The sequence below is a fragment of the Trifolium pratense genome, linkage group LG3 (genome assembly GCF_020283565.1).
Source record: "Trifolium pratense cultivar HEN17-A07 linkage group LG3, ARS_RC_1.1, whole genome shotgun sequence".
NCBI classification, from domain to species: Eukaryota; Viridiplantae; Streptophyta; class Magnoliopsida; order Fabales; family Fabaceae; genus Trifolium; species Trifolium pratense.
In genome coordinates this window covers 47,733,732-47,852,653 of record NC_060061.1, presented here as the reverse complement: position 1 = coordinate 47,852,653, position 118,922 = coordinate 47,733,732, and the positions used below count along the sequence as shown (strand labels likewise).

The 118,922-nt window shown below is 32.2% G+C and overlaps 2 pseudogenes; both read left to right on the top strand.

Annotated features, from left to right (window-relative positions):
- Positions 1 to 7,513: 7,513 nt before the first annotated feature.
- LOC123917268 lies at positions 7,514 to 65,197 on the top strand (annotated as a pseudogene).
- A 10,859-nt stretch (positions 65,198 to 76,056) lies between these two features.
- Positions 76,057 to 114,260, top strand: LOC123917264 (annotated as a pseudogene).
- Positions 114,261 to 118,922: the final 4,662 nt, after the last annotated feature.

Here is a 118,922-nt window from a genome sequence, read left to right as displayed (position 1 = left end):
AACAACTCTTGAACCTCCCCTTCATCATCTTCTCTTCACTTGCAACCTCCACAAAGTGAGGATTATCAATACCACCACCCAATATTCACAGTCAGATAATGCAAAATTCCTTTCATCCATTTTTTACTATGATAGTGTTTATTTTATTATTAATCTTAATCATTTCAATTTGATTTTTCCTCATTTCTAATTCCAACAATATTACCATAAAATAATATTAACAACGATATAAAAAAAACTCTAATAAGCAAGAAAAATGGAGAATAGATGAAAATAAGGAAATGAAATATTTTATGAAGAGTGAAATTTATGTGTTTTGGCCGACCACTTCTGTTCTGGGGTTTGATGTTGTTGAGGTTGAGTTTTTGTTCTAACGGTGAAGGTGGAAAGACGAAGGTGTGGAGAGCGTACTATTAATTTATTTTGATCTAAGGGTAGTAAAAGGTCTTTCATGGTACGAGACTTGGGCAATTTGTGCGATTTTTTTCTTCCTGTACCTCCAGTTTTTTCTTTTATTTCCGTAATACCCCTGTTATTTAAAAAATTATCGTAATTCCCCTCTTTGGGGGACAAATTCTGTGGGTCCCAAGTTCCAGGTGATGGCGGAATTGGCAAGGTAGCCATGCTAAAGGGAATGGCGGAACTGGGAATGTAGCCATTCTTGTTTTGTCTTTTTGTTGTCTGTTTCCCACGTGAGACAGTAGCTGTATGAGTTTTCTTTTTTTCATTTTTTTTATTTTAAAAATGATAATAATAAATATATTAAAATAATTATTTTTATACAAAACAAATAAAATAATCTATACATTGTGAAATATAATTTATCTATAACAATATATAAAAAGGATAGGTGAGTTTGAGATGGACTTTTCAATATACCTATTTTACCTTTGACTTAGTTTCACAACTTCCATTAACTAATCAATTTAAAAAAAATAAAAAATAAATTCAAATCATAAAAATGTGAATAAGTGACAAATGAGTTGTATATCCATGAATGATTACCAACTTAATACTACATCTATAATATATAAAAAGAGAATACAAATATTTTTTGTGTCGATTTTTCATAATACCAACAATATCCTTATTTTTTTAGCAATAAAAATCTTTTATTAACAAATTCATCATAACATAAAACATTTTTTTGGACATAAGTTAGACACAGGCAGGCACGGAACGCGCCTGTCTGGCCCGCTAGTTACAATAATGACAATAATACTTAAACTATCTATCTCCACCGGTGCCTGACTGACTGTGTACATGAAGAATGAGATTTGATGACCTAAAACAAGAAATGTATCAGATTAAGAGAAAGAGATATTCTGTAAATAATCAACATGTCTATTTAGTTACAGGCACAATTTTAGTAAAATACTAAAAAAGACATTATTTAAGAGTAGTGATCAACGGGAACTTCTTTAACAGATCATAGTAAAATTCCCAAAGTTTCCAATTAAGGTGGCGTGTCCTTCCACTGAACCACCACTTCTGTGGAAATGCTCCGAGGAATGTGGTGCACAACAGAAGCATCAGGATTAATTAGGACATAGTTTCAGTTGAGATACATGAAAACTACTGTGAATTTCAACAGTTTTGGGTATGTAAATCCAATTGGTAGGAAACAATACCAATTTTGTCCAATACTTTATAGGAACCATAGTACTTAGGTAGGAGCTTATGGTGCCTATTGTTCCTCATAGATTGATGTCTGTAGGAATGCAATTTGAAGAAAACCTCTCAATTGTTTTGAGGTTATTTGGCAAAGGCCATTCACTAACAGCAGGGATTTGTGATTTTATAGTGTCTCAGCGCAGATGAGGTTTTCGTAGAGAATGGGGCATTCTCGCTGGTGCTGACAATTGTGGACCTTAGCTTATTTACTTCCCACCCAAGAAATCCAAACCAACCAAAATCCTAACACTGTTGAACAAGCTGGATGTAGAAAGAAGAACCTTTCTACATGGATGTTTTCTCTCCCGACCCCCCTCATTTCTTTTCTATTCCCAAAAATCCAATTTTGCTCCTTGCGGTTTCAAACATTTTTGTCAAAAAACTTCGGTTCTTATTCACCGAAGCCAAATATTAGACCATTTCGGTAACTGCAAACCGAACATTAGCGTTTTCGGTACACAAAAAACGAACGTCAGCTTGTTCGGTATCTACGAACCGAAATGTCCTAGATTTCGGTACGTTGGTCGCTGGAATTAGGCCATTTTCGGTAGAAGTTTACCGAAATAATTGTTTCGGTATCTGCGAACCGAAATGTCCCAGATTTCAGTAAGTGGTTACCGAAATTTATCAGAATGTCAGCTTATTTCGGTTAGTATAAACCGCAGTACCCCCAAGGGCAAACATGGAAATTCAGAGGTAGAAAAGAATTGAGGGGGGTTGGGAGAGAAAACATCTTCTAGATGCTTACAGACCATATGAAATAAACTAGAATACTATAGCTAGCATAATATCAAGATATTATAAACATTTTCATATATTTTAACGATTTCTATCACTTGTGTGTTGCATCCAATATGTAAACAACTAAAATTTCAAAATTACTTGCTGCAACTGGAAAAACTTTTCAGCTTACAACATTCTGCAGACATATACCAGATTTTCAGAATTGTGCATATGTTAATTCGTGTAAAGACAGAGAGATCCAATGAAAAGTATGATCAACTTAGCAAATTATAAGCTTAAGTCATCTTAACTTGCGTTAGTCTTTGCAGTCCCAGACGTTAACTTTCATCACATAACCGTTTGTTGTTACTAACATGGACTATTGGTTGACTAAGTTGGCCATAACGTGCCATTTTTCCTACCACGTATCCACGGACCAAAATGAAAGTTCAGTACAAAAAAAGGGAAGATGAACGAGGAGGACTAAAACGACGAGAAAGAGAATAAGATTTAATTTGTTATCAAAATAAATCCCAAATTAAAACCCTAAAGCAACAACAAACGATTTTGTGATGAAAGTTAACTTAAAATACATACTGTCCCTAAATCAAAATACATCCCAAATTAAATCCCAAATTAAAACCCTAAATCAAAATACATACTGTCCCTACGCCGATGCATCACGCACTACATAATAAAGTCCCAAATTAAAACCCTAAATCAATCAATAATTCACTTTTTCCTGTAGAATTGGGAAAGTAATTAAGTAAGTAAGTAACTAGTTCACCTTTATTATCTCAGATCAACAACACTCTCTTTACGAAAACACCTTCCCAAAAATTTGAGTCTTATTCATTCATTCATTATTCGAGATAATTAAAGGTAATAGCTCTAAACTCTTCATTGTTTTGACCCTTTTCTTTTTCTATTGTGTTTACTTTGAAAGCGTGACTCTGAAATGGTAGTTACTACTTAATTTCGTTTCTCTATAGATAAAGACTTAAGAGCATGTACAAAAAAAAAAAAAAAAAGACTTAAGAGCAACAATGGTCAAAGCCTACTCCTAATCCAGAAAGGAACTCGCTTCCTCTAGGATTAATTGTGTGCATTGTCGGACGTGTCGGGTGCAACACTCGTATGACATGTGTCGGTTGGTTAATTTAAATCTTTTATAAATAATCAAATAAATAATAAATTAATTGTAGATATTGTAGGTATATCATAATAAATTATAAGTTTATTGCAATAACAACTCTTGATTTTCCTTGTAAAAAAAAAAAACTCTTGATTTTCCACTTTATAATTTCCTGGCTTTAAATTATTCAAATCCTTTACTTTTGGTATTTTGACCATCAAAACATTTTTAACCAATTTTAACCATAAAAAAGTACTGTAAAACAGCAAGGATTGAACAGAACAGTACAAGACAGAACAAGGTAATACATGACAGGATAAAACTGTATCGGAGATATATAGGACGATAATATTTTTATATTCGAAAATAAAATGGGTATTTTCGTATTTTTTATAGTTATACTGTGGACAAAATTTTTTACCGTGGTTCAGTGAAGGACAAAAAATCTTGTTTTTATCATGTCCCTTGCTACCAAATTTGTTCCTGTCCGATAAACATAATTATTGATTCTTAAGTAAGTGTGTTCTAATTTCATATGATATATCGATCTCCAATTTTAATTTTTACATTACACTCTATGTAATCTCAAAGATTTGTCGAGGACTTATACAATTGTTACTCAAATTTTGTGATGTCACAAAACAGGGTGTAAAGCGTGTGGTAAAAAATTGCACATAATTAAGAGAGATCAATTTGAGGGATTGCTGGTACGTTGATGCCAATGTCTTTGCCTCAATGGTTTCAGAAAAGTATTTAACATTTCAGTTTATAAATAACGTGAACTGGGTTTTGAAAAGTGGTCACTCATAATGCTGAAGGCCACTCATGTCTCACTAAAGTAGGTCTTAATAATTTTTTCCACTCCACTCACATGATCTTATAAGGATAGGTTAGGTGGAATAATTGAATATTAGTTTTCCGAAGACTTTCATCAAGGAAGTAAACAAAAGAGAGGACACCAACGCATGGCACTAATTCTAAATTAATTTACTAAATTTTAGTATTTCTTATATTTTTTATTTGCATTGTTGATTGAAGTGTTGATCTTAATTTGTGCATTCTACCTAAGTGTGATTGTACTATCATATTGACCTTGTTACGATGATTCTAATACATTTTGGTTTTGATTCAAGAATGAATTTCTCCATGCATAGTTGTTATGTTTTCATTGAAATGTTGAACATCTTAAAATTATAAGAAATAGAAGCAAGATTTGCAGAATAAACCTATGATTAACAGAGAGAGTACACCTGAATAGAAATAACGTTTGGGTAAGTGGGAGTTTCTATAGATCACTTGATTAGTGGATGTTTTGAAAAATAACATTTAGATTAGTGGGATATAACTTATGGGTCATGCTAACCGGTGCTCCCGGGGCACTTGTTAAGGAAACAAAATTAGAAAGTTTTGAAAAGTAAATAACACTTTTTAACCTTTCGAGAAGTTGACTGCACAAACTCCAATGCCAAATTACTATTTTTGCATCCTTAACTAGTGCCCCGGGGGCACTGTTTAGCATTTTCCATAACTTATTTCTTTTGATATGCTTTTGAAGTTTATATTAACTCCTTTATAATATTGAAAGGCAAATGCTAAATAGTGCCCCGGGGCACTCTTTAAGCCCATAAATAGTAAACTTTTTATAGAATTTTTATCGGAATGCGTAAAGTCAACGCATTGGAAATTGTAGTGTTTAACTTTTTGAATAAAAAGTTTCTTTAAATAGAATGCTTAAAGAGTGCCCCGGGGGCACTCGTTAGCAAGACCCATATTGAAATTATTTTAATCAAATAAAAAAATATTATAGCTCAGTGTTATTTTTATCATTATGTTGGTGATCAACACTATTTTGGAGATGAGATATTATATAAATAAATTAATACTCAGTGTTGTCTAGATCACTTAGCTGGTGATCAACACTATCTTGGAGCTGAGGCATAAACATAAATAAATTAAAGCTCAGTGTTGTCTAGATCACTTATCCAGTGATCGACACTATGTTGGAGGCATTAATTATGTGTAAACATAAATAAATTAAAGCTCATTGTTGTCTGGATCACTTAGCCGGTGATCAATATTATTTTGAAGCTATGATATCTTAAGGACCATGTAATTTCTCTGACTTTGATGCATTTGAGATAAATTATGTCTAAAATATTCGAGCTCAGTGTTGATTGGATCAATATGCCTGCGCTATCATCACTATTTTGGAGCTTAGACTTGTGGTATCTTAATAGACCATAGAATTTCTCTAGATTTAAGGCATTTGAGTAAAATTGAGGACCGACAAAGAAAATGATAGTATGGTTATTGGATCACCGACATGTCATTTTCTCGATATAGTCTACACGAATGACTAGTCGACATACGTAGGTTGGTGGTATTTGTAACCATAGAAGGTATAATTTAAAAGATATAATTACCGGCATGATTCAATATCATTTAAATTTTATTGAATGAAGTCTTAATGAGATGTTGCATCTTGAGATCATTGTAGCCACGTTAATAAATTTTATCAGCCTGAGAGTCGTTTTTAAACGTTTACGTTTTCTTCAAGTTTTACATACACAATTTTTTTTTATAGGCAAGTTGTTAGTATATTACAATGTTATGTTATTTTTTCACCATGCTAGGACTTGAACCCTGGACCTCCAACTCCTTTAACCCTAACTCAACTAGTTTAACCAATTGAGCTACCCATACCACCCTTTTACATACACAATTGATTTTGCTCAAGTGGGAGAATGTTAGAATATTTTCTAATATTTTGTGGACTGCAGCCTGCAATCAATTGTGGGTTTTGGTTTTAATAAAAATGAGTTGATGTTGTTGTGATCTATTTGATGATGCTTAGGCCCAATATTGTGATCAGTAATATGGATTTTGTACGGACTAGGTTTGTTAGTTTATAAATAGATAGGTTATTTGTCATCACGTGAACAATAAGCCGTCACTCTGGCTATGCGCTCGTTGTGGTTTGCCTCACTGAAAACCTCAAATCCTGGAGAATGTGATCAGGCAAAAGAAGACTTTGTCTAACATATCGATGATTTCAATATCGACTATTCCGATAAACATAATTATTGATTCTTAAGTAAGTGTGTTCTAATTTCATATGATATATCGATCTCCAATTTTAATTTTTACATTACACTCTATGTAATCTCAAAGATTTGTCGAGGACTTATACAATTGTTACTCAAATTTTGTGATGTCACAAAACAGGGTGTAAAGCGTGTGATAAAAAATTGCACATAATTAAGAGAGATCAATTTGATGCCAATGTCTTTGCCTCAATGGTTTCAGAAAAGTATTTAATATTTCAGTTTATAATTTTTTCCACTCCACTCACATGATCTTATAAATTTAAGTATTTAACGTGAACTGGGTTTTGAAAAGTGGTCACTCATAATGCTGAAGGCCACTCATGTCTCACTAAAGTAGGTCTTAATAATTTTTTCCACTCCACTCACATGATCTTATAAATTTATAATTAAGGATAGGTTAGGTGGAATAATTGAATATTAGTTTTCCGAAGACTTTCATCAAGGAAGTAAACAAAAGAGAGGACACCAACGCATCGCACTACATAAAGTCCCAATTTCTAAATTAATTTACTACTATTTTACTACTCCTATTTCTTTTATTCTAGAATTGGGAAAGTAATTACTCCTTCCGTGTCAAAATAATTGTCACAATTTGATTATTTGCACTATTCATATAAGCTACTTTGATCATATTTTTTTTACTAATGTATAAAAATAAATATTAGCATATGAGGACTTGTTAGATTTGTCTCGATGAGTACTATCTAAATATCAATTTTTCATAATTTTTAATAATATACAACTAAAGATATTCATAATCAAAATTGTGCATCGATAAATGTGCACTGATAAAATGTGATAATTATTTTGGATAGAGGGAGTACTTCGTTTAACTTTATTTTCTCATATAAGAATATGTATCTTGCTCACAAGACTCTCTTACAAAAACAAAATCCATCTTAAATTAAAATCAACCACCCAAAAATTTGAGTCTTCAACCTCTTGATATCTCGGTTTTATTAATTTGTTTTCAGTTTTTGTTATTCTCCCATTCATATAGAAAAAAGGAAAAAAAAAGTTTATCTCATATATTTTAAATTCAGTACTCAAACTCTGTTGATTTCAAGGGTTTCAGTTAAAGCTTATCGAAAAAAAAAAAAAAAAGGTTTCATTTAAAGGTATGCATGCATTATTTGTACGTTCCCCTTCACTTTTTATTTTTTTGGATGAAATGTTCTTTCCATTACTAATAGAGAGTAAATCTTTAATTTTTTACGTTGTTGTTTGCAGATCATTTTGGATTTATAAGCCATTTTGCATCACTCAAAATAGTACCAATTGTTCCGTTCATTATTCCTAATACAGGTAAGACCTCTAAACTCTTCATTTTTTCCCCCATTTTTTAATTTCTAGTCTGTATTTTTAAAAAGAAAGATAAGCGTAATTATTTTTATAGGATAAATTATGAAAATCAATTTTTTTTTTATTTCAAAAAGCAAAGAAATTAATAAGACATAAATTATTCTTTTTTTAATGTATAAATTATTCATTTAGAACTTCTGATATGAAGATAAAATATGTTAAACTCTGTCGCTAAATAACTACTTTTTTTTTTTTACGGTTGCTAAACAATTTTGTTGGTAGGAATATTACATGTAATATATAAGGATATTAAAGATTAATAATTTAGCAACAAAAAAAATTAATAAGTAAAGTATTCCTATCAACCAAGCTAAACTTACAAGATTTTTAATACACTCATTTATTCGTTTTAAAAGGTAAAATTTTAGCCACACACAGGCTAAAATATCTGTACGATCTTAACACTTAATTACAGTTTTGTCTCTATTTTTACTTTTTTTACTAAAAGTCTCTCTATTTTGTTAAACTTGTAATTTTAGTCCTTTTTATTTTTAATTGCACTACTTTAATCCCCTATTTCAGTAATTTTGACCATATAAGGTGAATTTTTATACTCATGTTATATTATATGGATATGTACCAGTATATTTTTTGAGGTGGATGATTATGATTGGTTTATAAATTGTATTTATTGAATTTTCTATATTAATACTATTTGTGGACCAATCACAATCATCCACTTAAGCCGTATATCGGAGTGTTCATCCTATATAATATTTCTTTTTGAATGGCAAATAATTATATAATATGTTGACGTGGCTATAATTGAGATGATGTGGCACTAAAATCTGGAAACTGTAAGTAATATTTATATGATGAAATTTTTATAGAGTTTCCTTTGTATTTACAATATAATCGACTAAAAATCTCTTATATTCTAAGCTTATTCCGATAAGTTAACCCTAAACTCGCATCCTTTGCTTACAATAAACTTTTTCAACCACTAGAGCATGTGCTTCAATTGTGATTAAAGTTAAAAATTCTAATATGTTAACTTAATATTAAATTCATTTATAATCTTCTCTTTTTTTGAACAAGGCATTTATAATCTTCTCTTATATATATATTCTAAGCTTATTCCGATACGATAACCCTAAACCTAATCTTTTTTCCGCTCATTTTTCTTCTCTTTCTATTGCAGTTTTAAATTAAATAAATAAGTTTGTGTACAGTGGTAATCAAACCCGCATCATTTGCTTACAATAAAGTTTTTTTAAAATACCTTTTAATATTATAATTTTTTTGATTACATATTAAGCTAATTAGACCTGTGCATCCCACGGGTCGAAATTCTAGTATGACTCTCATTTAAAGAAAATAACATTTTGACATTTTTCCAAAATTAATGCACTTTTAAAAATGCTCATTTTTTTTTTTACCAGATATAATCATTTATATTCCACGGTCCAAAAATGAAAGTTCAGTACAAAAAAAGGGAAGATGAACGAAGAGGACTAAAATGACGAGAAAGAGAATAAGATTTAAATTTGTTATGAAAATAAATCCCAAATTAAAACCCTAAAGCAACAACAAACAATTTTGTGATGAAAGTTAACTTAAAATACATATTGTCCCTAAATCAAAATACATACCAAATTAAATCTCAAATTAAAACCCTAAATCAAAATACATATATTGTCCCTACGCATCACGACTACATAATAAAGTCCCAAATTAAAACCCTAAATCAATCAATAATTCACTTTTTCCTGTAGAATTGGGAAAGTAAGTAAGTAACTAGTTCACCTTTATTATCTCAGATCAACAACACTCTCTTTACGAAAACACCTTCCCAAAAATTTGAGTCTTATTCATTCATTCATTATTCGAAATAAAGGTAATAGCTCCAAACTCTTCATTGTTTTGACCCTTTTCTTTTTCTATTGTGTTTACTTTGAAAGCGTTACTCTGAAATGGTAGTTACTACTTAATTTCGTTTCTCTATAGATAAAGACTTAAGACCAAAAATGGTCAAAGCCTACTCCTAATCTAGAAAGGAACTCGCTTCCTCTAGCATTAAGTGTGTGCATTGTCGGATGTGTCGGGGTCCAACACTCTCTTACGACATGTGTCGGTGTCGGTTAATTTAAATCTTTTATAAATAATCAAATAAATAATAAATTAATTGTAGATATTGTAGGTATATCATAATAAATTATAAGTTTATTGCAATAACAACTCTTGATTTTCCTTGTAAAAAAAAATAACTCTTGATTTTCCACTTTATAATTTCCTGGCTTTAAATAATTCAAATCCTTTACTTTTGGTATTTTGACCATCAAAACATTTTTAACCAATTTTAACCATAAAAAGTACCGTAAAACAGTAAGGATTGAACAGAACAGTACAAGACAGAACAAGGTAATACATGACAAGACAAAACTGTACCAGAGATATATATGGCGGTAATATTTTTATATTCGAAAATAAAATGGGTACTTTCGTATTTTTTATAGTTATACTGTGGACAAAAAGTTTTACTGTGGTTCAGTGAAGGACAAAATATCTTGTTTTTATCCTGTCCCTTGCTACCAAATTTGTCCAGTCCCATAACCAGTTTGAAATCAAACAGGATACAACAATAGTTGTTTAGTCCAGTCCCTTGTTTTTTAACAAATAAAACGCACAGTATTTAATAATCCTCTCACCCTAAATTATTCTCATAAAAAAAAAAGCTAGTATTAATTATATTTTAAAAATATATTATAAAATAAGTTAAAATTACTGCCACTTTTTCCATGCTCTAATTAAGAAAAGTTGATCTTGTAGGTATATCTAAAATAAATTAATGTGCCTATTTTGTTAAAAAAAAAATGTTCAAAACAATATTATATTCCACCATCAAAGTGCTAACAAAATATGCTGTACTACAAGAAACACTTGTCTTCAGTGTTGTTCTTGCTTTATGTTAGGCTTTCTGCATATTTTGTATTGTTGGTACTGTGTGTTTTCTAAATTAAAAATGGTCTTTGTATTGTTCTTGCTTTATGTTAAGCTTTCTGCATATTTTGCAGCTTGTTGTACCTTTCGGCAGAGCAAAAAAATAATCAGTACATTTTAACAATACTTTTTAGAGCTTGAAGGGATAAAAATCACTTTTTTTGGCAGAAACTAAGACTAAACTTTGATCTTTTTACTGGGATACAAATATTTATAATTTCTTTAAAAAAATATAAGTTGTAAATTTTTTATTGGTTGCATAGGACTGTAATGAAATTCGTAACCTCGTTGACGCGTTAGAGTAAGGACTTCTTTGAGGGTGTATTCGCTATTTAAGTAACGGATTGGGGTATATTTATAAATTCGTATGGCGTGCGGAAAAAAAAATGGCGGACGTTATAAAAATGTGAAATTTGAGGAAAAAAAAACCCTAACATATTTTAACGTCCGCTACTTACGTAGCGGATTTTTGGAAAAAAAACCGTCCTACCATGAAATTTGCAAGATTTTAAACGTATAATCCGCTACTTATGTAGTGGACGGGTGTATTTTGGTAATTTCGTAGGACGCACCCCAAAATTAGTAGGGTGGCAAAAGTAAAGCTCTTGTCCAATGACAAAAAAAGGCCCAAGTAAAAAGTGGAAATGTTGGTCTTTGTCCATCATGGGAGTTTCTTTTATCGCCCTATCATTTTCTCAAACATAATCCATTATTTAAGTAGTGGACAACGTTTTTCTCTAAAATTTCTTATTTTTACTCATCCGCTACTTAACTCACCCTACAAACCCGGATCCTTAATCATGGCAATACATTGAAAAAGGGAATTTAAAACTATCAAATTAAATTTAAAGATTTCATACCAACACACTAAAATTAACCTTACTTAGCAAACATAAGAGCCATAAACCTAATATAAATCACAAACGGTATAAGCATGAATTCTAAAAAAAAAAAAAAAAGACAAATGACCAAGATTAAAGGAATGTGAACACACCAAAGAGTGAAGCCGTGAGTTCTCCAAAGAACTTGATTCCTAGGTGACATAATGCTAACAAGGCTGGAAAGGAGAATCACAAACAATGATTTGTTCCAATGAAAGATATATAATTTCATTATGTAATTTAGTATATTAGTAATTACCGTTCAGAATTGACATTTCACAGGATTATAATTTCATCCCATCTAACATTAGGAACCAAAACAACATGTTAATAAAAACGTCAGTAACTAAAAAGACGACTGAAGAGGAGTTACAAATTACTACTAATGATGATTTGAAATTGCATGTAAATGAATATAATAATTTGAAAAGAGAAAAAGGGGAATTAAATGAAAATCAAATCAAAACTAAATGCATGAATGATAAATTTCATTATTCATTGAAACGAAATCAGAGCAATCACAAAACAAAGAATTTATACCAAAAATTTCATTATTCATCAAAACAAAATTAGAGCACTCAGAACGAGGAGAACCATAACGATGCAAGGCGGACAAAAAAAAATCCTATACAAACTAGAATAGAGTGACTATGTTTCACTGATTCAAGACTTCACCTTGCAAACCTTGTCCTTCTTTTTCTAAAATTAACCAGAAAATGAGAAAATTATTATCCACTTTTAGGGGTGATCGTATTCGAACCAATCCAAAAATAAAATCGCAAAATGAACCAATCCAAACCGAAACTGCAAAAAAACACATTTAGTTTTAAACGCACAAATCATTTTTCTTACAAACGGCACAGTTTGGTTTGGTTTGCGGTTTTTATTTCAGAAAACCGAATCAAATCAAACCGCAATACTTAACTTAGCTCTACCAACTATTAGCAATCAACCCAAATTGAGTCGATAAAACAATAGGCCGTCAAAATATATAATTTCACACGATCGAGAACTATATTGTTATTATATATAAGTTATTATATATATGCAATTTATGTATGTGAATATTGTATCTTGTAAATAATAAAATAAATTAAAAGCATTGGATTGGTTTGGTTTGGATGACTATTAAAAACCAACCGAATCGCATGCATTTTTATCTCGCGGTTATGATGACTTTTATGCTCAAAACCGAACCAAGCCGCACCGCGAGCACTCACGTGTTTTTAAATGTCCATTTAGAATAGTAACACCAAATTAAGAAAATATCTTTTTGCATCTTATCTCCCTATTATACCCCTAATGTTAATCCACCAATAAATTCCATTTTTTTCACGCATTTTTTCTTTCCAACAAATTTAATATATTATATATAAAAAAAAAACAAAATTTAATATATTATGTACCCAAAAAAAAAATTAGTTTTCCAAATATATATAACATTAATTAGTTTTATTGAAAAATATAAGAGTAACTGACAAATGGTACTTTGTCAAAAAAAAATTGATAAAGGGTACAATTGACAAACACCAAGTGGAGAATTATTTAGAAACGCTAAATCTGACGAAACTGAACAATTAAAAAAACGGAGGAGTAGAATTTAAGAAAGATTGTGTTTTTTTTTTTATCTACAAATCAATAAAAATGACAAATTTTTAATCAACATTACTAAATGAAATAAAAATCAGAAGATTAGGTTATTCCTGCTAAATATATGTTTGGATCTCAACCCCAAGAGCTAGCTCAAAGAATGATATTGCCTTCACATATATATACACTTCATATCCCGAGAACCTAAGCAATGTGGAACTTCAAAGAAACTCCAACAACACATGACATATTCAACACCCACCCTCATCCCTAGCGTGGTCCTGAGTCAGATGTCCGCATTACCCCTTAACCCGGCTTTGATGCCATGTTCAAGTCAGATATGCAAAATAAGAGAATAACAAGCGAGACAACTAGGGTTACATAACATTACCATTGCATAACCCACTTGGGTTGGTCTGGTATTGGCTTGTGTCCTTGGAGTAAGCTCCTCTCAAGGTTTCAGGTTCGATTCCCCCTAGTGCCAATTTTGGTGGGCTAAGTCCATACAGAGCAAAAAACTCTAGCTTTAAATTGGGCCCCCGCAAGTGGGCGGTGAGATTGATCCCTTTGCATTAGTCGAACCTAAAGCTGGATACCAAGTTTTTTTTTTTTTAAAAAAAAAACATTATCATTGCATTACTTAATAAAAAAGAGTTACAAAGATTATATAGCAAAATCTAAAAGACTATAAGTCTAATATCATAACCAAGAGCAACAATCAGTAGCCAAAAGATCATGTGAACCATCTGAGAGAGTAAGCAACATCCAAAGAGAAAAAGAACAATCAATTAACCAAATTGTGAGCACAATCAATAAAAAAAAAATCAAATTGTAAACACTTAACTCACCAAACAAACAAATTCAAACAAATTTCCAAATTAATGGAACCAAACCAACGAAGCCAAATCAAACCGAACCAAACGAAACCAAATCAAATCAAGACATACAAACCAATAAACCAAAAGAACCAATCAAACCAAATAAAACAGAACCAAACCAAACGAACCAAATAGACCGATCTAAATGAAACCACACATAATCAAATCAAACAAATTCAAATGAACCATACAAAAACAAACCAAATCAACTGAAATTCACCAAAATACCAACTCAAGATAAGAAACCAAAGTACAAATTACATACCAATAGAAACCAAAAAACTGTTGTTACGTTTTAAGTCCTAGCAGCACTCATGAATCCTAAATATACCAACCAATCTCATACTCCCATCGATTCCAATTTTCCACTTTGATAAATAACAAGACCAACATGCTGTTTAAAGGAAAGAACAAAGAACCAACAACAAAGAAAGGAACCTGAACTGATTGGAACCCAACGACTTCACTTTCTTTTGACCCAACGAGAGAGATAAACAAAAAGTACCATGAAGAAGCATTTCAAATAATGGAATTACCATGTACACAATAAAATCCCACAAATAAAAAATGACCAGGCAGTGAGCCTTGACACAAATCGATGAACTTGAATTTCCAAAAGACAAAGAAATATTTAAACTAATTAAGTGAGCCTTAATTTTTAAAAGGATATGAAAATCACTTTTATGAAAAATGTATGTCTTAATAATTATCACTTTTATTTAAAAGTATTGTTGTTAAAATGTACTAATTATTTTGTTGCTCTTACCAAATGTATGTTTAAAAATTTCTCTGGGGAGGTAGTGAGGAAAGAGAAAAATTCATTGGATTAGATGGGCATCACAGATTTGGAGCTCGATGGTTCCGCTAAAAATGTAGTTAGCTTTGATTCATCACCATATTGTGTAGGATGGTGTGGTAATCCGGAAAGTGTAGTTCATCTTTTTGTTAATTGTCCAATTTTTTCACTGCTGTGGAATGATTCTTTGAAATGGCTGTGATGGTGTAGTTCTATCGGTCTTGCTTTATGTTAAGGTGTCTGCATACTTTGCAGCTTGTACCTATGGCGAATAAAAAAAAAATTAGTACATTTTAACAATACTTTCACTTTCAGGCAAACTCAAGTCAGAAGGAAGAGGAGAAGAAAAGATAATCAATGGAAATTCTATTTTCTATTGTTGGAACAATAGCAGAACATACTGTTGTGCCTATTGGACGTCAAGCAAGTTACTTGATATTCTACAAAGGCAATTTAAATTCGTTAGCGGATAGTGTTAAAGGCCTTGAGGATGCAAAAAAAACAATAACCCATTCCGTTGAAGAATAAAAGAGAAACGGTAAAAATATTGAAGAAGCTGTGATGAACTGGTTAGAAAAAGTGGATGAGGTCATTGGAAAGGCAAATCAGCTTGAAAATGATCCTCGTCGTGCCAATGCTAGGTGCTCAGCATGGCCGTTCCCCAATTTGATTTTGCGTCATCAACTAAGTAGGAAAGCCACAAAAATTGTACAAGATGTTATTCAAGTTCAAGGAAAAGGGACGTTTAACCGAATTGGTTACCTTCCCCCCCTAGACGGAGAAACCTCCTCCTCTTCAACAAGAGGTGGTGAAAAGTATGAGACAAGGGAGACATTTAAAGAGAACATTATGAATGCTCTAGCACACCATAATTCATGCAATATTGGGGTCTATGGGTTGGGTGGTGTGGGTAAGACCACTCTGGTGGGGGAAGTTTTTGAAATATCTAAGAAACACAAATTGTTTGATGCAGTTGTTAAAACCCATGTAACAAAAAATCCAGACATTAAAACAATTCAAGGGGAGATTGCAGATTGGTTGGGTCTACGGTTCGGTGAGGAGAGTGTTCTCGGAAGAGCACATCGCCTAAGGCAAAGAATCAAGATGGAGAAAAATATCCTTATCGTTCTAGATGATATATGGACAATACTTGATTTGAAGAAAGTGGGAATTCCATTTGGTAATGAACATAATGGTTGTAAATTGTTGATGACATCCAGAAATCAAGATGTGTTGTCGCAAATGGATGTTCCAAAGGATTTCATTTTCAAACTTGAACTTATGAGTCAAAACGAGACATGGAGCTTGTTTCAATTTATGGCTGGGGATGTGATTAAAGATAGCAATTTGAAAGGTGTAGCAATTCAAGTTGCCCAAAAATGTGCAGGTTTGCCTCTCGTGACAGTGACGGTAGCTCAAGCATTGAAAGGTAAGAGGGATGTTCATGCTTGGAAAGATGCATTAAGGAGATTAGAAAGTGATCATCATACAATTTTTTCTGCTTTGGAATTGAGTTACGACTCATTGGAGAATGATGAAATTAGGGATGTCTTCTTGCTTTTTGCATTATTTCCAGATGATAATGTACAGTACTTTCTAAAAGTTGCAATGGGTTTGGATATATTAAAGGATATTAAGACTGTGGATGATGCTAGAAACAGACTTTATCCAATAATCCATTCTTTGGAGGCGACTTGTTTGCTTGAAGTTAAGAAAAGTGGAGATATCGAAATGCATGACTTTGTTCGTGATTTTGCTATCTCCATAGCACGTAGGGACAAACATGTATTTCTAAAAAAACAATCAGATGAGGAATTCCCAACCAAGAGTTTTTTAACAAGGTGCACGCAGGTTGTTTTAGAAGGTTGTATGCACGAGCTTCCTCAAATGATTGACTGTCCAAACATGAAGTTTTTCTATTTGAGAAGTAAGAAGAACCATTCTTTAGAAGTTCCTGGTGATTTTTTTGAGGGTATGGGAAGCCTTAGAGTCCTAGATTTAACATCGCTGAACTTGTCTTCATTACCCACTTCCTTTCAGTTCCTAACCGACCTTCAAACACTGTGTTTGGATTGTTGCATTTTGGAAAATATGGTTGAAATCAATGCTTTGCAAAATTTAAAAATTCTTTCCCTTTGGGGTTCTTCAATGACCAAGTTGCCAAGAGAAATAGGGCAATTGACTCAATTGAGAATGCTTGATTTGAGAAATTCAGGAATAGAAGTACTCCCACCTAACATTATATCAAGCTTGACCAAACTGGAGGAGTTGTACATGGGCAATACCTTTGTTAATTGGGGAGATGCGAGTTCAACGGCTCAAAACACAAATGCTAGCATTTCTGAGCTTCGAAATCTACCCAAGTTGACAACTCTCGAATTACATATTCGCGAGACTTGGTTGTTGCCAAGGGATTTGCAGACGGTGTTCGAGAAGTTGGAAAGATATAACATAGCTATTGGTGATGTATGGGAATGGTCTGACATAGTGGATGGAACCTCAAAAACATTGATGCTCAAACTTGGTACTAACATACATTTGGAGCACGGAATTAAAGCATTGATTCAAGGTGTTGAGAATTTGTACTTGGATGATGTAGACGGAATTCAAAATGTGGTTTATCAATTAAATGGAGAAGGATTTCCGTTGCTGAAATATCTCCACGTCCAAAATAATGCAAACATGAAGCATATTGTTGACTCTAAAGAGAGGACTCAAATCCACGTGTCCTTTCCAATCTTGGAAACACTAGTACTTGATAATCTTAAAAATTTGGAGCATATATGTCTTGGTCCACTTTCAACCACTTCTTTTAGAAGTCTTGGTGTTATCAAAGTCAAACATTGTGTCCATTTGAAATATCTTTTCTCCTTTACATTGGTTAAAGAGCTTTCACACCTTTCTGAGATTGAAGTTTGTCACTGCAATTCTATGAAGGAGATAGTGCTCGGAGACAACAATTCAAGTGCAAATTCTATAACTAATGAAAAATTTGAGGTTTTTCTATTTCGTTCTTTGACTTTAGAACATATGGAAACACTTCAGGATTTCTTCACCAGAAGTGAGCAAAAGCATCAATGGTTAGAGCCTTATATTTCAACCCCATTTTTCAATGCTCAGGTATGTTATTTTATTTTTAAGCATTTGTAGATACAAATAATATAATTTTTAATTTTGTGATATGTTTAGTTACAAATAATATCAATCTTGTATCTATATATTGAAATTTAACTAAGATGATTAATTAAAATATTGTGATAAAACATATTTCTCTCAACTAGGCATATCAATTAGGTATTCTCCATTGTGATAAATATGATTTCTGTTAATTTGTTTTTATGTAGGTTTCATTTCCTAACTTGGATTCCCTTAAATTGAGCTCACTCAATTTGGGTAAATTTTGGGATGACAATCATCAATCAATGTGTAACTTAACTAGCTTGATTATGGAGAATTGTGGTGGATTGAAGTACCTATTCTCGTCGACTATGTTTGGAAGTCTTAACAACCTCAAACAACTTGAAATAAGTAATTGTCCTTTGATGGAGGAGATAATAGTCAAAGAAGAGACAAACAATGAAATAGAAGAAGTATGTTAATTATACCATTGAGAACATTCCAATTAATTTTAAACTTGTATTTAAATATTTATATTATAATGATATCTGTTATTTGTGAATTTTTAGGACGTTCATTTTTTCAAATTAGAGAAAATCACATTGAAGGACATGGACAAGTTGAAGACAATATGGCACCGCCAATTTGAAACAGTGAAGATGTTGCAAGTGAGCAATTGTAAGAAAATCATGGTTGTTTTTCCTTCTTCAATGCAAAAAACATATACTAAGCTAGAGATGTTGGAGGTTACAGATTGTGCTTTGGTAGAAGAGATATTTGAATTGAGTTTCAATGAAAATAGCAGTGCAGAGAATACAACACATTTGAAAGTTGTTATAGATGGATTGCCAAAACTGAAAAATATATGGAGTGGGGATCTTCGCAGAATTCTTAGTTTTCAAATTCTTATTGTTGTAAAACTTACAAACTGTGAAAGCTTGGAGTATCTATTACCACTTTCTATAGCCACTCGTTGTTCACATCTCCAAAAACTTCATATAAAAAACTGTGGAAATATGAAGGAAATTGTTGCAGAGGAGAAGGAGAAAGAATTTGGAGTCAATGCAGCTCCCACATTTGATTTTAATCAACTAAAGAGTTTATTCCTTTGGCACTTATATAAACTCAAGGGTTTCTATGCTAAAGAGCATACCCTATCATGTTCATCTTTGAAGGAAATTGATGTTTCTGATTGTGCAAAGTTGAATTTGTACAGAACTCTATCTACAAGAAGCTCCAATTTTCAAGATGACAAACTCTCTGTTTTAACGCCACAACCACCTTTCATGGTCGAAGAGGTATGCATATCATCATATAAATTTTAATAACCATTTAGATTTTTCACGAAATTTTAATGCTGTTCATTTCAATGGCCAATTTTTTGGTCGACTCATGCAAACTCATTTTCTTAACAAATTTATAGTAATATTTTGACCGTAGAATCTCACCAGCTAGCAAATAAACTAAGTCATTGAGCTTAAGTGCTTTTTGTCAAAAAAAAAAAAAAGTGGTTAATGATGAACTTCACCAAAGGACAGATTTCAGGAGAACCCGAGTTCGATTTTTGGGAGGAACAATTTTTTGACTTATATCAAATATTTATGATTTCATTCATAATTCATAATAAAATTCAAAATTTAGAATGATACACATAAGTTGCCTTTGAAAACAAGGTCATTGTGAGCTTCCCGTAATGACCACAAAGTGGTCATACGTTGGTATTCTTCTTTATAAAAATAAAAATTTTGTCAAAAGAAATGATAATATAAAAATTCTTCTTTATAAAAATAAAAATTTAGTAAAAAAAAAAAAGAAAAAGAAACAAAATTGGAAACTCCTATAAAAAATAAAAATATTTTCAAATATATGCAAAAACATGATAATACTCAATTTAGAAAACAGTATTTGGAACAATTTATGTCAAAAGTTCTCATAACATTTTTGTTTATAGATATATTTGATAAATATCTATAGAATGTATGGGAATTCAGACATTTGAGAAAACTTTAGAGGCAATACAAAAATATGGAGTGCAAATTTGAGTTAAAGTAATTACTTTTTGTGGCAATATTAAAATTCTTTTTTTTTTTTGACAAAAAATGTTTACAAGATATTAAAATTCTTTTAAATTGTTCTTTATATGTATTTTAGGTTATTCCAAATTTGAAGGAGTTGAAAATAAATCGCAAAGAAGCTAACGTGATATTGCAAGCCCAAAACTCAAGTGCCCTGTTCACCAAAATGACATTACTTTGTTTGTCCCGGTATAATATTGAAGATGCTACATTTCCTTATTGGTTTCTTCAAAATGTGCAAACTCTTGAGTCACTATATGTTGAATGGAGTAGCTTCAAGAAAATATTTCAAGATGAAGGACAACTAAGTGAGAAGAAGACTTACCCACAGCTCAAAAGCCTCACATTGAATGGATTACATAAACTTCAACATATATGTGAGGATGGATTCCAAATTGATCCTGTTCTTGCATTCCTTGAATACTTAGATGTTGATACTTGTTCTAGTTTGTTAAGTTTATTGCCTTCCTCCGCCACCCTTAATCATTTGGAATATCTGGAGATAACAAATTGCGACGGGTTAAAAAAATTAATTACATTTCCTACGGCACAAAGTTTGCACAAGCTCATTTCGCTGAAGGTAAAAGACTGTAATTCACTTGAAGAAATAATTACTGGAGAGGAAAATGTTGGCATTGCATTTATTAGTTTAGAATTATTGATGTTGGATTGTTTGCCAAGCCTCAACAAATTTTGTTCTACTAAGTGCTTCTTGAAGTTTCCAATGTTGGCGGAAGTAATTGTGAGGGAGTGTCCTCGCATGAAGATTTTTTCAGAGGGAAACACAAGTACACCAAATCTTCGAAAAGTTAAAATTGCAGAAAATGATGAATGGCTTTGGAAGGGAAACCTAAATGATACAATAACCAACATATTTGAAGATAAGGTATGCTTGATTTACCAATTTATTTGTTGTGCAACAATATCATGGTTTTGTTCTTTTCTTTGGATGCATGATAGTTGATTTTTAATCCACAATGTTAAAAAATTTGTGGAAAAATTTGTTAATTTCAGGATATCTCTATTATGATCATTTTGTGGTTGGAGAATGAAAATTTTCAGTTTAGAAATGAAATAATTTATGAAGAAATTATCAAGCGGGTTCAGTCATCAACAAGTATATATAACATTTACGAACTCAGTTAGGTGAAAATGTAAAATTAAACAAGTTAGGGAGAGTATTTCAAATTTGCAAAGAATTTTGCTATGTATATAGATATAGATTTGGTAAGTACATTATCAATATCAATATTACTTTTGTTTGAACTATCTTGGTACAACTGTTTTCACAGGTGGCATTTGGTGGTTTTAAGCAATTAAAACTGGCTGAATATCCAGAGTTGAAAGAATTGTGGTATGGTCAACCTCAGCACAATCTATTTAGGAGTCTGAAGTATCTAGTTGTTCATAGATGTGATTTTTTATCTGAGGTGCTCTTTCAACCAAATTTGCTAGAAGTGCTAATGAACTTGGAAGAATTAGATATCACAGATTGTGATTCATTAGAAGCAGTTTTTGATATGAAAGGTGGTGAATTTGAAAAAGAAATTCTTGTGAAGAATTCTACTCAATTGAAGAAATTAACACTATCTAATCTTCCAAAACTGAAGCATGTATGGAAGGAGGACCAACATAGCACTATGGGGTTTCAAAATTTAATTGAAGTGTCTGTTGAGGAGTGCCCAAGTTTGAAAAGCCTCTTTCCGCTCTCAGTAGGTAGAGATATGAACCAAATTCAAACACTTGTAGTGACTTCATGTGGGATTGAAGAAATTGTTGGCAGGGAGGAAGGAGTGGATGAGATAGTTGAATTTGTGTTTCCTAATTTAACATGCATTAGACTTCATTATTTGGCCAAACTAAAGACATTCTTTGGCGGAGTCCATTCTCTTCAATGTAAATCATTGAATACAATCAACTTTGTCGGATGTCCAAAAATTGAGCTATTTAAGGCAGAGCCATTGAAACACCAATTAAGTGCCAAAAATGATGAGCTCAATATCTCAACATATCAACCTTTGTTTGTGATTGAAGAGGTAAGAGTAACATGAAATATAAATTTTACATGCGCAAATATTGATTTGTTTTAATGTGTTATTAACTTTATGACAAATTATTCAACTTGTCTTTTATATTGGTTGAGGCTAATAAATTGGTTTTGATTTGTTAATAATTGTTTCAAAAATCGAGAAGGAAAATATATTTCTTTTGTTCTAATTTAAGTTTTGCAATAGGTACTTTCCACTGTGGAGAATTTCTACATGAATGCCAAATATTTTGACATGATATTGCATAGCCAATATTCAGGGGTTCAATTCAACAAAGTCAAAAAAATTGGTGTGGGCGAATGCTACAATGAAGAAGCTAATTTTCCATATTGGTTCTTGAAAAATGTTCCTAATTTAGAAAGCATGCTAGTCCAATGGAGTTCCTTCAGGGAGATATTTCAAGGCGAACAACCCATAAGTACGGAAAAGGAAACTCAAATTATCCCGCGACTCAAAGAGTTGGAATTATGGCACATGGACAAGCTTCAATGTATATGCAAAGAAGGACTTCAAATGGACCCTGTTCTGCATTTTCTTGAAAGCATTGATGTTCAGCACTGTTCAAGTCTTATGAAATTGGTGCCTTCTTCTGTTACCTTCAATTACTTGACCTACTTGGAGGTAACTAATAGCAATGGTTTGATAAATTTGATAACATACTCAACAGCAAAGAGTCTTGTCAAACTTGAAACCATGAAGATTAAAATGTGTAATTGTCTTGAGGATGTGGTCAATGGAAAAGAAGAAGATGAGATGAATAAGATTGAATTTTCCAGTTTACAATATCTAGAACTTGTTGCTTTACCAAAACTCTGTCTCTTTTGCTCATGCACGTGCCCCGTTATGTTTCCGTTGCTGGAAGTTGTAGTCGTCAAAGGATGCCCTCGAATGGAACATTTTTCATTTGGTGTGACCAACACAACAATTCTTGAAAATGTACAATTTGATGAAGAAAACCACTGGGAAGGCGACCTCAATGGAACAGTAAAGAAATTGTTTGATGACAAGGTATGTTTTACTTTAATCCACCACTTTATTTTCTTTTGGGTTAGTTTAAAACTATCTAGATCATGATCATTTTGAAGGTAGAAAATTGCAGTATACAATATTACTCTATAATTAAATAGTGCTTAAAAGCAATTGTGATCTTTCTCATGATATATAAATAGCTAGGTTTTAAATTGCGGTTGCGGTCACAGATGTTGCGAATGCGTTCTTTGTGGATGCTGCAGCGCGCAATGCGGCTGTTGTGGCGTAAAATCATTTTGAAATTTCACAAGCTATATATAATGAAACTACTATGTAACTAAACTTTTTTTTCCATCATTGTATAGTCTAGTCTATTCCATAAATACTAATTTGAATATTCTTAAAATACACGGATGAGAGATCATTAAAATTAAGATTTTTTATTGTATTTGACACAAATTATGATTTGAAGTTCATAAATTTTATTTTTTAGTGAGAAAATTTGAACGAATATCGCCGAAAACGTCTGATGCGGCTTCTGATGCGGTTGTGATGCGGTTATGATGTACTCCCTTCGTCCCAAAATATAAGGGAAAATTGGTCAACTAAAGTTGATGTATCTAGTCCAAATTTTTAACCAAATACATCAACTTTCTTTGACCAATTTTCCCTTATATTTTGGGACGGAGTAGTAGTCTACAATATTACTATATAATTAAATAGTGCTTAAAAGCAATTGTGATCTTTCTCATGATATATAAATAGCCTTATACCACTCCTTATTATGAAAGGAATACTTATTTGTATAGGGATGACAAACCGGGTCAAGCTCGTTGGGTCGATCCGTTTAACTCGTCATTTTTGGTGGGGTGGATTGACATTTTCAATCCGCAAAATTAGCGGGGCCGTCCCGCCTAACCCCCAAAAATACGGGACGATGAGGCGGGCGGGTTGGCCCGTCGGGTCTAACTATTTTTTTATTTTTTTTTAAAAAATCTCAACCTATTATAAATTAATCTTCTATTTTTGGCCCATATTAAAAAATAGAAAGTCAACTCAATTAACCTAATAGGGTAAATATATACTATATTTCACTTTTCTGGCTCCTATTTTTGTGGATTTAAATGATATCCAAGTTTTGTTTGTTTTGGATTTAAATTGAGTATTTTCTTAAGTTTTTATTATGGTTTCTTTGGTTTTATAAATCATAGATGTTTAAAGTTTTGATTGATGATTTTATTTTTTGGTCGCTTTGGTTGATAATTACATTTTGATTTCCCTGGATAATTTTTTATTTAATTTAGTTTACAAATTTTTACAACAATTTTGCAAATTTAGCGAATTTATTTTTAAAAAAATTATTGACGGGGCACTCCTACCAACCCGTCATCCGCCAATAAAAATGGTGAGGTGAGATTTTCGACCCACCACCACTAGTTAGCCCGCCCCGCCGCACCCCTTATTAGACGGGTTAATGACGGGATGGGGCGGGGCGGGTTGATCCTTTTCTACTTGTTTGGGTATATCTCCAAATAGAAAATGTTTGGGCTTACACATAAATTATTAAGAAAAGAAGAGAAAATTATTAAATGTATTTCCAAATAAGAAACACTCTAATTACCAAAGGTTACAATACAGGGCCGGTCTCGAGATTTTGGAGGCCCATAGCAAATAATAAAAATGGACCGTTAATAAATGAACATCATTAATTTAAACTATGTAAATAGTATTTACAACATAAAAAATAGTCATTTATCTGTGTAGATAACATAAAAAAAAGTCATATTCCACAACATAAAAAATAGTCATTTAAATATGTCACCAAAAATACTTGAAGTAGGTGGAAAAATGTGTCGGCCGAATGCGCTCGTTAGACAGTAAAGCTGCCTCCGAACTTTATTTATTCCTAAAAGAAAAGGAAAATATCGATAAAACCTTGAAAGAATTAAAAGATGGTCTTCGCAACCATTTCCGGGTTCGGAGGTCGATTATGCAAGAGAAAAATATTAGCACCCCTTACATTTGTTGTATTCAACGTGTTCTTCTCTTTAATTTTAGGGTTAAAAGAGCGTTTTAATTTGTTTGCATGCTTTTTATTAATGGCTTGCTTTTATTTAAATATTGCTTTTTATTCATGTATATAAGAAAGGGAAAATATTGGTTTTTTTTTATTCTACTCTATAAGAATTGAATCTTGCTGCGATGAGAAACTCAAAGCTCACGTAGTTCTTGGTAAAAAACAATTGTTGGTTGATTGATTTTATTTATGGAAAAAGTGTTGGTCGTGCTTGGGCGAAAAAGTTTGTTTGATTGAAAAGATGGATTCACCCTTGGGCGATGAAATCCGGTTGTGAAAAATAATTGAACACACACGGGCGGGCAAAGATATTTGGTAGGTTAAAATTGATTTTAATATATCTTTTAGTAGAATGACGATTATTTTTTAGTGTATTTTTATTATTTTTATTTTGAGTTTAAATTAAGCAAATTAAACAAATTAGATGAACAAAACAAATAACATCACAAGGGGCACAGGAGGGGTGCAGAAGCACACTGGGCCGTCCAGGTGGCACAAAAAAGGAACCAGGCAAAAAAAACAAGCCAGACTTAATCTGGGCCGTCTGATGTAATTACTTTCCTTGGACCAAAATCAGACGGCCCTGACTGATTTGGTCAGGACTCACTGGATGGTGCCACGTGGCAGGACTATAATAATTAAAAGGGATATATATATATATATATATATATATATATATATATATATATATATATATATATATATAATATAGAGGAGTGATATATCAATACAAATTTGTAGACAAAAATACGACACATTCTATCTCTTTCCTCACAGCAGGCAATTCGAAACATGCAAAAATATTAAAAAAAGCAAAAAGTATATAAATGTTGTATATTTGTTTGATATTTGTGTTTGAAAAATATTTTTATATAATATAAAATGCAAGAGGAAAAAAAACATGAAATAGAATTTATATTTTGTGTTTTTCACCATCAGTTTAATCTGGTTGGAGGTCACTTCTGGCTTCGAGTAGATACAACCCTCTCTCAATGAGATCAAATCGCGGTACTCCCACTGAACCAACTAACGATTGGTCAAGAAAATATAATCTTGTTTCTACAGAAGACGTATTTGCCTTCTTCTCTCCCTCGCATCTCTCGTCCTCACCCTTCCACCGTCGCAGGTCTCTCTCATTCGCACCTCTCTGTGCTTTCTTTGCCGGATGCATTCCAGCACGAAACCCAAACCGAACACTATTCATACGCTAAATAAATTCCTGAATTTGAATTCGGTGTTGAAATCCTCTAAAACAACCACACAAAAATTGAACCCGTACATCCCCAAATTGAAATATTTAAATTTAAAGATTTAGACGTAAATTGAAGATTGGAGTGTCACAGAGCAACCAGAATATGCAAAATAAACGAAGCAAAATTGAAGAAAGAACCTGATTGGCATCGTGCCTGTGGCGCAGTGGATCGTTTTCCATCTCCTTATTCTGCTTCTTCTTGTTCTGTACTATTGATTGTTCCCTCTCTTTTGGTTATGGGTTGTGGTGGTTTGTTAGAGATGGTGGAGGAACGGTTCTGCTATGGATGTTACTGTTGTTATCGTGAGGCTTGTAACGATAATGATGATGCTGTTGTGATGTTATGATGTTGTCTTGTATTGAAGGTTTGAATACGGTGGTTATGTTGGATTAAAGTGGTGATGAATGGTGGTTTTAATGGTGGATGGTAGTTTTAATTGTGATGTATTGGTGGTGGTTATGGCGATGGAAGATGGCGCAGTAGCAGCAAGCTAGTGTTGTTATTCTGCTTCTTCCTTTTTTTGTGTTCATTTTGGTTCTGATTTTGTATGGTGGCTACTGATCGTGGCTACCGAGCCCTTTACAAAATGACATTTACAAAACTAACCTTATATCTCAAGTTGGTTTGTATTAATGGAATTGGATTTTAAGTAAATATATAGTGGGAGTAGGGTTGCTAACTTACACATGTTTTTAGGTGGGAGTAAATTAGCAACCCCCTATATATAAAAAGAGCAAATGATTTTCTCAGCACAAACGTGCTAATAAAGACCACAAAAGTCTACAAGAAGTGCAAAGGATGAAGACGATAGGTGTCACGTGCCACGTCACCTGAAGAGAACAAGGTAAAGATCATTGCTGTCAAACTAAAGTAGCATGCCTCCATATGGTGAGAGAATTTTAAAATGAAGCGTGAACGTGAAGGAAGATGCAAGATCAAGGCTTGAGAAAAAATGCAGCGAGAACTAACAAGTAAGTTTTTGTATGCCCAGTTACTACCAAGATAACTTAATTTAACTACAAAATCTTCGCCAAAAGAATTTATCGGAGGAAGAATACACTAGAGAGTTTGAAAAGTCGATGATGAAGTGTGATATTCATGAAAACAAGGAATAAACAATAGCTCGTTAACTTGGAGGATTGAACATTGAAATTGCCCATTTTGTCCAACTCCAACAATATTTGTCAGTTGATTATATTATCCGCCTCGCAATACGAGTTGAGAAACAATTATCAAAAATGTCATGCTATTGTTCCTCTATTGAAAATTCTCCTTACTTGCGTAAACCATCAATCAAACAACCTAGTTCGTCAAATAATCATTTACCTAAACCCTTCACTCAAAACAAAACCAAGATTGGCAAAGGACAAACTTATGAAACTCTAAAGAGAAGCTTATGAGGCTCTAAAGAAGCACGAGACGATCTTGAAAGAGAAGACTAGTACCAGTTTATGATGAAGAACTCATTATTGTCGATCATGGTTGGTCATTGGTGATTAGACGAAGCCTACATGCGTTAAGCAAAGAACCATATTAGTTAAGAAACAACATTGTGTTGGAAAGGTTTGTGATGTTATTAGTGATTATTGACTGTGGTAGTTGTGAAAATGTGAACGACATAATGGAGAAGTTGAAGTTGTCTACAGAAAGTCATCCTCATATGTACAAGTTGTAATGTCTCAACGAAGGAAGTGAAGTAAAAGTTACAAATCGTAGTCTTGTGACCTTTTTCGTTTGTCGGAAGTTTCGAGATCAAGTTTGGTGTGATGTTGTTCCCATGGATGCATGTCACCTTCTCTTTGGAGACCATGTCAATACGATCGTCGCGCCCATCAAGACGGTTATGCCAAAACCTACTCCTTCATCAAAGACAGAATAGAAATCAAGTGAACTTGATAAAACCAAGAAGGTATCATAGCCCATTAGAGTCGTTAATCACTAAAGCGTAATTCAAAGAAGTTGTAGAAGTTAAGACTATGTGCTTTGAATCCAACCAAGAAGTTGTCCTACCAATGAAAATTGAACAATTACTTATCATATGTTAGAAGATTAATGATGTTACAAGATGATACTAAATATGAAGGTGTGAAAATACAAGAAGGGAAGTTGAATTGTATTTTAAGACAAACTAGAATTTTTTCAAGTTTAAGCTTAATAGCAGTGGACAACACAAAACAAACACAAATATAAATAGATCAGAGGAGAGAAGACGAACACAAGCAATTTTATACTAGTTGCTCTCACAAAACGAGAGTAATCCAGTCCCCTTGTACTTCCGAGGGATTTCCACTATAATCACACAGATTACAATTGCTCAAGCACATAGCAATAGACTTCTACACAATGCTCAAGCACACAACAAGAGACTTCTCAATCTGAAGTATAAATAAAGATTGTTGTGATAATACAAAGCACCGATAAAACCTTAGAGCTAAAATACAATAAGTTGATATAGACTTCAAAGTATTTTTGATGTGAATGAAATTCAAAGGTTCAAAGCTTAAGTGCTTGTAGTATCGAAATGAGTGTGCAAAGGATAGGTGACGTATTCGTCAATGATCTTCACAATGGAGTGTTGTTTTTATAGTTGAATAACACGCTCCATGCATAGATGGCCGTTGTGCAAAGACGTTGTAGCCAGCTGAATTGGACTGAGCGATGAAAGTGACATGTCATACCAAAGTGGTAATGAGTTTACCATACTTTGTGTCTTTGAAAGATGTTTATACCAAACAGGGAAACTTTCACAGTTTGATTTCCACGCTCCTCCAAACTTGGAATAAGGTTGATAAACTTGATTGTCCTTTTAAGATTTTCCTCATGCCAAAATAGAGTAAGATCCTTTTAGCTTACTCCCAACGTTCTCTGAGTATTTCTGGCATGATTGCTACTTATCAACTTACTATGCGCTGATCAGTTTCTGATGGCTTCTTGCCTCTAATGGTCAGATGCTTCTAACCTAAGCTTGCCTCTGATAGCTTCTTGTTTCAGAGTCTTTTGATGGGCAAAAGCCTCTTGTTCATCTTTGCTTCTGAATCCCTTCAGAACTTTTTTCTTTACACAAGAACTTAGGAATATCAGAATTTTCTTATAAGATCCTGCACACTTGGATTAAATGTCAGTACTACCAATTGCGCATATTAATACTTATTGTTATCATCAAAACTTATAATTTTACTTAGGGCTTTAGAACCAATTTTGTTCCAACAAAGTAGTCTCTTATCAATAGTGTTCCCGTTGATACTAATTTATGTGTCACACACCGGATATGACATCGCTTTCCTTTTAAGGAACATCTTGAGGCAATTTATAGGATACTTCTGAAGGCAAATCCAGCAAATGACCTATGATTTTAAAATACTAATGAAAGCAATCTTTCTATCTTAACTGATGTTGATTGAGTAGGTTCAGTCACAGACCGAAGATCATTGTACCTATGTTTGAGGTAATCTCTAACATGAAGGAGCAAGAAACAATGAGTTGTAGCAAGAAGTAGTGCAAAATCCGAGTTTAGAGCTACAACTCAAGGTATTTGTGAAGGATTATGGATCCACAAAGTCGTAGAAGAACTCAAGATGAAAATCAAGCTCTAGTTGAAATTATATTCTAATAGTAAAGCTACCATTAGCATAACTCATAACCTAGTTCAACATGAAAGAATCAAAAATATTGAGATTGACTAGCATTTTGTAAAGAGAAAATAGATGTCAAAATCATATGTCTACCTTTTGTTACTAGTACTGGTCAGCAAATTGTGTATATCTTGAGAAAATGCTTGGTAAGACCCACATTTGAGCTTTTGATAAGCAAGTTGTGCATGATAAATATCTATACACCAACTTGAGGAGGTGTTGGAGAATCCATGAGTATTTCTTTTCCTTTTGTGAAAAAATTAACTATTTAAGATTTTAAAAGTATATTGCAAAGTGATACATAGAAATAATCATCATTCTACATTTCTACTACACTCAATTCGGCTATGACTAGCATCCCAAGTGAGTGAAATTATTTTAAACTGTTAGATTGCCATGTTATGCTATGTGCCAACTATACTTTTTAGCTATTATGTGTCTTTAGTGAGGAGCCCTTGGTATGTTATCCCTCAAACTGTTTTGTTCTAATGCAAGTTTATTGGCTTGTTTTGTACTCCTTATACAATGCGGTATTGGGTTTTCTCTATAAAAATAATAATAATAATAATAATAATAGTTTATTTTGCCTTTTTTTTAAAAAATTATTATTATTAAAATTATTGATTTTAATTATGTTTATATATTGTGCATTTATATATTTAATTTTAAATTTAAATTTTAAATACTGTATAACGGCAGTATCGTATCGAGAATTTTAAAAAAATTCCCGTATCGGCGTATCGGTATCATATCGTATCGGTATTGTGTCACGTATCCAGGCTTCATAGCTCTGTGTAGATAAAACAAATCGGCTCTTTCAAAACTCCATAACAAATACTGCTTATCATGATAAGTGCTTGTTTATAAGCTATTTTTATAGCAAAATATAAAATATATTTAAATTATTTTTGTATAAGTAGGAACTTTTGACTCAAATATGTGTGATATCGAAGTGGACTCAATAGCTATTATTTCATCGAGTTCTCCAATCAAGATGAACGGCGAATAGTTTATGAATAATAAGCTATGACTTTTTTTGTAGATCAAATAAGTCAATCCAAAACCCTAAATACATCACTTTTATTTGAGGATGATGATGATGATGACAAGGTCTCCATTAGAATCATTTTGTTGTAGCAGAATATGTACCATACACACTTTTTTTTTATATAAATCAAAGAATTTATGAATAAATTGTTGAGTAAAAAATTTACCAACTGAATTTACCAACTTAGGTAAAGTATAAAATTGTGAAATTGTGAAATGTATTAGTAAATGCATTATAATTTATCAATTACTTTTGTTTTCACAGTTTGGTGGTTTTATGCATTTAAAACTGGCTGAATATCCAGAGTTGAAAGAATTGTGGTATGGTCAACCTCAGCACAATCTATTTAGGAGTCTGAAGTATCTAGTTGTTCATAGATGTGATTTTTTATCTGAGGTGCTCTTTCAACCAAATTTGCTAGAAGTGCTAATGAACTTGGAAGAATTAGATATCACAGATTGTGATTCATTAGAAGCAGTTTTTGATATGAAAGGTGGTGAATTTGAAAAAGAAATTCTTGTGAAGAATTCTACTCAATTGAAGAAATTAACACTATCTAATCTTCCAAAACTGAAGCATGTATGGAAGGAGGACCAACATAGCACTATGGGGTTTCAAAATTTAATTGAAGTGTCTGTTGAGGAGTGCCCAAGTTTGAAAAGCCTCTTTCCGCTCTCAGTAGGTAGAGATATGAACCAAATTCAAACACTTGTAGTGACTTCATGTGGGATTGAAGAAATTGTTGGCAGGGAGGAAGGAGTGGATGAGATAGTTGAATTTGTGTTTCCTAATTTAACATGCATTAGACTTCATTATTTGGCCAAACTAAAGACATTCTTTGGCGGAGTCCATTCTCTTCAATGTAAATCATTGAATACAATCAACTTTGTCGGATGTCCAAAAATTGAGCTATTTAAGGCAGAGCCATTGAAACACCAATTAAGTGCCAAAAATGATGAGCTCAACATATCAACCTTTGTTTGTGATTGAAGAGGTAAGAGTAACATGAAATATAAATTTTACATGCGCAAATATTGATTTGTTTTAATGTGTTATTAACTTTATGACAAATTATTCAACTTGTCTTTTATATTGGTTGAGGCTAATAAATTGGTTTTGATTTGTTAATAATTGTTTCAAAAATCGAGAAGGAAAATATATTTCTTTTGTTCTAATTTAAGTTTTGCAATAGGTACTTTCCACTGTGGAGAATTTCTACATGAATGCCAAATATTTTGACATGATATTGCATAGCCAATATTCAGGGGTTCAATTCAACAAAGTCAAAAAAATTGGTGTGGGCGAATGCTACAATGAAGAAGCTAATTTTCCATATTGGTTCTTGAAAAATGTTCCTAATTTAGAAAGCATGCTAGTCCAATGGAGTTCCTTCAGGGAGATATTTCAAGGCGAACAACCCATAAGTACGGAAAAGGAAACTCAAATTATCCCGCGACTCAAAGAGTTGGAATTATGGCACATGGACAAGCTTCAATGTATATGCAAAGAAGGACTTCAAATGGACCCTGTTCTGCATTTTCTTGAAAGCATTGATGTTCAGCACTGTTCAAGTCTTATGAAATTGGTGCCTTCTTCTGTTACCTTCAATTACTTGACCTACTTGGAGGTAACTAATAGCAATGGTTTGATAAATTTGATAACATACTCAACAGCAAAGAGTCTTGTCAAACTTGAAACCATGAAGATTAAAATGTGTAATTGTCTTGAGGATGTGGTCAATGGAAAAGAAGAAGATGAGATGAATAAGATTGAATTTTCCAGTTTACAATATCTAGAACTTGTTGCTTTACCAAAACTCTGTCTCTTTTGCTCATGCACGTGCCCCGTTATGTTTCCGTTGCTGGAAGTTGTAGTCGTCAAAGGATGCCCTCGAATGGAACATTTTTCATTTGGTGTGACCAACACAACAATTCTTGAAAATGTACAATTTGATGAAGAAAACCACTGGGAAGGCGACCTCAATGGAACAGTAAAGAAATTGTTTGATGACAAGGTATGTTTTACTTTAATCCACCACATTATTTTCTTTGGGTTAGTTTAAGACTATCAAGATCATGATCATTTTGAAGGTGGAAAATTGCAGTCTACAATATTACTATATAATTAAATAGTGCTTAAAAGCAATTGTGATCTTTCTCATGATATATAAATAGCTAAGGTTTTAAATTGCGGTTGCGGTCACAGATGTTGCGAATGCGTTCTTTGTGGATGCTGCAGCGCGCAATGCGGCTGTTGTGGCGTGAAATCATTTTGAAATTTCACAAGCTATATATAATGAAACTACTATGTAACTACACTTTTTATCAGTGTTTTAAAAACCGGACCGGACCGGCCAGTTGAACCGGTCGAACCGGAAACCGGAGGGTGTCCGGTCTGGTTCATACGTTAGATCGGACAAGCTATTGGACCGGTGGGAACCGGAAAAAACCGGTGAACCGGCAGTTTTTCCGAACCGCCGATTTGATTACACTTTTTTTTTTTTAGCCCAAAATGTTTTCTTCTTCCATCTTTGTTCTGTTTTGTTTCTTGGTTTCTATTATGTTTTTTGTTGGTTTAAAATGATGTGTTTTTTATGGTGTTGTGTGGTGGTATTTGGGAGAAAATGGTGATTTTTGTGAGGAAGATGAAGATTGTTCAGGGAAGAAGAGTTATCAAAAAAAAAAATCACATGAAATTGAGGGGTTGAACTGTTGAAGTAAAAGATGAAACAGAGAAGGATTTGAACAATGAGTTTTCCATTATTTTTTACTGAGTAGGAAGTTAAAAAAGATGGAATACAATACATTGATTATAAACATAGAAAAAAGAAGAGACCATTATTGAAGGCAAAGAATGAAAGAAAAAGAGGTTGCATTGGGAAGGGCATAAATATTTTGGTGTGAAGTAGAAATAACATCGTGAAAGATGAAAAAATTGAGTGCTATTTTTTAGTAAAAGCAGTTAATAAAAGCCTTGAAAATAGGATAAGTTTAACACTACATTAATACTATTTTTTTTTCTATGTTGTGGTTTATTGAGTTTATGAAGAAATTATCAAGCGGGTTGAGTCATTAACAAGTATATAGATATAGATTTGGTAGGTACATTATCAATATCAATATTACTTTTGTTTGAACTATCTTGGTACAACTATTTTCACAGGTGGCATTTAAGCATTTAAGACTGGCTGAATATCCAGAGTTGAAAGAATTGTGGTATGGTCAACCTCAGCACAATCTACTTAGGAGTCTGAAGTATCTAGTGGTTCACAGATGTGATTTTTTATCTGAGGTTCTCTTTCAACCAAATTTGCTACAAGTGCTAATGAACTTGGAAGAATTAGATATCACAGATTGTGATTCACTAGAAGCAGTTTTTGATATGAAAGATGAATTTGAAAAAGAAAGTCTTGTGAAGAATTCTACTCGATTGAAGAAATTAAAACTATCTAATCTTCCAAAACTGAAGCGTGTATGGAAGGAGGACCAACATAGCACTATGGGGTTTCAAAATTTAATTGAAGTGTCTGTTGAGGAGTGCACAAGCTTGAAAAGCCTCATTCCGCTCTCAGTAGGTAGAGATATGAACCAAATTCAAACACTTGAAGTGACTTCATGTGGGATTGAAGAAATTGTTGGCAGGGAGGAAGTAGATGAGATAGTTGAATTTGTGTTTCCTAATTTAACATCCATTGTACTTCGTAATTTGGCCAAACTTAAGACATTCTTTGGCGGAGTCCATTCTCTTCAATGTAAATCATTGAAAGAGATCACCTTTTTCGGTGATGAGCTCAATAATTTTGTGATTGAAGAGGTAACGGTAGCATAAAGTATATCGTCATCCTTGCTCTGAATATAGTTTTGACATGCACAAATATTTATTTGTTTTAATGTGTTATTAATATTGTGAAAAACAGGGAAGGAAAATATTGATTTCTGTAGTTCTAATTTAGGTTTTGTAACAGGTACTTAACAATGTGGAGATTTTGAACATGAATAATAATTCATTTGACATGATATTGCACAGCCAATATTCAGGGTTTCAATTCAACAACGTCAAAGACATTAGTGTGAGCTACGGTCAAGAGGCTACTTTTCCATATTGGTTCTTGAAAAATGTTCCTAATTTAGAAAGCATGTCAGTCAAATGGAGTTCATTCAGGGAGATATTTCAAGGTGAACAACTCATAAGTACGGAAAAGGAAACTCAAATTATCCCGCGACTCAAAGAGTTGAAGTTATGGTACATGGACAAGCTTCAATGTATATGCAAAGAAGGACTTCAAATGGACCCCGTTCTGCATTTTCTTGAAAGCATTCATGTTTGGCACTGTTCCAGTCTTATGAAATTGGTGCCTTCTTCTGTTACCTTTAATTACTTGACCTACTTGGAGGTAACAAAGTGCAATGGTTTGATAAATTTGATAACATACTCAACAGCAAAGAGTCTTGTCAAACTCACAACCATGAAGATTAAAATGTGTGATTTGCTTGAGGATATAGTCAGCGGTAAAGAAGAAGATGAGATGAACAAGATGGAATTTTGCAGTTTAAAATCTATAGAACTAATTTCTTTACCAAGGCTCAGTGTATTTTGCTCATGTCCATGCCCCATTATGTTTCCGAAGCTGGAAGTTGTAGTTGTCGAAGAATGTCTTCGAATGGAACACTTTTCGTTGGGTTTGATCAACACAACAATTCTTCAAAATGTACAATTCGATGAAGAAGATCATTGGGAGGGTGAGCTCAATGGAACAGTAAAGAAATTGTTTGATGACAAGGTATGTTTTACTTTAATCCACCAATTTATTTAAGGTGGAAAGTTGCAGACTACAATATTAATATATAATTAAATATTGCTTAAAAGCAATTTTGATCTGTCTCATTATATATTAATATGATTGATCAGGTTGCATTTTGTAAATTCAAGCATTTGGCCTTATCCGACTACCCTGAGCTAAAAGATTTGTGGTATGGCCAACTTAATCGCAATGTGTTTTGCAATCTGAAATCCCTAGTTGTGCAAAAATGTGATTTTTTATCACATGTACTTTTACCATCAAATGTAATGCAAGCGCTGCATGGATTGGAAGATTTAAAAGTAACAGACTGTGACTCGTTAGAAGCAGTGTTTGATGTGAAAGGTATCAAGTCTAGAGAAATATTGATAAAACAAAGCACTCAGTTGAAAAGTTTGACTTTATCTAGTTTGCCAAAATTGAAGCAAATATGGAATGAGGATCCTCATGAAATTATGAGCTTTGGAAACTTATGCAAGGTGGATGTTTCTATGTGCCAAAGCTTGCTATATATCTTTCCATTGTCACTATGCCAAGATCTTGGACAACTTGAAATGCTTGATATAGAGTCTTGCGGAGTTGAGGAAATTGTAGAAATGGAAGAAGGATCAATGGAAATCAATTTTAATTTTCCCCAACTGAATACATTGGTACTATATCGTTTGACAAACCTTAAGAGCTTCTATCGGGGAAAGTATGTTTTAGAGTGCCCTCCTTCCTTGAAGATTCTTAATGTATATCGTTGTGAAGCATTAAGAATGTTTTCATTCAACCATTTAGACTTCCAACAGCCTAACGCAGCAGGCGGAAATACCATCATACCTCAACAAGCTCTATTTTCTATTGAAAAGGTAAATCCAACCATACTTTTTTTTCCCTCTCAGTTTAGCCCCAACCTCGTAAACTAGTATTAATTTTGAATGTTTAATTTAATTGATTAGTTTACCTCATAAACTAGTACTAATTTGTTTTTCAGTTGAGCCCCAACCTGGAGGAATTGGCAATAAATGGCCAGGATGTGATGGAGATATTGAATCAAGAAAATGTCTTTCATCAAGTTGAATTTCTTCGTTTGCAATGCTTCGATGAAACTCCAACTATTTTTCTGAATGAATTGCATTCAACATTTCCAAATGTTAAACATGTTCAAGTGCGTAATAGTTCTTTTGAAACATTGTTCCCCACTAAAGAAACCACTGATCATCTCAATATGCATGTTTCAAATCAAATAAGAATTTTGTGGATTTTTGAATTGGAAAATCTCAAGTACATATGGCAGGAAGACTTTTCATTGGATCATCCTTTGCTGCAATATCTTGAAGTGTTGTATGTATCAAGTTGTCCAAGTTTGATAAACTTGGTACCATCATCATCAACATCTTTCACAAATTTAACATATTTGAATGTGGACAATTGCAAAGAGCTTACTTATTTAATAACATCCTCAACAGCTAAAAGTCTTGTACAACTCACAACATTAATAATAATGAATTGTGAGAAGATGTTGGATGTTGTGAAACAGATTGATGAAGAAAAAGCAGAGGAAAACATCATATTTGAAAACTTGGAATACTTGAAATTGTCTTCTTTGCCAAGTTTTAGAAGCTTCTGTTATGGGAAACAAACATTCATATTCCCATCTTTCTTAATTTTCACTGTTGAAGGGTGCCCTCAAATGAAGATATTCTCATCAGGAGTCACAGTAGCACCATGCCTGACAAAAGTTGAAGTGGAAGAAGGAGAGAAGAGATGGAAAGGTGATCTTAACACAACTATTGAACAATTGTTCATAGAAAAGGTACACAATTGTCATTTTTAATTATGAAAATTGTTTACTTATTATTCACATAATTATCCTGAACACTTACCCGGATATAACCCTGAATGAAAAATGTTTGAGCGCACACACAAATAATTAAAAAAAGCAGAGAAGATTATTAAATGTGTTTGTGCCCATGTAAGAAATGCTCTAATTACCAAGGCTTACAATATTAATTTGGTGCATGATTGGACGGTGACTTTGAAATTAACTATGGATTAAGAAATGAAATTTTCATCGGTTAATTAGTTAGAGTCTACAAAATTCCAAGTTCCTAAAGTGACAGTTTAGATAAACATTGGAGTAATAACTATATTCATTTAACATTCTACTTAATTTTCCCTATGTGTGAAAGTTTAACACTATAATATATTTTGAGATTTACCCAAATTCAGTTGTCAGTGATTTTCTATAATAAAATTAAGAACATGCTGCATTAACTTATTTTCTATTAAAAATAGAGAAAGTGATCGATATTGCCTACTATACATGTGTTGACTTCTGTAAACTGTTGAAATTAATGACTTCATACATGATTTTGTTTCCCTTCCACTTATGGTTTTGTTTATACTCTGATATTAACTGTTGTCAGTGATAGTTTTGTTTTACATTTTGTTTATTTGTCTTTGTGTTGTTCTTTGGTTGGAATCTAATTCTCAACTTATCTTCTCAAGAATATGTACTTTTTTGTGTCTCACATTTGTAGGGAAGGTAATCAGTGCCCTGACAGGATTGCTTCTCTCTGACTTCATGGTTCTAGTTTCACTTGGTGGGATCATGTTCTTTATAATGTCTCTAAAGCTTATCATTATAGTAGGTTTGATTTTCTGAATTTAGATTTAAATAATACTTTGTTTTTGTATGATCAAACTGCACTCTTTTTCCCTTCATCAAGGTTTTATCCCACCGGATTTTCCTTGCTAAGGTTTTTAATGAGGCAGTTGACCAACTTATTTGGTTTGCACTATTGTTACCTTGGGTTTTGGTCTAGTCTCCCAAACTTTTTTATTTTATTTTTAATAATATTTGGTTAGAGTTGGGCATTTTGGTTGGGAGTGCAGGGGTGCCAACATAGTTGGGATATCTGTACCTTTATCATTGCTTCTCTTTAGCCTTTTCATGTTAAGAAATAGTTATTACTAATAAAGTTAAAAATAACTACATATGGGGTTTAGTCTAGCAAATAGGACTAAACTCTCACAATGTGACAAATTAAAATTTGAATCCCGCTAAGAGGTACTCCCTCCGAACACAAATATAAGAAGAAAAAAAACCTTCAAATTTTGGACACAAATATAAGCAAAAGTCAACTACTTTTAAACTAATTAATACTACTATTTCTAATATATCATTATTTAATCATTTCACTTTTCAAAAGTTTATGTAATTTACAAAGCATAAATCACTTTTCAAAGGGTAATATAGTTAACATAACTCATATTTTCCATTAAATCAAGAAAATTAATCACACTTAACTAAATTACTTAAACACCGCATAAACGGTTATTTTTTCTTATATTTGTGTCCGGAACAAATTTAGTATCTGAAACACTGCAAATATATTAATCATTGCTTTAGATAAGTTATAAGTCAGAAATAAATTAATCATTGGTACCAAAAAAACAAAAAGAAATAAATTAATCATTGCTTTAGATAAGTTAGATTTTTTTTTTTGTTCTTTTTGAAAACACGTAATTATACATGTTATGTGAGTTAGGTTAGTTATCCAGGCTTCACCATGGAACGGAGGTCATCGTTTTTCAAGGTTGTAAGGAGCGCTAATCATCTGGTTGATCGAGAAAATGTAGATCGTGGTTTGGTATTGGTTGAAAGTGAAAATTAATGGTCTCAATTTGAAGAAAACCTCTCAATTGTTTTGGCAAAGGCCATTCACTAACAGCAGGGATCTGTGATTTTATAGTGTCTGAGCGCAGATTAGGTTTTCGTATTTTTGCATAAGAGCAGCAGATAACTAGTGTTAAAAAAAAAAAAGCAAGCTTTTATATTGAAATTAACATTTTTTATATTTTAGAAATGTTGACTACATAATCCAGATAACACGGCTCTAAATTTTTTTGTATCCCAAGGCCACAATGTTCTAATAAGTGTGTAACACAACATCTTGCCACACTTTTTGAATAATTTTCTATTACTTTATGTTAAGAAGTCTCACAATGTGAGATAACATGAACAAAGCTTTATAAAGTAGATGCAATCTTAATTTTACAAGTCGATTTTTTATGAGTGAATTAAGCCCAACTCTCAATTCTAAGATGATATCAAAGCTCTCGAGATCCGTTACTATCCGGTTTTCCCTATATTCTAAGATTTGTTGGACCACCTGCAATCATGTATCCGCTATTGATTCTATGATTTTATTTCGAGCATTGTTAAGTTCGAATTTAGTTAATTCAAGAAATAGTATAGTCATAATTTTTTGGGTGGCCATGGTGATGAAAGAATTGATAAATAAAATTTTATTCTTTTTTGTCGGTTTTAAAATCTTTTGTATCCATATAAAAGAAATGAAAAGTAAAAAACTAAAATCGCAAAAAGAAGTAAAGGAATAAGAAAACATTATGTAGCAAAAAGAAATCAATAGCCATAGCAAAGTTCTTAGAAACGGTGCCAAAAACTTGATAACCCAAATACATAGTTCAATCATCCTAATAAAAATATCTATTCATAGAGACTTTGTGTTGAGTATCCATTTCTTCCCACCATTGTGATTAGCTAAAATATTGATCTTTGAAAAAAAGAGGAATTTTTTTGATTTAGAAAACAAGCGATAAAATAAATAGACGTCTTAAGATTGTAGGTTCATCACAATAATAGATGACTAAATCTCAATTCTTGTTATTGAGAGCTTTTTTTTATGGGTGTGAGACATCGGGTACGATTAGGTATGATTTTAATGTGGTATGTATGGTCTATTTTTACCTCACGAAATGAAATTATCTTTGTTGGTGAGTCTTCGATGATTGATAATCTTGGGGATAAAATGAAACTCTTCTCCAATGGTAGTACTTATATTTTTAAGTACTAGTACCTAATAGGTATTCTCATTGGAGCAAAAGTAAAATTGTACCTAATAGGTATTAGTTCTACGATAAGACATAGTACCTAAATAATTTTTGTGGGACCCATTTAAAATGATGTTGAGTTATTGGATAGATGTGCTACTAGTGGGACCAATTTAAAACTTTTAAATAGGTTTTGAGTTGGAGGGATTGAGTACTTATTATGTACTATTATTAAAAAAATTATAAATGAATGATGTGTACTTGTAGGACCCACTTAAGTATTAAAAAATGAGTAGTTCAATTGTGGATGCTCTTAAGATTGTAGGTTCATCACAATAATAGATTACTAAATCTCAATTCTTGTTATTGAGAGCTTTTTTTTATGGGTGTGAGACTTCGGGTACGATTAGGTATGGTTTTAATGTGGCATGTATGGTTTATTTAGACCTCCCGGAATGATATTATCTTTACCGTTGAGTCTTCGACAATTGATAATCTTGTCGATAGAATGAAACTCTTCTCTAAAATTACTTTTATAGGTAAAAACCTCGATAGCCCTTACTCTTTCTACGAGTGAGAGGTACAACCATCTTTATGCTATTGAGTGGTATTTCTTGAGGTTTCTAAATTATTAATAATGATAAATAATTAATTTACTAAATGTTACTATGTCTTTTCCTGTAGAATTAGAATATGTATCTTGCGTAACCAAAAGAAAAAGAATATGTATCTTGCTTGCTCACCACCAAAAATAATGATACTAAATGTTACTAAATTATTAATAATGATAAATAATTAATTTACTAAATATTACTATGTCTTTTCCTGTAGAATTTGAATATGTATCTTGCGTAACCAAAAGAAAAAGAATATGTATCTTGCTTGCTCACCACCAAAAATAAGAATATGTATCTTGCTCTCACCTACAGCAAAACTCTCTTACAAAACAGCTTCTCAATTTCTGAAACCCATCTCAAATTAAAATTAACCACCTAAATATTTGAGTCTTCAACCTATTGGTATCTCTGTTTTATTAACTTGTTTTCAGTTTCCGTCATTCTTCCATTTCATATAGAAAAAGAAAAAAAAAAAAAAACTGAAAAAAAAAGTAATCTTATATATTTTAAATTCAGTACTCACTCTGTTGATTTCAAAGGTTGGAGTTCGAGGTATGCATGCATTTTTTTGTTCCCCTTCACTTTTTACTTTTTTTTGGATGAACTCGTCTAATTTTTTGTTGTTGCTGTTTTTGTTTGCAGATCAAATAGCACCAATTGTTCCGTTCATTATTCGTAATACAGGTAAGAGCTCCTAACTCTTCTCATTTTTTTTTGCCCATTTTTAAATGTCTAGTCTATGATTGTTAGAAAGAAAAATAAAGCGAAATTAATTTTAGACTAAATTACACTTTTTGTCCCTCACGTTTCTTAATTGAGATGATGGGGCACTAAAATCTGGGAAATAATATTTTTATCATGAAATTTCGACAGAATCTCCTTTATGTTTACAATATATCGGCTAAAAATACAACTATCCATAAAATAATATTTTGACATTTTTCAAAATTAAGTTTTTGTTTTCCGGATATATAATCATATAAAAAGTGAAAAGGTCAAAAACTTATTTATACAAAACTCATTTTTGTGAATCAAAATTCAAGTAACTAAATCATTTTCTTTCTATATATCTATTAATTACTATAAAGACCCGTGCCAAGCAGAACGAGGTATATGATCTTTATAATTTTTTAACAGGTTTTATACATTATAATATGTATTGTTATATACAAATTAAATCTATTAAATATAGATTTAATTGCAAATTCAATCTTATTATTTTATCACACTAACAAAAATAGTCCTTTTTTTGTTATCTCTCGAGAGGTCTCTTGGTTGAGGATCCACTGTTCAACATCGAAACCCTTCACTGAGAAAATATTCCCATTTTTTAAAATAATTTTTTTGGTTTCTCAAGTGTAATATTTAATTTTGTAATTTGGGTCTCAAAATTAATCTAAAATTTTGCCCCTCAATTTTATATTTAGAGCAATAAATCATCATTTTTTGACAAAAAAAATATAATTTTACAAAGAGAATTAATTTGGGGGAGTAATAAAATGGTGCAAAAGTGAAAACTATAAATAAAATTTAAAATAATATAAATAATATTAATAAGTATTTTCTTAAACTATATAAAATACAGGTAAGAGCTCCTAACTCTTCTCATTTTTTTTTTGCCCATTTTTAAATGTCTAGTCTATGATTGTTAGAAAGAAAAATAAAGCGAAATTAATTTTAGGCTAAATTACACTTTTTGTCCCTCACGTTTCTTAATTGAGATGATGGGGCACTAAAATCTGGGAAATAATATTTTTATCATGAAATTTCGACAGAGTCTCCTTTATGTTTACAATATATCGGCTAAAAATACAACTATCCATAAAATAATATTTTGACATTTTTCAAAATAGAGCCATCACCTTAAAATTCACCTTCAAAATTACGCCATTTTTAAAAATGCTCAAAATTAAGTTTTTATTTTCCGGATATATAATCATATAAAAAGTGAAAAGGTCAAAAACTTATTTATACAAAACTCATTTTTGTGAATCAAAATTCAAGTAACTAAATCATTTTCTTTCTATATATCTATTAATTACTATAAAGACCCGTGCCAAGCAGAACGAGGTATATGATCTTTATAATTTTTTAACAGGTTTTATACATTATAATATGTATTGTTATATACAAATTAAATCTATTAAATATAGATTTAATTGCAAATTCAATCTTATTATTTTATCACACTAACAAAAATAGTCCTTTTTTTGTTATCTCTCGAGAGGTCTCTTGGTTGAGGATCCACTGTTCAACCTCGAAACCCTTCACCGAGAAAATATTCCCATTTTTTAAAATAATTTTTTTGGTTTCTCAAGTGTAAATTTTAATTTTGTAATTTTGGTCTCAAAATTAATCTAAAAGTTTTCCCCTCAATTTTATATTTAGAGCAATAAATTATCATTTTTTGACAAAAAAAATATAATTTTACAAAGAGAATTATTTTTGTGGGAGTAATAAAATGGTGCAAAGTGAAAACTATAAATAAAATTTAAAATAATATAAATAATAAGTATTTTCTTAAACTCTAGAATAAGAAGCTTGTCTTCTTCAATTCACATTATATTATCTTAAAATAAGAAAAAAAAGATCAGAGTAGATAAATCAAAGAAGAGGAGCATGGCCCCCCTTTTTGTACAAAAAAAAAAAAAAACAAAATCAAAGAAGAAATTGAAACCCAAACCAATTTTATCCCCCTATAAATTTTGTCTTCTTCAATTGACATTATATTATCTTAAAATAAAATTATAATTACCAACAATGAATTGGTCCAAGTGGTATGAATTTTGGTCCCCTTAAGCATGTGGTCAGGGGTTTGATTCTTAGCTCATGCGTATAGAAAAAATTCGGTTGAGATGGGAGAATCCACCTTGTGTGTCCCATAGATTCTCCGACGAAGAATAGTCATTGCTTACGGCGGTGGAAACTTCGTACCAATATCATGATAACAAAAAAAATTATAGTTTCAATAAAACATATTATTTAATATAGAGTAGATAAATCAAATCAAGGAGGAAGAAACAATTCGTTGTATATGAAAAAGATTAGAATCACCCCACTATATTTTACCCAATAAAGATGAGAGAGTCGAAAAATTGAAAAAGAAAAAAAACTATTCAAAACATGTTAATCCTCTGGAAACTTGGCATTTTGTTGTATATATGTCCCGGATCAAAGCTTAATTTGTATCTCTCCCTTATCTACTTCTTATACTTGGGATGCTTGCTCTTATTATAATTCTTCTTTGCCTTTGCAAAAAAAAAAATCCTCTAGAAGCTTATTTTCTTCGAATGATGTTATATCTTCTTAAAATAAGATTTTAATTTCAATATAACATATTATTCAATATAGAGAGATAAACTAAATCAAGATGAGTAGATGAACCAAATTAAATACGATAAAGAAACAATGACAAAGATTTGATCACTCTCTAACCTTTACACCTAGATCGTATTTTATTGAGTGTTATATATGCATGCTGCAAAAGTCAGTTGCTACGGCATATCTTGCCGTCGTTGCCGCCACTATAAACTATTTTTTATTTTTTTTAGTTTTGGTTAAATAAACTATTCATTTATATGTTAAACTTTAGGCTTAATTAAGGTTTTAATCCCTCTATTTGTTAAAACTATAATTTTAGTTTTGTTATTTTTAACTGCACAATTTTAGTCCCTTATTATTTCTGAAATTTTGACTAAATTTTAACAATTTTTCCTCCTCAAATGGTCAAATACTTAATTTTTAAAGTTTTTTTTGACTAACCAGAAAAGAACCTTAACATTTTTTTATAATTTTTAGTACTTTACATATTTTTAATTTTGAGTACGTTACATATTTAACAAATTTATCTTTCAGCGCATTGTTCTTTTAAATTCATTTATTTTTCAGTTTTGTACCTTGAAGCATTCTTACTTCTTTTACTTTAATGGGTTTTTTTTTGGGTCAAGTAGCTTAGTGGCTAGACTTTCACATTTAAATGTGAAATTCGGGATTCGAACCCCGACCATTCCAATAATGTCTTTAGTAGCTACCATTTGAGCTACACTTATGAGACTACTTTCATGGTTTTTATACTTCAAATAATTTAATTTTTAATCCAAATTTTTTTTTGTTAAATAGTCTAATAGTTAGAAAATCTAAGTCTTTTAAAATGGGCAATTCACTTTAGAGTGCATATAAATTCAATTCAAAAATGAATAATATCAACAATTAATTAATAAATTAAATGTAGATAATGTAGGTAGGGTTGTACAAAAAAACAGGTTAAATATGTTTTTAATCCCTATAGTTGTTTTAGAATCTTCTGGATTTTCACATTTGTTCCCAAATTTAAGCTAAGTCTAATTTCTAATCTTCTGGTTTGGGCATTGGTTGACCAGTGTTTTGCTGTCGTAAACGCTTGACGTTCTGCTTAGGACTAGTTGTTATTTGTTAATGAAATCCATTTTTGCTTGTTAAAATAAAAACAATTCCTCTCACTTGTTAAAAATATAGTATTGTGTGATGTCCTCACCTTTCCAAATGTTTCCCTTGTTTCTTTTGCCCTCATCGGAAACAATGCCTTTTACTTTCACTTTCAGGCAAACTCAAGTCACAAGGAAAGAGGAGAAGAAAAGATAATCAATGGAAATTCTATCTTCTATTGTTGGAATAGTAGCAGAACATACTGTTGTGCCTATTGGACGTCAAGCAGGTTACTTGATATTCTACAATGGCAATTTCAGTATGTTAGCGGTTAGTGTTACAAACCTTGAGGCTGCCAAAGAAAGAATAACCCATTCCGTTGAAGAAGAAAGGAGAAACGGTAAAAAGATTGAAAGAGATGTGATGAACTGGTTAGAGAAAGTGGATGAGGTCATTGTAAAGGCAAATCAGCTTGAAAATGATCCTCGTCGTGCCAATGCTAGGTGCTCAGCATGCCCGTTCCCCAATTTGATTTTGCGTCATCAACTGAGTAGGAAAGCCACAAAAATTGTAAAAGATGTTATTGAAGTTCAAGAAAAAGGGAAGTTTGATCGAATTGGTTACCTTCCCACCCTAGATGGAGAAGCCTCCTCCTCCTCAACAAGAGGTGGTGAAAATTATGAGACAAGGGAATCACTTAAAGAGAACATTATGAAGGCACTAACGCACCAAAATTCATGCAACATTGGGGTCTATGGGTTGGGTGGGGTGGGTAAAACCACTCTGCTGCAGGAAGTTTTTGAAATATCTAAGCAACACAAATTGTTTGATACAATTGTTACAACGAATGTAACAAAAGATCCAGACATTAAAACAATTCAAGGGGAGATTGCAGATTTGTTGGGTCTACGATTCGATGAGGAGACTATTCTTGGCAGAGCACATCGCCTGAGACAAAGAATCATGATGGAAAAAAATATCCTTGTCATTCTAGATGATATATGGACCAAACTTGATTTGAAGAAAGTTGGAATTCCATTTGGTAATGAACATAATGGTTGTAAATTGTTGATGACATCTAGAAATCAAGATGTTTTGCTTCAAATGGATGTTCCAAAGGATTTAACTTTCAAACTTGAACTTATGAGTGAAAACGAGACATGGAGCTTGTTTCAATTTATGGCTGGGGATGTGATTAAAGATAGCAATCTGAAAGGTGTAGCAATTCAAGTTGCCCAAAAATGTGAAGGTTTGCCTCTTGTGGTAGTGGCAGTTGCTCGAGCATTGAAAGATAAGAGGGATGTTCAATTTTGGAAAGATGCATTAAGGAGATTACAAAGTGGTCATGATACAATTTTTTCTGCTTTAGAATTAAGTTACGACTCATTGAAGAGTGATGAAATGAGGGATGTCTTCTTGCTTTTTGCATTATTTCCAAATGAAAAGGTACATTACTTTCTAAAAGTTGCGATGGGTTTGCATATATTAAAGGATATTAAGATTGTGGATGATGCTAGAAATAGACTTTATTCAATAATCCATTCTTTGGAGGCAACTTGTTTGCTTGAAATGAAAACAAGTGGAAATATCCAAATGCATGACTTTGTTCGTGATTTTGCTATCTCCATAGCACGTAGGGACAAACATGTATTTCTGAGAAAACAATCAGATGAGGAATACCCAACCAAGGATTTTTTAACAAGGTGCACGCAGGTCGTTCTAGATGGTTGTGAGCCAGAGCTTCCTCAAATGATTGACTGTCCAAACATGAAGTTTTTGTGTTTGGACAGTAAGAAGAACCGTTCTTTAGAAGTCCCTGATGATTTTTTTGAGGGTATGGGAAGCCTTAGAGTCCTAGATTTAACATTGCTGAACTTGTCTTCATTACCCACTTCCTTTCGCTTCCTAACCGACCTTCAAACACTGTGTTTGGATTTTTGCATTTTGGAAAATATGGTTGAAATCAATGCTTTGCAAAATTTAAAAATTCTTTCCCTTTGGGGTTCTTCAATGACCAAGTTGCCAAGAGAAATAGGGCAATTGACTCAATTGAGAATGCTTGATTTGAGTAATTCAGGAATAGAAGTGCTCCCACCTAACATTATATCAAGCTTGACCAAACTGGAGGAGTTGTACATGGGCAATACCTTTGTTAATTGGGGAGATGCGAGTTCAACGGCTCAAAACAAAAATGCTAGCATTTCTGAGCTTCGAAAACTACCCAAATTGACAACTCTAGAATTACAAATTCCCGAGAGTTGGATGTTGCCAAGGGACTTGCAGACAGTGTTTGAGAAGTTGGAAAGATATAAAATAGCTATTGGTGATGTATGGGAATGGTCTGACATTGTGAATGGAACCTCAAAAACATTGATGCTCAAACTTGGTACTAACATACATTTGGAGCACGAAATAAATGCATTGATTAAGGGTGTTGAGAATTTGTACTTGGATGATGTAGGTGGAATTCAAAATATGGTTTATCAACTAAATGGAGAAGGATTTCCATTGTTGAAACATCTCCACGTCCAAAATAATGCAAACATGAAGCATATTGTTGACTCTCAAGAGAGGAATCAAATCCATGCGTGCTTTCGCATCTTGGAAACACTAGTACTTCATAATCTTAAAAATTTGGAGCATATATGTCTTAATCCACTTTCAATTACTTGTTTTGGAAGTCTTAGTGTTATCAAAGTCAAAAATTGTGTCCAATTGAAATATCTTTTCTCCTTTACATTGGTTAAAGAACTTTCCCAACTTTCTAAGATTGAAGTTTGTCAGTGTAATTCTATGAAGGAGATAGTGCTCGGAGACAACAGTTCAAGTGCATCAACAGTTTTTCGATTTCGTTCTTTGACTTTAGAACATTTGGAGACACTTCAGAATTTCATCTCCAGAAGTGAGCAAAAACATCAAGGGTTAGAGCCTTCTGTTTCAACACCATTGTTCAATGATCAGGTATGTTCTTTTTAATTTTGTGATATGTTTAGGTACAACAATATATGTCGTTTACCAATGAAGCATTTAATGTTATTTTTCATATTATACCATTAACTATTTATTACTTGCTCTTCTTTCAATTCTTCAATTTATTTTTTCCATATCATAAATGAATGACAATTTTGTAAATCAACTCTCTTTTCCGTATAACATTAATTATATTTCTTAATATATGTAAAAGTGTCAAAGTGACATATATTGTGGTACAAAATGAGTAATAGATAAATTGGCAGGTTTAGTAAATAAGCAATTGAGTATCAATCTTTAATTTATTATAAAAACCCATCTTTGTAGACTTATATAGTTATTAAATTTCATTTATAATACTAATATTTTTTTTTGTTTATAATCCATTTATAATACTAATATCGATCTTAACGCATCAATGTTGTATCGATATATATTTTTAAATGTTTATCATATTTTTGTTAAGATATATACATCATACATTAGCATTCAATTATGATTTATGTTAATTTGTTTTTATGTAGGTTGCATTTCCAGATTTGGATTTCCTTAAATTGAGTTTTCTCAATTCGAATAAAATTTGGAATGACAATCATCGGTCTATGTGCAACTTAACGAGCTTGATTGTGGAGAGTTGTGATGGATTGAAGTACTTATTCTCGTCTATTATGGTTAAAAGTCTTGAGAACCTCAAAAAACTTGAAATAAGTAATTGTCCTTTGATGGAGGATATAATAGCCAAAAAAGAAAGAAACAATAAAATGGAAGAGGTATGTTAATTCTACCACTCGGAACATTCAATTAATTTTAAACTTGTATTTAAATAATTATGTATAATGATATTGGCTATTTATAAATTTTTTAGGTTCATTTTTCCAAATTAGAGAAAATCACATTGAAAGACATGGACAACTTGAACACAATATGGCACCGCGAATTTGTAACAGTGAAGATGTTGCAAGTGAGCAATTGTAAGAAAATTGTTGTTGTTTTTCCTTCTTCAATGCAAAAAACATATGAGAAGTTAGAGATGTTGGAGGTTACAGCTTGTGCTTTGGTAGAAGAGATATTTGAATTGAGTTTCGATGAAAATGGCAGTGCAGAGAATACAACACATTTGAAAGTTGTTATTGATGGATTGCCAAAACTGAAAAATATATGGAGTGGGGATCTTCGCAGAATTCTTAGTTTTCAAATTCTTATTGTTGTAAGACTTGCAAACTGTGAAAGCTTGGAGTATCTATTACCACTTTCTATAGCCACTCGTTGTTCACATCTCCAAGAACTTCATATAAAAAACTGTGGAAATATGAAGGAAATTGTTGCAGAGGAGAAAGAAGCTGGAGTGAGTGCAGCTCCCACATTTGAGTTTAATCAATTAAGTATTTTATTGCTTTGGAACTTGCATAAACTCAAGGGTTTCTATGCTAAAGAGCATACCCTATCATGTTCATCTTTGAAGGAAATTGATGTTTTCAATTGTGCAAAGTTGAATTTGTACAGAACTCTGTCTACAAGAAGCTCCAATTTTCAAGATGACAAACTCTCCGTTTTAACGCCACAACCACCTTTCATTGTTGAAGAGGTATGTATGCATATAGATGCATGTATTCAATTGTCAAATTGAAAACTAATTCAGTAAAAAAACAAGAAAAAACTTAAAAGTTTTTTTTTTCACAATAAAAAACTTAAAAGTTTTAGATTTTTTAAAAAAATTAATAACCATTTGATATTTTATAAATTATAATTTTTTATATTGATCATTTAAATTTTTCACGAAATTTTGATGCTGTTCATTTCAATGGCCAATTTTTTGGTCGACTCTTGCAAACTCATTTTCTTAACAATTTTTTAAATAAGTGATAAGGCCTCTTAGATTATTTATAGTAATATTTTGACCGTAGAATCTCACCAGCTAGCAAATAAACTAAGTCATTGAGCTTAAGTGGTTAATGAGCTTTTTGTCAAAAAAAAATAGTGGTTAATGATGAACTTCACCAAAGAACAGATTTCAGGAGAACCCGAGTTCGATTTTTGGGAGGAACAATTTCTTGACTTATATCAAATATTTATGATTTCATTCATAATTCATAATAAAATTCAAAATTTTCAAACTTTGATAAACACATGACTTCACTTTTTTATATTTTCCAAATCTAGTATTGAGATTGTGCACCAATTAATTACTAATTAGTACTCGCTCCGTTCCAAATATAAGTCACATTGGCCAAATTACACAAATTAAGAAATTTAACTAATGTTGTATGAAAAAGAGAAATTATGAGTTAGTTTACAAAATTGTCCTTCATTAATGGTATATAAAAAATAATTTGAATAATTGAAAGAAGAGAAAGTAATAAATGATTAAGGGTATAATAGGAAAACTAGCATTAAATGCTATATTGGTAATGTAAAGTGGTTTATAATTTGGTACAAATTTTTTCTCAAAATGACTTATATTTTGGAACAGACGGAATAACTTTTAATTTTTTTATACAATTTTGAATGAGTTTTTGTATTCATATTTATAATATTAAAAGAATCTCTTCCACACAAATTTAGAATTTTTAACAAAAGATGAATTTAATATTAAAAATTTATATTTCATTCATATATTATTAAAGACAATTAAACTTTTGCAAGACAAATTTCTATAATGTGCTAAACATGATCAATAAAAAAAATTCAAAATTTAGAATGATACACATAAGTTGCCTTTGATTTAGACTATTACCTCTATTTTTTTTATTTTTTTTTAATTTTTCCAAGAAAACAAGGTCATTGTGAGCTTCCCGTAATGACCACAAAGTGGTGATACCTTGGTATTCTTCTTTATAAAAATAAAATTTTGTCGAAAAAAAAAATGATAATATAAAAATTCTTCTTTATAAAAATACAAATTTAGTAAGAAGAAAAAGAAAAAGAAACAAAATTGGAAACTCCTATAAAAAATAAAAATATTTTCAAATATATGCAAAAACATGATAATACTCAATTTAGAGAACAGTATTTGGAACAATTTATGTCAAAAGTTCTCAAAACATTTTTGTTTATAGATATATTTGATAAATATCTATAGAATGTATAGAGGCAATAAAAAAATATGGAGTGCAAATTTGAGTTAAAGTAATTACTTTTTGTGGCAATATTAAAATTCTTTTAAATTGTTCTTTATATGTATTTTAGGTTATTCCAAATTTGAAGAAGTTGAGAATAAATAACAAAGAAGCTAACGTGATATTGCAAGCCCAAAACTCAAGTGCCCTGTTCACCAAAATGACATTTCTTTCTTTGTCCTTTGATATTATTGAAGATGCTACATTTCCTTATTGGTTTCTTCAAAATGTGCACACTCTTGAGTCACTAGTTGTTGAATGGAGTAGCTTCAAGAAAATATTTCAAGATGAAGGACAAATAAGTGAGAAGAAGACTTACCCACAACTCAAAAGGCTCACGTTGTATCAATTACATAAGCTTCAACATATATGTGAGGAAGGATTCCAAATTGATCCTGTTCTTGCATTCCTTGAAAACTTATATGTTGATAATTGTTCTAGTTTGTTAAGTTTATTGCCTTCCTCCGCCACCCTTAATCATTTGGAATATCTGGAGATAACAAATTGCAACGGGTTAAAGAAATTAATTACATCTCCTACGGCACAAAGTTTGCACAAGCTCATTTCGCTGAAGGTAAAAGACTGTAATTCACTTGAAGAAATAATTACTGGAGAGGAAAATGTTGACATTGCATTTATTAGTTTAGAATTATTGATGTTGGATTGTTTGCCAAGCCTCAACAAATTTTGTTCTACTAAGTGTTTCTTGAAGTTTCCAATGTTGGCGGAAGTAATTGTGAGGGAGTGTCCTCGCATGAAGATTTTTTCAGAGGGAAACACAAGTACACCAAATCTTCGAAAAGTTAAAATTGCAGAAAATGATGAATGGCTTTGGAAGGGAAACCTAAATGATACAATAACCAACATATTTGAAGATAAGGTATGCTTGATTTACCAATTTATTTGTTGTGCAACAATATTACGATTTACCCTTGTGTTGGTTTTGTTCTTTTCTTTGGATGCATGATAGTTGGTTTTTAATCCACAATGTTAAAAAATTTCATTTTGATTTGATAAGGATATCTCTATTATGATAATTTTCTGGTTGGAGAATGAAAAATTTCATTTTAGAAATGAAATAATTTATGAAGAAATTATCAAGCGCGTTGAGTCATCAACAAAGTATATATAACATTTACGAACTCAGTTAGGTGAAAATGTAAAATTAAACAAGTTAGGGATAGGGAGAGTATTTCAAATTTGCAAAGAATTTTGCTATGTATATAGATATAGATTTGGTAATGTTGGGAATTGCCTTGAAAACGTGAAAAAAACACTAATCTGTTATTTTTCGCCCCGGGCGAAAAACCTGTGTCCCGGGCGAAATTTGAAGCAGAAAAAAGGGAGCTCTCTGTTTTCTTTTCGCCCCAGGCGAAAACATTGGTGCCTCAGGCGAAAATTTTCGCCCCAGGCGAAAAAACTGGTGCCTCGGGCGAAAATCGCTGCAGGGTATTTCAAGGGTCACGTTTTCTGTTTTTCAGAGAAAGTTTTGAGGGTTTCTTTCACCAAAACGGCGGCTAGGGTTAAGAGGGTTACTCTTGGTTCATCTCTAGGTTTTGGGTGTTGATTCTTTCATCTTGTAATCACTTATCATTGAAATCTAATTCTTACAACTCTTTTGTATTGAATCGTTGTAATCAAGATTTTCATTGATAGTGGAACGGAGAGTGGCTCTCTCCCCCAGAGTAGGTCGGTTTTGACTGAACTGGGTAAACAATTGCTTCGTGTTCTTACAGTTTTATTACTTATCTTTTGTTCGTGATTATTATTGCTATTTCCACGTTTTGATTGCTTATTCGATTTGCTCCACACATCAAGATTATTGGTGTGATTATTAAAGAATTCACAACAGGTAAGTACATTATCAATATCAATATTACTTTTGTTTGAACTATCTTGGTACAACTGTTTTCACAGGTGGCATTTGGTGGTTTTAAGCATTTAAAACTGGCTGAATATCCAGAGTTGAAAGAATTGTGGTATGGTCAACCTCAGCACAATCTATTTAGGAGTCTGAAGTATCTAGTGGTTCACAGATGTGATTTTTTATCTGAGGTTCTCTTTCAACCAAATTTGCTACAAGTGCTAATGAACTTGGAAGAATTAGATATCACATATTGTGATTCATTAGAAGCAGTTTTTGATATGAAAGGTGGTGAATTTGAAAAAGAAATTCTTGTGAAGAATTCTACTCAATTGAAGAAATTAACACTATCTAATCTTCCAAAACTGAAGCATGTATGGAAGGAGGACCAACATAGCACTATGGGGTTTCAAAATTTAATTGAAGTGTCTGTTGAGAAGTGCACAAGTTTGAAAAGCCTCTTTCCGCTCTCAGTAGCTAGAGATATGAACAAAATTCAAACACTTGAAGTGACTTCATGTGGGATTGAAGAAATTGTTTGGAGGGAGGAAGGAGTGGATGAGATAGTTGAATTTGTGTTTCCTAATTTAACATACATTAGACTTCACTGTTTGGCCAAACTAAAGACATTCTTTGCCGGAGTCCATTCTCTTCAATGTAAATCATTGAATACAATCATCTTTTCCGGATGTCCAAAAATTGAGCTATTTAAGGCAGAGCCTTTGAGACACCAATTAAGTGCCAAAAATGATGAGCTCAATATCTCAACATATCAACCTTTGTTTGTGATTGAAGAGGTAAGAGTAACATGAAATGTAAATTTTACATGTGCAAATATTGATTTGTTTTAATGTGTTATTAACTTTATGACAAATTATTCAACTTGTCTTTTATATTGGTTGATGGCTTTAGGCTAATAAATTGGTTTTGATGTGTTAATAATTGTTTGAAAACTCGAGAAGGAAAATATATTTCTTTTGTTCTAATTTAAGTTTTGCAATAGGTACTTGCCACTGTTGAGAATTTCTACATGAATGCCAAATATTTTGACATGATATTGCATAGCCAATATTCAGAGGTTCAATTCAACAAAGTCAAACGCATTGGTGTGGGTGAATTCTACAATGAAGAAGCTACTTTTCCACATTGGTTCTTGAAAAATGTTCCTAATTTAGAAAGCATGTCAGTCAAATGGAGTTCATTCAGGGAGATATTTCAAGGTGAACAACTCATAAGTACGGAAAAGGAAACTCAAATTATCCCGCGACTCAAAGAGTTGAAGTTATGGTACATGGACAAGCTTCAATGTATATGCAAAGAAGGACTTCAAATGGACCCCGTTCTGCATTTTCTTGAAAGCATTGATGTTTGGCACTGTTCCAGTCTTATGAAATTGGTGCCTTCTTCTGTTACCTTTAATTACTTGACCTACTTGGAGGTAACAAACTGCAATGGTTTGATAAATTTGATAACATACTCAACAGCAAAGAGTCTTGTCAAACTCACAACCATGAAGATTAAAATGTGTAATTGTCTTGAGGATGTAGTCGACGGAAAAGAAGAAGATGAGATGAATAAGATTGAATTTTCCAGTTTACAATATCTAGAACTTGTTGCTTTACCAAAACTCTGTCTCTTTTGCTCATGCACGTGCCCCGTTATGTTTCCGTTGCTGGAAGTTGTAGTTGTCAAAGAATGTCCTCGAATGGAACATTTTTCATTTGGTGTGACGAACACAACAATTCTTGAAAATGTAGAATTTGATGAAGTAAACCACTGGGAAGGCGACCTCAATGGAACAGTAAAGAAATTGTTTGATGACAAGGTATGCTTTTGTTTACGGTGGTTTATGGTTAATGAATAAACCAACTAAATCTAAAATACAAATAAGTGTTTAATCAGTGGGTGTTTGAACAAGTCACGTGATAGTCTTACGTGTGTAGAGGGTAATTTTGAAATCATCTTCGAACTAGTTTCTGCAATAACACACTATGCCCCGACACAGTTATTCTTTTTTTATCTTTTATTCTCAAATCTTTGTCATCACTCATTTAAGTTCATGGTCGTTTTGAAGTTGGAAAATTGTCTACTACAATATTATTACAAGTAATTGATTATTGCTTATAAGCATTTTTTATTTGTCTCTTGATATATTAATTTGTTTGAACAGGTTGCATTTCATAAATTCAACTGTTTAGCCTTATCTGACTACCCGGAGCTAAAAGATTTGTGGTATGGCCAACTTAATCACAATGTGTTTTGCAATCTGAAATCCCTAGTAGTGGAAAGATGTGATTTTTTATCACATGTACTTTTACCATCAAATATAATACAAGCGCTGCATGGATTGGAAGATTTAAAAGTAACAGACTGTGACTCGTTAGAAGCAGTGTTTGATGTGAAAGGTATGAAGTCTAGAGAAATATTGATAAAACAAAGCACTCAGTTGAAAAGTTTGACTTTATCTAGTTTGCCAAAATTGAAGCAAATATGGAATGAGGATCCTCATGAAATTATCAGCTTTGGAAACTTATGCAAGGTGGATGTTTCTATGTGCCAAAGCTTGCTATATATCTTTCCATTGTCACTATGCCAAGATCTTAGACATCTTGAAATGCTTGATATAACGTCTTGCGGAGTTGAGGAAATTGTAGAAATGGAAGAAGGATCAATGGAAATCAATTTTAATTTTCCCCAACTGAATACATTGGTACTATGTTATTTGACAAACCTTAAGAGCTTCTATCGGGGAAAGTATGTTTTAGAGTGCCCTCCTTCCTTGAAGATTCTTAATGTATATCGTTGTGAAGCATTAAGAATGTTTTTCTTCCAACAGCCTAACACAGTGGGCGGAAATCCCATCATACCTCAACAAGCTCTATTTTCTATTGAAAAGGTAATTCTAACCATACTTTTTTTTCCCTCTCAGTTTAGCCCCAACCTCATAAACTAGTATTAATTTTGGATGTTTAATTTAATTGATTAGTTTACCTCATAAACTAGTATTAATTTGTTTTTCAGTTGAGCCCCAACCTGGAGGAATTGGCAATAAATGGCCCGGATGTGATGGAGATATTGAATCAAGAAAATGTCTTTCATAAAGTTAAATTTCTTCGTTTGCAATGCTTGCAAGAAACTCCAACTATTTTTCTGAATGATTTCTTTACCACATTTCCACATCTTAAAACATTTCAAGTGCGTAATAGTTCTTTTGAAACATTGTTCCCTAGTAATGGTCATCTCAGCACGCAGATCTCAGTTCAAATAAGTATATTGATCCTTTATGAATTGGAAAATCTCAAGCACATCTGGCAGGAAGACTTTTCATTGGATCATCCTCTGCTGCAATATCTTGATGGGTTGTATGTATCAAGTTGTCCAAGTTTGATAAACTTGGTACCATCATCAACATCTTTCACAAATTTAACATATTTGGAAGTGGATAACTGCAAAGAGCTTATTTATTTAATAACATCCTCAACAGCTAAAAGTCTTGTACAACTCACAAGATTAATAATAAAGAATTGTGAGAAGATGTTGGATGTTGTGAAGAGTGATGAAGAAAAAGCAGAGGAAAACATCATATTTGAAAACTTGGAATACTTGGAATTGTCTTCTTTGCCAAGTTTTAGAAGCTTCTGTTATGGGAAACAAGCATTCATATTCCCATCTTTCTTACGTTTCATTGTTAAAGGGTGCCCTCAAATGAAGATATTCTCATCAGGAGTCACAGTAGCACCATACCTGACAAAAATTGAAGTGGAAGAAGGAAAGATGAGATGGAAAGGTGATCTTAATACAACTATTGAACAATTATTCATAGAAAAGGTACACAATTGTCATTTTTAATTATGAAAATTGTTTACTTATTATTCACATAATTATCCTGAACACTTACTTGGATTGGATATAACCCTGAATGAAAAATGTTTGAGCACACACACAAATAATTAAAAAAAGCAGAGAATATTATTAAATGTGTTTGTGCTCATGTAAGAAATGCTCTAATTACCAAGGCTTACAATATTAATTTGGTGCATGATTGGACGGTGACTTAGAAATTAACTACGTATGGATTAAGAAATGAAATTTTCATCGGTTAATTAGTTAGAGTCTACAAAATTCCAAGTTCCTAAAGTGACACTTTAGATAAACATTGGAGTAATAACTATATTCTTTTAACATTCTACTTAATTTTCCCTATGTGTGAAAGTTTAACACTATAAGGGTCCGTTTGGTGCACAGGATAAGAGATAGGATATGATAACTGTATCATATCCTGTCGCAATCCAGTGTTTGGTGATACAGCAGGATATGATAAGTTAATCCTGAAGCTTATCCTATCCTGTCTCTCTAGTTATAATTCTTATCCTGAATTTGAGCTGGGTTACCAGCAGGATAAGATAAGAAGAAAAAACAATTACTGATTTATTTTATAAAATATGATGGCGATTTTCGCAAGTGTACGAAATCGTGCAAGTAATATATTTAAAACGGTAAGACCGAGTGTCGAACTCAAGGATCGCGTTATACTGTTGAATTGTGATTTTTACTCGATTGAACAAAAGGTTTCAGTTTGATTGGTTGCAATAGCAATAATAATAATAACAACGAAAATTACTTTGTATTTGATAATAATAAAAATGTCAGGGATGAGTTTCACTAGACTACTATTTTAATGTAGTGACTTGATTATGACTATTGAAGCTATTTATCAAATTATTACCGAATTCCCTAAAGTATTCGTGCCCTAATTCCTTAGTGACAGAGTCGTTAATTCTAAAATAATTCCTAATTCCTTAGTGAATTTAAGATTAGAACTAAGCATGAATGAACAAGAATTCTAAATTGGTTTCAAGGGTTTGCATCTATTCCTAAATTACAAAGGCAAGAATTTCTTATATCAAAGCATTCATAAATTCAACTCCCGTATCACAATATGAATCGTAAATCAATTTAACGGTGATCAATCGATAAAAGCATTAAACACAGATATAAGAAAAATAATCAATAGAATTCTTCAATAGTCATCAATCAAATCATAAAATAAGAATAGTCATCTAGGTTTACTCATCCCTAACAATTGAGAAATTAGTTACTCATAATATTGACTAGAGATAAAAAGAGTATTCAAAATTACACATAAAATTGTTGTTGAATGACTTGAATCACCAATTAGTTGCTCTGCTGTGCAAGCCGTCGGTCTCTCTCGTCTGTGGTCTTTTTTTCTCTCTCGGCGTGCGTTTTTCTGTGCGTGACTTTCTTTTCTTTTATAGTGCATTAGATTAGATGGTAAAACCTATTTCCTCCACGTTTCTTGGGCCAACAAGTAAGGCCTGCTTATATTCTCCTCACATGTATATTGATTTAATTTCTTTCTAATGCTTAAGAAGATTTTAAGCTCCTCCCACGTGTCACAAAGGCATAGGCCACCAAAAGGCCAATGAAATTTTCTTCTTCTCATGGTCCATATAGTTGCACCCTTCCACCGTTAAGGCAATATGTCAATAATTTCCAAGCAACTTTAGCGGTAGTCTTCCGCTAACCGATGACCTATTTAACTGAACCAATCACATAAGACAAAAACTAGACGAAATGGCTGATTAGTAAAGAAATTAGAAGCATAAAAAATCAATTGACTTATGAACTTAAAAATCACAATTTATTCAAATTGAAACTAAAACAAAAATTAAACTAATAAAAATAAACTAAAACTTAATTAAAAAGACTCTAAAAACTACATTTGACGAGAGATCATCACAACCCCAAACTTAATCTGTTACTTGTCCTCGAGGAACAAAGCTTCAAAAAGTGAGAGTGCAATTCAGCTTCAAACACATGACGAAACTTTCCTGTCAATCTATCTTCATAATCAATATTAGCAAACATGTCAACAGGCAAAAACATCATACTCAAGATCACTTTCATCTACAAACAATCAATCAGGAACGCAATGCAATTCATTCAACACTTATCCATCAGGTTCAAATCTCTCTCTTCACACAATCTCACCAAATTCTCTCAAGTGTTTAAGGGTTAAGAATATCACTCAAATCCTAGATCATGCATCCTCCTACCATAGTCTTGAAAGAATTCTATACAGCAATCACAATATAATTATGCATACACTTTCAGAGGACTTTTCGGGTTATAACGGGGCTTAGGTGAAGGTGGGATATTTTTGGATAGTAAGCTAAAGACTTGGAGTTAGATAGACTATCTCAATGTATCCACTTCTTACAATTCACATCAAAACCTTTAATAAGATAAAACTTGAGAGCTTAGAGAACTGTTGTCTAATCACAACCTTTAGCACAAAAAATTAAATGCATATTTTTGGCTTTTTCTTTTCTTTTCTTTTTTTTTTCCAATTTTTCTTTCTTTCTTTGATTTTTTTTTTTTCAATTCTCTTTTTTTTTTCTTTTTTCTTTTTGTTTCTCTTTCACAGTTCTTCAATTTTTTTTTGTGTTTGCTCTCTTCTTCCCAAAACCATTTATTCTTCTTTCAATTGTCACCCCAAACTTAAAGGTTGCTATCCCATGAGCAACCCCAAACTTAAAATTTTACCAAAACTCAATGAGAAGTCCCTAACTAACTCCAAGTAAGGTGGATAATTTTTTTTTCGGTCTTTGGCTTGTAATGTGGCTCAGTAACACAATAAAAGGGTATCAGGCTCAAAGGGGTTTAGCAAAGGATAATATTATTCATAAGGTGGTCAGAAAAGGCTCAAGGTACCAAACAAACATGCCTCAGTGTAATGCAAAAATCATATGCAATGCCGTTAAGAATAAATGCAAGTTCTGAAGTAAAAACACATGTCTGGACAATTCACACATCAAGAAAAAATTCCAAGTGTTTAGGCTCAAAAGCTCACAGTTGGGATAATAGAGAGAAATAAGAGCATTTGGCATCATGTCAAACAAAAGATATTATTCCATCAAAATCATCGGCAGACTAATATAATCAAAAAGCAATCAATTGTGCAAGCTAACAATTTCTTCTAAGATAGAGACAAACTAACAGTTCAATCAAGTCCAATGTTCAAAATCAAACCACACAAGAAAATTAATATTTCAAACAGATTAAATTCGGGAAGTGACAAACTCTCTCAAAAGTATTTATTCCGACTCAAAAGAAAATTTCAAAATTGACATAAAAATAATAAAATGAAATTGAAATAAAGCTAAGTTACCTCTCATGGGTTGCCTCCCATGCAGCGCTTCTTTAACGTCATTAGCTTGACGCCTCAACCACTATTAAGGTGGCATATAAGACACAAAGAACACATCATCCTTCTTCTTCATTTTGTTGGGTAGGAACTCCATGAACTTGAGATATAGATGATGTTTCTTCCATAACTTTTTCAAGTGAAAATTAATGAACAAAGCATAAATGGCATCCAGAACTTCATCAATCTCATCTTTTTTCTCAACCTTGTTGCTAAAAAAAAATTTAGGAATGTTTTTATGTTGAGAAATTTCTTGTTCGACATATTCACTTCTCAAAAGTTGAGACTTTTGAGTTTCCTTCCAAACTAGATCATCCTCAACTTTTATTAATTCTTCCTCCTCATCTTTCTTTTTCACATCAATGAGGTTATCTCCAATCTCCAACTTCTCATTCATCTTTTCAAATTCCACTATTTTTTCATATAACCTTTCGCATTGGCTTTCAAATTTGTCAATTGAACCTTGATTAATATTCATGAATTCAATCAAAACATCTTTGATGTGAGAGTTCTTGTCATATGAATCTTTCGGTAACACTTGAGGAGGTAACATTTGTTCCCAATTGATCTTTTTCATGTAACACTCCTCCTCTTCTTGTGGTGGGACATTATAATCAACAATATCATCCCTATATTCTTCATCATAGAAATCATCCTTAACAAATCGCACCTGAAGAAGCTCTTGTTCAAGTTCATCTCTCGTGATTTGTCCCTCAAGTATACGACATTGAGCAGTTAGAAGACAAGTGTCAAGTTCTTCCAATATTTGTTGTAGGACAGAATCATCAAAGTCTTTCATGCTATATGGTGAATAATTATCTCAAACAAAGAAGAAAGACACCACTAGCACGCAACATTAGTAATCTCAACAAATAAAACAAAAATAGAACAAAAATAAAAAATAAAAAATAAAAGAAAAACTATAATTTTGTTGCAGAGCAAAAAATTCCAATTAAGCAAAAATAAAAATTCAACAATGATTTGGCAATCCCCGGCAACGGCGCCAAAAACTTGATGGCGATTTTCGCAAGTGTACGAAATCGTGCAAGTAATATATTTAAAACGGTAAGACCGAGTGTCGAACTCAAGGATCGCGTTATACTGTTGAATTGTGATTTTTACTCGATTGAACAAAAGGTTTCAGTTTGATTGGTTGCAATAGCAATAATAATAATAACAACGAAAATTACTTTGTATTTGATAATAATAAAAATGTCAGGGATGAGTTTCACTAGACTACTATTTTAATGTAGTGACTTGATTATGACTATTGAAGCTATTTATCAAATTATTACCGAATTCCCTAAAGTATTCGTGCCCTAATTCCTTAGTGACAGAGTCGTTAATTCTAAAATAATTCCTAATTCCTTAGTGAATTTAAGATTAGAACTAAGCATGAATGAACAAGAATTCTAAATTGGTTTCAAGGGTTTGCATCTATTCCTAAATTACAAAGGCAAGAATTTCTTATATCAAAGCATTCATAAATTCAACTCCCGTATCACAATATGAATCGTAAATCAATTTAACGGTGATCAATCGATAAAAGCATTAAACACAGATATAAGAAAAATAATCAATAGAATTCTTCAATAGTCATCAATCAAATCATAAAATAAGAATAGTCATCTAGGTTTACTCATCCCTAACAATTGAGAAATTAGTTACTCATAATATTGACTAGAGATAAAAAGAGTATTCAAAATTACACATAAAATTGTTGTTGAATGACTTGAATCACCAATTAGTTGCTCTGCTGTGCAAGCCGTCGGTCTCTCTCGTCTGTGGTCTTTTTTTCTCTCTCGGCGTGCGTTTTTCTGTGCGTGACTTTCTTTTCTTTTATAGTGCATTAGATTAGATGGTAAAACCTATTTCCTCCACGTTTCTTGGGCCAACAAGTAAGGCCTGCTTATATTCTCCTCACATGTATATTGATTTAATTTCTTTCTAATGCTTAAGAAGATTTTAAGCTCCTCCCACGTGTCACAAAGGCATAGGCCACCAAAAGGCCAATGAAATTTTCTTCTTCTCATGGTCCATATAGTTGCACCCTTCCACCGTTAAGGCAATATGTCAATAATTTCCAAGCAACTTTAGCGGTAGTCTTCCGCTAACCGATGACCTATTTAACTGAACCAATCACATAAGACAAAAACTAGACGAAATGGCTGATTAGTAAAGAAATTAGAAGCATAAAAAATCAATTGACTTATGAACTTAAAAATCACAATTTATTCAAATTGAAACTAAAACAAAAATTAAACTAATAAAAATAAACTAAAACTTAATTAAAAAGACTCTAAAAACTACATTTGACGAGAGATCATCAAAATATATTTTAAAATACATAAAATAAAATTAATAAAATATAACTAATAAAATAATTAATTTTTAAATATATATGTGATTTTCTCACAGGGGTAATTTTGTAATTTATATATTCTGAAAAATCAAATTTTACTAAAATTACAATATTTTAAAGTAAAATGATTATTAAAAAAATTGACAAGTAGGGATATTAATTTAAATTTTATAAAAAATTAAATATAATTCTTTTGCAATAGTAGTTTTATTATTTACGTATGAGATATATCATATATTTATTTGGCTTATCTAACATGTATATATTATTGAGTTATTTATTTGATCATGATTCATATAAAAAATTAAACTTGATTATTTTCTCATGATTTTTATTTTAAATTATATAAAGTTATTTGATTACTTATTTATATTTTTTATTTATAAGATTCAAAGTATTACAAAATAATTTTAAAAAAATAACAATTGTTTTACAAGAGTAATTTTGTCAATTAAATATGTTATATATCTTATCATATTATTATGAGCAAATATGTATTAAAAATAAAATATAATAGTTATCATGTTTGTTATCCTGTGTGCACCAAACATATGATATGATAACTGAGTATAAATGTTATCCTGTTGTTATCCTATCCTATCATTATCCTGTTTTATATCCTATCATGTCACTATGTTATCCTGCGTACCAAACGGGCCCTAATATATTTTGAGATTTACCCAAATTCAGTTGCTGCATTAACTTATTTTCTATTAAAAATAGAGAAAGTGATCGACGTTTTAGTTGAGTGTTTATTTCTATATGGTACATACCTTAATGTCGCAAGGAAATTAATGACTTCATACTTGATTTTGTTTCCCTTCCACTTATGGTTGCAATTATTTTAAGTATTTTGAGAATAAAGAAGTGAATTACGAATTTCTTGAGCAACCATTACCTTGTTAGGCTGATATATTTGTTAATAATTAATGTCACCATTTTGTCAACAGGAACTCCCACATTCTAATGTTGAATGAATGATATATCATACCATTTGCAAGGTACGCAACATGAACATTTTCTCTTTTAAACATTTTGTTTTTTATCATTATCATTTGATAGTGAAGTGTTTTGTTTATTCTTAGACTGGATAGTTTTGTTTTACATTTTGTTTATTTGTCTTTGTGTTGGAAGTTCTCGTGGTTGGGATCTAATTCTCAACTTATCAATCTGATATTTAAAAACATTTCCATTGTTCCTCTAATTACCAGGTGGCTTAATTGTTTAAATCTTCTCAAGAATATGTACTTTTTTGTGTCTCACATTTGTAGGGAAGGTAATCAGTGCACTGACAGGATTGCTTCTCTCTGACTTTATGGTTCTAGTTTCACTTGGTGGGAACATGTTCTTTATGATGTCTCTGAAGCTTATCATTATAGTAGGCTTGATCTTTCTGGATTTAGATCTAAATAATACTTTGTTTTTGTATTCAAACTGCACTCTTTTTCCCTTTATCAAGGTTTTATCCCACTGGGTTTTCCTTACTAAGGTTTTTAATGAGGCAGTTGACCAACTTATTTGGTTTGCACTATTGTTATCTTGGGTTTTGGTCTAGTCCCCCCAAACTTTTTTATTTTATTTTTAATAATATTTGGTTAGAGTTGGGCATTTTGGTTGGGAGTGCAGGGGTGTCAACATAGTTGAGATGTCTGTACCTTTATCCTTGCTTCTCTTTAGCCTTTTCGCTTTAAGATATAGTTATTATTACTAATAAAGTTAAAAATAAATACATATGGGGTTTAGTCTAGCGAATAGGACTGAACTCTTGCAATGTGACAAATTAAGATTTAATTTCAATCCTGCTAAGTGGTACACACATTTATATTAATCATTGCTTTAGATAAGTTAGATCTTTTTCTTTTGTTCTTTTTGAAAAAACGTAATTTTATTAATAAGCACAACTCAAGGCATACGATGTGGTATGAATCTATGATTTTGCAGAATACTTGCATCAAAAGGAAGCAGAAAATGTTATGTGAGTTAGGTTAGTTATTTAGGCTTCACCGTGGAATGGAGGTCATCGTTTGCAAGGTTGTAGGGACAGCGGTAATCAACTGGTTAAGAATTGACAAATGGATGAAACATAATCATTTTCCATCAAAGGTATAAGCTATAATTTGAACCAATTGATTGAGAAAATGAAGATTGTGGTTTGGTATTTCTTCAATGAAAGAATTACTATTTTACAATCATAAAAATGAATAGTATCCTTCTCCCATTACATACTGCTAATAAATAGCTTCAAATTATAGTGCATATCGCGATGAGTTGAGTATCTTTCAAACTACTTTTCTGCTTTGTGATTCTAGCTTTATAACCGAGTCTCGTATAATTAAGATTCTAATTTAAGAAATTAACCATATGAAATAAACTAGAATACTATAGCATAATATCAAGATATTATAAACAGTTTCATATATTTTAACGATTTCTATCACTTGTGTGTTGCATCCAATATGTAAACAACTAAAATTTCAAAATTACTTGCTGCAACTGGAAAAACTTTTCAGCTTACAACATTCTGCAGACATATACCAGATTTTCAGAATTGTGCAGATGTTTATTCGTGTAAAGACAGAGAGATCCAATGAAAAGTATGATCAACTTAGCAAATTATAAGCTTAAGTCATCTTATTCATAAAATTGAAGTTTCCACATTCAAATTAAATCAACAAAACTACTTACATAAGATAGATAAAATACTACAGTTGAGAAAAGTTTCAAAGCTTAAAGTATACTCAGATGATCAACATGACATCTGATCTTTATAGGCAATTCTCTTTGAATTTGGGTCGCATATATCTCCAAAGTCCAAAAACCTTTTGCTCGCTTAACGAAATAATGCAAGTTATACGAAAATCACTCTTATCAAACCCTTTGACTTCAAAATGTTAAGAACAACGTCCACAAATCCTAGCTCAATTGGCAGAAATTTCAAAATTGTTACGTCGTACGTCATGATCGGGATAATAGTCTCTGACACATTTTAGTCTCTGAAAGTGTCACTCGTTGACATAATAGTCTCTGAATCATCATAAAAAAACATGTAAAAAAAGCCCTTGAATTTAACTTGCGTTAGTCATTGCAGTCCCTAACGTTAACTTTCATCACATAACCGTTTGTTGTTGCTGACATGGACTATTGGTTGACTAAGTTGACCATAACGTGCCATTTTTCCTACCACGTATCCACGGACCAAAATGAAAGTTCAGTACAAAAAAAGGGAAGCTGAACAAGGAGAAATAAAACGACGAGAAAGAGAATAAGATTTAAATTTGTTATCAAAATAAATACCAAACTAAAACCCTAAAGCAACAACAAACGATTTTGTGATGAAAGTTAACTTAAAATACATACCGTCCCTAAATCAAAATACATCTCAAATTAAATCCCAAATTAAAACCCTAAATCAAAATACATACCGTCCCTACGCCGACGCATCACGCACTACATAATAAAGTCCCAAAATAAAACCCTAAATCAATCAATAATTCACTTTTTCCTGTAGAATTGGGAAAGTAATTAAGTAAGTAAGTAAGTAACTAGTTCACCTTTATTATCTCAGATCAACAACACTCTCTTTACGAAAACACCTTCCCAATTCTCAAACCCATCTCAAATTAAAACCACCCAAAAATTTGAGTCTTATTCATTCATTCATTATTCGAAATAAAGGTAATAGCTGCAAACTCTTCATTGTTTTGACCCTTTTCTTTTTCTACTGTGTTTACTTTGAAAGCGTGACTCTGAAATGGTAGTTACTACTTAATTTCGTTTCTCTATAGATAAAGACTTAAGACCAAAAATGGTCAAAGCCTACTCCTAATCTTAGAAAGGAACTCGCTTCCTCTAGCATTAAGTGTGTGCATTGTCGGATGTGTCGGGGTCCAACACTCTCTTACGACCGGTTAATTTAAATCTTTTATAAATAATCAAATAAATAATAAATTAATTGTAGATATTGTAGGTATATCATAATAAATTATAAGTTTATTGCAATAACAACTCTTGATTTTCCTTGTAAAAAAAAAAAACTCTTGATTTTCCACTTTATAAATTATAATTTCCTGGCTTTAAATAATTCAAATCCTTTACTTTTGGTATTTTGACCATCAAAACATTTTTAACCAATTTTAACCATAAAAAGTACCGTAAAACAGCAAGGATTGAACAGAACAGTACAAGACAGAACAAGGTAATATATGACAAGACAAAACTGTATCGGAGATATATAGGACGGTAATATTTTTATATTCGAAAATAAAATAGGTACTTTCGTATTTTTTATAGTTATACTTAAAGCTGGTTATGCGGGCTAGCCCGCCCCGCATAAATCCGCATATTAAACGGGGCAAACAAGCCTGTCGGTAAATATAAACGAATTATAATATTAAGCTCGAGTCCGGTCCGCATAAGCCCGCGGGTTAAACGATTAACCCGCGGACTATTACAAAATAAAAATAAAAAATCACTTTTTTCAAAAAATAAACTAAATTAGTAAAATATATTGATATAAAGAAAGCTTAAAAAAATATATTATTAATAATTTTATGTTATAACATATAAATTGTAACTAACAAATAAAAATAAATAAATTTCGAGACAGGTGGGGGATGGTTCAGACACTTTTTTCTGGACTGACCCCTGGGTGGATGGTACATCGTTGCGGGAAGCGGTACGGGCGGCTGTTTGATCTGGCAGAAAACAAATCGGCTTCAGCGGCTGAGATGTTTGTGCGTGGGTGGGGGGCAGGAGGGGAGGCGTGGGAGTGGCGGCGTCAGTTGAGGGCGTGGGAGGAGGAGATGTTGGGGAGTGTCAGACTTTTCTACTTACCATCTCTTTGCAGGATCATGTTTCAGATAGGTGGCAGTGGCGGGCTGACCTGGATGACGGTTACACGGTTCGTAGTGCTTATCAGCTTCTGACGACTCAGGATGCCGTTGCTTTGGGATGCTGCGTCGGGTCTTATATGGCATCGTCAGGTTCCTTTGAAGGTTTCCATTTGTGCCTGGCGGCTATTGCGGGACAGGTTACCTACCAAAGTAAACCTGGTTACTCGAGGGATTTTATCTACGGAGGCTCATCTTTGTGTTTATGGTTGCGGAGAGGTTGAGTCGGCTCAACACTTGTTCCTCTCTTGCAGCTTCTTTGGCTCCCTTTGGTCTCTTGTCAGCTCCTGGATTGGTTCTTCTGTGGTGACTGCTCAGACTCTTTCAGAACACTTTGTTCAGTTTACGGATTCAGCAGGTGGTTCTCGAGCACGACGTTCTTTTATGCAGCTCATATGGCTTGCTTGTGTTTGGGTTGTGTGGACCGAAAGAAATCATCGATTGTTCAAGGACTCAGCAAACTCGGTGCATCATATGTTGGACAAGATCAAGACGTTTTCTTATAGGTGGTTGAAAGCGACGAGTAGTACTTTAGCTTTGAACTGCCTTGTTTAGTTTCTTTTGGTTCCTGTATTTTGGACTTTATTTGTAACCTTGTTTAGTCTTTTTGGCACGTCTTGTGCTGAAAGACTATTATATATATATATATATATATATATATATATATATATATATATATATATATATATGGGAAGGGATCAAATTACACCGGTGTAACATTTGAGTAATGTTACACCGCTCAATAACGCTTTAACGAATACAAATTTTACAAAATTCACCGTTGGATTGAAAGCTTATATCGTATAGATCATCTATGTTGAATTGTATAAAAATCTAAAATCGTTTGATATGTTTTTGAGATAGATCAAGATTAACGGTATTCAATAAAAATGCATAAACCATTAATCTTCATCGGTCTCAATAACATATCAAACGATTTTAGATTTTTGTAAAATTTAACATGGATGATCTATACGATATAAGTTTTCAATACAACGGTGGATTTTGTAAAATTTGTATTCGTTAAAGCGTTATTGAGCAGTGTAACATTTATTCAAATGTTACACCGGTGTAATTTGATCCCTCCCCTATATATATATATATAACATTTTGGCTTGTTCAAAAAAAAAAAAAATTTGTGATATCATTGGGTTTATTTATCTTCTCTTTGTAAGTAATGCAACTAAAATCAAATTCAACTGATTCTTATCGTCATTTTCGTACCGTCCATTTTAGTGAGAAAAACTTTCTACATTACCCAAAAAAGCATAAAAAGATTAACATATTCAACTTAACTAAATCATATCAAGGTAACCAAATTATTCAAAACATAATAGCGGAAAATACCTCCAAGAAAAATAACTACTCATTTGGACATGTATCTTTTAAATACTAGCAAATATATATACAGCTAAAATAAAGTAAAATATAGTGAAAAAGAACAAAATATTATAAGTAGAAGAACATGTCTGAATCCTGATGTTTTGTGTTGTTGTCTACTTGATTAAAATTGGAGTGTGTTGTTGCTTTTTATAGTTAGGGTTTAGACTAATTCTTTTTTTTTGTGGTTAAAAAAGTTGAATTTGGACATGGACCAAGTTATTTATATCTGATAAATTTTGTAATTAATTATAAAAAAAAAGAAGGCGGGCCACGGGCTAAACCGCGAACCCGCGGATTTAACTCGCTTAACCCGTGGTTTTAACGGTCCAACCCACACGGGCAAAAATGTAAACGGGCCAAAAATATTTGGTCTTAAGTCCGTGCGGGCTGCGGGTTAAACAGGTCGGCCCGCGGACCTTGGTCCGTATACCCGGCTCTAGTTATACTGTGGACAAAAAGTTGTATCGTGGTTCAGTGAAGAACAAAAAATCTTGTTTTTATCCTGTCCCTTGCTACCAAATTTGTCCAGTCCCATAACCAGTTTCAAATCAAACAGGATATAACAAAAGTTGTTTAGTCCGGTCCTCTGTTTTTTAACAAATCAAACGCACAGTATTTATTAATCCTCTCACCCTAAATTATTCTCATAAAAAAAAGCTAGTATTAATTATATTTTAAAAATATATTATAAAATAAGTTAAAATTACTGCCACTTTTTCCATGATCTAATTAAGAAAAGTTGATCTTGTAGGTATATCTAAAATAAATTAATGTGCCTATTTTGTTAAAAAAAAAATGTTCAAAACAATATTATATTCCACCATCAAAGTGCTAACAAATTATGCTGTACTACAAGAAACACTTGTCTTCAAGGCACCATCAGTATAATTTTTTTTATCAAGCGATGTTTAAAAAATTTCTTTCGGGAGGGATTGAGGAAGCGAGAAAAATTCATTGGGTTAGATGGGCAGGCTTCAGTGTTGTTCTTGCTTTATGTTAAGCTTTCTGCATATTTTGCAGCTTGTTGTACCTTTCGGCAGAGCAAAAAAATAACAGCACCGCTATATAACACGAATGGTAATTTAACGAAAACAACGAGCGTTTTCAATATTCAACTTATTTGTGATTTTACTTCGTCACCGGCTCAATTGTCATTTGCCTATTTTTGTCAATTTGCACCACAACCACTACCACCATTGGATTGGTGTTTAGTTTGCTCCAATTATATCATCATATATACTTCTATGTGTTGTGCTTGTGCAGAGCAACCCATCATGTCATTGTCTTTTTTATTTTGGCTTAACTATATATATTTTGTCCCTACATTTATTTTAGGTTTTAATTTTATCTCTTATGTTTAAAAAATATTAATTTGGTCCGTTACGTTTCCATTAGGTTTCAATTTAGTGTTTTCCGTTAATTTTTTCACTAACACCGTTTGAACTATACACGTGTGTCCAAGTGTCCATGTATCTGTCCACATATGCAAACCGGTTGTCACATGTGACAAAACTGACGGAAATGACTAACTAGTGAAAACGGTAAAAACGTAAAGAATCAAATTGATACGTTTTAAAGAGACCAAATTAAAACCTAAAATAAATGTAAGAGACCAAATTATAGTTAAATATTTTATTTTCCAAAACATGTAAAGAAGGAGTATTTGATGCAATGGAACTGTGGGTAAGAAAGAGATAAGAAAGGCAGAGTCATTTGAGTGATATCTGTATTATGATATTCCATTTATTTTGCATTTTTTTACACAAGCTAAACGGAAAGGAAAACAAAATCAAATAAGGTTGACCCGAGCTTTTATGCGTTGAATATAGTATTCTTGGTTTTCGTGAAAATATGTTTCGTAGGAATAAGCATTTCTCAAAAAATAATTAGTACATTTTAACAATACTTTTTAAAGCTTGAAGGGATAAAAATCACTTTTTTTGGCAGAAACTAAGACTAAACTTTGATCTTTTTACTGGGATACAAATATTTATAATTTCTTTTAAAACATATATGTTGTAAATTTTTTATTGGTTGCATAGGACTGTAATGAAATTTGTAACCTTGTTGACGCGCTAGAGTAAGGACTCCTTTGAGATTGTATTCGCTATTTAAGTAACGAATTGAGGTATATTTATAAATTCTTATGGCTGCGAGTCAATGTTCACTTCTCCATCTCATATTTTTTATGTCAAGGTCTCAATCTATATAGTTTGAATTATTATTTAACAATAATAACAGGGAAGTATCCAATGAATGGAAATGGTTGTCATTTTGTTTTGACAGTCACCTATTTGTCCTAACTTGGATTGTCGTATTAATCAATTTTGATTCAAAGGATAGGGTTTGCATTAGTTAATTCCTATTACCATTATTACTCATTTCTTATATTTATATCGCTTTCTGGGTCCGTTTCCTCGCAATTTCGTAGGAAACAAGACGATGGAGTTAATTGGATATATAATAAGGTTTTCCAAATTAAAAATAAAAATTGGATATAATATAACAACTAACAAGTAATTTATTCTTTGTTAGTCGTATATATTAAATATGTTTGGATCTCATCCCCAAAACTAGCTAAAATGGTGAGATTGCCCTTTGATATTATTATTTATACATTTCACATCATGGAAACTTAAGCAATGTGAGACTTCAACAACACAACTACATATTCCAACACCCACCCTCAGGCCTAGTGTGGTCCTGGGTCAAATGTCCACATTGCAGTTCTTAACCCGACTCTGATACCATGTTAAATATATTTGGATCTCATCCCAAAAGTTAGCTCAAGGGCCGAGATTGCTCTCACATATTTATACACTTCACATACCGGGAACCTAAGCAATGTAGAACTTCAAACAAACTTCATCAATACAAGTTACAACTACATATTACAAAAATATCTTGTACTTAACTTTTTTTAAAAAATTAATATATTCTTTGAAAAAAGAAAAAAGTAATTATGGCCATTTTTTTTATAACCCTCTGATTCCTAGATGAAAGGAACTCTAGTAGTCTAGATTTCGGTCTCAAGATAAGTAAAGTCTGGCCAAAAAATTGTTCCACCCAGGAATCAAACCCGAGTTCTCCCAAAATCTCATTTTTTGTGAAGCTCATTAACCACTTGAACTCAATGACTTGGTTAAAGTAATTCTGACCTTTATTTGTCGGGAGTTAGTTAAAAACAATATTCATAATCACAGTAACTGAAACCATTTTTTATAAAAACCGATTTATTTTTAAAATCAGTTACAGTTCGATTCAAAACCGGTTTAGAACCAGTTTTGTTTCAAATAACTGTTTTAAAATTGGTTTTTTAATAAAAACCAGTTTATTTTTTAAAAAGTGGATTTAAACCATTTTTTTAAAAAAATTTCCCCGAAAAAATTGGAAACTTTTTTTCCTTAAAAAAATTTCCCGAAAAAATATCGAAAATTAATTTTCGGAAAATATTTGATACTTTTTTTCCGCATAAAATATCGAAACTTTTTTCCCTAAAAAAGATCATAATAATACAAAATTGAAGAGCTGAAATTCAATATTGTTCGAGGAAAAATGGTGATGAAAACACAAATTTGTACAAAAACATATTTAGCATTTGTTCACAAAATTATATATTTATAAACACAATGGTTAAGGATGGGAAAAAATAACAATTTAAAGGAGTGTATGATTAATTTATTTGTCATAGTTACAAAGTTAAAGAATAAGAGTTAAGGAATATGAAAGAATATAGTAGTTTAAAGGTTGGTGTGACAAAGTTATTTTTTTTAAAAAATTAAATAATAATTAATAAACAATATAAGTGATAGACAAATTGCAAGTATACAATTATTGTCAAGTAGTAATTAAAAGATATTGTTCCACTCGGAGATTGCGTTAAATTCTTATCACGGAAATTGTATCTAACAACGTATTTTTGAACATTTAATTTGGGGTAAATTCAGAGGATTCTTTCGAGTCTTTGTTCAAAGTTTTTAAAACGATTGGAAGTTCATCGGATCAATTATTTCGCATGCAACACGTGACTTCGTACACAATTGAATCGATAAAATTCACTCAAGATAGAATCACCACTAATTGGATTCAATCTCTTGCAATCCAATTCTCTCAATCAATAACCAATCCCTAATCTCTTAGGTGATTGGTGATTCATTGAGATTTTCAACACAAGATTCCATAATCATAATCAATTAATGTCTAATCTCTTAAACACAATCAATTACTCAAACATTCCTAGTTCAACAACCAATTTCTATTCTCATAGCAATTCAATTATACAAAATCAACATGTAATTTGCTAGAAAACATGAAGCATTACACTTAAAGAAGTTTGATTGACTGAATCTGAATCTAATTAACTACAATTGTTACAAGGCTACATGAGTGCTGCTACATAATTCTCACCTATGAACTTCCAGCCTAGATGTTTAATGTGTCATTCTTCTCTTGCACATCAGCATCTTCATGGTTGATCCTAGCATCTTCTCTTCGTTCTTCAGCTGGAAATGTGGAGAGAATCACGAGATCGCGCCAATAGTCAATCTGGATCCAAAATTTCGAACCTGGTGCACTGGAACTCTGTTTTCTTTTATAGTTTTATCAACCTGCCCTGGCGCAAAGAGGCAGTTACATCTGCGCAGCACTCTACCTTCGATTTGGCTCATTTTTCACTCATTTTAACCAACTTCCTTACATTATTACCTATGTTTTGCCTTAAATATGCTCAGATAACATGTAATGATGAGGATTCATCAATAAGTAAAGTATTTTTTTTTCAAAAAATTTATTTATTTATTTATTTTCTCAAGTATGAAACTTTTTTGAGGGGTAACTTTTTATTTGGTTTGTTTATTTAAAGTAAATTTTTGCAAATTATATTTACGCATGGTTCATTTTCTTTTTATAATTTTTTTCCTTTCATTATTACTATTAATTTATGTTATATGTTACACCTGCTACTAATTTAAGTTTCTCGTCACTTGAACTTTTACATGCATAATTATCAACATCAATTGTAGCATATTTAATAATTAAGAGAAGTTGGTAAAATTTCAATAGAAATTTGAAGCTTTCTTAGAGGTGTCACGGCATCACAATCACAATACTTGTTTAGGAGCTACTCAAACTTATTTTTACTAGTAAAATATATCAATCCACAAAAAAAAAAAATACATTAATGTATTATATATATTTTACATTTTTGTTTCTCTTCTGACACTCTCTCACCTATTTATTTCTACACAACCAAACATCCATAAAAGAACCCTATAATTAGTCTTTATAAAAGAAAAATCTTATAATTAGAAATAGGTGGAATAAAAAATATATTTAATTATTCACAAAAAAATAATATTTAATTGTATATTTAATCTCTTACCTTTATTTAAGGTTTTAAGTTGATCTCTTACACTACTCAAGTTAACATAAGTTCGTTAAAACTTTCATGTAACATCTCATAATTTGTCGATGTATGCAACTCTATTAATTAGCCACATGAACGATTTAAACAAAATATCACTAAAACAACTAAATTAAAACTTTTTAAATATAAGAGACTAAATTAAAACTTAAAATAAACATAAGAGTAATCGCAACATGACCAAAATTATTTTTTATACTTTTTTGTAGACTTTCATATCAGAATCTCAACATGTGCATCATGTGAAGAAAACGACACATCACCCTACGGTCTAAATTTTATTTTTCGGTTACATAATCTCAACTTCTTTCTTCCGGTAAAAAAAAAAATCTAACTTCTAAATTACATTTATAATATAATATACAATAAACAAAATTTTGACGTGTTAATGTCAATATTATGACATTTTTATGTTCAAAATGATTTATATTATGTCTATAAATCACGTTAAACTTATATAAGTCGATATTATGTTAAAAAAAGTCAAAAAAATATCAAAATTTTGCTTGTTAAGGATTAAAAACAAAAGAAATTTTTTTATATGAAAGAAAACAAGTGATTATATTTTACAGAAACAAAAACCAAAACTCACTATAAAAGTAGGGATTGACAACATATTTTACTTTATAAAATACTACTGCCTCCGCCCCATTTTAGATGATTTATTTAATTATTTCATACAATTTAATAAAAAATATATTAATTAAAAAATAAAATGTGATTTTTATTTAATTGTTCTTTAAAAACATTAATGATGGCTTATTTTGAAATAAATTTTTATTTCATATTGGTTACTACTATTTATAGTTGACTTCATCTAAGATCAGGATATATATGTATTGTGCTCATCTAGAGAGTCTCTTACAAAAACAGGTTCCTAATTCCTGAAACCCATCTCAAATTAAAACCACCAAAAAGCCAAAAGGATAAAAGTATTTGAGTCTTGAACCTCTTAGTATCTCTGTTTTACTAGTTATAATTTGTTTTCAGTTTTTGTTATTTCCATTCATTCATATAGAAAAAGAAAAAAAAAACACTGTATACAAAAAAAAAAAAAACCAAAATCTGAAGGAAAAAAAACGGTTATCTCATATATTGTATGTATTTTTAATTTGGTACATACTCTGTTGATTTCAAAGGTATTTTTAATATTCAGAGGTATGCATGCATTATTTTGTTCCCCTTTTAATAATTTTTTTTTTTGAAACGTTCTCTCCTTCACTAATAGAGAATAAATCCTTGAGTTTGTTCATTTTGTTTGCAGATCATTTTAGTTTCTGTTTTTTGAAGCCATTTTGCATCACTCAATATAATACAGGTAAGAGTTCCAAACTCTTCATTGTTTTGACCATTTTTTAATATGTCTGCTTGGTAAGCGTGTGTCTATTTGATGCAACACGAGATCTGCTGAGAATAGTTCAGCGAAGTAACTGTTATGATCGTGATTTGTCATTGAAATGATACTTTTCTCTATAGTAGTTAAAAACAAATTTTTGAAGTTTACTAAGTGTCAATTTTTTTTAGGCTTAAATGCACTTTCGATCTCCCTATTTTCAAAAAAATGAAGTTTTGGTCCCCCTATTTTAAAAATCAACTTTTTAGTTCCTCAATTTTAATTTTTTTTGAGTTTTGATCCCCCATCCCATTTTAAGGCTAATTTTATTGATGTGACATTGCCACTAATTCATATCAGCGTCCACGTGGACAAATTTAATATTCATGTCATTATTTATTTTTAATTCAATAAAACTTATTTTATAAAATATTTTAATTATTAAAATTATAGTATTTTTAAAAAGAAATAAATCAAAAAATAATTCAAAAACATCAAACAACCCATAGCCCTCATTATCATGATCCACTTATCCAGTTATCCCTACTCTTCTTACCAACCCAGAAAACAAAATAATCATGTTTCATCATCATATCATCATCGTAAACTCATTAAAATAAAAAATCCCAAAATTCACAACCTCTAATTTATTAAACCTAAGAAAAAATAAAGAATCACAACATGGACATGATCCTCTTTGATTCAAATCAAACAATTGCATATTGAAAGCAAGTTTTGTGTTTCAATTGCATATAATAATGACATGGATATTAAATTTGTCCACATGAATGTTGCCACATCATTAGTTACAAGGTCACATCAACAAAATTAACCCCAAAATGGGATGGGGGATCAAAACTAAAAATAAAAATAAAAATAGGGGGACTAAAAAACTGGTTTTTTAAATAGGGGGGCCAAAACTTCATTTTTTTAAAAATAGGGGGACCAAAAGTTCATTTAAGCCTTTTTTTTATAATACTTTAAATTTTAATTCAACGGTGGGTTTTATAAAATTTATATCGGTTAATACGTTATTGAGATGTATAACATATGATGTCAAACTAGTTGGTGTCAACGGATCCTGACTCTTTGAGGTATATCTGTTAAAACGTTAAATTTTTTATATAAATCATGATCAAATAAATAATTCAATTATGTATGTTAGATAAGCTAAAGAAATATATAATATATCTTATATTTTATGATTTATATTTTATTATTTTTTTATTTAAAATATATTTTATAGAATAAGGAAACAAATTATTTTCTTATCATATCCTACTAGTAACTCAACTTGAATTCAGGATAAGATTTTTAATTAAAGGAACATGATAAGATAAGTTTCAGGATTAACTTATTAAATCTAGCTGTTCCACCAAACACTGGATCGAGACAAGATATGATATAGTTATCCTATCATGTCTCTTATCTCACGCTTAAGAAAAAAGTGCCAAGAAAGGAAAACACGAAAATCAAGAAATGAATTTAAACTAAATCTTAGTCGATGTCCACTTTTTGGTTTATGTGTTTTCCTCCATTCTTACTTTCTTTCCTTTCAACTAAACAGACCATACATATATCTTCTATTGTCTCTTTAATTCTTTAACATCAGGGCCGACCCATGCCAATGCAGCCAGTTCTGCATAGCAGGGCGTCCAATGTATAGGTTCCTCAAAGTTTTTATTACTTATTAAGAAGATTTCTCTCCCCACCTCCCGTGATTCTTTTCTACCATCTGTTTTCCCATTTTTTTGCCTTGGAAAAAAATCTTCGGAATGTGTTTTCCGAATTTTTCCCGAATAAGAACTAGAAAAACTTCGAAAAAAGCGTTCCAAAATTTGTAAACAAGGACAAAAATGAAAATATGAGGGGTAAAAAAGAAACATGGAGGGTGGGAAGAGAAAAATTCATTACTTAATATCCGTTTGACAACAAAAAAAAGCCCAAGTCGGTTACTATATATATTTGTCCAATGAGAATTACTTTTGTCATCTTACTGGCTACTCACGCGCCCTACGCATTTCCCTTACGTAGCGGATGTTGTAAAATGAAAAATTTTGAGCGAAAACACCCTACGTGAAAATTAAATATTTTTACGAGTTCTCTACTTAAGTAGCGGACGTAAAATGAGAAATTTTGAGCGAAACACCCTACATGAAAAATAAAGGTTTTTACTAGTTCTCTACTTAAGTAGCGGATTACTTCTCCACTTAAATGACAGACGTTATAAAAATGTGAAATTTGAGGAAAAAAAAAAAACCCTAACATATTTTTTTTAACGTCCGCTACTTACGTAGCGGTTTTTTGGAAAAAAAACTCTCCTACCATGAAATTTGCAAGATTTTAAACGTATAATCCGCTACTTATGTAGTGGACGGGGGTATTTTGGTAATTTCGTAGGCCGGACCCCAAAATTAGTAAGGTGGCAAAAGTAAAGCTCTTGTCCAATGACAAAAAAAGGCCCAATTATAAAGTGAAAATGTTGGTCTTTGTCCATCATGAGAGTTTCTTTTGTCGTCCTACCATTTTCTCAAACACAATCCATTATTTAAGTAGCGGACAACGTTTTTCTCTAAAATTTCTTATTTTTACTCATCTCTACTTAACTCACCCTGCAAACACGGATCCAATCATGGCAATACATTGAAAAAGTGAATTTTAAAACTATCAAATTAAATTTAAAGACTTCATACCAACACACTAAAATTAACCTTACTTAGCAAACATAAGAGCCATAAACCTAATATAAATCACAAACAGTATAAGCATGAATTCTCAAAAAAAAAAAAAAAAAGACAAATGACCAAGATTAAAGAAATGTGAACACACCAATGAGTGAAGCCTATTGCAAGTGAGTTCTCCAAAGAACTTGATTCGTAGGTGACATAATGCTAATCTTATCCCCTTTGTTAACAATGCTCACAAGGCTGGAAAGGAGAATCACAAACAATGATTTGTTCCAATAAAAAATAACTCCTTTGGAATTATATATTAGAAACAAAAATAAAATCGGTACAAAATCATTATGTAATTTAGTATATTAGTAAATATATTTATTACCGTTCAGAATTGACATTTCACAGGATTATAATTTCATCCCATCTAACATTAAGAACCAAAACAACATGTTAATAAAAACGTCAGTAACTAAAAAGACGACCGAAGAGGAGTTACAAATTACTACTAATGATGATTTGAAATTGCATGTAAATAAATATAATAATTTGAAAAGAGAAAAAGGGGAATTAAATGAAAATCAAATCAAAACTAAATGCATGAATGATAAATTTCATTATTCATTGAAACGAAATCAGAGCAATCACAAAACAAAGAATTTATACCAAAAATTTCATTATTCATCAAAATAAAATTAGAGCACTCAGAACGAGGAGAACCATAACGATGCAAGGCGGACAAAAAAAAATCCTATACAAACTAGAATAGGGTGGCTATGTTTCACTGATTCAAGACTTCACCTTGCAAACCTTGTCCTTCTTTCTCTAAAATTAACCGGAAAATGAGAAAATTATTATCCACTCTTAGGGGTGATCGTATCCGAACCAATCCAAAAGTAAAATCGCAAAACAAACCAATCCAAACTGAAACTGCAAAAAAACGCATTTAGTTTTAAACGCACAAATCATTTTTCTTACAAACGGCACAGTTTGGTTTGGTTTGCGATTTTTATTTCAGAAAACCGAATCAAACCAAACCGCAATACTTAACTTAGCTCTACCAACTATTAGCAATCAACCCAAATTGAGTCAATAAAACAATAGGCCGTCAAAATATATAATTTCACGCGATCGGGAACTATATTGTTATTATATATAAGTTATTATATATATGCAATTTATGTATATGAATATTGTATCATGTAAATAATAAAATAAATTAAAAGCATTGGATTGGTTTGGTTTGGATGACTTTTAGGGCTCGTTTGGTGCGCAGGATAGCATAGTGACAGGATATGATATAAAACAGGATAAGGATAGGATAGGATAACAGCAGGATAACAGTTATACTCAGTTATCATATCCTATGTTTGGTGCACACAGGATAACAAACATGATAACTATTATATTTTGTTTTTAATACATACTTGCTCATAATAATATGATAAGATATATAACATATTTAATTGACAAAATTACTCTTGTAAAACAATTGTTATTTTTTTAAAATTATTTTGTAATACTTTGAATTTTATAAATAAAAATATAAATAAATAATCAAATAACTTTATATAATTTAAAATAAAAATCACGAGAAAATAATCAAGTTTAATTTTTTATATGAATCATGATCAAATAAATAACTCAATAATATATACATGTTAGATAAGACAAATAAATATATGATATATCTCATACGTAAATAATAAAACTACTATTACAAAAGAATTATATTTAATTTTTTATAAAATTTAAATTAATATCCCTATTTGTCAATTTTTTAATAATCATTTTACTTTAAAATATTGTAATTTTAGTAAAATTTTGATTTTTTAGATTATATAAATTACAAAATTACCCATGTGAGAAAATCACATATATATTTAAAAATTAATTATTTTATTATTTATATTTTATTAATTTTATTTTATGTATTTTAAAATATATTTTATAAAATAAATCAGTAATTATTTTTTTCTTCTTATCCTATCCTGCTGGTAACCCAGCTCAAATTCAGGATAAGAATTATAACTAGGGAGACAGGATAGGATAAGCTTCAGGATTAACTTATCATATCCTGTTTGTATCACCAAACACTGGATTATGACAGGATATGATACAGTTATCCTATCCTGTCTCTTATCCTGTGCACCAAACGGGCCCTTAAAAACCAACCGAACCACATGAATTTTTATCTCGTGGTTATGATGACTTTTATGCTCAAAACCGAACCAAGGCGCACCGCGAGCACTCAGGTGTTTTTAAGTGTCCATTTAGAATAGTAACACCAAATTAAGAAAATATTTTTTTGCATCTTATCTCCCTATTATACCCCTAATGTTAATCCACCAATAAATTCAATTTTTTTCACGCATTTTCTCTTTCCAACAAATTTAATATATTATATATAAAAAAAAACAAAATTTAATATATTATGTACCCAAAGAAAAAATAGTTTTCCAAATATATATAACATTAATTAGTTTTATTGAAAAACATAAGAGTAATTGACAAAGGGTACTTTGTCAAAAAAAATTTGATAAAGGGTACAATTGACAAACACCAACTGGAGAGTTATTTAGAAACACTAAATCTGACGAAACTGAACAATTAAAAAAACGGAGGAGTAGAATTTAAGAAAGATTATGTTTTTTTTATCTACAAATCAATAAAAATGACAAATTTTTAATCAACATTACTAAATGAAATAAAAATCAGAAGTTTAGGTTATTCCTGCTAAATATATGTTTGGATCTCAACCCCAAGAGCTAGCTCAAATAATGATATTGCCTTCACATATTTATATACTTCATATCCCGGGAACCTAAGCAATGTGGAACTTCAAACAAACTCCAACAACACATGACATATTCAACACCCACCCTCATACCTAGCGTGGTCCTGGGTCAGATGCCCGCATTACCCCTTAACCCGGCTCTGATGCCATGTTCAAGTCAGATATGCAAAATAAGAGAATAACAAGCGAGGCAACTAGGGTTACATAACATTACCATTGCATAACCCACTTGAGTGGTCTAGTGGTGTTTGTGTCCTTGGAGTATGCTCCTCTCAAGGTTTCAGGTTCGATTCCCCCTAGTGCCAATTTCGGTGGGCTAAGTCCATACATAACAAAAAACAATAGCTTTAAATTGAGCCCCCACAAGTGGACGGTGAGATTGGTCCATTTGGATTAGTCGGTCCTAAGGCTGGATACCAAGTTTTTTTTTAAAAAAAAAAACATTATCATTGCATTACTTAATAAAAAAGAGTAACAAAAATTATATAGCAAAACCTAAAAGACTATAAGTCTAATATCATAACCAAGAGCAACAATCAGCGGCCAAAAGATCATGTGAACCATCTGAGAGAGTAAGCAACATCCAAAGAGAAAAACAACAATCAATTAACCAAATTGTGAGCACAATCAATAAAAAAAATCAAATTGTAAACGGTTAACTCACCAAACAAACAAATTCAAACAAATTTCCAAATTAATGGAACCAAACCAACGAAGCCAAATCAAACCGAACCAAACGAAATCAAATCAAAACAAGACATACAAACCAATAAACCAAAGCGAACCAATCAAACCAAATAAAACAGAACCAAACCAAACGAACCAAATAGACCAATCTAAATGAAACCACACATAATCAAATCAAACAAATTCAAATGAACCATACAAAAACAAACCAAATCAACTGAAATTCACCAAAATACCAACTCAAGATAAGAAACCAAAGTACCAATTTCATCATTATTTATTTTTCTGACAAATTACATACCAATAGAAACCAAAAAACTGTTGTTACGTTTTAAGTCCTAGCAGCACTCATGAATCCTAAATATACCAACCAATCTCATACTCCCATCGATTCCAATTTTCCACTTTGATAAATAACAAGACCAACATGCTGTTTAAAGGAAAGAACAAAGAACCAACAACAAAGAAAGGAACCTGAACTGATTGGAACCCAACGACTTCACTTTCTTTTGACCCAACGAGAGAGATAAACAAAAAGTACCATGAAGAAGCATTTCAAATAATGGAATTACCATGTACACAATAAAATCCCACAAACCAAAAATGACCAGGCAGTGAGCCTTGACACAAATCGATGAACTTGAATTTCCAAAAGACAAAGAAATATTTAAACTAATTAAGTGAGCCTTAATTTTTAAAAGGATATGAAAATCACTTTTATGAAAAATGTATGTCTTAATAATTATCACTTTTATTTAAAAGTATTGTTGTTAAAATGTACTAATTATTTTGTTGCTCTTACGAAATGTATGTTTAAAAATTTCTCTGGGGAGGTAGTGAGGAAAGAGAAAAATTCATTGGATTAGATGGGCATCACAGATTTGGAGCTCGATGGTTCCGCTAAAAATGTAGTTAGCTTTGATTCATCACCATATTGTGTAGGATGGTGTGGTAATCCGGAAAGTGTAGTTCATCTTTTTGTTAATTGTCCAATTTTTTCACTGCTGTGGAATGATTCTTTGAAATGGCTGTGATGGTGTAGTTCTATCGGTCTTGCTTTATGTTAAGGTGTCTGCATACTTTGCAGCTTGTACCTATGGCGAATAAAAAAAAAATTAGTACATTTTAACAATACTTTCACTTTCAGGCAAACTCAAGTCAGAAGGAAGAGGAGAAGAAAAGATAATCAATGGAAATTCTATTTTCTATTGTTGGAACAATAGCAGAACATACTGTTGTGCCTATTGGACGTCAAGCAAGTTACTTGATATTCTACAAAGGCAATTTAAATTCGTTAGCGGATAGTGTTAAAGGCCTTGAGGATGCAAAAAAAACAATAACCCATTCCGTTGAAGAAGAAAAGAGAAACGGTAAAAATATTGAAGAAGCTGTGATGAACTGGTTAGAAAAAGTGGATGAGGTCATTGGAAAGGCAAATCAGCTTGAAAATGATCCTCGTCGTGCCAATGCTAGGTGCTCAGCATGGCCGTTCCCCAATTTGATTTTGCGTCATCAACTAAGTAGGAAAGCCACAAAAATTGTACAAGATGTTATTCAAGTTCAAGGAAAAGGGACGTTTAACCGAATTGGTTACCTTCCCCCCCTAGACGGAGAAACCTCCTCCTCTTCAACAAGAGGTGGTGAAAAGTATGAGACAAGGGAGACATTTAAAGAGAACATTATGAATGCTCTAGCACACCATAATTCATGCAATATTGGGGTCTATGGGTTGGGTGGTGTGGGTAAGACCACTCTGGTGGGGGAAGTTTTTGAAATATCTAAGAAACACAAATTGTTTGATGCAGTTGTTAAAACCCATGTAACAAAAAATCCAGACATTAAAACAATTCAAGGGGAGATTGCAGATTGGTTGGGTCTACGGTTCGGTGAGGAGAGTGTTCTCGGAAGAGCACATCGCCTAAGGCAAAGAATCAAGATGGAGAAAAATATCCTTATCGTTCTAGATGATATATGGACAATACTTGATTTGAAGAAAGTGGGAATTCCATTTGGTAATGAACATAATGGTTGTAAATTGTTGATGACATCCAGAAATCAAGATGTGTTGTTGCAAATGGATGTTCCAAAGGATTTCATTTTCAAACTTGAACTTATGAGTCAAAACGAGACATGGAGCTTGTTTCAATTTATGGCTGGGGATGTGATTAAAGATAGCAATTTGAAAGGTGTAGCAATTCAAGTTGCCCAAAAATGTGCAGGTTTGCCTCTTGTGACAGTGACGGTAGCTCAAGCATTGAAAGGTAAGAGGGATGTTCATGCTTGGAAAGATGCATTAAGGAGATTAGAAAGTGATCATCATACAATTTTTTCTGCTTTGGAATTGAGTTACGACTCATTGGAGAATGATGAAATTAGGGATGTCTTCTTGCTTTTTGCATTATTTCCAGATGATAATGTACAGTACTTTCTAAAAGTTGCAATGGGTTTGGATATATTAAAGGATATTAAGACTGTGGATGATGCTAGAAACAGACTTTATCCAATAATCCATTCTTTGGAGGCGACTTGTTTGCTTGAAGTTAAAAAAAGTGGAGATATCGAAATGCATGACTTTGTTCGTGATTTTGCTATCTCCATAGCACGTAGGGACAAACATGTATTTCTAAAAAAACAATCAGATGAGGAATTCCCAACCAAGAGTTTTTTAACAAGGTGCACGCAGGTTGTTTTAGATGATTGTATGCACGAGCTTCCTCAAATGATTGATTGTCCAAACATTAAGTTTTTCTTTTTGTCCAGCGAGAATCTTTCTCTAGAAGTCCCTGACAATTTTTTTGAGGATATGGGAAGCCTTAAAGTCCTAGATTTAACAGCTTTGAACTTGTCTTCATTACCCACTTCATTTCGGTTCCTAACCAACCTTCAAACACTGTGTCTGAATTATTGTATTTTGGAAAATATGGTTGAGATAGAAGCTTTGCAAAATTTAGTTATTCTTTGCCTTTTGGGTTCTTCAATGACCAAGTTGCCAAGAGAAATACGACAATTGACTCAATTGAGAATGCTTGATTTGAGCGATTCAGGAATAGAAGTAATCCCACCCAACATTATATCAAGCTTGACCAAACTGGAGGAGTTGTACATGGGAAATACCTTTGTTAATTGGGGAGATGCGAGTCCAACGGCTCAAAACAAAAATGCTAGCATTTCTGAGCTTCGAAAACTACCCAAGTTGACAACTCTTGAATTACAAATTCGCGAGACATGGATGTTGCCAAGGGATTTGCAGACGGTGTTCGAGAAGTTGGAAAGATATAAAATAGCTATTGGTGATGTATGGGAATGGTCTGACATAGTGGATGGAACCTCAAAAACATTGATGCTCAAACTTGGTACTAACATACATTTGGAGCACGGAATTAAAGCATTGATTAAAGGTGTTGAGAATTTGTACTTGGATGATGTAGACGGAATTCAAAATGTGGTTTATCAATTAAATGGAGAAGGATTTCCGTTGCTGAAATATCTCCACGTCCAAAATAATGCAAACATGAAGCATATTGTTGACTCTCATGAGAGGAATCAAATCCACATGTCCTTTCCAATTTTGGAAACACTAGTACTTGATAATCTTGAAAATTTGGAGCATATATGTCTTGGTCCACTTTCAACCACTTCTTTTAGAAGTCTTGGTGTTATCAAAGTCAAACATTGTGTCCATTTGAAATATCTTTTCTCCTTTACATTGGTTAAAGAGCTTTCACACCTTTCTGAGATTGAAGTTTGTCACTGCAATTCTATGAAGGAGATAGTGCTCGGAGACAACAATTCAAGTGCAAATTCTATAACTAATGAAAAATTTGAGGTTTTTCTATTTCGTTCTTTGACTTTAGAACATATGGAAACACTTCAGGATTTCTTCACCAGAAGTGAGCAAAAGCATCAATGGTTAGAGCCTTATATTTCAACCCCATTTTTCAATGCTCAGGTATGTTATTTTATTTTTAAGCATTTGTAGATACAAATAATATAATTTTTAATTTTGTGATATGTTTAGGTACAAATAATATCAATCTTGTATCTAGATATTAAAATTTAACTAAGATGATTAATTACAATATTGTGATAAAACATATTTCTCTCAACTAGGCATATCAATTAGGTATTCTCCATTGTGATAAATATGATTTCTGTTAATTTGTTTTTATGTAGGTTTCATTTCCTAACTTGGATACCCTTAAATTGATCTCACTCAATTTGGGTAAATTTTGGGATGACAATCATCAATCAATGTGTAACTTAACTAGCTTGATTGTGGAGAATTGTGGTGGATTGAAGTACTTATTCTCGTCGACTATGGTTGGAAGTCTTAACAACCTCAAACACCTTGAAATAAGCAATTGTCCTCTGATGGAGGAGATAATAGCCAAAGAAGAGACAAACAATGAAATAGAAGAGGTATGTTAATTATACCATTGCGAACATTCCAATTAATTTTAAACTTGTATTTAAATATTTATATTATAATGATATCTGTTATTTGTGAATTTGTAGCACGTTCATTTTTTCAAATTAGAGAAAATCACATTGAAGGACATGGACAACTTGAAGACAATATGGCACCGCCAATTTGAAACAGTGAAGATGTTGCAAGTGAGCAATTGTAAGAAAATTGTGGTGGTTTTTCCTTCTTCAATGCAAAAAACATATACTAAGCTAGAGATGTTGGAGGTTACAGATTGTGCTTTAGTAGAAGAGATATTTGAATTGAGTTTCAATGAAAATAGCAGTGCAGAGAATACAACACTTTTGAAAGTTGTTATAGATGGATTGCCAAAACTGAAAAATATATGGAGTGGGGATCTTCGCAGAATTCTTAGTTTTCAAATTCTTATATTTGTAAAACTTACAAACTGTGAAAGCTTGGAGTATCTATGCTAAAGAGCTCCCACATTTGAGTTTAATGAACTAAGTAGTTTATTGCTTTGGAACTTGCATAAACTCAAGGGTTTCTATGCTAAAGAGCATACCCTAACATGTTCATCTTTGAAGAAAATTGATGTTTTCAATTGTGCAAAGTTGAATTTGTACAGAACTCTATCTACAAAAAGCTCCAATTTTCAAGATGACAAACTCTCCGTTTTAACGCCACAACCACCTTTCTTGGTCGAAGAGGTATGCATATCATCCTATAAATTTACATATAGATGCATGTATTCAATTGTCAAATTCAAAACTAATTGAGTAAAAAAACAAGAAAAAACTTAAACGTTTTTTTTTTTTGACATTTTATAAATTATAATTTAATAACGATTTGATATTTTATAAATTATAATTTTTTATATTAATCATTTAGATTTTTCACGAAATGTTGATGCTGTTCATTTCAATGGCCAATTTTTTGGTCGACTCATGCAAACTCATTTTCTTAACAATTTTTTAAATAAGTGATAAGGCCTCTTAGATTATTTATAGTAATATTTCCTAAACTAAGTCATTGAACTTAAGTGGTTAATGAACTTTATGTCAAAAAAAAAAAAGTGGTTAATGATGATCTTTCCGGATTCGCTCCGTCTTACAGCCTTGCTTCCCATTGTAATTGCCATTGTAGCACGTGTGTGGCCCAGCCCATAAGGGCCATGCGGACTTGACGTCATCCCCACCTTCCTCCAGTATATCACTGGCAGTCCCACGTGAGTGCGACATGCACCTTTTAGTTTGTTTCGGAGCCGTTTGTTTTGGCGGGACGTACTAAACCCACAACGTACCACACCACCGGGCGGCTCGCCTGAATGCCGAGTCTTTCTCCCAACTCGACGTCGACGTCACCTGCAAGAGAAGGCCAACTTCACCAAATGACAGATTTCAGGAGAACTCGAGTTCGATTTTTGGGAGGAACAATTTCTTGACTTATATCAAATATTTATGATTTCATTCATAATTCATAATAAAATTCAAAATTTTCAAACTTCGATAAACACATGACTTCACTTTTTTATATTTTCCAAATCTAGTATTGAGATTGTGCACCAATTAATTACTAATTAGTACTCGCTCCGTTCCAAATATAAATCACATTGGCCAAATTACACAAATTAAGAAATTTAACTAATGTTGTATGAAAAAGAGAAATTATGAGTTACTCCCTCCGTCTCAAATTATAAGGGAAAAAAGTCAATTTTTTTTGTCCCAAATTATAAGAGAAAAAATCATTTTCAAGAATGTTTTTTCCTTATTTTCTCAATAAACAACAACCAATAAAAATGGTTTTTACATCTTCCTATGCAACTTATTCCAAGAAAAATTCACAAAAACATACTTCAAATTCTCATGTTTTACTTTTTCTTAATAAGTGTGATTTTTTTATTTTCCCTTATAATTTGGGACGGAGGGAGTAGTTTACAAAATTGTCCTTCATTAATGGTATATAAAAAATAAATTGAATAATTGAAAGAAGAGAGAGAGTAATAAATGGTTAAGGGTATAATAGGAAAAATAGCATTAAATGATTCATTGGTAATATAAAGTGGTTTATAATTTGGTACAAATTTTTCTCAAAGTGACTTATATTTTGGAACAGAGGGAGTAACTATTAATTTTTTTATACAATTTTTGGACCTTAATTTTAAGGTAACTCATTGTATTCATCACATTTTTGAATAAGTTTTTGTATTCATATTTATAATATTAAAAGAATCTCTTCCACACAAATTTAGAATTTTTAACAAAAGATGAATTTAATATTAAAAACAATTAAACTTTTGCAAGACAAATTTCTATAATGTGCTAAACATGATCGATAAAAAAAATTCAAAATTTAGAATGATACACATAAGTTGCCTTTGATTTAGACTATTACCTCTATTTATTTATTTATTTTTTAATTTTTCCAAGAAAACAAGGTCATTGTGAGCTTCCCGTAATGACCACAAACGTTGTTATTCTTCTTTATAAAAATAAAAATTTTGTCAAAAAAAAATGATAATATAAAAATTCTTCTTTATAAAAATAAAAATTTACTAAAAAAAGAAAAAGAAACAAAATTGGAAACTCCTATAAAAAATAAGGGGGCTGTATTGGATTGAGATTTCATGAGATTTTAAAAGATTTTTTTATAACAAAAAAATCTTGAGGTATTCAATCAAGACTTTTACAAAAGTTCAATAAATCTTGTGGTATTCAATTAAGACAAACATGATTTTTTTTTTCAGGACAACAAAATCCGTTGGTATTCAATTGAGATTTGTTACTACTTTTAAAATGTTTAAAGTCTACCGATTTTGATGGATTCTTCTTTGGAATGGATTTTGAGAGACTTTTTAGTTGAAAATACACTTGATAGACTTTTTCAACGATCTCACCAAAAGCCTTCAGACTTTTTTGAACTCTCCAAGACTTTTTACTTTCATCATCACTGTATCAAATTTCTTCTTCTTTATTACTTTCTCGAGTCATCATCACTGGTTTTCTTCTTCTTTTATTTTTGTTCACTTTTTCAACAATCTCACTAAAAACTTTGAGACTTTTTCAAACTCTTCGAGACTTTTTACTTTCATCATCATTGTACCAGTTTTTTTTTTTTTTTTTTATTCTTCTTCTTCATTACCTATCAAATATGTTTTTTTGCAAAAAAATATTTTAACAAATTCTACATCTTTTTTACAAACTTTTGATTCATTACAACTTTTCGTCACATTCATCTGCTTCTGTTTCCCATCAATGTTGGTGGTGGTGGTGGTGGTGGTGACATTTTTATTGGTGATTAGAAACATATACTTAAAAAAATAAGTAAGGGTTTTTTTTATTTTTTGTTTAAATATTTGCATTCCCAAAAAAATATAATTTCTTTTATTAAAATTTATTGATTCTTTTAAAATTTTCCAAATATACAAAAATTTCCTAATATATAAAGTATTATGAAATCTTGATTGTAAAAAGTCTTTTGAAAAAAATCTCTCAAAATCCATTCAAATCATGTGTTAAAAATCTTGATCGTAAAAAAGTCTTGTAAAAAAAGTCTTTAACATCTCACAAAATCAATATAGTCCAACAAAATCTCATAAAATCATCGAGACTTTTTTTTACCAAAATTGTCTCATAAAATCTCAATTCAAATATTTTCAAATATATGCAAAAACATGATAATACTCAATTTAGAGAATAGTATTTGGAACAATTTATGTCAAAAGTTCTCAAAACATTTTTGTTTATAGATATATTTGATAAATATCTATAGAATGTATGGGAATTCAGACATTTGAGAAAACTTTAGAGGCAATAAAAAAATATGGAGTGCAAATTTGAGTTAAAGTAATTACTTTTTGTGGCAATATTAAAATTCTTTTAAATTGTTATTTATATGTATTTTAGGTTATTCCAAATTTGAAGGAGTTGAGAATAAATAATAAAGAAGCTAAAGTGATATTGCAAGCCCAAAACTCAAGTGCCCTATTCACCAAAATGACATTTCTTTCTTTGTTCCATTATAATATTAAAGATGCTACATTTCCTTATTGGTTTCTTCAAAATGTGCACACTCTTGAGTCACTAGTTGTTGAATGGAGTAGCTTCAAGAAAATATTTCAAGATGAAAGACAAATAAGTGAGAAGAAGACTTACCCACAGCTCAAAATGCTCACATTGTATCAATTACATAAGCTTCAACATATATGTGAGGATGGATTCCAAATTGATCCTGTTCTTGCATTCCTTGAAAACTTATATGTTGATAACTGTTCTAGTTTGTTAAGTTTATTGCCTTCCTCCGCCACCCTTAATCATTTGGAATATCTGGAGATAACAAATTGCAACGGGTTAAAAAAATTAATGACATCTCCTACGGCACAAAGTTTGCACAAGCTCATTTCGCTGAAGGTAAAAGACTGTAATTCACTTGAAGAAATAATTACTGGAGAGGAAAATGTTGGCATTGCATTTATTAGTTTAGAATTATTGATGTTGGATTGTTTGCCAAGGCTCACCAAATTTTGTTCTACTAAGTGCTTCTTGAAGTTTCCAATGTTGGCGGAAGTAATTGTGAGGGAGTGTCCTCGCATGACGATTTTTTCAGAGGGAAACACAAGTACACCAAATCTTCAAAAAGTTAAAATTGCAGAAAATGATGAATGGCTTTGGAAGGGAAACCTAAATGATACAATAACCAACATATTTGGAGATAAGGTATGCTTGATTTACCAATTTATTTGTTGTGCAACAATATCACGATTTTTCCTTGTGTTGTTTTTGTTCTTTTCTTTGGATGCATGATAGTTGATTTTTAATCCACAATGTTAAAAAATTTGTGGAAAAATAACTATAATCTAATTCACAATTCTAACGATGTCAAATTAAAGGGAAATTGTCTGTGCATCACTTTTATTTGATGACAAGGTATGTGTGAATCCCACCGGCTTAGTTACTTTTTGTTAATTTAAGGATATCTCTATTATGATCATTTTGTGGTTGGAGAATGAAAAATTTCATTTTAGAAATGAAATAATCTTCTATTTTTGGCCCATATTAAAAAATACAAAGTCAACTCAATTAACCTAATAGGGTAAATATATATATTTCACTTTTCTGGCTCCTCATTTTTGTGGATTTAAATGATATCCAAGTTTTGTTTGTTTTGGATTTAAATTGAGTATTTCCTTAAGTTTTTATTATGGTTTCTTTGGTTTTATAAATCATAGATGTTTAAAGTTTTGATTGATAATTTTATTTTTTGGTCACTTTGGTTGATAATTACATTTTGATTTCCCTGGATCATTTTTTATTTAATTTAGTTTACAAATTTTTACGACAATTTTGCAAATTTATCGATTTTTTTAAAAAAACATTATTGATGGGGCACTCCCACCAACCCGTCATCCACCAATAAAAAGGGTGAGGTGAGATTTTCGACCCACCACCACTAGTTAACCCGCCTCGCCGCACCTCTTACTAGACGGGTTAATGATGGGATGAGGCGGGACGGGTTGATCCTTTTCTACTTATTTGGGTAGATCTCCGAATAGAAAATGTTTGGGCTTACACATAAATAATTAAGAAAAGAAGAGAAAATTATTAAATGTATTTTCAAATAAGAAACACTCTAATTATCAAAGGTTACAATACAGGGCCGGTCTCGAGATTTTGGAGGCTCATAGTAAATAATAAAAATGGACCGTTAATAAAAGAACATCATTAATTTAAACTTTGTAAATAGTATTTACAACATAAAAAATAGCCATTTATCTGTGTAGCTAACATAAAAAAAAAGTCATATTCCACAACATAAACAATATATGTCACCAAAAATTCTTGAAGTAGGTGGAAAAATGTGCGGGCGGAATGCGCTCGCTATACAGTAAAGTTGCCACCGAACTTTATTTATTCCCAAAAGAAAAGGAAAATATCGATAAAACCTTGAAAGTATTAAAAGATGGTCTTCGCAACCATTTTCGGGTTCGAGGGTCGATTATGCAAGGGGAAGGTATTAACACTCCTTACATTCGTTGTATTCAACGGGAACCTTCTCATTACGAGGGGTGCAGAAGCACACTGGGCCGTCAAGGTGGCACAAAAAAGGAACCAGGCAAAAAAAACAAGCCAGACTTAATCTGGGCCGTCTGATGTAATTACTTTCCTAGGACCAAAATCAGACGACCCTAACTGATTTGGTCAGGACTCACATGATGGTGCCACGTGGAAGGACTATAATAATAATTAAAAGGGATATCTATAACGATATATAAAGGGGATATGGGAGTTTGGGCTGACTTTTTTTTTATCCATTTTGCCCTTCACTATAATTTGAAATAACACTTAACAATAATACCAACAATACACTTATTTTTTTAGTAGCAACAATTTTTTTTTATTAACAAACTTACGATAACACAAGACATATCTTATTTTTTTTGACATAAGTTAGACACAGGCGAACGCGCTTGCCTGACCCGCTAGTATATATAATATAGAGGAGTGATATATCAACACAAATTTGTAGACAAAAATACGACACATTGTCCTTCTTTCCTCACAGTACGCAATTCGAAACATGCAAAAAATATTAAAAAAAGCAAAAAGTATAAATGTTGTATATTTGTTTGATATTTGTGTTTGAATAACATTTTTGTATAATATAAATGCAAGAGGAAAAATACAAGAAATAGAATTTATTTTTTGTGTTTTTCACCATAGTTTAATCTGGTTGGAGGTCACTTCTGGCATCGAGCAGTTCCAGCCCTCTCTCAATGGGATCGAATCGCGGTCCTTCCACTGAACCAACTAACGATTGGTCAAGAAAATATAATCGCCGTCACGGGTCTCTCTCAGTCGCACCTCTCTGTGCTTTCTTTGCCGGACGGATTCCGGCACGAAACCCAAACCGAACACTATTCATACGCTAAATAAACTCCTGAATTTGAATTCGGTGTTGAAATCCTCTAAAAAACCACACAAAAATTGAACCCGTACATCCCCAAATTGAAATATTTAAATTTAAAGATTTAGACGTAAATTGAAGACTGGAGTGTCACAGAGCAACCAGAATATGCAAAATAAACGAAGCAAAATTGAAGAAAGAACCTGATTGGCATCGTGCCTGTGGCGCAGTGGATCGTTTTCCATCTCCTTATTCCGCTTCTTCTTGTTCTGTACTATTGATTGTTCCCTCTCTTTTGGTTATGGGTTGTGGTGGTTTGTTAGAGATGGCGGAGGAATGGTTCTGCTATGGATGTTACTGTTGTTATCGCCAGGCTTGTAACGATAATGATGATGCTGTTGTGATGTTATGATCTTGTCTTGTGATGAAAATTTAGGAAGTGTACTAAATAGTCGTCAAGTAATAAAATCAAAGTTGTATCCATAGGGATTGTTTCAATCTCGACAAAACAATTAAATTAATTTAGGATTAATAATTAAAATGCAAAGGGGAGAGTTTAACTTGGTTTGGATTTTTATCATAAACTTAGAAATAACTTCGGATTCAAATTGAATGAAAGAACAACGATTGATCCTTTTGATTCATTTAATTACTACTTCTCTTGGTATGTATGATTACAAATTTACTCAATTTAGTTTCATGATTAGATTAAATCTCAAATGATTATGCCCAATGTCTTGGTACGTAACACAATCATCTCCCTTGATCATCGATTCCTAATGTCTTAGGTAATCTATGATCAATTGAGGTTTACGACCTTTAATCTTTTAATCTCAATTAACAATCCAAAATGTCTTAAGTGAAAGTTAATTGATCAATCATTCATAGATTGATCATTCATTCCTATCGTCATAGTAAAACAAATAATTGGAATCATCACACAATTGATCATGTAAAGCATTAAGCGCAAGGAATAATTGAAGAAACTAACTTCATAATTTATTGATCATAACATATGATAATCACATAATTCAAGAGAAACAATAATCAGAATTCCTAAGAACCAATCATGAGAATTTAACTAGAGATAAAGGTGACAATAAACAACATAGAAAATAAAACAAAACCGGATAACATGATGATCCTGCTTGTTGCTACTGCCGTGCGTGATGCTCTTGTTGTTGTTGTACTGCACGTGATGTGCTTCCTCTAGTGATGCGTGATTCCCTTTTTCTTCTTGTTGTACCTGATCCGCTTTGCTGCGTGTTCTTTTTTTTTTAAGTGATGTCCTTGAATCCCCTTTTTCAAGTGCCAACCTAATTCCCTTTCTTCTTGGTTTTGGGTCAAGGCAAATGGCCCATGTTTTCTTCTTGTAATTGGCCTAGCTTTTTCAAAGTCTTTCTCTTCTTTTACTATTTGTACCTCACTTAACGATAAACCTATTAAATTGAATCAAGAAAATAGAAACTACACCAAATATTATTTTAATAGAGAAAAACACTTAATTGACTCAATAAACCAAAATTTGCAATTTATTTAAAATGATTCTAAATTAAACACTAAACTAATAAAATTATATTAAAAACTTAATTAAAAAGACTCTAAAAATAACGACTAATGAGGATTCATCATCTTGTATTGAAGGTTTGAATACGGTGGTTAAGTTGGATTAAAGTGGTGATGAATGGTGGTTTTAATGGTTGATGGTAGTTTTAATTGTAATGTATTGGTGGTGGTTAAGGCAATGGAAGATGGCGCAGTAGCAGCAAGCTAGTGTTGTTATTCTGCTTCTTCCTTTTTTTGTGTTCGTTTTGGTTCTGATTTTGTATGGTGGCTACTGATCGTGGCTACCGAGCCCTTTACAAAATGACATTTACAAAACTAACCTTATATCTCAAGTTGGTTTGTATTAATGGAATTGGGTTTTAAGTAAATATATAGTAGGAGTAGGGTTGCTAACTTACTTACTCTCACATGTTTTTAGCTGGGAGTAAATTAGCAACCCCTTATATATAAAAACAGACAAATGATTTTCTCAGCACAAGACGTGCTAATAAAGACCACAAAAGTCTACAAGACGTGCAAAGGATGAAGACGATAGGCGTCACGTGCCACGTCACCTGAAGAGAACAAGGCAAAGATCATTGCTGTCAAACTAAAGTAGCATGCCTCCATATGGTGAGAGAATTTTAAAATGAAGCGTGAACGTGAAGGAAGATGCAAGATCAAGGCTTGAGAAAAAATGCAGCGAGAACTAACAAGTATGTTTTTGTATGCCCAGTTACTACTAAGATAACTTAATTTAACTACAAAATCTTCGCCAAAATAATTTATCGGAGGAAGAATACACTAGAGAGTTTGAAAAGTTGATGATGAAGTGTGATATTCATGAAAACAAGGAATAAACAATAGCTCGTTACCTTGGAGGATTGAACATTGAAATTGCCCATTCTGTCCAACTCAAACAATATTTGTCAGTTGATTATATTATCCGCCTCGCAATACGAGTTGAGAAACAATTATAAAAAATGTCATACTACTTTTCCTCTATTGAAAATTCTCCTTACTTGCGTAAACCATCAATCAAACAACCTAGTTCCTCAAATAATCATTTACCTAAACCCTCCACTCAAAACAAAACCAAGGTTGGCAAAGGAGAAGCTTATGAGGCTCTAAAGAACCTCGAGATGATCTTGAAAGAGAAGACTAGTACCAGTTTATGATGAAGAACTCATTATTGTCGATCATGGTTGGTCATTGGTGATTAGACGAAGCCTACATGCGTTAAGCAAAGAACCACATTAGTTAAGAAACAACATTTTGTTGGAAAGGTTTGTGATGTTATTAGTGATTATTGACTGTGGTAGTTGTGAAAATGTGAACTACATAATGGAGAAGTTGAAGTTGTCTACAGAAAGTCATCCTCATATGTACAAGTTGTAATGTCTCAACGAAGGAAGTGAAGTAAAAGTTACAAATCATAGTCTTGTGACCTTTTTCGTTGGTCGGAAGTTTCGAGATCAAGTTTGGTGTGATGTTGTTCCCATGGATGCATGTCACCTTCTCTTTGGAGACCATGCCAATACGATCGTCGCGCCCATCAAGACTGTTATGCAAAAACCTACTCCTTCATCAAAGACAGAATAGAAATCAAGTGAACTTGATAAAATCAAGAAGGTATCGTAGCCCATTAGAGTCGTTAATCACTAAAGCGCAATTCAAAGAAGTTGTAGAAGTTAAGACTATGTGCTTTGAATCCAACCAAGAAGTTGTCCTACCAATGAAAATTGAACAATTACTTATCATATGTTAGAAGATTAATGATGTTACAAGATGATACTAAGTATGAAGGTGTGAAAACACAAGAAGGGAAGTTGAATTGTGTTTTAAGACAAACTAAAACTTTTTCAAGTTTAAGCTTAATAGCAGCGAACAACACAAAATAAACACAAATATAAAGAGATCAGAGGAGAGAAGACGAACACAAGCAATTTTATATTAGTTCCTCTCACAAAACGAGAGTAGTCCAGTCTCTTTGTACTTCCGAGGGATTTCCACTATAATCACACACAAGATTACAATTGCTCAAGCACATAGCAAGAGACTTCTACACAATGCTCAAGCACACAACAAGAGACTTCTCAATCTGAAGTATAAATAAAGATTGTTGTGATAATACAAAACACCAATAAAACCTTAGAGCTAAAATACAATAAGTTGATACAGACTTCAAAGTATTTTTGATGTGAATGAAATTCAAAGGTTCAAAGCTTAAGTGCTTGTAGTATCGAAATGAGTGTGCAAAGGATAGGTAACGTATTCGTCAATGATCTTCACAATGGAGTGTTGTTTTTATAGTTGAATAACACGCTCCATGCATAGGTGACCGTTGTGCAAAGACATTGTAGCCGGCTGAATTGGACTGAGCGATGAAAGTGACCTGTCATACCAAAGTGGTAATGAGTTTACCATACTTTGTGTCTTTGAAAGATGTTTATACCAAACAGGGAAACTTTCACAGTTTGACTTCCACGCTCCTCCAAACTTGGAATAAGGTTGATAAACTTGATTGTCCTTTTAAGATTCCTCATGCCAAAATAGAGTAAGATTCTTTTGGCTTACTCCCAACGTTCTCTGAGTATTTCTGGCATGATTGCTATTTATCAACTTACTATACGCTGATCAGTTTCTGATGGCTTCTTGCCTCTGATGGTCAGATACTTCTAACCTAAGCTTGCCTCTAATAGCTTCTTGTTTCAGAGTCTTCTGATGGACAAGAGCCTCTTGTTCATCTTTGCTTCTGAATCCCTTCAGAACTTGTTTCTTTACACAAGAACTTAGGAATATCAGAATTTGCTTATAAGATCCTGCACACTTGGATTAAATGTCAGTACTACCAATTGCGCATTTTAATACTTATTGTTATCATCAAAACTTATAATTTTACTTAGGGCTTTAGAACCAATTTTGTTCCAACAAAGTAGTCTCTTATCAATAGTGTTCCCGTTGATACTTATTTATGTGTCACACACCGGATATGACATCGCTTTGCAATTAGTACGTAGTAGGTTAGTTTATGCATTTTCCTTTTAAGGAACATCTTGAGGCAGTTTATAGGATACTTCTGAAGGCAAATCCAGCAAATGGCCTAATATTTTAAAATACTAATGAAAGCAATCTTTCTATCTTAACTGATGTTGATTGAGTAGGTTCAGTCACAGACCGAAGATCATTGTACCTATGTTTGGGGTAATCTCTAACATGAAGGAGAAAGAAACAATGAGTTGTATAGCAAGAAGTAGTGCAAAATCCGAGTTTAGAGCTACAACTCAAGGTATTTGTGAAGGATTATGGATCCACAAAGTCGTAGAAGAACTCAAGATGAAAGTAAGCTCCAGTTGAAATTATATTCTAATAGTAAAGCTATCATTAGCATAACTCATAACCTAGTTCAACATGAAAGAATAAAAAATATTGAGATTGACTAGCATTTTGTAAAGAGAAAATAGATGTCGAAATCATATGTCTACCTTTTGTGACTAGTACTGGTAAGCAAATTGTGTATATCTTGAGAAAATGCTTGGCAAGACCCACATTTGAGCTTTTGATAAGCAAGTTGTGCATGATAAATATCTATACACCAACTTGAGGGGGGTGTTGGAGAATCCATGAGTATTTCTTTTCCATGTGAAAAAATTAACTATTTGAGATTTTAAAAGTATATTGCAAATTGACACATAGAAATAATCATCATTCTACTACACTCAATTCGGCTATGGCTAGCATCCCAAGTGAGTGAAATTATTTTAAACCGTTAGATTGCCATGTTATGCTGTGTGCCAACTATACTTTATTATAATGAAGGACGTAGCTACACAATCACCACCAGCTCCATGTTTCTCTCTTTTGCAATTTCACTTCCCATCTCTTCTTCTTCCTCCTCACAATATCATATTATCATATCCCTTTAGTTCAGATTTTTATAGAAAATAATTATAATCAAATGTTCATATCTATATATCCATATAAAATAAATTTGAGAAATCTACCAAAAAAATCTGAGAAAAACTTATGATCCATGGCCAATGCTTAAACTTTCACATCCATTAGCTTTATAACATCCAATAGCTTTCAAGATCCAACTCATTAAAATCCCAAAAAATAAAAAAAATCTTTCAACAATTAAATAGTGAAATATTAAAAGAAAGAACACAACCAATATAAACAATAGAATAATTCAGGATGTCAGATCTGGGTTGTTTTGTTTGATGAGAAAGAAGATGGACCAATATTCTCTAACTTTAGCCCATTAAAGGTAGGTGACTTTCAATGCTTATGAGCCCTTAGATCAATCATGTGCCACGTGTCATTATTTCTTCAAAAGATATTGAAAAGAAGGGAAAAAAAAAAGGTAAGCACGGAAATCATCTTCTCCTACCTTCTCTCCCACTCCACCGGCTGCCATTTTTAAAAGCCAGCCACCGGGCCACCGAAAAATTCGACAATAGCTATCAACTCCGACCACCACCGCCACCACTATATCGTTTCTAAACACCGCAGCTACATCAACACCGCCGCCATCTCATTTTTAACCATGCTACGATTGTAGATCCAACCACCACAACCATTTTAAATTTCCAGATCAAGTTAATTGGGGGTTTGCTTATCAAAAAGTTAATTGGGGGTTTTAGTTGCTAATTTAAACTTGTGTTGAAGGGATTGTGGATTCAAATTGTGAAGTGAAGATTTAAAGTCGGTTGCAGGCGATTAGAAAGGAGATAGCGACGGTGGTTAGAAACAAGGCAGTGGCGGTGGTCGGAGTTGACGGAGGTTGGCGTTGACGGAGTGTAACTCGGCGACGGTTGGAGAAACGTAAGTGTTGGAGAGTTTGGTGGTAGCAGTTTATTTTTTTGTTCAGAAGCATCCATTTTTAAAGAGAAGGACATGTGGCAAGTTGTAGTACATATGATTGATCAAACGTAGGACAGTGGCCTAAAGTCACCTGCCTTTCCCGCGTAAAAGGTAGAGAATATTGGTCCGAAAGGGAAAGAAGATCGTGAAGGAGAAAGAGAATCTAGAAAGTAAAAATGAATTAAAAAAAATCCAGTGTTATCATCATATGATAAGATTCATGGAACTTCAATATCTAACTGTTTAAAACAATTTCTCTAACTCACCCACCGTGGTCGACCTATCAAGGTCTCCCATGCTAGCCAACGCCCTCTAATTAAACATTAAAGAGATATCAAATTAAAGTGAAATTGGCAATGACTCTGTGTCTGTGAAGTTCCGATACTTCAAAAATGATGAAGAATCGTGTCCGATACACACCCAATACCGATACGCCTTTGATATGTCCTGATACGCGTATTGGAGAAATATCGGTTAAATCATTATTTTTAAATAAAAAAATAATATCCGATACGTGTTCGATATGACTTGATTTTGGTCCGATACGTGCCGATAAGGCTTGATTTTGGTTTGATATGTGCCCATACGGCTTGATTTTAGTCTGACACGTACGCGATACGTATGCAGTAGTTTTTTATTATTATTTTTTTTCTTTTCTTTTCAAGTTTAAAAAGAAGAGTGAATAACAAATAAATAAATAAATTGGAAGGAGAAGAGAAAATGTGTATAATTTTATTTTCTCATTCCTATATTGGTGTTATTGTTATTTTTAGCTATTATGTGTCTTTAGTCAGGAGCCCTTGTATGTTATCCCTCAAACTGTTTTGTTCTAATGCAAGTTTATTGGCTTGTTTTGTACTCCTTATACAATGAGGTATTGGTTTTTCTCTATAAAAATAATAATAATAATAGTTTTTTTGCTTTTTTTTAAAAAATTATTATTATTAAAATTATTGATTTTAATTATGTTTATATATTGTGCATTTATATATTTAATTTTAAATTTAAATTTTAAATAATGTATCACGGGCACAGCAGTATCGTATCGAGAATTTAAAAAAAATTCCCGTATCGGCGTATCAGTATCATATCGTATCGGTATCGTGTTGTATCCAGGCTTCATAGCTCTGTGTAGATAAAACAAATCGGCTCTTTCAAAACTCCATAACAAATACTGCTTATCATGATAAGTGCTTGTTTATAAGCTATTTTTATAGCAAAATATAAAATATATTTAAATTATTTTTGTATAAGTAGGAACTTTTGACTCAAATATGTGTGATATCGAAGTGGACTCAATAGCTATTATTTCATCGAGTTCTCCAAACAAGATGAACGGCGAATAGTTTATGAATAATAAGCTATGACTGTTTTTTAGATCAAATAAGTCAATCCAAAACCCTAAATACATCACTTTTATTTGATGATGATGATGACAAGGTCTCCATTAGAATCATTTTGTTGTAGCAGAATATGTACCATACACACTTTTTTTTATATAAATCAAAGAATTTATGAATAAATTGTTGAGTACAAAATTTACCAACTGAATTTACCAACTTAGGTAAAGTATAAAATTGTGAAATTGTGAAATGTATTAGTAAATGCATTATAATTTATCAATTACTTTGGTTTTCACAGTTTGGTGGTTTTAAGCAATTAAAACTGTCTCGATATCCAGAGTTGAAAGGATTGTGGTATGGTCAACCTCAGCACAATGTATTTAGGAGTCTGAAGTATCTAGTGGTTCATAAATGTGATTTTTTATCTGATGTGCTCTTTCAACCAAATTTGCTAGAAGTGCTAATGAACTTGGAAGAATTAGATATCACATATTGTGATTCATTAGAAGCAGTTTTTGATATGAAAGGTGGTGAATTTGAAAAAGAAATTCTTGTGAAGAATTCTACTCAATTGAAGAAATTAACACTATCTAATCTTCCAAAACTGAAGCATGTATGGAAGGAGGACCAACATAGCACTATGGGGTTTCAAAATTTAATTGAAGTGTCTGTTGAGGAGTGTCCAAGTTTGAAAAGCCTGTTTCCGCTCTCAGTAGCTAGAGATATGAACCAAATTCAAACACTTGAAGTGAATTCATGTGGGATTGAAGAAATTGTTGGCAGGGAGGAAGGAGTGGATGAGATAGTTGAATTTGTGTTTCCTAATTTAACATCCATTAGACTTCACCATTTGGCCAAACTAAAGACATTCTTTTTCGGAGTCCATTCTCTTCAATGTAAATCATTGAAAACGATCAACTTGTTCAGATGTCCAGAAATTGAGCTATTTAAGGCAGAGCCTTTGAGTCAGCAAGTGAGTGCCAGAAATGATGAGCTCAATATCACAACATATCAACCTTTGTTCGTGATTGAAGAGGTAAGGGTAGCATAAAATATCATTCTTGCTATGAATATAGATTTTACTTAGCATAAGATAGAATGTTTCCAATGAATTGTTTGAAATTATAGATATCTTTAGTTCTAATTTAGGTTTGGCAACAGGTATTTAACACTGTGGAGAGTTTGTTCATGAATATGAAATATTTTGACATGATATTGCATAGCCAATATTCAGAGGTTCAATTCAACAAAGTCACACACATTGGTGTGGGTGAATTCTACAATGAAGAAGCTACTTTTCCACATTGGTTCTTGAAAAATGTTCCTAATTTAGAAAGCATGCTAGTCCAATGGAGTTCCTTCAGGGAGATATTTCAAGGCGAACAAGCCATAAGTACGGAAATGGAAACTCAAATTATCCCGCGACTCAAAGAGTTGGAATTATGGTACATGGACAAGCTTCAATGTATATGCAAAGAAGGACTTCAAATGGACCCCATTCTACATTTTCTTGAAACCATTTATGTTCGGCACTGTTCCAGTCTTATGAAATTGGTGCCTTCTTCTGTTACCTTTAATTACTTGACCTACATGGAGGTAACTAACTGCAATGGTTTGACAAATTTGATAACATACTCAACAGCAAAGAGTCTTGTCAAACTCACAACCATGAAGATTAAAATGTGTAATTGTCTTGAGGAAGTGGTCAACGGAAAAGAAGAAGATGAGATGAATAAGATTGAATTTTCCAGTTTACAATATCTAGAACTTGTTGCTTTACCAAAACTCTGTCTCTTTTGCTCATGCACGTGCCCCGTTATGTTTCCGTTGCTGGAAGTTGTAGTCGTCAAAGGATGCCCTCGAATGGAACATTTTTCATTTGGTGTGACCAACACAACAATTCTTGAAAATGTACAATTTGATGAAGAAAACCACTGGGAAGGCGACCTCAATGGAACAGTAAAGAAATTGTTTGATGACAAGGTATGTTTTACTTTAATCTACCACTTTATTTTCTTTGGGTTAGTTTAAGACTATCTAGATCATGATCATTTTGAAGGTGGAAAATTGCAGTCTACAATATTACTATATAATTAAATAGTGCTTAAAAGCAATTGTGATCTTTCTCATGATATATAAATAGCAAGGTTTAAAATTGCGGTTGCGGTCGTGGATGTGGTTGCGGTCGCGGTCACAGATGTTGCGAATGCGTTCATTGTGGATGCTGCAGCGCGCAATGCGGCTATTGTGGCGTGAAATCATTTTGAAATTTTACAAGCTATATATAATGAAACTACTATGTAACTACACTTTTTATCCATCATTGTATAGTCTAGTCTATTCCATAAACACTAATTTGAATATTCTTAAAATACACGGATGAGAGATCATTAAAATTAAGATTTTTCATTAGATTTGACACAAATTATGATTTGAAGTTCATAAATTTTATTTTTTGGTGAGAAAATTTGAACGAATATCGCTGAAAACGTCTGATGCGGCTTCTGATGCGGTTATGATACAGTCGTACACGTGAATTAAGATCATACCGCAATTGTGGTGCGATGCGGTTGCGGAGGCTATCGCATCAGCAATACTGCGGCAGCAATTGCGAATGCAGAATGCAATTTAAAACCTTGATAAATAGTATTAACAATATCAAAAGTAGTCATTTATCTGTGTAGCTAACATTAAAAAGAAAAAGAATCATATTTCACAACGTTAAAATTAAACCGATAAATAAAAAATTAAGAGATAATTAATAAATATAATTAAGATTTACACAACAAATAAAATAAATAATTTTATGATATGTAAAGGTTTATAATGGATTCAATTCCCCACAAGGTGTCTTTAATTCCTTAATAAAGAGGCTCTTAAAACAAAATAAAATAAAAACTAAAATTGGGTGAAGGAAGAAGCAAGATCAAGGCTTGGGAAAAAAATACCGGGTACCGTCAAATCATGATTGAGCGCAACAGATGAATGCGTGATGATGCCATTTGGATTATCAGTTCACTTTGGATGACACAAAATTGTGGCCTTTGCCAATGAAAAATTATACTCCCTTTATCCCAAAATATAAGAACTACTTTGACTACTGTAAGTATGTCAACGCACAATGTTGATCACTAATATTTTTAATTATCTATTAGTAAAAATTATAAAAATTTGATATTTGGAAAACAATCATCAAAACAAATAAAAAAAAATCTTATATGCTAATATTTAAATTTATATATTATTAAAAAAATATGGTCAAAACAAGATAAGTAAATAGTGTCATTTAGTCAAACTGTAACTTATAAAATGGGACGGAGAGAGTATTAGCCAAACCTAGATAAAGACGTTAACATCCATGTTCTAATATGCATGATTTGCCACTTGGATTGTGCCAAGATTGGAAATATGGGATTATACATGCCATTCCAAGTTCCTAAGCCACCTTGGGAATATCTTAGGGGGTGTATTGGATTAGGATTTCATAGGATTTTAAAAGACTTTTTTATGATAAAAAAATCTTGTGGTATTCAATCAAGACTTTTAGAAAAGTTAAATAAATCTTGTGGTATTCAATTAAGACAATTAAGATTTTTTTTTCAAGGCAACAAAATCTGTTGGTATTCAATTGAGATTTCTTACCACTTTTAAAATATCTATTGGTATTCAAAAGTCTATGGATTTTGATGGATTCTTCTTTGCAATGGATTTTGATGGACTTTTTAGTTGAAAATACACACAAAACACTCCTCCAACAATCTCACCAAAACCCATGAGACTTTTTATAATATTTCAAGACTTTTTTTTTCTATCTACAGAATAGAACATTATCAATATTCTGATTTTCTTTTCACCATCAACTCCCGTTCAATCTCTTTCAAATTTCTTCATGGTGATTTCTTTTGAATGACAATGGACATGCATACAAGTGTACTCAATATTGTTTATATATATTATTGCCCATCGATTTTAATTTTTTCAATTCATTGTTGTTTTCTTTCTTTCTTATACATTATGAATCTATGATCGATTTTAATTTTTTCAATTTATTGTTGTTTTTCTTTCTTTCTTTCTTTCTTTCTTATATATTATGAATCTATGATCCATTCATAATTTTTTTTTCCCTGTATCTCCAAATCAAAGGAAGGGATGTACTTGTTTTTTTTCACGTTAATTATCATTCAACTGTACTCAATATTGTTTATATATATTATTGGCCATCGATTTTAATTTTTTCAATTCATTGTTGTTTTCTTTCTTTATTATACATTATGAATCTATGATCGATTTTAATTTTTTCAATTTATTGTTGTTTTTCTTTCTTTCTTTCCTATATATTATGAATCTATGATCCATTCATAATTTTTTTTTCCCTGTATCTCCAAATCAAAGGAAGGGATGTACTTGTTTTTTTTCACGTTAATTAGTCATTGGTGTGGCAACCTTAATTTTTTTTTTCATTCACTTCTTTTTCTTTTTCACCAAGAATGGAAAGTTTTTTTCAATATTAAAAATTCATAAAATCAGTTGAAATCTTAAAAATCTGTATTATAAAATCCATTAAAGTCTTTTAAAATCCAAATTGGAAAATCCTGATTGTAAAAAAGTATTTTAAAAAGTCTTAAAAGTCTATACAATCCTATAAAATCTTTTAAAATCTTCAAGATTTATTTTGTTAAAATTGTCCATCAAAATCCTAATCCAATACACCCCCTTAGTGTGGATTTTGTCCTTGGACTACCTCGGACTAAAAAATAGAAGGATTTGATAATGTTAGTTGCACACAAATTTTTAAATTTGCTTATTTTATCATATGTCAGAAGATTAATGATGTTCAAGATGATACTCCTTAGAATCCTTTTTATAAGGAATATTTTGAAAAAATTACAAAGAACAAAAAAAGGAAAATGCTAAACAGTGCCCCGGGGGCACTGTTTAAGGAACTAAATATAGTAATATCATATTAAAATTTGTGCAGTCAACGCCTCGAAGTCTAAAAAGTGTTATTTTCAATTTTAAAATTTCTTTTTTTTGTTTCCTTAACCAGTGCCCCGGGGGCACCGGTTAGCATGACCCACAAAAAAACATATTGAAAATAATTATTTTCATTTAATACTCTTATAAATTTAAAATTATTTCATGAATACCCTTATTTAATTAATTTTAATTCAACTAATTTACTTATTTTTAATATTTAAAATATTTGAAAATTTGTCAAAGTTTCTTATAAAAACGACCAATTTTTTTTCTCAAAGTGTTTCTTATAAAAAGGACCGGATGAATATTAAGTAGTCTCTTATCAATAGTGTTCCGGTTGATACTATAGATTGGTTGGCAAACTTATTTATATGTCATGATAGATATCTATACACCAACTTGAGGAGATGTTGGAGAATCCATGACTATTTCTTTTCCTTTTGTGGAAAAATTAACTATTTGAGATTTTAATTGTATATTGTAGAAGTGGTACATAGCAATAATCTTCATTCTACTACACTGATCAGTTCGTCTCTCAGTAGCTTGGGAGACGTTTCCTAGGTCTCCCACGGTGGGTGAGTTAGAGAAATTGTTTTAAATCGTTAGACCCGTTTGGTGTACAGAATAGGATAATGCTATCATATCCTAATTAAATTTGATGTTTGGTGCACTAATAGGAAATGATAAATTAATCCTATTTCTAATCTTATCTTATCTTATCAACTTTTTGTTATTCTTATCCTTAATTTTTTGTGAGTTAGCAACCGATAGAAAATCACTCAAACCTTCCACGCATTCTATCGCTTGCTCTTTCTCTCCCAACAGTCCACCTCTCTTATGCCAAAGAGATAGGGAAGAGAGAAATAGTGAACAGAGAAATAAAAGAGAAGAGAGATAGAAGAGAAATTGGATAAAAATTTTATATGGTTTGGATGAATAGAAAAGTGAGAAGAGATAAATTAATAAGGGTATTGTTGTAAAATTGTTTATTTCACTTCTTGTCACACAAATCTCTCCTAATATGGAGAGGAAATTTATTTTTTGTAGTTATTAACCATTATATTTCTCTCTTTTCTTGTTTCTCTCTTTTATAAATTTACCTAAACAAACATAGCTGTCTGTCGCTGCTCTCTCTCACTTTCTCTCTCTCACCCCTTCACGTTTTCTCAAGTTGTTGTTTCTATTCCTATCTTTTATTATTCCCAATTTTTTTGTGACTCTCTCTTTGCTTCACTTTTTATGCCTCTCCAATTTTTTCTTTTCTTATCTCTGCATCTTGCCATTGATTAATGTGTTGGTGGGGAGAAAAAAATCTGTTTATGCAAGGACTATGGTGTTCTTTCTATCCGGTTCTTGTACGGCGCTTAATAATATTATATTTTGCATCTGAAAAAAACAAAAAAATTAATATAGAATGATAAGATAAATTGTTATCCATTTTGTACACCAAACATATGATATGATAATTGTTATCATGTTACTATCTTATTCTATCACTATCCAGCTCCTTATCATATCCTGTCGCAATTTTATCCTGCGCACTAAACGAATCGTTAAATTGCCATGTTATGCTATGTGCCAACTATACTTGATTATTTTTCGTATATCATTAAAGGTGTTGGGGTTAATCACTTAACCATTATGAACTAAGATGAAGGAATGAAATCTAGAGAATGTGAATTGCGAAAAGAATACAAAAATTGATTAATGGGAAGACTCAATTTTATTAACACACAAAACCACCATTTATAGGTGAAGATGTACAAAGCAATGAGAGGTGCATCGCAAATAATAGTCGGTATTTTTTTTTTAATAAAAGATTAAAATTTGATTAGGAATATTTAGGATAATTTAGTAAATTTGATAGTAATTAACTTTATTGTATTATTATTAATAGTAGTATATTTTTTAATAAAAAATTGTTTTTTTTTAAACCTGGTATCCGGTCCTAGGACCGACTAATCCAATGGGCCCTAGAAAATATTATAGAAATAAATTAGGAAATATTATATATAGGAATATTTTTTAATTTCACAAATAGAATCACATGGGATTTTAAGTAGGTGAGAGAATTGTAATCTGACGCGTCAATTAAATCTGATAGTTATTATTAATAGTTTTCATTTTTCATAATAATTATCAGTTTTCACTAGATAGACTCTCTATATATAATATCCAAAAACAAATTTTCTAAAAATTAAGTTAATGATGCTAATTTTTTAGTCAAAAAAAAGTTAATGATGCTATTTTTTTTATAAAAAATAACAAAAATATCTAATTTTGTTGTTGAGGTATAAAAGATATTGTTGGCAAAAAATAACTTATTGTAACGATTTTTGTTGTTGACAAAAATACATTTTTGCAGCGACTTTAATTAGTTATTGACTACAGTGACTTTAGTTGTTGACAAAAGTACATTTTGCAGTGACAATAGTCATCATAAGACAACGATCTTTGTTGTTGCAAAAACACTAGTTATGACAGCGATATTAATTGTCCTTACAAAACTTTTCGCAACGACACTTATGCCAACGACATGCAACGATAATTTTTTTGTTGCAAAAAACACATTTAGCAGCAACTTTGTATTTCTCTCAACAACATTTGTCGCTACCAAAAAACTTTTTTCTTGTAGTGATTGTCACAATTGTAACATTGAATGTTGATCTTATCTATTTGTATAGTTCTGTTGTTTCCCTCATCCTCCTCTCTTTGAGGATTCCGGCTTGTCTTCAACACTATCTTTCTTTTTCTTGGAATCTTTTTTTTTTCTGCCACTTTTTCTTATCACTTTGAAACTTCTTGAACTTTACCAAAAGAGCTTGCTCATCTTCTTTGCCATGGTTTCTCTTACCATGCTTCAATTCATGAGCTTCAAGAGTGCTTTGTAAGTCTCCAATCTTGACTTCACTTGGGTCTTTTGTTTCTTCAATTGTCACCACAATGTGATCAAATTTTGAATTTAAAGTTCTGAGTACCTTTTCGACCTTTTCTTGTTCATCAAGATTACTTTCTACAATTCTTCATTTGATTAGTAAGAGTTACCAACCTTGTAAAGTAATCTACAACTGTCTTATCATTCTTCATATGCAACAGTTCATATTGTCTTTCCAAGGCTTGTAGTTTCACTTTCTTGACCTTTGCATCTCCACCATAACTCTTTTGCAAAATCTCCCAAGCATCTTTGGAGGTTAAAACATCTGCAATTTTCTCAAACACCTTTGCATCAACACATTGATGAATGAGAAATAGAGCTTTGTTGTCTTTCCTCTTTGCATCTCTGAATGTTGTTCTTTGATCTTCTGTTGGATTGGCTGGTAATGGATCATGAACGTTATTCACTTGTTCATCCACTTCTTGAACATTGAATATCATTTTCATCTGTGTGACCCATGTATCCCAATTCTTTCCATCAAGAATGGGCAAATTCGCATGGAAATTGTTCACCCCAACCATGGTTGAATCATTGCAACCATTGATTCTCTTCTTGGTGAAAGATTTGAATCAAAATCTCTTAGATCGTGCTTGCTTTAGATATATACCACTTTGTTGGGGTTAATCACTTAACCACTATGAACTAAGATGAAGGAATGAAAGAATGAAATTGAGAGAATGTGAATTGTGAAAAGAATACAAAACTTGATTAAAGGAAAGAGTCAATTTTATTAACACACAAAACCACCATTTATAGGTGAAGATGTACAAAGCAATGAGAGGTACCTTGCAAAGCAAGTAACTAACATACACCTAACCTCTCTAACTAACTAAAACAAAATGACAGCCGTACATAACAAACTAACTAACGCAAGTGCAACACACTCAACCGACAACTAACTAACTGTAAAATTGCAAAACCTTAAAATTTGCAAACAATGAAATACTATTCGTTAAGCCAGCGAATTTTCACTAAGCAAGAAAGTAGACAGTTTGAATTATAAAAACCAATAATAGCTACACAACCACCGCCAGCTCCATGATTCTCTCTTTTGCAATTTCGCTTCCCATCTCTTCTTCTTCCTCACAATATCATGATATCATCTCCCTTTAATTCAGATTTTCATAGCAAATAATTATAATCAAATGTTCATATCTATATATCCATATAAAATAAATTTGAGAAATCTACCAAAAAAATATGTGAAAAACTTATGATCCATCACCAATGCTTAAGCTTTCACATCCATTAGCTTGTAACATCCATCCCCAATGTTCAAACTTTCATCTCCATTAGCTTTCAAGATCCAACTAATTAAAATCATTGAGAGGAGAAAGAAGATCATGAAGGAGAAAACATTGAGAGGAGAAAGAGAATCTGGAAAGTGAAAATGAATTTAAAAAAAAAAATAAAAAATCCAGTTTATCAGTATATGATAAGATTCATGGAGCTTCAATATCTAACGGTTTAAAACAATTTCTCTAACTCACCCACCGTTGGAGACCTATCAAGGTCTCCCCATCAAGGTCTCCCATGCTAGCCAGCGCCCTCTAATTCAACATTCTAGACATATCAAATTAAAGTGAAATTGGAAATGACTCTGTGTATAAAAGTAATAAGGATAAATTAGTAACTTTGGTGGTAATCGATTTTAATATATTAGTAATAGATGCATTATCATTTATCAATTAATTTTGTTTGAACTAACTTGGTACAATTGTTTTCATAGGTGGCATTTGGTAGTTTTAAGCATTTAAAACTATCTGAATATCCAGAGTTGAAAGAATTGTGGTATGGTCGACCTCAGCACAATGTATTTAGGAGTCTGAAGTATCTAGTGGTTCATAAATGTGATTTTTTATCTGAGGTGCTCTTTCAACCAAATTTGCTAGAAGTGCTAATGAACTTGGAAGAATTAGATATCACAGATTGTGATTCATTAGAAGCAGTTTTTGATATGAAAGATGAATTTGAAAAAGAAAGTCTTGTGAAGAAGTCTACTCGATTGAAGAAACTAAAACTATCTAATCTTCCAAAACTGAAGCATGTATGGAAGGAGGACCAACATAACACTATGAGGTTTCAAAATTTAAGTGAAGTATCTGTTGAGAGGTGCACAAGCTTGAAAAGCCTCTTTCCACTCTCAGTAGCTAGAGATATGAACCAAATTCAAAGTCTTAAAGTTTGTGAATCTGGAATTGAAGAAATTGTTGGCAACAAAGAAGGAACAAAGAAGATGGTTAAATTTGTGTTTCCTCATTTAACATCCATCGAACTTTCCTATTTGGCCAAACTTAAGGCATTCTTCGCCGGTGTCCATTCTCTTCGATGTAAATCATTGAAAAAAATCAACTTGTTCGGATGTCCCAAAGTAGAGCTATTTAGGACAGGACCTTTGAGACACCAAGAAAGTGCCATAAAGGATGAGCTCAATATCTCAATGTATCAACCTTTGTTTGTGATTGAAGAGGTGAGAGTATCATCCTTGCTATGAATATAAATTTTACTTGTGCAAATATTGATTTGTTTTAATATTTTATTAAATTTATGAGAAATTATTCAACTTGTCGTTTATATTGGTTGAGGCAAATAAATTGGTTTTTATGTGTTAATAATTGTTTGAAAAATCGAGAAGGAAAATATATTTCTTTTGTTCTAATTTAGGTTTTGTAACAGGTACTTAACAATGTGGTGGAGAGTTTGAATATGAATTTTAAATATTTTGACATGATATTGCATAGCCAATATTCAGGGGTTCAATTCAACAAAGTCAATTACATTGGTGTGAGCGAATGCTACAATGAAGAATCTACTTTTCCATATTGGTTCTTGAAAAATGTCCCTAATTTGAAAACAATATTAGTCGAATGGAGTTCCTTCCGGGAGATATTTAAAGGTGAACAACTCGTAAGTACTGAAAATGAAACTCAAATTATCCCGCGACTCCAAGTGTTGCAATTATGGCACCTGGACAAGCTTCAATGTATATGCAAAGAAGGACTTCAAATGGACCCCGTTCTGCATTTTCTTGAAAGCATTCATGTTCAGCACTGTTCCAATCTAGTAAAATTGATGCCTTCTTCTGTTACCTTTAATTACTTGACCTACTTGGAGGTAACTGACTGCAATGGTTTGACAAATTTGATAACATACTCAACAGCAAAGAGTCTTGTCAAACTTACAACCATGAAGATTGAAATGTGTAACTGGCTTGAGGATATTATCAACAATAAAGAAGAAAATGAGATGAACAAGATTGAATTTTATAGTTTAAAATCACTAGAACTAATTTCTTTACCAAGGCTCAGTGTATTTTGCTCATGCCCATGCCCCATTATGTTTCCGTTGTTGGAAGTTGTAGTCGTCAAAGGATGTCCTCGAATGGAACATTTTTCAATTGGTGTGACCAACACAACAATTCTTCAAAATGTACAATTTGATGAAGAAAATCATTGGGAAGGCGACCTCAATGGAACAGTAAAAAAATTGTTTGATGACAAGGTATGTTTTACTTTAATCCACCAATTTATTTGCTTTGGGTTAGTTTAAGAATTAAGACTATTATTATACATAATTAAATATTTTTTGAAATCAATTTTGATCTTACTCATGTTATATTAATTTGACTGATCAGGTTGCATTTTGTAAATTCAAGCATTTAGCCTTATCCAACTATGTTCATTTTATGGGAATTTTTTAGTAGGCTTAAATATAAAAATAGTCCCTGCAATTATGCCTTCTTTTGATTTTAATCCTTGGATTTTTTTGTTGACATGCCTTAATGTCACAAAAAATATTATGTCTTAATACATGTTTTTTTTTTCTTCCAAGCAATTATGTTAAGTAGTTTGACATCAAATAAGTGAATTATGATCTACAAGTCTCTGTATAAATTGTTAAGTCGGACGTCATGATTGGAGTTCGAACCTTGACTCCCTTATGCTTATATATTTGTTAATAATTAATACCATTTTGTCAACAGGAAGTCTCGCATTCTAATGTTGAATGATATATCATAGCATATGCAAGGTACGCAACATGAACATTTTCTCTTTTAAACATTTTGTTTTTTATCCGTGGAGAATTATTATAATTATCATTTGATAGTGAAGTGTTTTGTTTATTCTTAGACTGGATAGTTTTGTTTTACATTTTGTTTATTTGGCTTTGTGTTGGAAGTTCTCGTGGTTGGAACCTAATTCTTAACTTATCAATCTGAATTTTAAAAACATTTCCATTGTTCTTCTCATTACTATAGGTGGCTTAATTATTGTTTAGATCTTCTTAAGAATATGTACATTTTTGTGTTCAGGGAAGGTAATCATTTGCTGACAGGATCGCCTCTCTCTGACTTCGTGGTTCTAGTTTCACTTGGTGGAATCATGTTCATTCTGATGTCTTTGTAGTTTATCATTGTAATAGGCGTGGTCTTTCCTGAATTTAGATTTAAATAATCTTTTGTTCTTGTATTTAAACTGCACTCTTTTTCCCTTCATCAAGGTTTTATCCCACTGGGTTTTTCTTGATAAGGTTTTTAATGAGGCAGTTGACTAACTTATTTGGTTTACACTATTGTTATCTTGGGTTTTAGTCTAGTCCCCCAAACTTTTTTTATTTTAGTTTTAATAATATTTGGTTGGGGGTGCAGGGGTTTGCACTTGTTTGTTGCATCCAATATGTCAACAGATAACTTTTCAGCTTACAACATTCTGCAGACACATACCAGAAATCATAGTAAAATTTCCAAGTTTCCAATTAAGCTAGAATAAACATTTACTGTCAACATTTACTGTCCTTCCACTGAACCAATAATACTATAGCATAAACATTTTCATATATTTTAACAATTCCCGTCACTTGTTTGTTGCATCCAATATGTAAACAACTTAGAGTCTCAAAATTATTTACTGTCAACAGAAAAACCTTTCAGCTTACAACATTACCAGATTTTCAGAAATTGTGCATATGTTAATTCATGTAGACCAATTTAGCAAAGTATGACCAATTTAGAAAATTGTAAGCATGAGTTTTATTCATAAAAATGAAGTCTCCACATGCAAATTTAATCAACAAATTAAACTAGTGTTAAAAAAAAAAAACAAGTTCTTATATTGAGATTAACATTTTTTATATTTTAAAAATGTTGACTACATAATCCAGATAGTTTTATTAATTTTTGTTTCCTTAATTAATATTTCGGAGAGACCAGTTAATATTTTACTTACTTTCGATTATTATAGTTTGAGTTGAAGTGTGTAATATGGCTCTAAAATCTTTTGTATCCCTAGTGAGAAAAATACTCTCTCCCTAGTGAGAAGCTAATACTCTCTCCCTAGTGAGAAGACCTGAAACAACATAGCTATAAACAATTTCCAAATAGACTTATACTTGCAAACCAAAACTTTTAATCCTAAAACTTGCACATTGATACTGTTTCCTTTTAGTTCATAATCCTTTCTAAGAAGACTTTATCTCTTATGGAGCACATTGAACATTTAGTGTTGGAGGAGGAGGATGAAGAACTGGAAGTGGAGATTGGAGAACCGAATGAAGTGAACAACGAGGCAAATCCGGCATGGTGTTTCGCAGGAAGGTTCCTCACGGACAGACCTATCCGGAATGATTTCATGAAGACTGCTATGGCTGGGGTGTGGCGTCCCGTCAGAGGAGTCACCGTGAAAACGACGGAGTCCGGAATTTTCGTAATTCAATTCCATCACCATTTGGACGTGCAAAAAGTATTGAAGGGAGGTCCATGGTTTATCAACAAACATATGCTAGTCCTTGGTTTAATGGCGGAGGCGGTACAACCAGAACAAGTTGCTTTGTACTCAGTTCCTTTTTGGGTACAAGTTCATAATTTGCCGACGGGAGCTATGTCTGAAAAGAACGGAAAGCAAATTGCAGAATCGATGGGGGAGTTCCTTGAGTACGATGCGAAAAACAATTCAAATTTCTGGAGAAAGTATATGAGGATTAGAGTCATGCTTGATGTAAGGAGGCCATTGAAAAAAACAAAACGCCTGAAGAAACCAGGGGGAGGAACACATGAAGTCCATTTTAAATATGAGAAGTTGGGGATGTTTTGTTACTATTGCGGACTACTAGGCCATACCGATGATACCTGTGATCTACTTTATTCAGCGGAGGTGGACGATGGAACCAGAAACTGGGGACCGGAGATGAGGGTGGAGACAAAGAAGCCTAGGGACGGTGGAGGAGGTAGGTGGCTGAGGGAGGAAGGGCAAAATTGGAAAACCCCTGATCAAGGAGAGAGACAGACAAGTTTAGACATTAATGGCTCATCAAAGGCCACTTTGAATGCTGCAGAAAGGGGAAAGGAGGTTTCAAAAAATTTACTAGCAGAATTAATGAGGAATCCTTCCACTTTAATTCCAAAACATAACAAACAAAAAATAATTGAGGAAGTTAATGGGGGGCGGCTACATCATTAGGAGAGATGGAGGAATGTAGTAAGGGAGTAAATGAGGAAGGTTATGATTCTGACATAATTATTGAGGAGAAAAAACGGAAAATTACTAATTCACATTTACCACGCCAAGTCAGCAACATTGAAGGAGAAGAGAGGATGATGGTAGATGCAAATGAAAGGGTAGAAGCCTCCAAGAATCATGGAGTACACGTGGCAGCTGACATGGATGGTTCTCAAACGCAAAATTTTTTATCGGCGGGTCCTGGCAAGCAGGCCTGCCGGGAAAAATGAGTATTCTCAGTTGGAACTGTCGGGGCCTGGGCAACCCGAGTGCAGTTCCTACCTTACGTGACCTCGTTCGGAAGTATAAACCGGGTGTCATTTTTCTATGCGAAACTCTTGTTCATGCAAATAAAATAGAGGAAGTACGTGTTCGTTTGGGCTTTGACGGATCTTTTGCTGTAGATAAAATTGGACGAAGTGGAGGTCTAGCTTGTCTTTGGAAATCCTCTTTCGAAGGACACTTGATCAACTATTCAACATATTTTATCAACATGGAAATTCGTCATCAACAAATTCCAACTTGGCGGTTTACGGGTTTCTATGGAATCCCGGACGGTGAGAGAAGAAGAGATTCGTGGGACCTTTTACGAACTCTGGCACAAGACAACTCCCTTCCATGGTGTATCATGGGAGATTTTAATGATATTCTTTCAAATGAAGAGAAGAGAAGCAGGGTTGACCATCCACCTTGGAGAATTTGTGGTTTCCGAGAAGCAATACAAGATTGTAATCTTATTGATATCCCACTACAAGGATATCCGTTCACTTGGATACGACGTAGGGGGAAGCCTGACATGGTGGAGGAGAAATTGGACAGGGCAATGGCTACACAGAGATGGATTGACTTATTCCCAAACTCCAAATTATCAAATTTAATAGCGGATAGGTCTGATCACTCACCTATTCTATTAAGTTTGATTGATCGTGATAATAGAAATGTGAAGAGATCTTTCCGTTTTGAGAATGCATGGTTGGAGGAGAATGAACTTCAAAATGTTGTTACTAGCTCTTGGAGGCGCGACGAGGAACTAGAGGTGTTGGAAAAATTAAATCAATGTAGGGAGGATCTTGAAAGATGGGGAAAACAGATGAGGTTACGTTTCAAAAAGGACATTGATCAATGCCGAGTTGAACTTGAAGCTTTGAGGGAGGATGAAGCTTTCCATGAGGAGTACACAACCATACGAAATAAGATGAGTCTCTTACTATCCCAAGAAGATGCATTTTGGAGACAAAGAGCAAAGGTCCATTGGCTACAAAATGGTGACTCAAATACCAAATTTTTTCATGCGATGGCAAGTACTAGAAAGAAGCGAAATATGATAATGAAGTTGCAATCGGAAAGTGGAGAGATGATGGAGAAGCAAGAGGACTTGTGCAACGTTGCAAGAAATTATTTTGATACTTTATTTAGCAACAACACAAGTACTTCAGAATCTATCTTAAATTATGTGCCTCGAACAATCAACGAACAAGATAATGATATGTTGATGGCCCCGTTTGTGAAGGAAGAATTTAAAATAGCTTTGTTCCAAATGAATTCAGATAAATCACCGGGTCCAGATGGTTTCAACCCGGCATTTTATAAAAGATTTTGGGATATTAGCGAGGATGAAATTTTTAGGACAGGGGTTATGTGGTTGGAGCAAGGTGCTTTTCCCTTGCAAGTAGTAGAAACAAACATTGTGCTTATTCCAAAGAAAGACAATCCTGTCACCATGAAGGATTTTAGGCCAATTTCTTTATGTAATGTTCTCTATAAAATTATTTCAAAGGTGTTGGCGAATAGATTGAAATTGTTATTACCAAAATGCATTTCTCAAGAACAATCGGCTTTTGTAGAAAATCGATCCATAATTGATAATGTGATGGTAGCTTCTAAAATTTTGCATCATATGAAGTGTAAAACGAGGGGACGAGTAGGAGAGGTGGCCTTGAAAATTGATATCAGTAAGGCTTATGATAGAGTCAATTGGGGATATGTGAAAAACATGATGAGGATGATGGGCTATCATGAGAAATGGGTCAATTGGATGGGATTGTGTATGGAAAGTGTGCAGTATCATGTGCAAGTTAATGGAGAGAGGGTTGGTTTGCAAACACCGGGTAGAGGACTCCGACAAGGGGATCCTCTATCTCCCTATCTTTTCATCATATGTGCAGAAGGTCTTTCGGTCCTACTAAAAAGACTAGAATCTCGTGGAGAAATTCACGGGGTGAAAGTTTGTAGGGGATCACCAATACTAACTCACCTTTTATTTGCCGATGATTGTTTTTTATTCTGCAGGGCTGAAGAAAGAGAAGCTACCGTATTGGTAGAAGCTCTTAAAAAATATGAGGAAGCATCAGGCCAGGCTATCAACATGCAAAAGTCAGAGATTTTTTTCAGCAAAAATACATCAGGTGAATTGAAGGAGAAAGTGCAAAATATTTTGCAGGTAATTGAAAGCACGGGGTCAAATAAATATCTTGGCCTACCATCTATGGTGGGTAGAAAAAAGAAGGCTATATTTAATTACATCAGGGATCGCATCTGGCAACGTATTCAGAATTGGTCAGGCAAACACTTGTCAAAGGCAGGAAGAGAAGTCTTAATCAAATCGGTGGCTCAATCTATACCAACATATTGCATGAGTGTTTTTCTTCTCCCCACAACTCTAGGTGAAGAGATTCAACGAATGCTAAACTCATTTTGGTGGGGATCAAATCGGAACAATGGAAGAGGCATCAATTGGTTGA